Below are 134,358 nucleotides of genomic sequence, written 5' to 3'. Positions count from 1 at the left end.
AATAATTTGTTCTTAACTGACTTGCCTAGTTAAATAAAGGTTGAATAAAAATAAAATAATAACACAACAATAGACTTAGTAAAATACTTAGTCACCTAGTTGTCACAATCTGATAGTACATAGTCATGGAACACTGGTCACTTTAAAACCTCTTCTGGATAGGACCTTTCATCTAAAATGACATACCCAAATCTAACTGCCTGTAGTTCAGGACCTGAGGCAAGGATATGCATATTCTTGATACTATTTGAAAGGAAACACTTTGAAGTTTGTGGAGATGTGAAATTAATGTAGGAGAATATAACACAATAGATATGTTAAGATAAAACAAAATGTAAAAAAATATATGAATTTTCAAATTTTAATTTTGTTGAACGATCAAAGGCTGTACTTGAGATAGGAAGCTGGGGATAATTTAGATGTTGTCCACAACAGGGCAACATTGTGTGTGCAAAAGTTTTCAAGAATGAGAGAGCTACATAATATTTAGTATGAAGTCTCCCAAGTGTCCCTCACGAGTTTGCCCAAATATACCCAAGTGGCCGAATTGGTCAATTGATACATTTTCAAGTACATAACTATAGAGAACATACAAAAATGATATGGTAATAAAACATTTAAATTTACACACTCCCAGGAATGTCGTACATGATCGATCATTACCTTCTTACATAAAATGTACTAACAGGAGATGCAACGAGAACGCTGATCCAATGCCTCCCAACACAGAAGTGAACTATTTAAGATAAGGGCCAAGTTAGCAGCCAACACTGATCTAATGTCATAAGTGCGCACACCACATACAAAGTGAAAAAACAACTATTTACACACTATTTACAATAAGAGTATTTATAACACCCACATTCCTCTACACAAGATTGTGCTGCTGATGACAAGTCCCAAAGCAGTCTCTTTCTGCTGTAAAGCAGAGGGTAACAGCACAAGTAGTGCAGGTGATGGGAGATTTATTGTGGCACAGAGTACAACGACGCCTCCATGCTGTGCTCTTTTAGCCCTGAGACACATTCAGGTCTGCAGTTTTGGCAGGTGAACACCACTGGTGGCAGGAGTAGAGGGAAGGTGCTGCAGTGGACTTTGTGCCGTAGTCAGCAATATCCTGAATGACCAGCTCTCTGAAGGCTACAGTTGTTGCTCCTTTAAAAGTTGTGTCATACTGCAACACACCTTGCAGGCTGCTGCAGCATTCTATGGCACGTTAATTGTCAGCCATTTTATACGTTAATGGTGGTAGTTTGACCACCAGAGGGCAACTTTGAGAAGCATTTGATAGTCTCCCATATTGGCATTACTAGAGAATTTAAAACCTTTTTTGTAATAAGATAGTACATGAGATTGATTTTAAGAAATTTGGCTTAATTAATTTGATTTAATATTATAGTGTTTCTATTCTGAGAAAAATGAAACCCTCAGGGTTTCCGTTAGGATGGAATGGAAAATATTGTGCTGTACAACGTGACGGTCGGGAGTAGGCTACAGCATAAGATGATTGGAGGATTCTAAATTAATATCTAAGGGGCATAACATTTCCACACCCTAATTGTAGTGTAACCAATACTCATTTCGCCTATGGTAGGCCTACAGTATATCTAAAAATATGTTTTTCAATGACGTGACTCTCCGCCAATAATTACATTTAAAGGATTGGAAGATTCTAAATAAATATCTAAGGGCCATTTTCCGTTAGGATCTGTGAGAATAAAAGGAATTTTATATCATTCTAAATTAATAATAATAATAATCGCTTGAACATGGGGTGAGATATTGTCACTAATTTGTAAATAAAGCCCGTTTGTTATTTAGGTTTCTCCAGAAATAAATTACTCTAACTTCATTATTTAGCAGACATCACTTGCTTATATTCAGTCAACACATATATCTTAAGAATATCATGGAACATTTTCATTTCTCCATGCTTGTCTCAGAGCAGCGCTAAACAGTGCTGAAATAGACACCCACAGCGGGAAGCCTATGTATAGTGATATTTTGGAGATTATTTGTATTTATTTTAAATGACAGTGAGCGATTGTAATCTGAATAAAGGCCAAAATAATATTTATAAAGGCCAAAATATAGCCCTGCTAATAGCCGTAATGACGCTGTACAACGTGACCGTGTGTTTGAAAGAGTATTTTCCAGTAAGCAGCTATTTGTTTGCCTTCATTAGACAACTTCGTTCCAATATTTCTGTAATTCACTGATATATTCCCATAGTAATTCGTTATGGATCCATAACTAAATAAACATCAGCATTTGGAAACAGTATTTTTATCATTATTTTATTAACGAAAGCATAAAGACGTTGATGAAGAAATACTGTACTGCTGTTTTGAGGCAGAAATGTAACACTTCAGAGTACTTAATCATCGAATACATTGCAGGTAGGGGGATGTTCACACCTACAGTAGCCGGGCTATAAAGAGTCTATTATCCTGCTAATCGGGCTACAAGTGTTTGAAAAACTATTTTCAAAATGCCACCAGCTGTCCATCACTACTGTAATTAAAAACAGCATGTTGTTTACATCTTGTTTACATTCTTTATTGTAACCACAATGTCACAAATAATTTATATCTGCTTGTCCAATTACTTTTAGAGATTGGGATTAACTTCTATGGGCTACTGCGGGACACAGCCAGTGAAATATCAGGGAGGCAAATTCAAAAACAACAAAATGTCATAATTCAACTTTCTCAAACATACGACTATTTTACACCATTTTAAATATACACGTCTCCTTGATGTAACCACATTGTCCAATTTCAAAAAGGCTTTACAGCGAAAGCAAAACATTAGATTATGTTAGGAGAGTACATAGACAAAAATAATCACACAGCCATTTTCCAAGCAATGACGTGTCAATAAAACCCAAAACACAGCGAAATGAAGCACTAACCTTTGACGATCTTCATCAGATGACACTCCTAGGACATTATGTTACACAATACATGTATGTTTTGTTCGATAAAGTTCATATTTATATCCAAAAACATCATTTTACATTGGCGCGTGACGTTCAGAAAATATTTTGCCTCCAATACATCCGGTGAATCAGCACAACAATTTACAAAAATACTCATCATAAACGTTGATAAAATATTAAACTGTTATTCAAAGAATTATAGATGAACATCTCCTTTATGCAACCGCTGTGACAGATTTCAAAAAGCTTCACGGGGAAAGCACACTGCAATAATCTGAGTACTGCGCTCAGAAAAATACACCAGGCAATACAGATACCCGCCATTTTGGAGTCATCTAAAATCATAAATAGCATTAGAAATATTCACTTACCTTTGATGATCTTCATCAGAAGGCACTTCCTGGAATCCCAGGTCCACAATAAATGTTGTTTTGTTCAATAAAGTCCATAATTTATGTCCAAACAACTCCTTGTTGTTTGCGTGTTCAGTAAGCTACTCCAAACGTAGGAAGCGCGCCGAAAATTTAATGACAAAAAGTTATATTTATGTTCGTTGAAACATGTCAAATGTTGTAAAACATCAATCTTTAGGGCCTTTTTTACGTAAAACTTCAGTAATATTCCAACCGAACGATTCCAATGTCTTGAAAAACGTTATGGAACACAGCTACCTCCTCACGTGGATGCGCGTAATTGTTGCCTGTCATTCTCTCGGTCATCAGACTCCAGGAGGTCATGTTCGCTCTCTGTTGACTGCAAAAGACTGAAACACATTCTAAAGACTGTTTACATCTAGTGGAAGCCTTAGGAAGTGCAAATTGAACCCTAAGTCACTGTATACTGAATAGGCCCAGTCTTGAAAAATTACAATCCACTTCCTGGTTGGATTTTTCTCAGGTTTTGGCCTGCCATATGAGTTCTGTTATACTCACAGACACCATTCAAACAGTTTTAGAAACTTCAGAGTGTTTTCTATCCAAATATACTAATAATATGCATATTCTAGTTTCTGGGCCAGAGTAGTAACCAGTTTAATTTGGGTACGTTTTTCATCCGGCTGTGAAAATACTGCCCCCTACACCTTGACAGGTTAACTCACTCTTTTACCCTCGGGTCAGAAGTGGGCGTAACCGCCTTTAGGGCAATTCTCTGGGCGTACCAAGTTATGAGGCAAGGTCTAGATTTTACTCAGATACAATTTAGACAACTAACTTCACATTTCATCTTTACAAAAACATTCTCTTTGATTTGGACATTTTCCACACAATGTATAAACATTTTGTTTCTGGTACCGCGCTCGCGCGTTATGCCTTTGAATAGTGCTCTGTACGCACAAACAAAACGGAGGTATTTGGACATAAATAAGGATTATTTCGAACAAAAACAACATTTCTTGTGGAAGTAGCAGTCCTGGGAGTGCATTCTGATGAAGATCAGCAAAGGTAAGAGAATATTTACAATACTAATTCTGAGTTTAGGTGACCCTCCGAACTTGGCGGGTGTCCGTATAGCTTGCTGTGATGGTGAGCTATGTACTCAGAATATTGAAAAATGTGCTTTCTCCGTAAAGCTATTTTAAAATCTGACACAGCGGTTGCATAAAGGAGTACTGTATCTATAATTCTTAAAATAATTGTTATGTATTTTGTCAACGTTTATGATGAGTATTTTTATAAATGATGTGCACGTTCACCGGGAGGTGGGAATACATTTTCTGAACATCATGCGCCAATGTAAAATGCTGTTTTTGGATATAAATATGAACTTTATCGAACAAAACATACATGTATTGTGTAACATGATGTCTTAGGAGTTTCATCTGATGAAGATCGTCAAAGGTTAGTGCTTCATTTAGCTGTGTTTTGGGTTTTTGTGACACGTCCTTGCATGGAAAATGGCTGTGTGGTTATTTTTGTCATGGTACTCTCCTAACATAATCTAATGTTTTGCTTTCGCTGTAAAGCCTTTTTGAAATCGGACAATGTGGTTGGATTAACGAGAAGTTTATCTTTAAAATGGTTTAAAAATAGTCGTATGTTTGAGAAATTGAAATTATGATATTTTTGCTGTTTTGCATTTCGCGCCATGCTATATCACTGGCTGTTGAATAGTGTTGGACGGTCACGTCCCACCTAGCACAGAGAGGTTAAGTGAGTTAAGAATTAACATATCAGACTAAGTGACCCGAGCTGCAGCCAAGGTCTGAGTAGTCAACGAACCCAAAATGCAACACGAGGTTGAAGACTAAGGAATTCTTTTCTACCCATGCTACGGATGAATAGCTGCATCTAAGAGGGTGAATTCAAGCAGGACTTTCCATTTCACCAATCTCCATCAAATCGTGTACCTACACTGTTTTCATTCCTACGCTGTGAGCCCTGAGATACAGGGCTGGCTGTCCTCAGAAGACCCCTTTCAGAACGAGGGCGAGGAATCAGACTATTAAGCCAGAAGGACACTGACATCGTGAGGACAACCAGAGAGTTGCACCAGCTAAGTGCGTCATTTCTTGAAGCCTAAACGGCCCACGCGGAGAGTCCCATCTGAGACCTTCAACACGTAATTACATCATTATATTCTGACCCATAAGAGCGGCAATTCGGGGCAAGGTTAGGGTTAAAATAAGCATAGCTGACTAATTCACCCAAATGTATATTTCGCTCGTGTACTTTCTCTTTTTCTCTCTCTTTTAAATCCCCATTTTTGGTAACATGCGTCATAGTGTGTTGGCCCGTTGTACTAATTTCTAATCAATAGCCTAGACTGTGTTTTTGTGTATCTTTTATTATAATTTTAGCTTTCTAGTAAATAAATAATAAACTAAAATTGGTGTGGTACCAACTCATTGGTGGGACTCGGGTTTGTGCAGATTCTGTGACGTTGAGAATGAGAATGTAGAGGAAATTGATTAATTAGTGACTGTTGTAAAATCGATATTCTGATATTCTTTGAGTTCATTTGGGAAATAGAAACTCAATAAAACTAATTTTCCCATGGTGCCCCAGGTTAATAAGTTAATAATTGCCTGATTCATTTAATCACGCAATTATAAACCGGTAATCATTCGATGAACAGCAGTCATCACATTAACTAATACAACGTCATGACACATGCTTGTCTCAGAGCAGCGTGAAACGGTGCTAAAATAGTTGTAGGCTATTGCTTCTAACTTCAATATGCTCTTTAAATAAATAAGACCTACAACACTTTTAACAGCACATTACTCAACACTAGTGAGACTCATGTTGTCTGTGGTAGGCCTACAGTATATCGAAAAATATCGACCTGACTCTCCGCCAATAATTACATATAGAGGATTGGAGGATATTTCATGTAATTCAGTGATATTTATTCCCATAGTAATTCATTATGCATCCATAACTAAATAAACATTGACATTATGAAAGAGTATTTTTATAATTATTTTATTAATAAAAGTATAAAGATGCCATTATTAGTTACATTGTTTTAGTTTGAACGTGCCGACTGACACTAAGAACAGAACAGCGGGAATGTTTTCCTAGTCAGCACTATTATTAGTGCAATGCACCTTAAATATTTTGAAGATTTTGTTTTCAAATAACGTAAAATGAGTGAGGAAAAAGGCCATTCTTGAACATGGGGTGAGACATTGTTACTAATTTGTAAATAAAGCCAGTTTGTTATTTAGAATGATTTATTTCTGTTTTTAGGGAGAAAAACCAAAATCCTACAGTCATCTCATGGGTCTCCCAGTCGAGGGCGGCACAGTATTGAACCAGCATCTGTAGCAACACAGCTTGCACTGCTATGCAGTGTCTTAGACCATTGCACCACTCAGGCGCTGTACAACGTGACCGGTCGGGAGTGGCCTACAGTAAGAGCAAAATAATCCTAACAAAATAAAATAATTAAAACCTTAGTGTATCAACAGTTTTAGTAGGTAATACTGAAGTTGTGCCCAATTTATCAGTCTCTATTTACGTTTATGTCGCCCATTCATTGTCAGTTAGACACAGTAGGACCCAAAAGCATAATCAGTGCTCTAACTCCCCCTTGCGCTGGTCTGGAGCAATGAAGTGGTGATGCAGGGTACCGTACTAAACCACAAATTACCTCTAAATCCCACGGCTTAAGCTCACAACTTTTAAAGGAGGAACCACTGTGTATATCCACAGCTCTTAACAATTTCTTTCTGGAGGATGAATGCATTCAATGCTGATGAAGTGATAGAACAATGTCTTGTAACATTTAATTGTATTTTGGAGAACATTGTAGCAGCCTATCAGCGTGTCTGACAGGTCCACACCTCCCATGCGCTTGTTGTAATCCTTTACAGCAGCAGGGACATTTTTCTTGGTCCATGCCCCATTAGCGTCCTTCACAAGCCTGCTGATGTGATCACCACTGTACGATTTGTGGATACTGAAGCACATGACCACCTCTCTGGTATCCATTCACTTTACAAAGAGAAGGTCATCGTTACGAATCCATCGCATGTTACCCCTATCAGCCCTCTTAGGCATGTCGTTTACTTTTGTTTGGGGAAAACCCACTCTTTTGGGACAAATGGTGCCACAAGACCATATATTCAGCTTCCTCAGGTCTGTAAACAAGGTAGGTCTTGTGTAAAAGTTTCCACAAACAGTTTGTAGCCTGTCCCCAGCAGTGGAAAATCCAATAATTCCATAATGGAGTCATAACTACAGTGCATTCAGAAAGTATTCAGAGCCCTTGACTTTTTCCACATTTTGTTATGTTACAGCCTTATTCTAAAATGTATTAATTAAATTTTTTTCTTCATCAATCTACACACAATACCCCATAATGAAAAAGCGAAAAATGTTTGCACATTTATTTTTTTTAAAACAGAAAAAATCAGATACCTTATTCAGACCATTTGCTATGAGACCTGAAATTGAGCTCAGGTAAATTCTGTTCCCATTGATCATCTTTCAGATGTTTCTACAACTTGATTGGAGTCAACCTGTGGTAAATTTAATTGATTGGACATGATTTAGAAAGGCACACACCTGTCTATATAAGGTCCCACAGTTGACAGTGCATGTCAATGCAAAAACCAAGCCATGAGGTCGAAGGAATTGTCCGTAGAGCTCCGAGACAGGATTGTGTCTTGCCACAGATCTGGGGAACAGTACCAAAAAATGTCTGCAGCATTGAAGGTCCCCAAGAACACAGTAGCCTAGTGGTTAGAGCATTGGGCCAGTAACTGAGAGGTTGCTGGATCGAATCCCTGAGCTGACAAGGAAAAACTGAGAAAGGTAGTTAACCCACTGTTCCCCGGGCGCCAAAGACGTGGATGTTGATTATGACAACCCCCCGCACCTCTGATTCAGAGGGTTTGGGTTAAATGTGGAAGACACATTTCAGTTGAATGCATTCAGTTGTTCAACTGACTAGGTATCCCCCTTTCCCCTTTCAGAAAGTATTCACAACCCCTTCATAAATGGAAGAAGTTTAGAACCACAATACTTTTCTTACAGCTGGCTGCTTGGCCAAACTGAGCAATCGGGGGAGAAGGGCCTTGGTCAGGGAGGTGACCAAGAACCCGATGGTCACTCTGACAGAGCTCCAGACTTCCTCTGTGGAGATGGGAAAACCTTCCAGAAGGACAACCATCTCTGCAGCACTCCACCAATCAGGCCTTTATGATAGAGTGGCCAGATGTTAGCCACTCCTCAGTAAAAGGCACATGAAGGCCCACTTGGAGTTTGCCAAAAGGCACCTAAAGACACACAGACCATTAGAAACAAGATTCTCTGGTCTGATGAAACCAAGATGGAACCCTTTGGCCTGAATGCCAAGAGTCACATCTGGAGCGAACCTGGCACCATCCCTACGGTGAAGCATGGGGTTGGCAGCATCATCTCAGACTGGGGCGATGTGCCCTAAGCACACAGCCAAGACAACGCAGGAGTGGCTTCGGGGCAAGTCTCTAAATGCCCTTGAGTGGACCAGCCAGAGCCAGGACTTGAACCCGATCTAACATCTCTTAAGAGATCTGAAAATAGCTGTGCGGTGACTCTCCCCATCCAACCTGACAGAGCTTGAGAGGATCTGCAGGTAAGAATGGGAGAAACTCCCCAAATACAGGTGTGCCAAACTTGTAGCATCTTACCCAAGAAGACTTAACCGCTGCCAAAGGTACTTCGACAGAGTACTGAGTAAAGGGTCTGAATACTTATGTAAATGTGATATTTCCGTATTAAAAACATTAATAATTGTTGCAACAATTTCTAAAAAACTGTTTTTGCTTTGCCATTATGGGGTAGGTGTGGAGCCAGAGACAGCAGCAGGGATCAGACTGGAGGAACCAGTTCCTATGTTTGAGTGAGTGGGGAATAGAGAATTTGAATGTGGTCTCTTTGGAGTTGGCTTCCAGAGGTCATCAGAGTCTCTACCACGATTGAGGATTTAAAAAAATTCAGTTAGAACTGAAGTTGACTAATACTTTTTTTTTTTAACCTTTGGTGCCCTGCATCAGTACTTTTACGGCTGAGCCCTGCATCAGTACATCAAATACACAACACACATCTATAAACATATACAGCTCTGGAAAAAAATTGAGGCCACTGCAAAATTATCATTTTCTCTGGTTTTACTATTTATAGGTATGTGTTTGGGTAAAATTAATTTTTTTGTTTTAGTCTATAAACTCCTGACAACATTTCTCCAAAATTCAAAATAAAAGTATTGTCATTTAGAGCATTTATTTGCAGAAAAAAAGATCCAGTGTTGTCAGACCTCGAATAATGCAAATACAATAATAATGTTTAACTTAGGAAGAGTTCAGAAATCAATATTTGGTGGAATTAGCCTGATTTTCAGTCACATCTTTCATGTGTCTTAGCATGCTCTCCACCAGTCTTTCACATTGATGTTGGGTGACTTTATGCCACTCCTGGTGCAAAAATTCAAGAAGGTCGGCTTTGTTTGATGGCTTGTGACCATCCATCTTCCTCTTGATCACATTCCAGAGGTTTTCAATGGGGTTCAGGTCTGGAGATTGGGCTGGCCATGACAGGGTCTTGTTCTGGTGGTCCTTCATCCACACCTTGCTTGACCTGGCTGTGTGGCATGGAGCATTGTCCTGCTGGAAAAACCAATCCTCAGAGTTGGGGAACATTGTCAGAGCAGAAGGAAGCAAGTTTTCTTCCAGGACAGCCTTGTACGTGGCTTGATTCATGCGTCCTTCACAAAGACAAATCTGCCTGATTCCAGCCTTGCTGAAGCACCCCCAGATCATCACAGATCCTCCACCAAATTTCACAGTGGGTGCGAGACCTGGAGAGGCCTTACAAGCCACAATGTCTCACACCCACTGTGAAATTTGGTGGAGGATCGGTGATGATTTGGGGGTGCTTCAAGCAAGGGTGGAATCGGGCAAATTTGTCATACAGACTTTGTGAAAAATAATATTTGTGTCATTCTCAAAACTTTTGGCCACGACTGTATACTACCGTTCAAAAGTTTGGGGTCACTTATAAATGTCCTTGGTTTTGAACGAAAAGCACAGTTTTTCTCCATTAAAATAACATCAAATTGATCAGAAATACAGTGTAGACATTGTTCATTTTGTAAATGACTATTATAGCTGGAAACGGCAGATTTTTTTTTTTAATGGAATATCTACATAGGCATACAGAAGCCATCACTGGAACACCATTGGAACACAACCATCACTCCTGTGTTCCAATGGCACCTTGTGTTAGCTAATCCACGTTTATCATTTTATAAGGCGAATTGTTAATCAGAAAACCCTTTTACAATTGTTATCACAGCTGAAAACTGTTGTTCTGATTAAAGAAGCAATACAACTGGCCTTCTTTAGACTAGTTGAGTATCTGGAGCATCAGCGTTTGTGGGTTTGATTACAGGCTCAAAATGGCCAGAAACAAATAACTTTCTTCTGAAACTCATCAGTCTATTCTTGTTCTGAGAAATGAAGGCTATTCCATGCGAGAAATTGCCAAGAAACTAAAGATCTCGTGCAACGCTGTGCACTACTCCCTTCACAGAACAGAGCAAACTGGCTTTAACCAGAATAGGAAGAGGAGTGGGACTGCCCCGGTGCACAACTGAGCAAGAGGACAAGTACATTAGAGTGTCTAGTTTGAGAAACAGACGCCTCACAAGTCCTCAACTGGCAGCTTCATTAAATAGTACCTGGGAAACACCAGTCTCAACATCAACAGTGAAGAGGCGACTCCGGGATGCTGGTTTTCTAGTCAGAGTTCCTCTGTCCAGTGTCTGTGTTCTTTTGCCCATCTTAATCTTTTATTTTATTGGCCAGTCTGAGATATGGCTTTTCCTTTGCAACTCTGCCAGGAATACCTGCATCCCGGAGTTGCCTCTTCACTGTTGACATTGAGACTGGTGTTTTGCGGCTTCTATTTAATGAAGCCTTGTTTTAAAAAAAAGAACAATATTTTGGAGATGATTTCGTTTTCAAATAACCAAAAGTGAGCGAGGAAAAAGGCCATTCTTGAACATAAGGTGAGACATTCTTACTAGTTTGTAAATAAAGACAGTTTGTTATTTAGAATGATTTATTTCTGTTTTTAGAGGGAGAGAAACCAAAAAGCCCACCGTCGCCTCATGGGTCTCCTGGTCGAGGCCGGAACGGGTATCAAACCAGCGTCTGTAGCAACTCAGTTTGCACTGCGATGCAGTGTCTTAAACCCCAGCACCACTCGGGAGGCCCCATCCACAAAGTTTTTAATGCTGATCAATTGCCTTGCACAAAGTATCTATTGTCCTGCTAATAGCCCATAATGGCGTTGTACAATGTGATTGGTCGGGAGTAGGCTACAGTAAGAGCTAAAATAATCCTAACATTTCCACACCCTAATTGTAGTCTAACCAATACCCAAACGGAGATTCAGTGAAATAAAAATCTCATTGATTTATCGAGACCAGTCTCCATGCTTATCTCAGAGCAGCGCTGTCTTGACCTCTGAATGCTGTCTTTTCCCCCTTCCACTTGCCTCTTCCATTAATTTTGAAAGAGTATTTTCCAGTAAGCATAATCAGTGCTCTAACTCATCCCTTGCGCTGGTCTGAAGCAGTGACGCAGGACACCGTACTAAACCACAAATTACCTCTATGTCCTGCAGCATAATCTCAAAACTTTTAGTTGAGCAACCACTGTAGGCGGGGGGTGGAATTCTAACCAGGCGGCGCGATCGGTGGTGCTCATGCACGTGAAAGCCGCACAGCTGAGGCAGAAAAAAATATGAGTTTGCTATATTTTGGTAAACTACGCTCCCACCTAAAGCTTCCGGTCTGGAAAGCCCTTTAAGGTTGGTGGTTTTGTACACCACATAATCGGAGCCGTACCGCTTATAGTGTTTACTGTTCACATTGCCCTTACTTTATGAATAGTGATGCACAGCAACATTGGCAGGAATGAGATGTCTGTCCAGTGCAGATGGCTATTCCCAAAGCGGGGCTTCTCCAGTATTCAGAAGCCCACCTCCCTCCTCCAATTCCCACTATTATCCAAATGCCTGACTGGGGCTTTCCGGCAGCTCTGTGAGTGAGAAATAACATAGACTGAGCCACTACATGTGACTGATAATTGTAGCCCAATTTACTAAACATATCAATTAGTGCAAGGCCATTAAACTTCATGAGAAGTCTCAATTAAGCTGTTTTAGTCCCCAGAAATGGCCATGGGGTCGAAGACTCCCTTCACTTTTCCCAAACAGGTATTTAGCCTATTTTAAAACATGTTTTTTCAGGGCAGAGTTTATGAGCACATGTGGTTGCTGTGGCTTTTCTGTCAAATCTCATGTAGGCCTGGCTAGTTGAATTGTTTACTAAGCATTTAAACTGCACCAATCAAGCAGATATCATTGTGTTTCATATGGGCTATATGGTCAGGACCATCAACATACTGATGTCTGGTTTACCCCAAACACAGATGAGGCTAGTCCCGGAATAAAACTTAATTAGGTTACTTTAAATTAAGTCTACATCCCAAAATGTACACTTAGAAAAAAGCGCTGTTTGGGGTCCTATATATAACCTTTAGTTTTTTTGGACAAGATTAAAGAACCCTTTACTAAAAAAAGGTTATACAGTGCCTTCAGAAAGTATTCATACCCCTTGATTTATTCCACATTTAGTTGTTACAGCCTGAATTCAAAATTGATTAAATAAAAAAATGTCTTCTCAGAAATATCGAATTTACATAAGTATTCACACCCTTGAGTCAACTTTGTAGAAGCACCTTTGGCAGTGATTACAGCTGTGAGACTTTCTACTTAAGTCTTTAAGAGTTTTTTTTCACCTGGATTGTGCAACATTTGCACATTATTCTTTTCAAAATTCTTTAAACTGTCAAATTGTTTGTTGATCATTACTAGACAACTATTTCAAAAAGATTTTAGTCAAAACTGTAACTCGAACATTCATTGTCTTCTTGGTAAGAAACTCCAGTGTAGATGTGGCGTTATGTTTTAGGTTATTGTCCTGCTGAAAGGTGAATTAATCTCCAAGTGTCTGGTGGAGAGCAGACTGAACTAGGTTTTCCTCTAGGATTTTGCCTGTGCTTAGCTCCATTCCATTGAATTTTTTCCCCCTGAAAAACTCCCCAGTCCTTAACAATTACAAGCATACCCGTAACATGATGCAGCCACCACTATGCTTGAAAATATGGAGAGTCATACTTGGTAATGTGTTATGTTGTTTGGGGTAAAACCAATACACAAATCCAACACTTTGTATTCAGGACAAAAAGTGAATTGCTTTTCCACATCTTTTGCAGTATTACTTTAGTGCCTTGTTGCAAACAGGATGTATGTGTTGGAACATGTTTATTCTGTACAGGGTTCCTTTTCTTCACTCTGTCAATTAGGTTAGTATTGTGTAGAAACTACAATGTTGTTGATCTATCTTCAGTTTTCTCCTATCACAGCCATTAAACTCTATAACTGTAAAAGTGTAATAACTTCACCATTCTCAAAGGGATATTCAATATATTTTTCATTTTTTTACCAATCTACCAATAGGTGCCCTTATTTGTGAGACATTGAAAAAACTCCCTGGTCTTTGTGGTGGAATCTTTGTTTGAAATTCACTGCATGACTGAGGGACCTTACAGATAATTGTATGTGTACACAGAGTGAGTCCATGCAACTTATTATGTGACTTGTTAAGCACATTTTTACTCCTGGACTTTAGGCATTTCATAACAAAAGGGTTGAAAACTTAATTTTATCCATTTTAAAAGCAGGCTGTAACAACAAAATGTGGAAAAAGTCAAGGGGTGTGAATACAGTGAAGGCACTGTATATACCCAGTGAAGGCAAAGAACCTTGAGGGTTCTAACCCTACCCCAGACTGTAATGGGGATTTTTGAAAACAATAGCTAATAAACGCTAACCCAGTCACATCAAACTCTGAAATGACAAGTAACAAACGCTTTTAATTTGTTTCATCTGTTTTGTATTGAAATGTATAACCATATTAAGGATGTTGCTGCATGATTTTGCCTGGTCAGAATAATATGTTAGCTCTCTATGGCAGGAGGGAGATCTAATTCATATTTTGCAACATTGTTGCAGAGGTCTCAGTGGCAAACAGAAAGGTTCATATAAACCTGTGCTGTTGCAAGCTAAATGCTAGCTAGAAGCAAGAGGAAATAATGAGTTTAATAAAAGCATACACTCTTAGATTAAAAAATGTTCTATTAACCTTTAGAACCTTTTGGTCAATTCAAATTGAACTGCCATTACAGCATGCTGACGCAAGAGGGACGGTGGTTGAACCAACTTGCAAGTAACCTACCAATAACCTCATTATTTTTCTATGTATTAAGATAAGCAAAATTGATTATTTAATTCAAATACATGAAGCCAAAGTCATTTGATAAATAAAAAAGGCTATTGTAATTTGAGCACCTTTTGTAAGATAGCTAGCTAAACAGAAAAGGCTACTTTAATTTGCCACTTTACAAGCTAGCCAGCTAACTCTTTCAAATAAACATATATATGCCAAATAAAGCTACAGACCATGCCTGACATTGGCAATTAGCTAATTGTTACTTTTATGTCAGTGTGGACTCAATTTAGGGGACCATGTTTCATGAAGCAATTAGAAGACTTGCTGAATGAGAGGAGGTATGTATAAATTATTTAGAATAAATGATGTATAATAAGTCTTGGTGATTCAATAGCCTAGTTAATCATTACGTGACTTTTAACACTATGTTTTGCTCAGTCTGGCAGTAACTCAGAACTATCGGAGGTAGAGGATCTCTCTTTTGGCTGCTGCCGAAAACAACTGCATGTATGTTGTTCCTCTACATCATAATAATTGTATGTCTGCATAGCATTTTGTCTTCATTTTGGCAGATTAACTCACGGTTATTTCTCAATATTAAATTGTTTTTGCTCTTTTTTTTTTTTTTTTGAGCCAGTCAGGCAACAACCCATACTGTACTGACAGGGACAAATTTGTTCAAGGGGGCCCAAGAGGCAGCAAAAAAAAGAAACATATACAGTAGATTAGAAATGTAGTACTGTATATTTTTTTTAACATTTACTGCAACCGCCAACCACAGGAGGAATCAGGAGCCCCTCTCAATGAGTGTAGACAGCCTGTTGCTGCCTACTGCCGCTCTGCTTATCGTCAGATGGTGGGAGGAGAGGAGGTATGGGGCCCACTTGTGTAACTGGGGCCCTTCCTTGATTGGGAAACTGATTAATAGTAATTCAACAAAAAAAGAGCCAAAAAAACAATTGTGTTCTTTTTTATCAAATTTATCCAACCACAGGAGCCTGCTCTCAATGTTCAAAATACACCAGAGAGAATAATTTAGCCACAGAGGATCAATAGTTTTTAAAAATGAACTGGTTTAAATTTGATCACAAGCACATACTGGTAACTGCCAAAATAAAATAAAGACCAACATAGTGTCTTAAAAGGGTGTTTGGCGACCACAACCTGGCAGAACAGCTTCAATGCGCCTTGGCATAGATTCTACAAGTGGACCTAAACCATGGCAGGAAAATGCACTACAAACCATAACAAACTTTGTGTCCCTTATTTACTCCAAGTGTTTCCTTAATTTTGGCAATTACAAGTTGCCTACGGTAAGGAAGGACGCAATTTGGGAATCATGCGTGCCAAATATACAGCTTGTTGCGTTGTAGCCATAGACATACAGTGCATTTGGAATGTATTCAGACCCCTTGACTTTTTCCACATTTTGTTATGTTACAACCTTACTCTAAAATGTATTAAATAGTTTTTTCTCCCAGGTTTTTACACATTTATTTAAAAAAATGGAAATATAACATTTACATAAGTATTCAGACCCTTTACTCGGTACTTTGTTGAAGCACCTTTGGCAGCAATTAAGGACTTGAGTCTTCTTGGGTATGACGCGACAAGCTTGGCACTCCTGTATTTGGGGAGTTTCTCCCATTCTTCTCTGCAGATCCTCTCAAGCTCTGTCAGGTTGGATGGGGAGCTTTGCTGCACAGCGTTTTGCAGGTTTCTTCAGAGATGGTCGATCGGGTTCAAGTCCGGGCTCTGGCTGGGCCACTCAAGGACATTCAGTGACTTGTTCCGAAGCCACTCCTGCGTTGTCTTGGCTGTGTGCTTATGGTCATTGTCCTGCTGGAAGGCGAACCTTCGCCCCAGTCTTAGGTCCTGAGCGCTCTGGAGCAGGTTTTCATCAAATAAAATACAATTTTATTGGTCACATACACATGGTTTGCAGATGTTAATGTGAGGGTAGCGAAATGCTTGGGCTTCTAGTTCCGGCAGTAATATCTAACAAGTAATCTAAAAAATTCACAACAAACTACCTTATACACACGAATGTAAAGGGATGGAATATGAATATGTACATATAAATATATGGATGCGTGATGGCTGTGCGGCATAGGCAAGATGCAATAGATGGTATAAAATACAGTATATAAACTCAGCAAAAAAATGGAACGTCCTCTCACTGTCAACTGCGTTTATTTTCAGCAAACTGAACATGTGTAAATATAAGAATCAACAACTGAGACATAAACTGAACAAGTTCCACAGACATGTGACTAACAGAAATGGAATAATATGTCCATGAACAAAGTGGGGGTCAAAATCAAAGTAACAGTCAGTATCTGGTATGGCCACCAGCTGCATTAAGTACTGCAGTGCATCTCCTCCTCATGGACTGCACCAGATTTCCCAGTTCTTGCTGTGAGATGTTACCCCACTCTTCCACCAAGGCACCTGCAAGTTTCCGGACATTTCTGGGGGGAATGGCCCTAGCCCTCACCCTCCAATCCAACAGGTCCCAGACGTGCTCAATGGGATTGAGCACATCTGGGCTCGTTGCTGGCCATGGCAGAACACTGGCATTCCTGTCTTGCAGGAAATCACGCACAGAACAAGCAGTATGGCTGGTGGCATTGTCATGCTGGCGGGTCATGTCAGGATGAGCCTTCAGGAAGGGTACCACATGAGGGAGGAGGATGTCTTCCCTGTAACTCACAGCGTTGAGATTGCCTGCAATAATGACAAGCTCAGTCCGATGATGCTGTGACACACCGCCCCAGACCATGACGGACCCTCCACCTCCAAATCGATCCCGCTCCAGAGTACAGGCCTTGGTGTAACGCTCATTCCTTCAATGATAAACGTGAATCCGACCATCACCCCTGGTGAGACAAAACCGCAAACTAGTCCGTGAAGAGCAGTTTTTGCCAGTCCTGTCTGGTCCAGCGACGGTGGGTTTGTGCCCATAGGCGACATTGTTGCCGGTGATGTCTGGTGAGGACCTGCCTTACAACAGGCCTACAAGCCCTCAGTCCAGCCTCTCTCAGCCTATTGCGGATTGTGTGAGCACTGATGGAGCATTCTGTGTGAGCATTCCTGGTGTAACTAGGGCATTTGTTGTTGCCATCCTGTACCTGTCCCGCAGGTGTGATGTTCGGATGTACCGATCCTGTGCAGGTGTTGTTACACGTGGTCTGCCACTGCGAGGACGATCAGCTGTCTCCCTGTAGCGCTGTCTTAGGTGTCTCACAGTACGGACATTGCAATTTATTGCCCTTGCCACATCTGCAGTCCTCATGCCTCCTTGCAGCATGCCTAAGGCACGATCACGCAGATGAGCAGGGACCCTGGGCATCTTTCTTTTGGTGTTTTTCAGAGTCAGTAGAAAGGTCTCTTAGTGTCCTAAGTTTTCATAACTGTGACCTTAATTTTCTACCGTCTGTAACCTGTTAGTGTCTTAACGACCGTTCCACAGGTGCATGTTCATTCATTGTTTATGGTTCATTGAACAAGGTTGGGAAACAGTGTTTAAACCCTTTACAATGAAGATCTGTGAAGTTATTTGGATTTTTACGAATTATCTTTGAAAGACAACGTCCTGAAAAAGGGACGTTTCTTTTTTTGCTGAGTTTACATATGAGATGAGTAATATAGTATATGTAAACATTATTATAGTGTCATTATTTAAAGTGACTGGTGTTACCTTTTATTAAATCCATTTATTAAAGTGGCCAGTGATTAGAGTCTGTGTGTTGGCAACAGTCTCCCAATGTTAGTGATGGCTGATTAACAATCTGATGGCCTTGAGATAGAGGATGTTTTTCAGTCTCTCGGTCCCAGCTTTGATGCACCTGTACTGACTTTGCCTTCTGGATGATAGCAGGGTGAACAGGCAGTGGCTGGGGTGGTTGTTGTCCTTAATAATCTTTTTGTCCTTCCTATGACACCGGGTGTTGTAGGTGTCCTGGAGGGTAGGTAGTGTGCCCCCGGTGATGCGTTGTGCAGACTGCACCACCCTCTGGAGATCCTTGATGTTGAGGGCGGTGCAGTTGCCATACCAGGCGGTGATACAGCTCGACAGTATGCTCTCGATTGTGCATCTGTGAACATTTGTGAGGGTTTTAGGTGACAAGCCACATTTCTTCAGCCTCCTGAGGTTGAAGAGGCGCTGTTGTGCCTTCACCATGCTGTCTGTGTGGGTGGACCATTTCAGTTTGTCCGTGATGTGTACGCTGATGAACTTCAAACTTTCCACATTCTCCACTACTGTCCCGTCGATGTGGATAGGGGGTTGCTCCCTCTGTTGTTTCCTGAAGTCCACGATATTCTCCTTTCTTTTGTTGACAATGAGTGAGAAGTTATTTTCCTGACACCACACTCCAAGGGCCCTCACCTACTCCCTGTAGGCTGTCTCGTCGTTGTTGGTAATCAAACCTACCACTGTAGTGTCATTTGCAAACTTGATATTGAGTTGGAGGCTTGCATGGCCACGCAGTCATGGGTGAACAGGGAGTACAGGAGAGGGCTGAGAACGCACCCTTGTGGGGCCCCAGTGTTGAGGATCAGCGGAGTGAAGATGTTGTTTCCTACCTTCACCACCTGGGGGCGGCCCTTCAAAGTCCAGGACCCAGTTGCACAGGGCAGGGTCGAGACCCAGGGTCTCAAGCTTAATGATGAGTTTGGAGGGTACTATGGTGTTGAATGCTGAGCTGTAGTAAATGAACAGCATTCTTACATAGGTATTCCTCTTGTCCAGATGGGATAGGGCAGTGTGCAGTGTGATGGGGATTGCATCGTCTGTGGACCTATTGGGGCGGTAAGTAAATTTGAGTGGGTCTATGGTATCAGCAAGGGTGAAGGTGATATGAACCTTGACTAGTTTCTCAAAGCAGTTCATGATGACAGAAGTGAGTGCTACGGGGCAATAGTCATTTAGTTCAGTTACCTTAGCTTTCTTGGGAACAGGAATGGTGGTCATTTTGAAGCATGTGGGGACAGCAGACTGGGATAGGGATTGATTGAATATGTCCATAAACTCACCAGCCAGCTGGTCTGTGCATGCTCTGAGGACGAGGCTGCCGTCTGAGACTGCTGTCCCTTGCGAGGGTTGACACGTTTAAATGTTTTACTCACGTCGGCCACGGAGAAGGAGAGCCTACTGTCTTTGGTAGTGGGCTGTGTCGGTGGTACTGTATTGTCCTCAAAGCACGCAAAGAAGTTGTTCAATTTGTCTGGGAGCAAGACGTCGATGTCCGCGACGGGGCTGGTTTTCTTTTTGTAATCCGGGATTGCCTGTAGACCCTGTCACATACGTCTCATGTTTGAGCCGTTGAATTGTGACTCTACTTTGTGTCTCTACTGACGCTTTGCTTGTTTGAATGCCTTGCGGAGGGAATAACTACACTGTTTGTATTCGGTCATGTTTCCATTCGCCTTGCCATGATTAAATGCGGTGGTTCACACTTTCAGTTTTGCACAAAAGCTGCCATCAACCCACAGTTTCTGGTTAGGGAAGGTTTTAATCGTCACAGTGGGTACAACATCTCTAATGCACTTCCTAATAAACTCACTCACCGAGTCAGCGTATATATCGATGTTATTGTCTGAGGCTACCCGGAACATATCCCAATCCACATGATTGAAGCGTGGAATCCAATTGGTCAGACCAATGTTGGGTATACCTAAGCACGGGCGCTTCCTGTTTTAGTTTCTGCCTATAGTAGGGGAGCACCAAGATGGAGTCATGGTCAGGGAGGGGGGGGGGGCTTGTATGCATTGCGGAAGTTAGAGTGGCAGTGGTCCAGTGTTTTGCTCGAGCGGGTACTACAGGCAATGTGCTGGTAGAATTTAGGTAGCCTTGTTCTCAAATTAGCTTTGTTAAAATCCCCAGCTACAATAAATGCAGCCTCAGGATATATGGTTTCCAGTCTACATAGAGTTTCCAGTCTACATGGCAGGGGGGGGGGGGGGGGGGGGGGGGATATATACGGCTGTGACTGTAATAGAAGAGAATTCTCTTGGGAGATATTGTGGTCGGCATTTGATTGTAAGGAATTCTTGGTCAGGTGAACAAAAGGACTTGAGTTCCTGTATGTTGTTATGATTACACCATAAGTTGTTAATCATGAGGCACACACCACCGCCCTTCTTCTTACCAGAGAGATGCTTGTTTCTGTCGGCGCGACGCATGAAGAAACCCGGTGACTATACTGACTCTGACATTATTTCCGGAGTGAGCCATGTTTCCGTGAAACAGAGAATGTTACAATCTCTCTGGAAGGCAACTCATGCCCTAATTTCGTCCACCTTGTTATCTAGAGACTGGACATTGGCGAGTAATATGCCTGGAAGCGGTGGATGGTGTGCTTGCCTTCTAAGTCTGACCAGGAGGCCGCTCCATCTGACTCTGTCTTGCGGGGACTACGTTGTTTTGGGTCGGCCTCTGGGATTAGATCCAATGTCCAGGGTGAAGGTCCGAACAAAGTATCCGCTTCGGGAAAGTCGTATTCTTGTTTGCAATGTTGGTAAGTTGACGTCGCTCTTATATCCAATAGTTCTTCCCGGCTGTATGTAATAACACTTAAGATCTTCTGGGCTAACAATGTAAGAAATAATACATAAAAAAACAAATTACTGCATAGTTTCCTAAGGACTTGAAGTGAGCCAACCATCTCTATCGGCGCCTCTGTACTTGGCTCCTTTCATCTTTCCCTTGATCCTGACTAGTCTCCCAGTCCCTTCCGATGAAAAACGTACCCACATCATGATGCTGCCACCACCATGCCTCATCGTAGGGGAGGTGCCAGGTTTCCGCCAGACGTGAAGCTTGGCATTCAGGCCAAAGAGTTCAATCTTGCTTTCATCAGACCAGAGAATCTGGTTTCTCATGGTCTGATGGTCCTTTAGGTACCTTTTTGCAAACTCCAAGTGGGCTGTTGTGTGTCTTTTACTGAGGAGTGGCTTCTGTCTGGCCACTCTACCATAAAGGCCTGATTGGCGGAGTGCTGCAGAGATGGTTGTCCTTCTGGAAGGTTTCCCCATCTCCACAGAGGAAATCTGGAGCTCTGTCAGAGTGACCATCGGGTTCTTGAACACCTCCCTGACCAAGGCCCTTCTCCCTCCCCTCAGTTTGGCCAGGCAGCCAGCTCTAGGAAGAGAATTGGTGGTTCCAAACTTATTCCATTTAAGAATGATGGAGGCAACTGTGTTCTTGGGGACCTTCAATGTTACAGACGTTTTTTGGTACCCTTCGCCAGATATGTGCCTCGACATAATCCTGTCTCGTAGCTCTACGGACAGTTCCTTCGACCTCATAGCTTGGTTTTTGCTCTGGCATGCGCTGTCAACTGTGGGAACTTATTTTATCAGGTGTGTGCCTTTCCACATCATGTCCAATTAATTGAATTTACCGCACGTGAAGTACAAGTTGTAGAAACGTCTCACAGATGGTCAATGGAAACAGGATGCACCTGAGCTCATAGCAAAGGGTCTGAATACTTATGTAAATTCTGTTTTTAATATATATAATACATCTGTGACCGACCGGCTCGATTCGGTCTTATGTAGCAAAATTTGAAGTTGTATTTTTACATTGGATAAAAGTAGAGATTCAGAGCTCGTTAGTTCACAGATCGTCCCTTCGTAAATTCAGAGCGCACACTGGACTCTCTGGCCGAGGAGTAGGGTTGATCCGAGCTTTCTGACCTGACAACATCAGTCAAGCATTAATTTGTTCCTTGTGCTGTTGGACTACTAAATGCAAAGTAAATTGTATCTGTATATGTACTGATCTATCCAATGCAGTTGGGACAGTGGTCAGTTGTGAGTGAATGTATTAATGTCCTCTGTTTTTTGTGTATGCAACATGGACTGACTGGTTTAAATGTGTATGATGTGAGATTGTATGTGTATGTGATCCTTTTAATCGAAGGTGTTGCCAAAGAAAAATGTCCATCCTGGATGGTAGTTGTTGTAGAATTGTTAGATTACTTGTTAGATATTGCTGCACTGTCGGAACTAGAAGCACAAGCATTTCGCTACACTCGCAATAACATCTGCTAACCATGTGTATGTGACCAATAAAATTGTATTTGATATGAAGTTTTATTATATTCTAACTTGCTAACCTTGGCTAGCTTGCTAGCTACTTTCAGGCACAAATGAGAGAACAGCTAACTGACCATTTTACTCACCCAAGCAGAGCTGGTTAGGCTGTTTGTATGTTATCCAGAGCGTTGGTGACTAACTGTGCTGCTGGTAACAATTTAATGACACTTTTTTTGCCCACGCTTACTGACACCGGCCATATGCAACAGGTGTTGAGTGTTCGTAAATGTATCAGTTATTCTGTGCTCTGGCACACTCAGACGAGAGTACTTTGATATCGGCGTAGATAGCCAGAGCGAATTTACCAGCTTGCATAGTGGAGTCTTTTGTTAAGACATGTAGCTAGCTAGTTAAACAATGAGCCATAATCCCAACTCATAACGTTACTACCCTGCATGAATCTGCAGCTAGTAAACCAACCAGGTTCAATGTTAGCTAGCTAGCTAACATTAGGCTATATCTAGCAATGTAAATGGCTCTGAGATACGACTAGTATAACTACACAGATCATACACGTAACGTTAGCAAGCCAGCCAGCTAGCTAACAGTACACTTTAACTTGAAATGAAAACGACTTTCTGACAAAATTAGAATTTAGAATTTTAGAATTAGAATTTCTGAAAGTGTAGCTAGCTAGACTATTTTACCTGTATACATGGATGGACACTTCTCCCTCTGTCACGGATGCCATGGTTGCCCTTAGTTTGAAGATGTAGTCCCGAGACAGGTGTTGTATACAACAGCATTCTGTGTGTTCTCTTTTTGACTACGTCTGCATATTGCAATCAAATGCCAGAATTAGCTATCATACTCTAATTCCACTGATTTCAAAACTCGGTAATCCAGAAAGTGGAGAGCAACACTTATGTAGTTCTACTATGTGATATCTAAAAAAAAATGCTGTGTTAGAAAAGATTACTTACACATACTGACCAGTTCATAATATAGACAGGAGCGTGCTACATGGCAGACCAATCTGAACTCATCTCTCGGCATGTCCAGCCCACTCATTATCTCAGACAATCATGGCTAGCAGGAAGGTTCCTACTTTTTCCGTGGCTAAACCAACTAGGCTCGTAATTTAACAATTTTATTGATATTTACAGATGGCATACAAGTTTGTTATTAAGGCACATGAAAGTTTCCATTCAAGAAGGCATTTCTGCACAAAAACACATTTTGATTTTTTTTTTTAAACAACATTTACGTTCAAATGGCTCACGAGTCATATTTGCAAACATTTCTAAAAACATTTTTTTACTTTGTCATTATGGAGTATTGTGTGTAGATTGAGGAAACTATTTAATTAATCAATTTTAGAATAAGGCTGTAACATAACAAAATGTGGAAAAGGGGAAGGGGTCTGAATACTTTCCGAATGCATAGAAGGATTTTGGAACCTCTTACCCTAGCATTTTGAGTATTAAACTCATGGGTACACTAGCAATGGCTGCCCGTTCAGACTTGAATATGAATTTCCATTAATGGATTATATTTCTATGGTTGGTTGTGGCTGTCTGTTTGCCTTTTGCAAATTGTTAAATACAATCGCGGGAAAAACATAGTTTGGAAAGCAAATGCCTTTCCAAAGTTGGACCCAGGGCTGGTGTTATGGGCGGGCCTTAGGGGGCCTGACCCGCCCTACCGTACCTTTTGCCCTTCCAAATAAAATATTGAAATATTTATCATTTATTTGACCGAGATGCATGCAGACAGAAAGATGCATCAGTCTCAGTTAAAGCATCTGAGAAAACGAAACAGCGCCCCTCTATCTCAATATGTGTAGACCATGAATCTGATGCTGCCTGGACCAAAAGAATATGGCATGTCATACTATTTCTGGCCAGACAGCATCAGATACATGGGCTATATATAGTGGGGCGCTTTTTTGCTCCCTCTGAGGCTTTCTCTGGTGATACAGTTTCTGCCGTGAGGAAGAGGTGAAGCGAGAGGGCTCACTCTTGCCATATTATAGGAATAATATGCAGACATAAGCTTGTCGCCTGCCTTCCTGCTTTTGGGACAAAGTATTTTGTTTGTGCGGAGACATGAGCATCACAAAATTCTATACAGATCAGTGGCGTTCGGTGATGTTTAAGATGAGGGAGGACGGCCTCCCGAGTGGCGCAGCGGTCTAAGGCACTGCATCGCAGTGCTTGAGGCGTCACTACAGCCCCGGGTTCGATCCTAGGCTGTATCACAGCCGGCCTTGACCGGGAGACCAGTGATGCAGCGCACAAATGGCCCAGCATCGTCTGGGTTAGGGGAGGGGTTTGGCCGGCCGGGATGTCCTTGTCCAATCGTGCTCTAGCCCCTTGTTCAGGGGCAGAACGCCAGATTTTTACTTTGTCAGCTCGGGTATTCAATCCAGCAACCTTTTGGTAACTGGCCCAACGCTCTAACCGCTAGGTTACCTCCCGTCTATCACTAAGGTGTCTGGAGACTTTGGCAATTTTTAGGGCCTTCCTCTGACGCCACCTGGTATAGAGGTCCTGGATGGCAGGAAGCTTGGCCCCAGTGATGTACTGGGCCATACGCACTACCCTCTCTAGCGCCTTGCGGTCCGAGGCTGAGCAGTTGCCATACCAGGCAGTGACGCAACCAGTCAGGATGCTCTCGATGGTGCAGCTGTAGAACTTTTTGAGGATCTGAGGACCCATGCCAAACCTTTCAGTCTCCTGAGGGGGAATAGTTGTTGTGCCCTCTTCACAACTGTCTTGGTGTGTTTGGACCATGATAGTTTGTTGGTAATGGTAATGGAACTCTCAACCTGCCTCCCTACAACCCCATCGATGAGAATGGGGGTATGCTCAGCCCTCCCTTTCCTGTAGTCCACGATCATCTCCTTTGTCTTGATCACGTTGAGGGAGAGGTTGTTGTCCTAGCACCACACTTCCAAGTCTCTGACCTCCTCCCTAGGGTTGCACATTTTGGGGAATATTCAGAGGTGGAAACTTTCCGTGGGAATTAATGGGAATATATCAGAATGAACGGGAATATATGGAAATTAAGGGAAATATATGGGAATTAATATTAATACCATTTAAATATAGATGTTTTTTGCATTGGATATATTTACCATATCATATGGAGACATAATTGTAAAATGTTTAAATGTTTCCAATAGAAATTTTAAAAAACGATTTAGTTACGAACTTTAATTAAATGAGTTGACTCTTCACATGGGATGATTTCACTGAACAACAAAAGAATGGTCCCCAATGATCCATCCATCAATCTCCCAAAAACGTTTTCAACATACATCTGTAAAATAATAGTCTAGAAACTAAAGCTTGGTTGTCTTCTTCTCAGGCTTCAATGTCTTCTCCCTGGACCTCCTCAATGTCCACCTCTTGAACATCAGACTCCGAGTCCTCATCTTCACTGTCACTTTCCAACCTTGTTGACGATGGCTCGTTGTCAGGCTCAAAAAGCCTCAAATTTGCTCGGATGGCCACCAATTTTTCAACCCTTGTATTGATCAGCCTGTTGCGTGCTTTGGTGTGTGTGTTCCCAAACAAGGACCAATTGCGCTCTGAGGCGGCTGATGTTGGTTGGATTTGTAGGATGGAGGCAACTGGGGAAAGAGTCTCAGATCCATGAAGTCCCTTCCACCAGGTGGCTGATGAGATATGTTGGCACGACTGCCATGTTGCATCTCCATCCCAAAGCCCTTGCTTGGAAGTGTACTTCGCTAGACTGCCAAGAACCTTGCCCTCATACAGGCCAAGTTGGCGAGACACGGTAGTGATGACACCATAGGCCTGGTTGATCTCTGCACCAGACAGGATGCTCTTGCCAGCATACTTGGAGTCCAACATGTACGCTGCGGTGTGTATGGGCTTCAGGCAGAAGTCTTCACGCTTTTTGATGTATTTCAGAACTGCAGTTTCCTCTGCTTGGAGCAACATTGAAGTGGGCAGGGCAGTACGGATTTCTTTTCTTACATCTACAAGCAGAGTCTGAACATCAGGCAGGATTGAGGGAGTCTCCCTCAATCAGTGCAATGGCTACTGCTATAGGTTTCAGGAGTTTCAGGCTGCTTACCACTCTCTCCCAAAATACATCATTCAGGAGGATCCTCTTGATGGGGTTGTCCATATCGGCAGACTGTGATATGGCCATTTCTTGGAGAGACTCCTTCCCCTCTAGGAGACTGTCAAACATGACGACAACACCACCCCAACGGGTGTTGCTGGGAAGCTTCAATGTGGTGCTCTTATTCTTCTCACTTTGCTTGGTGAGGTAGATTGCTGCTATAACTTGATGACCCTTCACATACCTAACCTTTTCCTTGTCTCTCTTGTAGAGTGTATCCATTGTTTTCAGTGCCATGATGTCCTTGAGGAGCAGATTCAATGCATGAGCAGCACAGCCAATAGGTGTGATGTGAGGGTAGGACTCCTCCACTTTAGACCAAGCAGCCTTTATGTTCGCAGCATTGTCTGTGACCAGTGCAAATACCTTCTGTGGTCCAAGGTCATTGATGACTGCCTTCAGCTCATCTGCAATGTCGAGAACGGTGTGCCTGTTGTCCCTTGTGTCTGTGCTCTTGTAGAATAGTGGTTTAGGGGTGGAGATGATGTAGTTAATTATTCCTTGCCCACGAACATTCGACCACCCATCAGAGATGATTGCAATACAATCTGCTTTCTCTATGATTTGCTTAACCTTCACTTGAACTCTGTTGAACTCTGCATCCAGCAAATGAGTAGATAAAGCATGCCTGGTTGGAGGGGTGTATGCTTGGCGAAGAACATTCAGAAATCTCTTCCAATACACATTGCCAGATGAACCAGTTGCATACACAGCTCAAGCAAGACATTCATTAGCATTTCTCTGACTACGTTCCTCCATTGAGTCAAAAAAACTTCTGATTCCAGGAGGACCATGAGCTGTTGCTATCGATAAGGTGTCTGATTCAACATTTTCATCTCGAATAAAAGTAGAGGGACTTTTGTCAGAGGTTGCTTGTTGTGAGCACTGAGGGAACTTTATGCTCTTGGCCAGATTCTGCATCTTTGTTGCATTCTTCACATATGATTTGGCACAGTATTTGCAAATGTACACAGCTTTTCCTTTTACATTAGCTGCAGTGATATTTCTCAACACATCCTGTAAAGATTATTATTATTATTATTTTTTAAACCCAAATACAATTCCATGTACAGATAAATAGTTAAGCAGTTAGATTAAACAACTCCTTTGTAAAATAAATGTTTTAAAATTAAACATGTATGGAAACAGGTGAATTAACACTCCTCTGTTAGCAGGCTCAATCAAGCTAAAACCCACATGGTAGCAAAAGCTAACTAGCAGAAATTGTTAACAAGTTAAAAATGATTTCAGCACATCTTGCTGTAGGCTACTATTTACTAGTTAACAAAAAATAATGTATGTCATATTAAATATGTTCACCCCACCCAGTATTATATTCAAAACTTACCAGAAAGCATGTAGTCCTTGGCTTGAGACAGTGTAGTAGCGTGGGCTCAGTAGCATCTCATTAGTGTGCAAGATCTTGAGATTCAGCTGTACCTGTGATGGAAGGGTGCACTGTGCATGCAGAGGTTTGCAATTCCATTGAATTGGGGATAGTTTAAACAAAATATGCCACAAGACCTATAATAGCCTTATGTGTATCCAACAAAAAAAGTTCACTGTATAAGCTAACTTTTTTTGATGAATTTAAGCAAAATTCTCAAAATTCCCAGGTCTAACTTTCCATGGAGAATTTCTGGAAAAATTCAGACCCTTTGCACCCCTACTCCTCCCTATAGTCTCATCGTTGTTGGGGATCACGCCTACCACCGTTGTGTCGTCGGCAAACTTAATGATGGTGTTAGACTCGTACTTGGCCACTCAGTCTTGGGTGAACAGGGAGTACAGGAGGGGACTAAGCACGCACCCCTGAGGGGCCCCCGTGTTGAGGATCAGCATGGCAGATGTGTTGTTGCCTACACCTACCACCTGGGGACGGCCCGTCAGGAAGTTCAGGATCCAGTTGCAGAGGGAGGTGTTTAGTCCCAGGGTCCTTAGCTTAGCGATGAGCTTTGAGGGCACTATGGTGTTGAACGCTGAGCTGTAGTCAATGAACAGCATTCTCATGTAGGTGTTCCTTTTTGTCCAGGTGGGAAAGGGCAGTGTTGAGTGAAATAGAGATTGCGTCATCTGTGGATCTGTTGGGGCGGTATGCAAATTGGAGTGGGTCTAGGGTTTCTGGGATGATGGTGTTGATGTGAGCCATGACCAGCCTTTCAAAGCACTTCATGGCTACAGATGTCATTTAGGCAGGTAACCTTGGTGTTCTTGAGCACAGGGACTGTAGTGGTCTGCTTGAAACATGTTGGTATTACAGCCTTGTCCAGGGACAGGTGAAAATGTTAGTGAAGACACTTGCCAGTTGGTCAGCACATGCTCGGAGTACATGTCCTGGTAATTCGTTTGGCCCGGCGGCCTTGTGAATGTTGACCTGTTTAAAGGTCTTGCTCACATCGACTACGGCGAGCGTGATCACACAGTTGTCCGAAACAGCTGGTGCTCTCATGCATGCTTCAGTTGTGCTTGCCTCAAAGCATGCATACAACTCATTTAGCTCATCTGGCTTCCCTTTGTAGTCCGTAATAGTTTGCAATCCCTGCCACATCCGATGAGCGCCGGAGCCGGTGTAGTAGGATTCAATCTTAGTTATGTGTTTACTCTTTGCCTGTTTCATGGTTCATCTGAGGGCATAGCAGGATTTCTTATAAGTGTCCAGGTTAGAGTCCCACTCCTTGAAAGCAGCATCTCTACCCTTTAGCTCAGTGCAGATGTTGCCTGCAATCCGTGGCTTCTGGTTGGGGTATGTACGTACGGTTACTGGGGACAACGTCATCGATGCACTTATTGATGAAGCCGGTGACTGATGTGGTATACTCCTCAATGCCATCGAATGAGTCTCGGAACATATTCCAGCCTGTGCTAGCAAAATGGTCCTGTAGCTTAGCATCTACGTCATTTGACCACTTCCGTATTAAGCGAGTCACTGGTACTTCCTGCTTTAGTTTTTCCTTGTCAGCAGGAATCAGTAGGATAGAATTATGGTGAGATTTACCAAATGGAGGGTGAGGGTGAGGGAGAGCTTCGTGCGTGTTTCTGTGTGTGGAGTAAAGGTGGTCGAGAGTTATACATGTAACATGCTGGTAGAAATTAGGTAAAGCGGATTTAAGTTGATTCCCTACATTAAAGTCCCAGGCCACTAGGAGCGCCCCCTCTGGATGAGCATTTTCTTGTTTGCTTATGGCTTTATATAGCTCATTGAGTGTGGTGTTAGTGCCAGAATCGGTTTGTGGTGGTAAATAGACAGCTACGAAAAATATAGATAAAAACTCTCTTGGTAAATAGTGTGGTCTACAGCTTATCATGAGATACTCTACCTCAGGCGAGCAAAACCTTAAGACTTCCTTAATATTTGATTTTGCGCACCAGCTGTTATTGACAAATAGACACAGACCGCCACCCCTTGTCTTACCGGAGGCAGCTGCTCTGTCTTGCTGATGCACGGAAAAACCAGGCAACTGTATATTATCCATGTTGTCGTTCAGCCACGACTCAGTGAAACATAAGATATGACAGTTTTTAATGTCCTGTTGGTACTATAGCCTTGAACAGAGCTCATCCAGATTATTCTCCAATGATTGCAAATTGGCCAATAAGACAGATGGTAGAGGCGGCTTACCCACTCGCCGACGAATTCTCACAAGGCACCCCGACCTGCGTCCCCTGTATCGGTGTCTTCTCTTCATGCGAATGTCGGGATTTGGTCCTGGTAGGGTATCTCGAGTAAATCCTTTGCGTCTGATTTGTTAAAGAAAAAATCTTTGGCCAATTAGATGGTGAGTAATCGCTGTTCTGACATCCGGAATCTCTTTTTGGTCATAAGAGACGAGACGGTGGCTGAAACATTATGTACAAAATAAGTTACAAACAATGCAAAGAAACACAAAATAGCTCAATTGGTTAGGAGCCCGTAAAACGGCAGCCATCTCCCTCCGGCACCATTCTATTCCATGAGATGTTTTAGATGTTTCTACAACTTGATTAGAGTCCCCCTGTGGTAAATTAAATTGATTGGACATGATTTTGAAAGGCACACACCTGTCTATATAAGGTCCCACAGTTGACAGTGCATGTCAGAGCAAACGCCAAGCCATGAGGTCGAAGGAATTGTTTGTAGAGTTCAGAGACAGGATTGTGTCAAGGGACAGATGTGGGGAAGGGTACCAGTCCCCAAAAACACAGTGGCCTCCATCATTGTTAGATGGAAAAGGTTTGGTACCACTAAGACTCTTCCTAGAGCTGGGCGCCCAGCCAAACTGAGCAATCGGTGGGGAAGGGCTGTGGTCAGGGAGGTGAACAAGAACCCTACGGTCACTCTGACAGAGCTCCAGAGTTCCTCTGTGAAGATGTGAGAACCTTCCAGAAGGACAACCATCTCTGCCGAACTCCACCAATCAGGCCTTTATGGTACAGAAGCCACTCCTCAGTAAAAGGTACATGACAGCCCGCTCTGAGTTTTCCAAAAAGCACCTAAAGGACTCTGACCATTAGGAACAAGATTCTCTGGTGTGGTGAAACCAAGATTGAACTCTTTGGCCTGAATGCCAATCATCACGTCTGGAGGAAACCAGGCACCGCACATCACCTAGCCAATATCAATCAAATGTATTCATAAAGCCCTTTTTATATCAGCCAATGTCACAAAGTGCTATACAGAAACCCAGCCTAAAAACCCAAACTGCAAGCAATGCAGATGTAGAAGCACGGTCGCTAAGAAAAACTCCTAGGGAGGAACCAGGCTTTGAGGGGTGGCCAGTCCTCTTCTGGCTAAGCCAGGTGGATATTATAACAGTACATGGCCAAGATGTTCAAGCGTTCATAGATGACCAGCAGGGTCAAATAATAATAATCACAGTGGTTGTAAAGGGTGCAACAGGTGAGCACCTCAGGAGTAAATGTCAGTTGGCTTTTCATAGCCGATCATTCAGAGTTAGAGACGGCAGGTGCGGTAGAGAGAGAGAGTCTAAAACCTTGTCCGTGACAAGGTAGCACGTCCGGTGAACAGGTCAGGGTTCCATAGCCACAGGCAGAACAGTTGAAACTGGAGCAGCAGCATGACCAGGTGGACTGGGGATAGCAAGGAGTCATCAGGTCAGGTAGTCTTGAGGCATGGTCCTAGGGCTCAGGTCCTCCGAGAGAAGAGAAAGAGAGAGAGAGAATTAGAGGAAGCATACTTAAATTCACACAGGACACCGGATAAGACAGGAGAAATGTTCCAGATGTAACAGACTGACCCTAGCCCCACGACACTTAAATTATTGCAGCATAATTACTGGAGGCTGATACAGGAGAGGTCGGGAGACACTGTGGCCCCGTCCGACTATATCTCCGGACAAGGCCAACCAGGCAGGATATAACCCCACCCACTTTGCCAAAGCACAGCCCCCACACCAAAGTACGCTAACATCCCTATGGGGAAGCATGGTGGTGGCAGCATCATGCTGTCGGATGTTTTTCAGCGACAGGGACTGGGAGACTTGTCAGGATTGAGGAAAAGATGAACAGAGCAAAGTACCGAGAGATTATTAATGAAAACCTGCTCCAGAGCATTCAGGACCTCAGATTGAGGCGAAGGTTCGTCTTCCAACAGGACAAAGACAATAAGCACACAGCTAAGACAATGTAGGAGTGGCTTCGGGACAAGTCTCTGAATGTTCTTGAGTGGCCCAGCCAGAGCCCGGACTTGAACCTGATTGAACATCTCTGGAGAGACCTGAAAAAGCTGTGCAGCGAAGCTTCCCATCGAACCTAACAGAGCTTGAGAGAATCAGCAGAAAAGAGTTGCGGCTGTCAGTGAAAAGCTTCTAAAATATGTCTGAAGACAATGTGTCATGAGTATAATTTAAAATGTTAAGAAGAGGAGGGGTGTCTGGCGAAGATATGGTGCGTCTCTCTCCAGAACACATGCACATGTAGGAAAGTGCCCATTTGGCAATTACTGTTTTCTCTGTCATTTTTCTTCGTCAAGGAAGTCTGTTTTTTAACATCCATTGGGACTGATAGTTCCTCAGTATTTGAAAAATCTTTCCAACACTCCTGGCCTCGATATTCACCATGCCTCGGTATGAAAGAGCAAAATATCATGATCTGATGATCGTTTATATCAAGTGGAAACGTCATTAAAAAAAACTGTTTGTCCCGAGGTCACTGGCACATAGGCTAGTTGATAAAATGTTCCAAGTTCGCTTGTTGCACTTTACTAGCAATAGCTCAAGCCAAGATGGATAGAAAACATTTTAGTCAGAAAAGGAGGCATACAGGGGGAGTAGAGAGATTCATTTTCTTTAGGATATTTTGTACTGTTTTTATTTGTCGGCTTTAGGCCTATGTATTTTACTTAGTTGTCAATGTAAATTATAGGCCTACTGCTGCATTGGCCTATAGGCTACCTCTGAGTTCTATGCTCATTTCACAGTGTGTCAATGTCTCCATATGGCAGTGGCCAGTGCTCTCCCCATACTTGAATTTTTATTTTTAGATTTTTATCATTTCACTTCAGATTTGTATGATTAACCACGTGACAATGATTTTGAGAAATGAAAACATTACTATTGAAATTAAAATGTTCAACAAAAATGTACATATAAAAATAATCATAACTGGCAAGCAGATCGGTAGCTTTGGTAGGATAAATTGTAAGCTTCCCCAAACGTGAAACTCATGAGCTGCCTATGTATGGTCTCTACTATTACACCCATTAAAACCTCTTAGGGATCCCTTACAGCTAGAATCCCGTTAACGGGATCGATTTGACAACATCCGGTAAATTGCAGAGCGCGATATTCAAAAATACTACATTCGTAATATTAAACATTCATGACGATACAAGTGTCTTACATCATTGAAAAGCTTAACTTCTTGTTAATCCAGCCGCTTTGTCAGATTTCAAAAAGGCTTTATGGCAAAAGCATACCATGCGATTATCTGAGGACAGCGCCCCGCATACAAAAGCATGAAAAACATTTTCCAACCAAACAGATGCATCACGAAAGTCAGAAATAGCGATAAAATAAATTGCGTACCTTTGAAAATCTTCATCTTTTTGCAATCCCAAAGGTCTCAGTTACACAATGAATGGTCGTTTTGTTCGATAAAGTCCTTCTTTATATCCCAAAAATGTCTGTTTATTTGGCGCATTTGATTCAGAAATACACCGGTTCCAACTCGCCCAACATGCCTACAAAGGATCTAATAAGTTACCTGTAAACCTGGTCCAAACATTTCATACAACATTTCTAATCCAACCTCAGGTACCCTAAAATGTAAATAATCGATCAAATTTAAGACGGAATAAACTGTTTCCAATACCGGAGAAAAACAACGAGGAGCACGCTCTCATTCATGCGCACAAAAAGACTAGAGTCCACCTGAGTGACACTTCGAAAGAAGACGACTACTTCTTCATTTTTCAACAAAAAAAACATTGAACAATTTCTAAAGACTGTTGACATCTAGTGGAAGCCATAGGAACTGCAATCTGGGTCCTAATAATTATGCTTTCCCATAGAAAAGCATTGGAAAATTCAATGACCTCAACAACAAACAATCCTGGATGGGTTGTCCTCGAGGTTTCGCCTGCCAAATCAGTTCTGTTATACTCACAGACATTATTGTAACAGTTTTAGAAACGGTAGAGTGTTTTCTATCCAATACTACCATGCATGTGCATATCCTAGCTTCTGGGCCTGAGTAACAGACAGTTTACTTTGGGCACCTCAGTCATCCAAACTTCCAAATTCTGCCCCCTAGATTTAAGAAGTTATTAAAAAGACATATGAACGAGCAAGCGCGTGCACACATAAGGAGGTCCCGTGAAAGAAAAGTGTCCGCCTATGGAAATCAAAGGCCAGTTCAACTGATTCGTTCTAGCGCTGGCCCTGGTTGGAAATGTGGCCGATTCGAATCCAGGGCCGGCGCTGGAAAAAAACGGGTGTAATTGATCTGACAACTGCAGGGCTGCTGGCTTCACATCCTTAAAACATTCCCCTACCGTTGCGTCCTTGAGCATGGCCCTTAAACCCCACAACATGCTTTCCATCTAGGGGCACTGCACTGCAGATTGAACCTGTGCCCATCTCAGCTGGTTGAGAATGGAGCAGAAGACCCATTTTTGTTGTTAGCTGTAACTAGTGGACAAAGTTGAATTGTATGGTAAAGAAGTCAACCAGAGTTGACATGAGCCATCATTCAAACAAAGAGATGCCTCCCTGGCCACCAGTGCATATTTCCAAACTATGTTTGCATATAATGACAATACATTATAAAAACTACGCAGATACATTTTTTATTAAATTATATTCTTAGCTAAAACTATTTTATGGTAGTAGCCATAATTCAGAAATTGAACCATTTTTGTTCAGTGAAGAAGAAATACTAGGGTTCTGATCAAAGAAACCTATAAAAGGGTTCAAAACTCAGCATAAAAGAAACGTCCCTTTTTCAGGACGCTGTCTTTCAAAGATATTTCGTAAAAATCCAAATAACTTCACAGATCTTCATTGTAAAGGGTTTAAACACTGTTTCCCAACCTTGTTCAATAAACCATAAACAATTAATGAACATGCACCTGTGGAACGGTCATTAACTTCCCTAGGCTACAGCCAGTGGAATCGCGTGGCCCGAAATACAAATACCTCAAAAATGCTATAACTTCAATTTCTCAAACATATGACTATTTTACACCATTTTAAAGACAAGACTCTCATTAATCTAACCACATTGTCCGATTTCAAAAAGGCTTTACAGCGAAAGCAAAACATTAAATTGTCAGGAGAGTACCCTGCCAAAAATAATCACACAGCCATTTTCAAAGCAAGCATATATGTCACAAAAACCAAAACCACAGCTAAATGCAGCACTAACCTTTGATGATCTTCATCAGATGACACTCCTAGGACATTATGTTATACAATACATGCATGTTTTGTTCAATCAAGTTCATATTTATATCAAAAACCAGCTTTTTACATTAGCATGTGATGTTCAGAACTAGCATACCCACCGCAAACTTCCGGTGAATTTACTAAATTACTCATGATTAACGTTCACAAAATACATAACAATTATTTTAAGAATTATAGATACAAAACTCCTTTATGCAATCGCGGTGTCAGATTTTAAAATAGCTTTTCGGCGAAAGCACATTTTGCAATATTCTGAGTACATAGCCCGGCCATCACGGCTAGCTAATTTGACACCCACCAAGTTTGGCCCTCACCAAACTCAGATTTACTATAAGAAAAATTGGATTACCTTTGCTGTTCTTCGTCAGAATGCACTCCCAGGACTTCTACATAGTTATATCCAAATAGCTCCGTTTTGTTCGTGCGTTCAAGTCACTATCCGAAGGGTGACGTGCGAGCGCATTTCGTGACAAGAAATTTCAAAATATTCCATTACCGTACTTCGAAGCATGTCAAACGCTGTTTCAAATAAATGTTTATGCTATTTTTCTCATAAAATAGCGATAATATTCCAACCGGGCGACGTTGTATTCATTCAAAGGCTGAAATATATATTTTTTTAATTCTCATGAACACGCAGCTCCAGTGTCACTGTTCCCAGCCTGACCACTCACAAATTCCCCTGCTGTTCTTCGCCCAGAGACAGGAGACACGTCATTCCACTTTCTGGCGCCTTCTGAGAGCCAATGGAAGCCTTAGAAAATGTCACGTTACAGCAGAGATGCTGTATTTTCGATAGAGATGCAACAGAAGGATAACAAATTGTCAGACAGGGCACTTCCTGTATGGAATCTTCTCAGGTTTTGGCCTGCCATATGAGTTCTGTTATACAACAACTTCCCGAGTTACACAAGGAACGCACAATCCCTCCATCAGTGCTCACACTGTCCGCAATAGGCTGAGAGAGGCTGGACCGAGGGATTCTAGGCCTATTATAAGGCAGGTCCTCACCAGACATCACCGGCAACAACGTCACCTATGGGCACAAACCCACCGTCGCTGGACCAGACAGGACTGGCAGTTTTGTCTCACCAGCGGCGATGGTCGAATTCGCGTTTATCGTTGAAGGAATGAGCGTTACACCGAGGCCTGTACTCTGGATTGGGATCGATTTGGAGGTGGAGGGTCCGTCATGGTCTGGGGCGGTGTGTCACAACACCATCGGACTGAGCTTGTTGTCACTGCAGGCAATCTCAACGCTGTGCGTTACAGGGAAGACATCCTCCTCCCTCATGTGGTACATCTTAACATGACCCTCCAGCATAACAATGCCACAAGCATTGAGCATTAAGCACGTCTGGGACCTGTTGGATTGGAGGGTGAGGGCTAGGGCCATTCCCCCTAGGAATGTCCGGGAACTTGCAGGTGCCTTGGTGGAAGAGTGGGGTAACATCTCACAGCAAGAACTGGCAAATCTGGTGCAGTCCATGAGGAGGAGATGCAACTGCAGTACTTAATGCAGCTGGTGGCCACACCAGATACTGACTGTTACTTTTGATTTTAACCCCCCCTTTGTTCAGGGACACATTATTCAATTTCTGTTAGTCACATGTCTGTGGAACTTGTTAAGTTTATGTCTCAGTTGTTGAATCGTGTTATGTTCATACAAATATTTACACATGTTAAGTTTGCTGAAAGTAAACGCAGTTGACACTGAGAGGACGTTTCTTTTTTGTTGAGTTTGTATAGAACTAGGGTGGAATCAAAAAAAAAAAAAAAACATTTATTTATATAGCCCTTCTTACATCAGCTGATATCTCAAAGTGCTGTACAGAAACCCAGCCTAAAACCCCAAACAGCAAGCAATGCAGGTGTAGAAGCACGGTGGCTAGGAAAAACTCCCTAGAAAGGCCAAAACCTAGGAAGAAACCTAGAGAGGAACCAGGCTATGAGGGGTGGCCAGTCCTCTTCTGGCTGTACCGGGTGGAGGTTATAACAGCACATGGCCTAGATGTTCAAATGTTCATAAATGACCAGCGTTGTCAAATAATAATAATCATAGTAGTTGTCGAGGGTGCAACAAGTCAGTAACACAAGAGTAAGTGTCAGTTGGCTTTTTCATAGCCGATCTTTGAGAGTTGAAAACAGCAGGTCTGGGACAGGTAGCACATCCGGTGAATAGGTCAGGGTTCCAGCAGGTCTGGGACAACAGGTCTGGGACAGGTAGCAGGTGGAAGCAAGCAATAGAACCCTTTTTGGTTCTATACTGAACAAAAATATAACATTAACATTTAACGTGTTGGTCCGATGTTTCATAGGCTGAAATAAAATATCCCAAACATTTTCCATAAGCACAAAACGCTTATTTCTGTCAAATTTGTGCACAAATTTGTTTACATCCCTGTTAGTGAGCGTTTCTCCTTTGCCAAGATAATCCAATCACCTGACAGGTGTGGCATATCAATTAGCTGATTAAACAGCATGATCAGTACACAGGTGCACCTTGTGCTGGGTGCAATAAAGGATCACTCAAATGTGCAGTTTTGTCACAATACAATGCCACAGATGTCTCCAAGTTTTGAGGGAGTGTGCAATTGGCATGCTGACTGCAGGAATATCCACCAGAGCTGTTGCCAGATAATTGAATGTTCATTTCTCTACCATAAGCCACCTCAAACTTCATTTTAGAGGATTTGGCAGTATGTCCAACTGTCCGAACAACCACAGACCACATGTAACCATGCCAGCCCAGGACCTCCACATCCATATTCTTCACCTGTGGTATTGTCTGAGACCAGCCACCCCAACACTTAATGAAACTGGGTTTGCACAACCGAAGAATTTCTGCACAAACCAGGAAAGCTAGTCATCCTCACCAGGGTCTTGACCTGACTGCAGTTCCGAGTCTTAACTGACTTCAATGGGCAAATGCTGGAGAAGTGTGCTCTTCACGGATGAATCCCGGTTTCAACTATACCGGGCAGACAGCGTGTATTGAGTCGTCAACGTTGTGAGATTGACCCATGGTGGGGTTATTGTATGGGCAGGCATAAACTACGGACAACAAACACAATTGTATTCTATCGATGGCCATGCACAGATATACCGCAGAGATATACCGTCACCTCATGTTTCAGAATGATAATGCACGACCCCATGTCTCAAGGATCTGTACACAATACCTGGAAGCTGAAAATGTCCCCGTTTTTCCATGGCCAACAGATGCATATCTGTATTCCCAGTCGAGCGAAATCCGTAGATTAGGGCCTATGGAATGTATTTAAATTGACTGATTTCCTTATATGAACTGTAACTTCTTTGAATTTGTTGCATGTTGCGTTTATATTTTTGTTCGTATAAGGAACCTTTTTTTCTGGAATGTAGCGCTAATTTACGAAAGGTTATGATTGTTGTGTGTAGCTAAATTTGGCCACTGCTGTAGCTATAGCCTATATGGTATTTTAATATCAGGGAATATTGGCCTTAATTTGATTGATTTTATGTTTTGTTAGTGTGGTTATTCATGTGTGGTCATTCAAGTTTACCTAAAATGACTATGTAGCAATGCATAGGCTTCCGTTGATCACGCTTATTTAATAAATGTGAGGACAGACATTTACATTTACATTGTTTTGTGTTAGCCAAAAAGTTTCTACTTCTGTCGTTTTATTAATATACCAATAGTTTCGTAACTTCTGGTGCGTATAATCTGTTGAATGATTGACAATTGACAATCATCCAACTAATTAGTGTTGCAAAATAGGCTACTGCATGTCAAATTACCAATGGTCTGTTTGGTATTTTGAAATTGTAATTTGTATTTCCTAAAGGCTAAAAATTCACTCATTCAAACTCTTGGCAGGCAATTTCAACCATAATTATGCTATTAAAAATCTACTTCTGATAAATACATCTCGAGCTGTGTGCCTTGCACTCCCGTCTTCAACCATTCGTTATTTCTGTTACTCTATAGTGAAAATAAGAAGCTTACTAACTCAGCCACCTGTGATTACATTTAGGCCTATCCTTGCCTCGTGGGGATGCGCATCGATTTGTTTCATGTAGTAAAATGCTCTTTAAACCTTTCCTTGGTGCGCTTAATAATTAAATTTTAACCCTTCACTAATTTGAGCACATGTGCTTGGTCTCTAAACACTATTGTTTCTGTCGTATTCAGAATTGTGCCACAAAATCTGGGTGTATAATTTAATTGAACAGGGCGCTTATTGTGCACTAATTTCTCGTGTGTAGCAGACACCGTCCTTTATTCAGATGGAAACCTAAAGTGCATTTGATATGATAAACTCCAAAGCGGTTAGAACCAGCATGCATTATCTATTCACATTATCGCCATAATGAAGCGAAACGCGAGACTGGACAAGAGGCTTTCTTTTTGGATTATTAAGACTGTGCACATGTCCTCGCTTGTCTATGGGTTAGTGTTGGATTAATTAGTATTTAGCATTATTGTATGCATTCAGTAAATTAATATGTTTACATTATTGGTGATATTGTGTTGGTTGGATTGTGTTGGATATTAGGTGGGTCGTTGGATCCCAATTTGAGTGTGCCATTTGGGTACATTCCCATAACCACTTATGTGATGTCGCAACCTTTTACGAAACGTCTTTTAATGCTTTCTGTTTGCTTTAGAGCCCTCTATTTCTTTCGTTCTTTTCAAATCCTCGTCTTCACCTGGCCTGTAAGAAACCTACATTTTTGTCTCCTATTCTTTCTCTCTCAAATAATCAGCCGTGTGCCAAAAGTGTCCCTCTTGTTTTTACGCGTGCCAGTCACCTGCTGTCTCCCTTAGCCGCCCTCATTCTCTACCCCCGTTTAAAGAAGCTTGCCTTTCTCTTACCAATTCTTTTGACTTTCAGTAGTCTGTTTCTCTAAATAGATTCAGATTGGGTACATATTGAGTTCCCATTGTCTCTCAAGGGCTGTACTAAGCTAATTAAAGTTTATCCTACCAAATAAAAAAGCATCTCCCGGCCTCGCTCCTATTAAATTCGCCCATCGCTTTCCAGCCAAACTCCCCCATTTTTACCCCATGAAAAAAATCCTCTGTTCATCGAGTCAAATCAATTGAAAAACATTTGCAAATCTCCATTATTCGTGGATTTTTGTCTTTCTCTTTTCACAAAAGCCACAGAAGCAGCTTGCTGCTTTGTGCAACTGAGCCGCTCAGGGAAGCTATGAATTCTAAATAAATTACGCATTGGGGTACCTCTCTTTATCTTTCTGTGTAGCCTACAGCTTTTCTTTTTTTTCACTTTATTGTTTGCAATAAACTTTTACGCAATACTAATAAGACATCGTTTTAAATAAGTGTTTCTGCCTGAGTTTAGTTGCCCCTAAATATGGACTAATACGCTGGTAAATTAATTGTATGATATGCGCGCAATCACTTATTCTATAGCATATCCAGGTTATTTTCTATTCACAATTAAGTACATTTTTTATTAATAGTTGTATGTAGCATAAAGTTGTTTGTTTCAGTAGGTTAACTGGGTCGTGATACTGCCGCTCGCATAATCTGTGTCCATGGGTCCCACATGTGCCCATGGGAGTTTTACAAAAACACTTGTTGAAATTCAAGCGTCCAAATTAGCAATATCAAACTGGAAATGGTCTGTTGTTGCCAAAGGGAATTTGATAAATCATTATTAACTACTCCAATCTACTCTGATAACGTTTTGCATATTGTGTGTGTGTGTGTGTGTGTGTGTGTGTGTGTGTGTGTGTGTGTGTGTGTGTGTGTGTGTGTGTGTGTGTGTGTGTGTGTGTGTGTGTGTGTGTGTGTGTGTGTGTGTGGCTAGCTATAGTACTCCAAAACATGCAAAACTAGACACTCCATAACATGTTTAGGTTAGTTTCCTACTGTATGCTAACTCAAATTCGCCAAGGCAACGTCATAAAAAAATATAGTATAATAATGATTTGCCAACATATTTTTTCCTATATCTATTTAGGGATTTCATGAATTTATCTTAACTGCATGTCCTTTTACGTCATATGCCTATACCTTCCCTTTTACATCGATGATATTACAGACCAATAATAACTGTATGAGCTAGGCTACTGTTTACTGGAAATATCAAATGTAATTCTTACTGCTTATTCATAAGGTCTATTTTTATATTTCTTCAATATCCTAGATATTGTCCATCCCTCCCGGCGCATTTCTTGTTCAACTGTCTAAAATCAAATTTATTCGCGTGCAATAAATGTTAAACTGCAATAAATATAAATCAATCTCAATGTGTGCAAATCCTATTCAAAAGCGTAGAAAAAAATCCCGAGAAGAAAAATCGAGGAGGGGGGAGCCCCCTAAAAAGCAGGTGTTGAGCAGTAATCTCTTTTCGTGCCCTGTCACTCACCTTCGTTTTCCCTTGTCACTTTGTCGCATGCAGCCTTCTCACTTCGAGCGCCTTTTCTTCATTTTCATCAACAACAAAAAAATCTCGTCTTGCACTTGTAAGACCCCAACCTGGTCCAGATTTCCCAACCATCCCCTTGTATTTATCCATATAAAAGATGAGTGCATCGATGTCAAATTGCTCTCAAAACACCATGAAAGATTGATTTGCAGCACTTTCCTTTCAGCTGACATTATTGCGAAGAGGGCAGAATAGGGAACCCGCGAGCTTGGATGGAATAAAGATGTTCTCTCTGCTGGAAAAGGGAGAAAACTACCCATTTACTCCCAGTCCATCAACCCTGAAAAACAGGAAAATAAAGAGCCCTGTCTATTCAAAGAGAGGCCGGTACACCTCTAAACAATTCTTAAGGCTTTATATTAACATTCATTAATATTTAAGGCAGGGATGCGATAGCTGAATCTCCCATCGCATAAATTGCTTAGCATTTTTTTGCCTCTCAAATTCAGTAATGTTATTAATTGGCTGCATGGCAGGGCTGTGAAGGGAACGGTTGTGTTAAGCCTATTTCTATTGGTGTAGACTTTGTAAAGTTCTACTTCCATGAGTGTAAAAATGACTGCAATATCCCCATTTTCACTTGTGATGCATAAACCTATTGGCTATAGTCTACATCAATTTACATAATCTCTAGATCATGTAGGCCTGTAGCCTAACCTAGTAATTTAGCAAGTAAACAATTTGTGATCTTATTTGAGTCACTGTAAATTATGTGGTTAGATTTGCACTGTAATGCTACATGTAGATGATGCATAGATTATTTAACTTCTTACTTGTTCCGTTTATATTTGAAATAAATACAGGCTAATTAGCCCAAATACATCATGTCGCATGTATGTTATGAATGCTATGTGATTGTGCGTCTGCGATGCAGGTTACATTTGCTATAGGCTATCAATTCGACTATTACTGTATAGGCTTATAACAATGTGCCATGCTGAAAAGGTATGTCGTGTTGTATAACCTACTATTTAATGATTCAGAACAAAGTTATGGTCCTTTACAAAAAGTAAATGTTGCCTAAGTGTAATTGGTCATATTCACAGTCAATGAGGCAAAACGTTTATTTTCTCAATAGACTAATGCTCTGAAGTAAAATAATTTTAACTCAGAATTATTCCAGTTATTAGCTTGTTTTTTTTTAATGCTAAACTAAGTTTGTCTTTATTTTGCTGCCTTGTTGGGTTTTTCCCCTGCCCGGAGCATTTTGGGGCACGCTACTGCTGCTGCAACGCAAGACGCAGGAGGTTGGTGAGAGAGTGGTGGACTGAGCTTGTTATTCCTCGGGCAAGGTGATTTGTATTTCGCACCATTAGACACCCCCGTTAACAGTCCCGTTCCCTTGACACACACCTCCCTCCCCTGCCCCCCTGAGGATTGGCCACTCAATAAAGAGCTAGGCTTTTTTCCTGGTAGAACAAGGCTCCAGAACATAAGGGGAGGGTCATTAATAACTAATTAGAGGGGGTCACACCAGCAGGATATAAAGACTACCAGGACTTTGAAACGGCGAAACATTTTAAAACTTCAGCCAGCAAAGGAGGACGTGTATTTGGCAAATAGCCTAGTCTGAAATTGTTGTGCATATAAGTATTCGTTTATTTTTATTTGTGTGTGTGTTCCATTTATTCTCCATCCATTAAAAAAGGCAGATGGACATCTGAAATTGCGCACAGACTAGCCTACTTATATTTCGGCATTTTTTAGATAAACCTCACAGATTTGTGGCACCATGGGTTCCGTGTTGCCCGCTGAAGCATTGGTGCTGAAGTCTGGATTTAAACAACAAAGTTTGTCTCTGTCTGAAATTATCACCTCGGACATTCTCCATAGTTTTCTCTATGGTAGATGGAGGAACGTGCTTGGGGAACACCTTTTGGAGGAGAAGATAAACGTCAGTCCCAAAACAGCTTTCACCGCAGAGGTCCTTGCGCAATCATTCTCAGGGGGTGAGTATATTGGATGTTTCATTTCGAATTATGCAGGCCTTTATTATTTGTATCCTTTCAACTGTTTCCATGTCTTTATCCACGTATAGCCTGTTTATGTATTAGTATTAAGTAAAACAAAGTTACATATATTTTATTGATATAATTGAGTTTCGTTATTTTGAATTTCCTAGGCGACTCTAAAGTGTGTTGATAATTTTTTACGTAATTCAAGTGTTGAAATGCCGTCTGTCTAGAAGCAGCATATAGACTAACTGTGAACTATAAACGATCAAATTCACATAGCCTATAGGCTTACAGAATTTTCCAAAAAACCCTTTCTAAAGTTTTGTTCTGGTCCCCATGCACTTTTTCCTTGAATTCCATTTATTTCCATACCATTAAGCGCATCAACCGTTTCACGACATGATCCCACGTAGCATATTTAGAGACTCGTTTAGGATCGCGTGTAACTAACTGATGGTGACTTAAATAGGGATATTAAATGAATTTGGTTAAAGTTGTGCTTGACCTAAGAAAGTTTCCACACAGACTACGGACTATAGAGGGAAAGAAAAACCCTTTATTTTAAATGTCCCAGGTTTTATCTTGCATTCAACAATCTCAGAAAAGCCTCTCTCCCCCGCTTTGGCAGCTATTACACGCCCAACACTTTTCTCTTTCAGTCGCCTTTAATAAAGATTGGTGTTCCTCCGTTAATATGCGGTGAAGGCTAATTCTATTGCTATTCACACCATGTCAGCCGTCTAAATCGCCTTTCCATTTTTTCCCCCAGAAATTCCAAGGCCTTTTAAACAAGTCCTCATTTCATTGGCCCTACATGTGTTGCTACAAAGTTTTTAAGTGGATCATGAATGTGGAATTATACATTTCTTTCCACTTGCATTTAGCCTCTAATGTGTAAGGGCCCATCACATCCAAAGCATAACAATGTGCTGCTTTCAGGTTGGGAAATGAGCTTTTAACCCTTTTCTGCTTAGGCTCAAATTAAATTTCACTGGTTTTCACACCCTAAATGATTAGGCACCCAATGAACAATGCTTGTATAAAATTGAGTTTATAAAAGACATGAAGACATCCTTTGGTATTTGTAACAATACTAACAACATTTGTTGTCAACTGGTGAAAATTTATGGCCCACGATATTCAATATCCCATTTGTGAAAGCACTGATTTCTGCTGCAAAGAGCAATTTCATAGGAAAGCATTGAGACCAGTGATCACAATTGCAGCCTAGACAACTGAAATGTTGCACGATGTTGCTACAATACAGGTATATGTTATCATGCTAAATGTCCCTCTCTGTTCCCCAGAGGTTCACAAGCTCTCCAGTCTGGTGTTGCCAAGTGAAGTGATAATAGCCCAGAGCTCCATCCCTGGCGAGGGCCTAGGAATCTTCTCCAAGACTTGGATCAAAGCTGGGACAGAGATGGGGCCTTTTACTGGCCGAGTCATCTCGCCTGAGCATGTGGATCTCTTCAAGAACAACAACCTCATGTGGGAGGTAAGCAAAGGTGGAGTGTGCATGCATGTAGCAGAAAAGACTGGTAGGTCATGTACAGGCTTACACCCCAATGCTAGTCATTTAACAATTGTTTGTCACATACAACCACATACACATGAAAATAATAAATAGGATCAGGTTATTGCTTGTATGGATATAGATGGACACTCCATTGTTTTTGTGTGTTCCCTTAGGTGTTCAACGAGGATGGTACTGTGCGCTACTTCATTGATGCTAGTCAGGAGGATCACCGCAGCTGGATGACCTATATCAAATGTGCCCGCAATGAGCAGGAGCAGAACCTGGAAGTGGTGCAGATTGGCAGCAGTATCTTCTACAAAGCTATGGAGGTGAGTTTGACCCACAGAACTAGAATGAGTAGAACGGGAATCCTCATTCAAGTCAATGATCCCTCTCTATGAGATTCAATTTCTATGGCTAGACCCCTAGAACAGCGTTATTTCATTACATTGTTGTTATTATTATCATGACTACTCACATTATTACATCTAAATGCACTACATTCTACTTCTACATGATATTGTACAAATAATAATACAAATGTTATACTAATACTATATTCACAAGAAGTTGTCTTACAGACCCAAATGAGCTGGGCCCTTTGAGTGTTTAAGATTATTAGTAAATTAGTCAGTCAGTCCATCAGTCAATCAATCAATTAGGCAGTCATTAGTTATGATGTATTGTTGTGTTGTTTCTGATGTTATTGTTATTCCATAAAAGTAATGTATTTTGTATGTCAACCATTCGCAGACCATTCCCCCCGACCAGGAGCTGCTAGTGTGGTATGGAAACTCACATAACACATTCCTGGGGATACCCGGAGTTCCAGGAATAGAGGATGACCAGCAGAAAAAGAGCAAAACCGGTGAGTCTTTAGTCGGAAACGATTTGGGCCAAAAGATGCAGATTGGCTTTTCACTATCGCTTTCTGAAATAGGCTGCCAAAGTTTAGATTTATTTATTTTATGTACAACATTGAAAGTGTTTGTCGAGATGAGTCTGACTCTATTCTCTCTCTCTCACCTAGATGAGTTTCATATTTGCGACGGCTCCACCTCCTCGGCCTCTGCCCTGCCTACCACCGCTAGCCGAATGCGCTGCGTCATCTGCCACCGGGGCTTCAACTCTCGCAGCAACCTGCGTTCCCACATGCGCATCCACACCCTGGACAAGCCCTTTGTATGTCGCTTTTGCAATCGGCGCTTCAGCCAGTCGTCCACCCTGCGCAACCACGTGCGCCTGCACACTGGCGAGCGGCCATACAAGTGCCACGTGTGCCAGAGTGCCTACTCTCAGTTGGCAGGACTGCGGGCGCACCAGAAGAGCGCCAGACACCGGCCCGGTGGTGCGGGGGGAGTGGTGGTGGGCCTCCACCAGGCACACTCCCCCCCACCCCCCCAGATGACCACGGTGCCCCACCCAGCCTCTCTGGTGCACCACATCCCCACCATGGTCCTGTGAAGGAAAGCCTTGTACATTTATTCCAATAGGCACATCCCCCTCGACAGTGATGATCGTACTGCAAAATGTGATGCTTTTCTACAAGTCTGCCCTTCCTTGCACATATTTTATGTAAATTAACTGGCTTTAGTGGTGTCACTGTTAGAGCTACCGGCAAATGGACTTTCTGATCACATATAATAGTTTGGCCCTCACAATTTCTCTTTTACAATGCACTATGTAGGACGAAGGTGATCTAGGTACTGGAATTCTGTTAACTTACTGTCAAAAATGTAACTAGACCTGATGTTGTCACTGTGACCGTTCTTGTGAGATTAAGTTTTTATATATATTTGGGTCCATAATATACAGTACTGTATGTAGTGTATTGATTGGTCATGCCAGGTACCGTCATACTGATAACATATAGAAATCCATTGATTTTATAGATATAAAAAAAATCTATTGGTCAAGTTCTGAATGGTTTAACATTTTGAAGTTATTGGAAGTTATTTTTCTCTCTTACCAGTGCATGGGACAATATTTGTCTACTCAATGACCATAAGTCTTGGGATGTTCTTGTACATCTTCAGAGGTACTGTATCTGGGAGGCAAATGTAGTTCACTTTTGTTTGCATGCAGTTTTTATTTATTTTTTGGAAAATAATGCTATTTGTTTGTTTCCACCTGAATGAGGTAGCCCAGGCTGACAGTCAAATTGATTTGTACAAACAAGATCTGGGTTTGGGAGGACATTCACACGTTCTTAACATTGATTAACTCATATTTTTTACTATTGTAACAAGAATTGTATATTTTGCAACCGTAATGGATGAAGGATCATTTGAACTGGTCACTTAACAGGATTTTCCAGACTCTCCCAGTAACCGTTAGCTTTGTTGTGTCCCAGTCAGGGAATAGAATGATTCATGACATGTAAATACACTATATAAGATGTAAATATAATCCTAAAATGTACTCTATTTCCAGAATTATTGAACAGTCACTTTATCTCTACATGTACAGTATGTATAACTTAAATGACAAAACGGGGTGCAGTGTATTACCTATAATATGTTTGCATATATAAATTACTTTGTATTTTCACCTAGTACTCCAAATAAATCATTGTAACCTTCCTTGTCTTCTGTTAATTGTCCCATGATTATAACTGTTTATATCACACAATCTCTCCATATATAATTAACTGTACCATATACTGTATGTCTAAATTCAGTTTCCCTTAGTGAGTTAATCCATTGATAAGCCAAATCGCATTAAGTAAACATGGTTTCCAGTAACCTCCTTATCAACTTGCATCACAGAGCCAACAGAATCCCTCTTTTGAAATAATGCTGTAAAAACAGAGCTTAAGCAAACTCACCTTTGTGACTAGAAATGGTTGGAAATTCTGAGCTTTCATGACCACAGTTGATGATTAACTGAAAACAAGCAGACTGCATAACTCCTTAGTGGGCTGGATAAAAACATCAGCGGTTGGGTTTGCAGAGTCAGTCAGTCTCATCGGCAGTGGAAGATGAAACTCTTACTGCTTCTTTGTGTTTTTCATTGCTGCTGTTTGGCAGGTGCTCAGGAAAAGACGTAAGTGGCTGCATTTATGACAATCCTGGCAATTGTGAATTTTTTTAGTTTTGACTTGTTTGGATTAGTAAGTATAGTAAGTAGCTTTGTCTGAGCCAGAATGGCCAATAGGGCAGGAGCCTATCTCCTGTTTCTGTAGCATGAGGCAGCTTAATGTACAAGTACATTCCCTGAACAGGACACTAGTGTGTCACAGTGACATATTTTCTATAACCCTGTTTTTCCCATATAACTCTTAAGGTACCTGATCACTGCTCCTAAACTCCTCCGACTGGATGCATCTGAGAAAGTAGTGATTCAGCTGTTTGGCTATACCCAAGAAGCCAATGTCCATGTTTACTTGAAAAGCTCTATGGATGCAGCCCATATAAAATATGCTGATCAGTTTGTGACCCTCAACACCCAGAATGGCTTCCTGGAGGCTGTCACATTGAGGGTCAGACAAAGCTCCAACGAGTGAAACAGGCAGCCATGTTTCCTTTTGAAGGACAGGGCAGTATTCACAAAGTGCCTCAGAGTAGGAGTGCTGATTTAAGATCAGTTTAGCCTTTTATTATAAAAAACAAAAACAAGAGGGACCTGGTCCTGGATCACCATTCCTTCTCTGAGATGTTTTACAAATACAGGCCCAAGTGTCTATATCTGTGTAAAACAGGAAATACGTAGTAATACAAAGACCATGGAGATTTGAAATGTTTATGTTATGTTGGTTATGAAATGTATGTGGTAATGATTTTGCATGCATTTTTTTCACATCTTTCTTTGCAATAGGGCATATTGGGTTTGTATGAATTTTATTTGAGATATTTGTTCTTAGTAAGGATTTTTTTAATCAATATATTAACTCTCCACAGATTTTCCCTAGTACATTCCCTAAGGATGCCACTCATACATACCTTGAAGTTAGAATTCCAGAACAGTTTGCGCAGCACGTGAAGATACCAGTCTCTCGTAAAAATGGCTTCCTCTTCATTCAGACTGACAAACACATTTATACCCCAGAACAATCAGGTGAGGATGATAACAGCATTGTGCGTGTGTGTTGGTGCGTATGTGCATGTGTGTTTGAGCATATCTGTTGCTAGTTGTATGCCATTGTGAGAAGTGGATACACATACCCCTTCTAATGCTAAGCATGATCCAACAGTGAAAGTGCGAGCATTTTCTCTCAATGAAGATCTGCAGCCAGCCCTTCGACCTGTGACTCTAACTTTCAGGGTGAGTGTATCACAAATGGACGTTCCACTGGGCACACCACGTCATTTCATCGTGGATAACTGGGGAATGTTTCGTTGAGAGATGTTGATCAATGAGATTACAACCTATATTTACCCACATAAAAAGACAGCCAAAAGTTAGTTTTCACTATTATTTCAACCATCTAAAAGCACAACCATATTCCAATGGAAAAACAATGTTTGATTTTTGGTTTAGGTGTCACCCACACTAAAAGCACAGCAACGTTTAAATGGGAATACAGTGTCAGATATTTCGTTTATTTATACAACAGATTGTGTTATCACTGCTTTATCTAATAGCAGAACCAAAGGACCTGGATTGCAGTTGAGATTACATTAAATGTATATGGTGCAATTGATCAATGTCGTTCGACAATCTGCACAGATTATTACAGAAATTGTGAAGATCTCCACGGAACTGCGACAACCTATGCATGCTATCTTGAACATGCATGCTTTATATCAGTGGTTCTCAACTGGTTTTGCCTCGGGACCCAAATTGAACCAGGTTGTCTCAGTCACGACCCAATATTCGCATCGCCAAAATACAATCTGGAAAACTATTTTTAATGCTATATTGATAGTAAATGTTGCAACTATATGACAAGAGAACAACATTCCCACCTCTTTCATTGTCAATAATAAAATTTTGCCCATATTCTTGATGAAACATTTGAATAAACTCTCTAGCTTGAGACCACAAAATCACCCAAAATAGTGCTACTAATAGCTCTATATTGAAATTACTGTGATTGAAGAAAAACATTTCTTAGATTAAATAAAAAAAAAAATGTAAATTCATTATAATTTATACACATTCTCTACCTGGTTTATGTCGTCTAAATTTAGACTGGAGTATTTTGCATTACCAAGGCAACTACTGTAGCTATCTAGCAAACTTGCTAGCCAAAATAATGCAACTCTGTGGAAGACAGATTCGTTCATTATTTTCCTTAGAATGCATAGCCCCTCGTTGATTATCCCTTACTTCTACAACCGGTGGGTTTAATCCTGAATGCTGATTGGTTAAAACCGCATTCCAGCCGGTGTCTTTTCCACAAGTTACTACCAGCTACATCTATGATGTAAAAATGCCTATTTACTCTGTTCCATCTGACTGGCAATCCACTGTCTCATCAACCCAGCCAGGCACTTTATAAACTTGATCTCCACTATAAAAAGCATCTAGACATTATCTCACATTTAGTTTTCAACAGTGGAGATTTGAATAAACCTTGTCTGTCTCTCCGACATTTGCAGCATTGTTTCAATATTCAAATTCGATCTGCTGTCCCATAGTAATGAATGTGTCGGGAGTCGGAACGAGACAGGATGGCAGGCAGCGTTTCTCAATCAGCCAAAATCATTCATCAATTGGCATCATTTTTATGGATATAGACAAAGAAATGCCAATAGAAAAAAGGTGAAATGAAGTGCAGCTAGTTTGCAGTCTTTCCAGCTTCAGTTTGAAGTGATTGTGTTAGCTAGCTAGCTCCTCTGAACAACAGTGACCTGACGAGAGAGCACATTCTATGTGCCAGGCAAAATCGCGCCTCGTTATCTCATTGTTATGGTTGTATCCAAATAAATGTCTCTAGAAAATAGTTTAAACAAATGCAAATGCAGCTACTTTGCTGTTATTCTGGCTAAATTAGTTGTAGTTGGCTGACTAGCTAGCAAGCAAGTGATAAGACTGTTGCCAGCCAGTATGGCAATGGAACATTTAGAACGAACGACTGGGTCGCGTCCATAGATACAGAAGAAAAAGACTACGACTGGGTCGCGTCTCTAGCAACCGAACGGATAGAACTAACGACCAGCCGGCTTGGGTAGCAACCTTAGATTTGTTTCGGGACAATATCTTGTGGAAGGATGAAATAGTATGAATAAATTCATCCAAATAACGTTCCACCACGTCGTTCATTATTTTCCATAGAACGTATTCCCTCGTTGATTATCCCTTACATATGTTAAAGAATATGACTAAATGCAACTTTAAATGGACTTTAACCTGTTAAACTTTGAACATAGTTTGGGGTACCTGTTCCGTGGAGCTTGAGTGCTACCCACTCCCACTTTCGAAAGCTACAGTACTTGTCTTTTGGAGGATTTTTTAATATATATTTTGTATTTATTTAACTAGGCAAGTCAGTTAAGAACAACTTCTTATTTACAATGACGGCCTACACTGGCCAAACCCGGACGACGCTGGGCCAATTGTGAGTAATGGGACTCCTAATCACTGCCGGTTGTGATACAGCCTGGATCAAGCTCAAATCTTACTGAATCCAACATATCAATTATGAATTTGTAGACAAAATGGAATTAACTCCAGACTAAGTCAGTGGCACAGATGGAACTATCCAACCAGCCGATACTTCTCCTTCAAATGTGGATAATTGGTGGCGTTGTAAACTAAACAGTTCAATATCACTAAATATCTTTAAATTTCAAATCAACCAGAGCTTAAAACCCTCGGCCTATTGTATTGTCTATTTTTAGTGGAATTCTGGGTTGAATTGAAACAATCGCTGTTGATGACTTTGCAAATGCTATATAGACCTAAATAGCATAATTGATGATATATGAGTGATAAAGTATGGTCACATTTCATTTGCTCAGTTAAACCTACTCTTTGGAATGACATGGAACTTTGTCATTTTGGTGAACGGTCCCTTTACGAAGCACCTTCAATACCAGTGATCCAGTTAAGCTAAGTTATTTCCTGGAGTCCTGGACGACAGTACTTCTAGGTCTCAGGAAGGCAGTAGCGATGTACTTAGCCATACACTTAGCCATACACTACATTGATATGGGGCTTTCTTTTGTCTGGCAATGTATAGGACCCAGAGTTACAGAAGGTGGAAATTGTAGACATGACAGATGTCAATGGAATCCCATCAATGCAAAATCCTTTCAAAATCCCTCTAAAACCTAAGTAAGTGGTATCGACAACACAACATTTGACATCAAACTGTTAGTCATGATTCAGCATGATAATATCGGTTGTATGTATCATTCATGACAGTACATACGGTGTGGTCCATGTCATAGGTTAGGTATCTGGATAATTGAAGCTTCTTACACAGATGAGTTCACCACAAAAAACAAAGCTGAATTTGAAGTCAAAGAATACGGTAACTCTACAAGAAACATTGATTGTGATTGATGATTGAATTATACTTAACAAAATAATAATTATACCTCCCACCAAGTTACATTTATTTAGACACCTTTGAGTCTAACTTTTGAGTTTAACTGTGCTTTCTTTATTATTAGTATTACCCAGCCTATCCATCCACATGCAGCCAGAGGCTAACTACATCAGTTCCGGTACTTTTGAAGCTTTTAAGATCAAGATATCCGCCAGGTGGGTTTAAGAACAGAAAAGTTATGCTTTTTTGAACTGAAACGTATCTCAATCCAACAATATTCAGTCTGTCTGATCATTTTGCCTAGTTAAATAAAGGTAAAAATAAATAAATATATATATATATTTTTTAATAACCTTTATTTAACTAGGCAAAATGATCAGACAGACTGAATATTGTTGGATTGAGATACGTTGCATTAATTAACCTACACTGTTGCATTAATTCTTGATTAAGTTAAGTCTTGTCTTATGCCTTGTTAGTAGTCAGGGCGGTTGTACATTATCTTGGATGATATTGAGTTTCTTTGTTATTTGTGCTGTGTATCAGGTATATTCATGGTGCTCCAGTTGCAAATGCAGAGGTATTCCTACGGTTTGGATACATTGGGAAAACAACTGTCATCCTACACAAATCAGTGAGAAGAGAGCAAGTAAGAATTAGTTATGAATAACAAGTTATGTTTGTGCGGTTGGGTGTGCGTGTCAGTGCACTACACATGGAGAAAGAAGATAGTGGGTTCGAGTCCCGCTGGTGCCACCCACAAGAAAAATGTATGCACGTATGATTGTAAATCGCTTTGGATAAAAATGTCAGCTAAATATATATTATAATATTATTATATGATGTTATTGTTTTACATTGATCTTCTAGAGCCACTGGGGTTTTTAAGCAACATTGTGATCAAACTTTTCAGATGACAGAAAGTGGTGACGTGGAGGTGTGCATAAACATGAAGAAAGCTCTATCACTTGAAGATGGACCCAAAGAACTGGAAGGGATGGTGGAAAAGTTCCTGTATATGGCTGTGATGGTACAAGAGCCAACTGGTGAGAGACGCACAGTGTAGGCCCCCCTTGTTGTACACAAACCTACAGTATTGATGCCGAAATACATACTCTATAAAAAAAACCCAGCTCCATTAGGCCTATCCATTTAAACAATAATAAGTTGTGATGCATCTAAGATTTGCTCACTTTGACCTAGAGTTTGATTGATCATTCAAAGAAGATCATTCCATTATTGTGAAATGATTGCATCATTTAGTTTAGCAGGAACATATTATTACTCTATTTTTTATCAGACAGGGTTATTTTTAATCTCTCTAGGTGGTATCGCCCAGGAAGCTGAGATGGCCAATGTGAAGTTCTTAAAGTCCCCGTACAGACTGAGTCTTGTCGCTACTCCTCCTTTCATCAAACCAGGACTGCCATACACTATCAGGGTAGGGCACCTCTATAGCCTTGTTCACATTGGCAGTTTGCAGTGACTCAAATCCCATTTTGTTGCATACCTGATTATAATTAGTTCTTTTTCCTGCAGTCTGAAGTCAAAAAGCATATGGAATCAGATGTTTCAAGCCTAATTTCAAACCACCTAAATCTGATTTCTGGCCATGCGACTTGTGTCTGAATGGTCAAATCTGATTTATATGCCCTCAAGTGATTTTTAGACTGTTATTTGACACGTCTTGATGCGTACTCTTTTGACAGTTCCCAACTCCTATGGTCATTGTTCTGCCAAACATGACAGATCTGGGACCAAGCTACCTTTTATGAACAAATTGAAATACATGCAATAATAAAATTGCAAATTAAGTAGACACTGAATATATCCTCACTGTAAGATCTACTGTACAGAAGTAAATACAGTCATGTGAAAAAGTAAGTACACTCCCTGGAAAGTAGTCTTTTTTGTTGTTGTACATATTTGGACAGGTGGATATGTAATCTTCACTTCAACACTATTGACAGATAAAGGTAACCTAATTTAACAAATGACGCTAAAATATTATACTTTGCAATCATTTATTCATCAAAAATCTACAGAAATGCAATTCCATGGTGCGGAAAAAAACAAGTACACCCCTAACTTCAATAGCTGGTGTTGCCCCCTTTGGTTGAGATAAATCCATGTAGCCATTTCTTGTAACTGTCTATCAGTCTTACATCGACTCAGTTGAATTCTTTACAGCACTGCTTCAACTGTCATGATCGAGGGCTTTCTTGCATGCATGACCCGCTTCAAGTCCCCACACAGCATTTCGACAAGATTGAGATCTAGGCTTTGACTCTGCCATTCCCATAACCCTCCATTTCTTATTTTTGAGCCATTGTGTTGTAGCTTTGCTTGTGTGTTTTGGATCATTGTCCTGTTGCAAGATCCATGTTCGGTTCAGCTTCATCTTTTTGACAGATGGCCTCACCTTTTCCTCAAGAATTCTCTGGTACAATATTGAATTCATGGTTGACTCAATGATGGCATGTTGGCCAGGCCCTGATGCAGCAAAGCAGCCCCAAACCGTAATGCCACCGACTCCATGCTTTACAGTTGATATGAGGTTCTTCTGTTCAAAGGCAGTGTTTGTCACGCCCTGATCTGTTTCACCTGTCCTTGTGCTTGTCTCCGCCCCCCTCCAGGTGTCGCCCATCATACCCACTTATCCCCTGGGTATTTATACCTGTGTTTCCTATGCCAGTTTGTTCAAGTCAACCAGTGGTTTGTCTCAGCTCCTGCTTTTCCCCAGTATCTCTTTTTCCTCATCCTCCTGGTTTTGACCCTTGCCTGTCCTGAGTCTGAGCCTGCCTGCCGTCCTGTGCCACTATTCTGGATTATTGACCCCTGCCTGCCTTGACCTGTTGTTTGCCTGCCCCTGTTGTTGCAATAAACAGTGTTACTTCAACACAGTCTGCACTTGGGTCTTTCCTGAAACCTGATAGTGTTTTATTTTCACCAAACATGGCATTTGGCATTGTGACTAAACAACTCCACCTTTGACTCATCTGTCCAGAGCATCTGTCTTTACCCAGGTGTTGTCTGGCAAACGTCAGTTGTCTTGATATAAAAAAATAAATTGATAGCAGAGGCTTCTTCCTTCCTGACCTCCCATGTAGGCCAAGTTTGTGGAGTCTCTTTCTGACAGTTGACTCATGCACTTCGACATTGATTGTGGCAAGAGAGGCATGTAGACCCCTTGATGTTACCCTGGGGTTCTTAGAGACTTCTATGACATATTTTGGTCAGCTTTAGAGCTGCATTTGGTGGGACAACCTGTCCTAGGTAGATTGCCAGTGGTCTGGAATTTTCTTCATTTGTAGATGACCCGTTGGAATGATGTACTTTGAATTGCTTGGAAATGGATTTGTAACCCCCTCCCAGACTCATGGTCATCAATAATCTTCTGAGGGCCTCAGATAGGTCTTTTGATCTTGGCATGATGTGTTACCACACACCCATGTGGTTAAGACCAAACCAGACCAAGTTTCTAATTGTTATGGAAGGCTGGATCCTCCCAAGTTACTATCTAATCATTTGCACCTGCTTTGGTGCACCTGATTCTAATTTTAGCCATTTTATGTGATTGTAAAGGTAGCGTCTACGAACTTCTTCCGCATAAGGAAATTGCAACATTTTCAAAGTAAAACATGTTTTGTGTGATTTGTTAAATTTGGTAACCTTTATCAATGAATGTGGTTGGAATGAAGATCAAATATCTATCTGTCCAAATATGTAAAAAAAAAAAAATAATCCTCTACCGGTTCTTCCTAGAACCCTCTATGAATGGTTCCACCAGCCTTATTAGCATTTTAAATGAAAGACTTTATGACAATACTTTACATATATCATACGGTCTTTCTTTGAGTGCCTAGTTATACCCTAACACAGTGGTTTTAGGAAACTCCTGGTTTACAGACCACATTAGGCCAGCAAGTCATATTATGCTGACTTGCAAAGTGATGTGTAATTCCTATTGGAATCCAGCCAGAGTGAGAATATCCAACAATTGGACCTATTAATCACCTGCAACCTGCATTAAAGATATTACCTGGTAGTTTTTTATACCTTTTAGTCAGTAGTTCTGAAAGTAGCGTCCACGACCCAAAAGTGGTCCCCGAAAATTGCATACTGAGTCACAAGTGTGCAGATATGTGCACCATGTCAATGCTGTCTCTCGCTCTACTGTGTGTATGTCTTAAATAAATGGTAAATGTAAAGAAAATGGCGCCACATAGATTCAAGAAAACAGACACTTTCAATCTAGGGATTTCCTGGCTAATTAAGGTAAAACAGTAATTCTGCTTATAGATTATGCATGTATGAACTACACATTGACACATCCAGGCCAAAGTGTGAGGTTTAAAAAATAAGTATTAGTTGCCAAAGTACCGGAGCATGTCTTTAAAGAATAGCCTGGGTAGAGAAGATTGTTTACTTTGTACCTAAATCATCTAAACTGGAACAACCATCTCAGTAATGGGTGCAATAAGTCCAACTAAGAACAAATTGGATTACTTTAGAAAAATGTATGTTATTTATCTTTGTGTAGCATAACATTGTGCATGCAACCAATGTACATGCAAAAACACACATATTGAAACAAACAATTCTAAAGACCAATGTGCAATAGAGCATGCTTGGAAATATAATGGTTGTGATTTTGAGTGTTTCACTCATACTCCCTTCTATTCCCCTACTCCTTGCTCAGTAACATCATAGAAAATACTAATTTAAAAGACAGAAAACATGGCAAAGATAACAAAGTACTGTATATGCACAATTATGAACCTCTCTGGGGTATGTGGGATGCTAGCGTCCCACTCGCCAACAGCCAGTGAAATAGCAGAGCGCCAAATTCAAAACAACAAAAATCTCATTATTCAAATTTCTCACACATACAAGTATTATACACCATTTTAAAGATAAACTTCTCATTAACCTCCCTGGGCAAGGCGGGACGCTTGCCCAGTGGAATCGTGTGGCGCGAAATACAAATACCTCATAAATGCTATAACTTCAATTTCTCAAACATATGACTGTTTTACACCATTTTAAAGACAAGACTCTCGTTAATCTAACCACACTGTCCGATTTCAAAAAGGCTTTACAGCGAAAGCAAAACATTAGATTATGTCAGGAGAGTACCCTGCCAAAAATAATCACACAGCCATTTTCAAAGCATGCATATATGTCACAAAAACCAAAACCACAGCTAAATGCAGCACTAACCTTTGATGATCTTCATCAGATGACACTCCTAGGACATTATGTTATACAATACATGCATGTTTTGTTCAATCAAGTTCATATTTATATCAAAAACCAGCTTTTTACATTAGCATGTGATGTTCAGAACTAGCATACCCACCGCAAACTTCCGGTGAATTTACTAAATTACTCACAATAAACGTTTAGAAAATACATAACAATTATTTTAAGAATTATAGATACAGAACTCCTTTATGCAATCGCGGTGTCAGATTTTAAAATAGCTTTTCGGCAAAAGCACATTTTGCAATATTCTGAGTAGATAGCCCGGCCATCACGGCTAGCTAATTTGACACCCACCAAGTTTGGCCCTCACCAAACTCAGATTTACTATAAGAAAAATGTTATTACCTTTGCTGTTCTTCGTCAGAATGCACTCCCAGGACTTCTACTTCAATAACAAATGTTGGTTTGGTCCAAAATAATCCATAGTTATATCCAAACAGCGGCGTTTTGTTTGTGCGTTCAAGACACTATCCGAATGGTAAAGAAGGGTGACGAGCACGACGCATTTCGTGACCAAAAAATTCTAAATATTCCATTACCGTACTTCGAAGCATGTCAACCGCTGTTTAAAATCAATTTTTATGCCAATTTTCTCGTAAAAAAGCGATAATATTCCGACCGGGAGTGGTGGTTTTCGTTCAAAGAGAGAGAGAAAGTAAACATGGAGTCGACTCGTGCACGAGCCTTAGTCTCATAGTACTGTGACCGGCCACTATCCAAATGTTTTTCAGCCAGCCAGAGCCTGCAAAGCCACGATTCAGCTTTTTGCCGCCTTCTGAGAGCCCATGGGAGCCGTAGGAAGTGTCACGTAACAGCAGAGATCCCCTGTATTGGATAGAGATAATCAAGAAGGCCAAGAAATGGTCAGACAGGGCAACTTCCTGTTTGGAATCTTCTCAGGTTTTGGCCTGTCAAATGAGTTCTGTTATACTCACAGACACCATTCAAACAGTTTTAGAAACTTTGGAGTGTTTTCTATCCAAAGCTAATAATTATATGCATATTCTAGTTTCTGGGCAGGAGTAATAATCAGATTAAATCGGGTACGTTTTTTATCCAGCCGTGAAAATACTGCCCCCTAGTCATAACAGGTTAAGCAAACAAACTTTGCATTCTAATCTGGTGCATGAACAGATGAGAAAACAAAAAATTTGAAATGTTCAAACATTGTTCTATTGTCTCTGGTGAATGATTCTACTCTAGTCTCTCCATGCATGATTCAAAATCCAGGCTTGCGAATTGGTGCTCCATCTATCTATATCAGGGATGGGCAGCTGCCCCAAAAAAGTGGTGCCTTTTGTAGGTACAAAGACGTCGGGGCCTCAATTTATTGTTGAACGTTAGAATAGTAGAATATAAAAGGTGCAATTTCGAAATTTTGTTTAGCATCAGCAGTTTTCTCTTGTTATGTCAGTCACTGACAGTCACTCAATTAACCCATGTCAGCAAAATATTTTTGGATTGTAAGTTAGTCTTGCAGCCAGCTATCTAAACTTGTAGTAATCATGGTCAAATAGTCGACCGGGCAATCCCCATTGATTTTGTTATTCACTCTCCGTCAGATGTCATATTAAAAACTGCAAACATTCCTCTCTTTGATGTACTCAAAGATCGATTGAATTACTCTCATACAAATGGTAGACTTTCAGGTACTCAACAAGAAGGTGTGATTTCATTACTACTAAAACAGGACACAGGTGGTAAGTTTAAAGATCCAGTCCATTTAAAAAACTGGAGGCCTCTAACACTTCAATGTTGTGATGTGAAAATCCTGGCGAAATGCATAGCACATAGAATAAAAAAGGTTTTGCCAGATATTGTTCATAATGATCAGGCAGGTTTTTTAGATGGATGATATATTGGAGATAATATACTTGAAACAATTGAACATTATGAAACATCGAAGATACCAGGCCTGGTCTTCATAGCAGATTTTGAAAAAGTGTTTAATAAAGTATTGAGCTTTTAAGAGGAGTAAAACAAGGCTGTCTGTTGTCTCCATATCTATTTATTATGGCCATTGAAATGCTAGCTATTAAAAGTACATCCAACAAGAACATCAAGTGGTTAGAAATTCAGGGGATAAAAACAAAAGTGTCAATGTATGCGATGTCTGTAGTTTTTTCATAAGTCCACAATCTGGATCCCTGCACAGTCTCATTGAAGATCTTGATCACTTTTCTACCCTCACTGGATTAACTTCTTGGGGCTATGTGGGACGTTAGCGTGCCACCCGTGGCGCACCCTATCAACAGCAGGTGCATTTCAAGAGCGGCAAATTTGAAACCAAATAAATGTCAAAATTCAAATTTCTCAAACATACAACTAACTTACAGCCTTTGAAAGATAAACATCTTAATCTAACCACGTTGTCCGATTTCAAAAAGGTTTTATGGGGAAAGCATAAAGTTAGGTTATGTTAGGAGAGTACATTGATAATAGCTGTGTGTAATGCATTGTCGATTCAAAGACAGGCGTCACCAAAACCATAAAATCAGCTAAAATTATGCACTAACCTTTTACAATCTCCATCAGATGACACTCCTAGGACATTATGTTAGACAATGCATGCATTTTTAGTTCTATCAAGTTCATATTTATATCTAAAAACAGCGTTTTACTATGGCGTTGATGTTCAGGAAATCGTTTCCCTCCAATACCGGCAGTCAAGTCATGACAACAAAATAATTAATTAATATTAGAAAACATTGGTAAAATATTATATTGTCATTCAAAGAATTATAGATTTACATCTCTTGAACGCAATGGACTTGCCAGATTTAAAATTAACCTTACTGGGGAATCACACTTTGCAATAATCTGAGCACTGCGCCAGAAAAATACGCATTGCGATACAGACTAACCGCCATGTTGGAGAGATCTAAAATCGAAAATACTATGTAAATAATCCATTACCTTTGATTCTCTTCATCAGATGTCACTTCCAAAGAATCCCAGGTCCATAACGAATGTAGTTTTGTTCAAAAAAGCTCATCATTTATGTCCAAAAACCTCCGTGTTGTAGCACATGATCTAAGCCAGCCGGACTTCACTTCACTTCAAGAACGGAAAAAATATATTTTCGTTCGTTCAAACATGTCAAACGTTGTATCGCATAAATCATTAGGGCCTTTTTTAACCAGAACATGAATAAAATTCAAGGCGGACCATTGGGTTCTCTTTTAAAACATTTCGGAATGAGAGTACCCACAATCAACTCGCGCGCAAGGTGTCTAATGGGCCATCGCCGTTCCAAGGCTCTTCTTCAGTCAGATCTCAGAGTAAAAGACTCAAAACACTTTGTAAAGGCTGGGGACATCTTGTGGAAGCAATAGGAAGTGCCAAAACATTCCTCACCCCCTTTGTTTTTCAATGGTATAGGCTTAAAGTCAATTCAACACATCAGGTATCCACTTCCTGTCAGAATCTGTCTCAGGGTTTTGCCTGCCAAATGAGTTCTGTTATACTCACAGACACCATTCAAACAGTTTTAGAAACTTTAGGGTGTTTTCTATCCATATATAATAAGTATATGCATATTGTAGTTACTGGGTAGGATTAGTAACCAGATTAAATCGGGTACATTTTTTTATCCAGCCGTGAAAATACTGCCCGCTATACCCTAACAGGTTAAAACCTAACTATGACAATATTAAATATTGGATCGTAAAAAAATACAGTGTTTACACTACCTTGGGGTTTACCAATAAAATGGGCGGATGGTGAAGTAGACATACTTGGTATTGTCACGTCCTGGCCAGTATAAGGGTTAATTAGTATTGTAGTTTGGTCAGGACGTGGCAGAGGGTATTTGTTTTATGTGGTTCTGGGTGTTGTATGAGTTAGGAGGGCATTTGATTTAGTATTCCGGGGTTTTGGGCACTGGGTGAGTTTCATGAATTCTATGTTGAGTCTAGTGTGTCTGTTTCTATGTTTGGATTCATTGGGGTTGGGACTCTCAATTGAAGGCAGGTGTTGTCTATTTGCCTTTGATTGAGAGTCCCATATATGTGGGTGTGTTTGTCTTTTGTGGGAGATTGTTCTGTGTTTAGCCTTGTGCCTTACCAGACTGTTGGTTGTTCGTTCATTCTCGTGTTTTGTTATTTTGGTATTCATTTTGCAAAGTTAAATAAACGTCAAGATGAGCCTGCACATACCTGCTGTGTTTTGGTCCTCCTTCACCGACGACAACCGTGACAGGTATTCACATCTCAAAAAATATAAATGAACTTACCACAATTCATTTCAATTGAAAGTTAGCTAAAATAGAAAAGATTCTGCAACCACGGAGAGATAAATACTTGTCTATTTATGAAAAATCACACTGATTAACTCTTTGGTCCTATCACAGTTTACTTATTTACTAAGGGCAATGCCTACTCCAGATGTCTTGTTTTTTAAATGCAGCCAAAATTGAATTGAACATGCCTATTTACAGTTGAAGTCAGAAGTTTACACACACCTTAGCCAAATACATTTAAACTCAGTTTTCACAATTCCTGACATTTACTCCAAATAAAAACTCCCTGTCTTAGGTAAGTTAGGATCACCACTTTATTGATCCACTCAATATATCCACAAAGTTTTCCTTCCACATGATGCCATCTATTTTGTGAAGTGCACGAGTCCCTCCTGCAGCAAAGCACCCCCATAACATGATACTGCCACCCCTGTGCTTCACGGTTGGGATGGTGTTCTTTAGCTTGCAAGCCTCCCCCTTTTTCCTCCAAACATAACAATGGTCATTATGGCCAAACAGTTCTATTTTTGTTTCATCAGACCGGAGGACATTTCTCCCAAAAGTACAATATTTGTACCAATGTGCAGTTGCATAATGTAGTCTGGCATTTTCATGGCGATTTTGGAGCAGTGGTTTCTTCCTTGCTGAGCGGCCTTTCAGGTTATGTTGATATAGGACTCATTTTACTGTGGATACAGATACTTTAGTACCCGTTTCCTCCAGCTTCTTCACACGGTCCTTTGCTGTTGTTGTGGGATTGATTTGCACTTTTCGCACCAAAGTACATTCATCTCCAGGAGACAGAACGCGTCTCCTTCCTGAGCGGTTGACGGCTGCGTGGTCCCATGGTGTTTATACTTGCGTACTATTGTTTGTACAGATGAACGTGGTACCTTCAGGCATTTGGAAATTGCTCCCAGACTTGGAGATCTACAATTTTTTTCTGAGGTCTTGGCTGATTTCTTTTGATTTTCCCATGACGTCATGCAAAGAGGGACTGAGCTTGAAGGTAGGCCTTGAAATGCATCCACAGGTACACCTACAATTGACTCAAGGGATGTCAATTAGCCTATCAGAAGCTTCTAAAGCCATGACATCATTTTCTGGAATTTTCCAAGCTGTTTAAAAGGCACAGTCAACTTAGTGTATGTAAACTTCTGACCCACTGGAATTGTGATACAGTGAATTATAAGTGAAATAATCTGTCTGTAAACAATTGTTGGAAAAATCAGGTGTCATAACCGACTTGCCAAAACTATAGTATGTTAACAAGGAATTTGTGGAGTGGTTGAAAAACGAGTTTTAATGACTCCAACCTAAGTGCATGTAAACCTCCGACATCAACTGTATATAATGAATATGAGTTTGGGGGGCTAAAATGCTTAAATATTAAAGCTTTAAACCTGTCACTAAAAGCTTCACTCATATAAGTTTTACTTTAACCCTATAGATGTCCTAACCGATGTCCTAACCGACTTGCCAAAACTATAGTATGTTAACCTGTTGGGGGTAGGGGGCAGTATTTGCACGGCCGGATAAAAAACGTACCGATTTAATCTGGTTATTACTACTGCCCAGAAACTAGAATATGCATATAATTATTGGCTTTGGATAGAAAACACCCTAAAGTTTCTAAAACTGTTTGAATGGTGTCTGTGAGTATAACAGAACTAATTTGATTCCTTACAGGAAGTGACCTGTCTGACAAGTTCTTGTTCTTCTTGGCTCTCTTTAATGAAAACTGAGGATCTTTGCTGTAACGTGACACTTCCTACGGCTCCCATAGTCTCTCAGAAGGCGGGAAAAAGCTGAATGATGTAATTCCAGCCACTGGCTGAAAAACATTAGAGCTTTTGGTAAGTGCTCTGTCAGAGGACAATGGGACGGAGGTGTGTGCACGAGTCGACCCCATGTTTTTATTTTCTCTCTTTGAAGCTAAACACGCTTTCCCGGTCGGAATATTATCGCTTTTTTACGAGAAAAATGGCATAAAAATTGATTTTAAACAGCGGTTGACATGCTTCGAAGTACGGTAATGGAATATTTAGAATTTTTTTGTCACGAAATGTGTCGTGCGTGTCACCCTTCTTTACCATTCGGATAGTGTCTTGAACGCACGAACAAAACAGAGGATATTTGAACACAACAATGGATTATTTTGAACCAAACCAACATTTGTTATTGAAGTAGAAGTCCTGGGAGTGCATTCTGATGAAGAACAGCAAAGGTAATAACATTTTTCTTATAGTAAATCTGACTTTGGGGAGTGCCAACCTTGGTGGGTGTCTAAATAGCTAGCCCTGTGATGCCGGGCTATCTACTTAGAATATTGCAAAATGTGCTTTCACCGAAAAGCTATTTTAAAATCGGACATAGCGAGTGCATAGAGGAGTTCTGTATCTTTAATTCTTACAATAATTGTTATGTTTTTTTGTGAACGTTTATCGTGAGTAATTTAGTAAATTCACCGGAAGTTTGCGGGGGGTATGCTAGTTCTGAACGTCACATGCTAATGTAAAAAGCTGTTTTTTGATATAAATATGAACTTGATTGAACAAAACATGCATGTATTGTATAACATAATGTCCTAGGGTTGTCATCTGATGAAGATCATCAAAGGTTAGTGCTGCATTTAGCTGTGTTTTGGGTTTATGTGACATTATATGCTAGCTTGAAAAATGGGTGTCTGATTATTTCTGGCTGGGTACTCTGCTGACATAATCTAATGTTTTGCTTTCGTTGTAAAGCCTTTTTGAAATCGGACAGTGTGGTTAGATTAACGAGAGTCTTGTCTTTAAAATGGTGTAAAATAGTCATATGTTTGAGAAATTGAAGTAATAGCATTTCTAAGGTATTTGAATAACACGCCACAGGATTCCACATGCTGTTACGTAGGTGGGACGATTTCGTCCCACGCGCGCTCCAGTCTCATTGTTCTCAGATCGACCACTTACCAAATGCGCTACTGTTTTTCAGCCATGGCCTGCAAAGTCATCATTCAACGTTCTGGCGCCTTCTGAGAGCCTATGGGAGCATTAGAAAATGTCACGTTACAGCAGAGATCCCCTGTTTTGGATAGAGATGACCAAGAAGGCCAAGAAATGGTCAGAGATGGCGCTTCCTGTAAGGAATCTTCTCAGGTTTTGGCCTGCCAAATGAGTTCTGTTATACTCACAGACACCATTCAAACAGTTTTAGAAACTTTGGAGTGTTTTCTATCCAAAGCTAATAATTATATGCATGTTCTAGTTTCTGGGCAGGAGTAATAATCAGATTAAATCGGGTACGTTTTTTATCCGGCCGTGAAAATACTGCCCCCTATCCATAACAAGTTAACAAGAAGTTAATCTTTAAACCGATGAATAACACTTGTATTTTCATTAATGTTTATTATGACTATTTCTGTATTTTGAATTTGGCGCTCTGCAATTTCACTGGATGTTGTCGAGGTGGGTCGCTAGAGGAACGCCTGCGCCAGAAAGGTTAATAATCTACTGGAGAACCATTTTGGGTTAAAGTAAAACCTATATGAGCGAAGCTTTTAGTGACAGGTTTAAAGCTTTAATATTTAAGCATTTTAGCCCCCCAAACTCATATTCATTATATACAGTTGATGTCGGAGGTTTACATGCACTTAGGTTGGAGTCATTAAAACTCGTTTTTCAACCATTCCACAAATTCCTTGTTAACCTCTCTAGGGAAGGTGGGACGAAATGTGGAATCCTGTGGCGCGTTATTCAAATACCTTAGAAATGCTATTACTTTAATTTCTCAAACATATGACTATTTTACACCATTTTAAAGACAAGACTCTCGTTAATCTAACCACACTGTCCGATTTCAAATTATATGCATATCCTAGCTTCTGGGCCTAAGTAACAGGCAATTTACTCTGGGCACACTTTTCATCCAAACTTCCCAATGCTGCCCCTATCCCAATGAAGTAAATCCAGCCGCTTTGTCAGATTTCAAAAAGTCTTTATGGCGAAAGCATACTATGCGATTATCTGAGGACAGCGCCCCGCATACAAAAGCATGAAAAACATTTTCCAACCAAACAGATGCATCACGAAAGTCAGAAATAGCGATAAAATAAATCGCTTACCTTTGAAGATCTTCATCTTTTTGCAATCCCAAAGCTCTCAGTTACACAATGAATGGTCGTTTTGTTCGATAAAGTCCTTCGTTATATCCCAAAAATGTCAGTTTATTTGGCACGTTTGATTCAGAAATACACCGGTTCCAACTCGCCCAACATGCCTACAAAGGATCTAATAAGTTACCTGTAAACTTGGTCCAAACATTTCAAACAACGTTTCTAATCCAACCTCAGGTACCCTAAAATGTAAATAATCAATAATTCGGCTTCGCCATAGAAAAGCATTGGAAAATCCAATGACCTCAACAACAAACAATCCTGGATGGATTGTCCTCAGGGTTTAGCCTGCCAAATCAGTTCTGTTATACTCACATACATTATTTTAACAGTTTTAGAAACTTTAGAGTGTTTTCTATCCAATACTACCATGCATATGCATATCCTAGCTTCTGGGCCTGAGTAACAGGCAGTTTAATGTGGGCACCTCAGTCATCCAAACTTCCGAATACTGCCCCTTATCCCCAAGAAGTTTTAAGAAAGGCTCATCCTTTGTTCAAAAATGGCCTTTTTGCCTTTATACAGATTTCTCATTTCTGACTAATTGAAAATCACATTTTGATTAAAGTATCACCCTTTCTTAAACAAGCCATACAAAGCTGGTTACAATTTCAGTTTTATCCTCCAGACAAGAGAACATATATTACAACAAATGTTATGGATAAATTCAAATTTACTGATTAGTTTAAAAAAAACATTCTTTATGGAATAAAAAATATATATATATTATATATGTTTATTATATTATGAATAGAAACAGAGGAGTTATGTCACATATGCAGTTATCGAAAATATCTGCTCAATCCAAATTTACAACCAACTGATTGCAGCACTACCACAAACTTGTTTGCCTGCCATATATATTTTTTATTTATTTTATTTCACCTTTATTTAACCAGGTAGGCAAGTTGAGAACAAGTTCTCATTTACAGTTGCGACCTGGCCAAGATAAAGCAAAGCAGTTCGACAACATACAAAAACACAGAGTTACACATGGAGTAAAACAACATACAATCAATGATGCAGTAGAAAAAAATAAGACTATAAACAATGTGAGCAAATGATGTGAGATAAGGGAGGTAAAGGGAAAAAAAGGCCATGGTGGCAAAGTAAATAAAGTATAGCAAGTAAAACACTGGAATGGTAGATTTGTAGTTTGAAGAAAGTTCAAAGTTAAAATATAAATAATATGGTGCAAAGGAGCAAAAATAAATGAAATAAATAAATACAGTAGGGGAAGAGGTAGTAGTTTGGGCTAAATTGTAGATGGGCTATGTACAGGTGCAGTGATCTGGGAGCTGCTCTGACAGCTGGTGCTTAAAGCTAGTGAGGGAGATAAGCGTTTCCAGTTTCAGAGATTTTTGTAGTTCGTTCCAGTCATTGGCAGCAGAGAACTGGAAGGAGAGACAACCAAAGGAGGAGTTGGCTTTAGGGGTGACCAGAGAGATACACCTGCTGGAGCGCGTGCTACAGGTGGGTGCTGCTATGGTGACCAGTGAGCGGAGATAAGGGGGGACTTTTACCTAGCAGGGTCTTGTAGATGACCTGGAGCCAATGTGTTTGGCGACAATTATGAAGCGAAGGCCAGCCAACGAGAGCGTACAGGTCGCAGTGGTGGGTAGTATATGGGGCTTTGGTGACAAAACGGATGGCACTGTGATAGACTGCATCCAGCTTGTTGAGTAGGGTATTGGAGGCTATTTTGTAAATGACATCGCCGAAGTCGAGGATTGGTAGGATGGTCAGTTTTACGAGGGTATGTTTGGCAGCATGAGTGAAGGATGCTTTGTTGTGAAATAGGAAGCCAATTCTAGATTTAACTTTGGATTGGAGATGATTGATGTGAGTCTGGAAGGAGAGTTTACAGTCTAACCAGACACCTAGGTATTTGTAGTTGTCCACAAATTCTAAGTTAGAACCGTCCAGAGAAGTGATGCTGGACAGGCGGGCAGGTGCAGGCAGTGATCGGTTGAAGAGCATGCATTTAGTTTTACTTGTGTTTAGGAGCAGTTGGAGACCACGGAAGGAGAGTTGAATGGCATTGAAGCTCGTCTGGAGGGTTGTTAACACAGTGTCCAAAGAAGGGCCAGAAGTATACAGAATGGTGTTGTCTGCGTAGAGGTGGATCAGAGATTCACCAGCAGCAAGAGCGACATCATTGATGTATACAGAGAAAAGAGTTGGCCCAAGAATTGAACCCTGTGGTACCCCCATAGAGACTGCCAGAGGTCCGGACAGCAGGCCCTCCGATTTGACACACTGAACTCTGTCAGAGAAGTAGTTGGTGAACCAGGCGACGCAATCGTTTGAGAAACCAAGGCTACTGAGTCTGCCGATGAGGATGTGGTGATTAACAGAGTCAAAAGCTTTGGCCAGGTCAATGAATACGGCAGCACAGTATTGTTTCTTATCGATGGCGGTTACGATGTCGTTTAGGACCTTGAGCGTGGCTGAGGTGCACCCATGACCAGCTCTGAAACCAGATTGCATAGCGGAGAGGGTGCGGTGGGATTCGAAATGGTCGGTAATCTGTTTGTTGACTTGGCTTTCGAAGACCTTAGAAAGGCAGGGTAGGATGGATATAGGTCTGTAGCAATTTGGGTCAAGAGTGTCACCTCCTTTGAAGAGGGGGATGACAGCAGCTGCTTTCCAATCTATGGGAATCTCAGACGACACGAAAGAGAGATTGAACAGGCTAGTAATAGGGGTTGCAATAATTTCGGCAGATAATTTTAGAAAGAAATGGTCCAGATTGTCAAGCCCAGCTGATTTGTAGGGGTCCAGATTTTGCAGCTCTTTCAGAACATCAGCTGAATGGATTTGGGAGAAGGAGAAATGGGGGAGTCTTGGGCGAGTAGCTGTGGGGGGTGCAGTGCTGTTGAATGCAGTAGGGGTAGTTAGGTGGAAAGCATGGCCAGCCGTAGAAAAATGCTTATTGAAATTCTCAATTATAGTGGGCTTATCGGTGGTGACAGTTTCCTATCCTCAGTGCAGTGGGCAGTTGGGAGGTGTTCTTATTCTCCATGAACTTTACAATGTCCCAGAACTTTTTAGAGTTTGAGTTGCAGGAAGCAAATTTCTGTTTGAAAAAGCTAGCCTTGGCGTTTCTAACTGCCTGTGTGTATTGGTTTCTAACTTCCCTGAATTTTTTTTTATTAAAGATACAAATTGGCTGAAAGGAACAGGCATAAATAAAAAATATATACCAGTTTAATTTGAGGAAAAAAATGTTGACAGCTGCGCCATACAAGTTTCAATATAAATGGGATGAGATTTTCGATGTAACAATTCTATGGAATATGGTTTATGAACTGGTACAAAAAACTACACTTGATTCAAGACTTAGAGTTTCTTAATTTAGATTGTTATATAATATTCTTGCCACCAACAGAATGCTATGTATATATTGGGCGGCAGGTAGCCTAGTGGTTAGAGCGTTGGACTAGTAACCGAAAGGTTGCAAGATCATATCCCCAAGCTGACAAGGTTAAAATCTGTTGTTCTCCCCCCTGAAAATAAGAATTTCTTCTTAACTGACTTGCCTAGATAAAGATAAAAAAATAAATACAACAATCTCAGCTTTGTAGATTTTGCTGTGAAGAGACAGAATCAACATCTTATTCAGGTATTGCCTCTATGTAGCTTGTTTCTGGTCACAGGTTCAGGAATGTTAAAAAATCACAACATGCTCTAAAAATGAATCTTACAAATAGCAGTGTTGGGCGATTTGGAAAGCCATAGTCAGTCAATAAATAAAAGAATAATATTCATAGGAAAGGTTTCCATTTTTAGCTCACAATCTGTGGAAACTATATGATTCGAAATGTAAAAAAGTATGTAAAACATCACAGCACAATTGAAAAATATATGGCACATGGAAACCAAACGAAGGTGGTCTGTGGTGATAGGTGGGATGGGTTGAGAGTGGCTGAGGGTTGGGATTAAATAGCTTATGTTTAGTAATGTATTATTGTTTTGTGACTGCTTTATATAAAAGTACCATGTATGTAAAATGTGTATGCTAAATGTGTATGTAAAATGTATGTATATGTAGAAAAAAAGCTGTAAAAAAAACTAAAAGATATTTGTCCTCCGAAGAGGGGGAGTGGTGGAGAGGTTAATTAAAAAATATGAATAAACATTCCTCTCCACCCTATAGCAAATTGTGTAGAATTGCATGAAATTAGTTATAAAATTGCAAAATCTTCTCTCTGCCCCATGGTAAAATATGTAAATTTGCAGCAAACTTGCATTATAACATTCACATTTTTTGTGGCCCCCACCCCCATCAAAGTTACCCTTCCCTGATCTATATCGTCTGAATGGGTGCCGTTAGTGTATTATTGTTCGGTATTTCAAAACATTCGGTGATGATATATAAAAATAATTAAACTGTTGTTTTCTTCCAAAAGCCTGGGGAATTTTATTTTCTAAAAGCTACTGGCTAGTATCAAGTATCAAAGACAGGTTTGTAAGAAAGATAACTTCCAGTTTAAAGTTTTTCGGCTTCTTCTGTGGGGTTTAAGAGGTGCCGCCACATACTGTTTGTAGTGATCAACACTTTTATTCAAGTGAATGAGGCGGTTTAGGGAGTGGCATTATTGCTAGAAAGGTATTGCCTCGAAATATAGTATATTATAGCAATGGCAAAAATGTAGGCTATTTTTGGGCATAATCAATATATCATTAATTTACTTAAACTAAATTATTAGGTGTATCACATTTTTTGTAATCCTTGATGCTTTTTAATGTATTATGTCCACATGTGTGGTTGTAATTATGTTTTTTAATTGGTAAATAAATCAAATGAAAATCACAATAAATGTAAGGTATTTATAGAAACAACAAAAACAGCTTGCTGCCTCTGGCTGGCTGTGGTTAGCTGGAAAGTGGCAGGCCGAATTTGAGATTAGAGAAATTCTTTGCTATTGTCTTTCACATTTTCTCATGGCTAGATGGCTTGCCTAGGGCTTATTGCTGTCCTCTGAGTGCAGGCTAAATGGCATAGAAGCAAAAGCGGCCTGCCAAGGGCTTATTGCGGTCCTATGAGTAAGGGTTACTCGCCAGAGATGCAAATCACACCTTGAACTGCAAACTCTGCTCGCCCCTGCTGGTGGAAAGAATGTATAGCCTTGGGCATACGTAAAGAGGAAAATAGCAAGAGGGAGGACATTTATTGCGTACTGGGATGCTGTAGTTGATTGACTGGTTCCCAAGTGATGTCAAAGTCCATTGTTTCAGAACGACAAACGTCCGTAACGTTCAAAAGAACTATGCAAACTGTTGGTTTAAAATTCATATTGTTTATTTTTTGGGGATCAAGTGTTAACAAATAGAATGAAAAATAATACTATGGTGCCCGCAGAAGGCTTTCCTTCTCTACCATCCCTTGTTTTATATACACCCTTTAAAGGTTCTAGGTAGAACCCTTTGCCTTATAAAGAAGCCTTGTCTTCCAAAAAGGGTTCTTCAGATGAAAACAGGTCTTGGTAGATACCTATCCCACCGCAAAGAACCCTTTTGGAACCCTTTTTTATAAGACTGTATGGGGGTTTTGCCACCAGGTGTCGGTCAAGGACCATTTGGGGGACCCTGTGGCATTGGTACCAGTGAGGTTGGTGAATTCCTTCACCAAAAACAAACGTGGTGTAGACGAGAAACTTCATTGTTCTACACTGACAGTGGATAACAGTCAGAGGACCAACGACGATGGGATTGCTCTTTTTATTTGCAACCTTCCTTCAGAAGTTGAGAGTGCAAGATTTATTGTAAGTACCAATGTGGATTGAGTCTCATTAAATGTATGATTAAGTGAAGGCAGCTTGACATACACTACTGTTCAAAAGTTTGGGGTCACTTAGAAATGTCCTTGTTTTTGAAAGAAAATACATTTTTTTGTCCATTAAAATAACATCAAATTGATCTGAAATACAGTGTAGATATTGTTAATGTTGTAAATGACTATTGTAGCTGGAAACGGCAGATTTTTGTTGGAATATCTACAAAGGCCCATTATCAGAAACAATCACTATTGTGTTCCAATGGCACGTTGTGTTAGCTAATCCAAGTTTATCATTTTAAAAGGCTAATTGATCATTAGAAAAACCTTTTGCAATTATGTTAGCACAGCTGAAAACTGTTGTGCTGATTTAAAGAAGCAATAAAACTGGCCTTATTTAGACTAGTTGATCATCTGGAACATCAGCATTTGTGGGTTCGATTACAGGCTCAAAAAATAACTTTCTTTTGAAACTCGTCAGTCTATTATTTTTTTGAGAAATTAAGGCTATTCCATGCGAGAAACTGTCAAGAAACTGAAGATCTCGTACAACGCTGTGTATTACTCCCTTCACAGAACAGCGTAAACTGTCTCTAACCAGAATAGAAAGAGGAGTGGGAGGCCCCGGTGCACAACTGAGCAAGAGGACAAGTACACTAGAGTGTCTAGTTTGAGAAACAGATGCCTCACAAGTCCTCAACTGGCAGCTTCATTAAATAGTACATGCAAAAAACAGTCTCAACGTCAACAGTGAAGAGGCAACTCCGGGATGCTGGCCTTCTAGCCAGGGTTGCAAATAAAAAGCCATATCTCAGACTGGCCAATAACAAGAAAAGATTAAGATGGGCAAAAGAACACAGACACTGGACAGAGGAACTCTGCCTAGAAGGCCAGCATCCCAGAATCGCCTCTTCACTGTTGACGTTGAGACTGGTGTTTTGTGGGTGCTATTTAATGAAGCTGCCAGTTGAGGACTTGTGAGGCGTCTGTTTCTCAAACTAGACACTCTAATGTACTTGTCCTCTTTCTTAGTTGTGCACTGGGGCCTCCCACTCCTCTTTCTATTCTGGTTAGAGCAAGTTTGCGCTGTTCTGTGAAGGGAGTAGTACACAGCGTTGTACAAGATCTTCAGTTTCTTGGCAATTTCTCGCATAGAATAGCCTTAATTTCTTAGAACAAGAATAGACTGACGAGATTCAGAAGAAAGTTCTTTGTTTCTGGCCATTTTGAGCCTGTAATCGAACCCACAAATGCTGATCCTCCAGATACTCAACTAGTCTAAAGGCCAGTTTTATTGCTTCTTTAATCAGAACAACAGTTTTCAGATGTGCTAACATAATTGCAAAATGATTTTCTAATGATCAATTAGCCTTTAAAATTATAAACTTGGATTAGCTTAGACAACGTGCCATTGGAACACAGGAGTGATTGTTGCTGATAATGGGCCTCTGTACGCCTATATAGATATTCCTTTAAAAAAAAAACAGCCGTTTCCAGCTACAATAGTCATTTACAACATTAATAATGTCTACACTGTATTTCTGATCAATTTTATGTTATTTTAATGGACAAAAAAATTGCTTTTCTTTAAAAAAAACAAGGCCATTTCTATGTGACCCCAACCTTTTGAACGGTAGTGTACATCTATTTCTTTATATATATTTCTGGAGGTATTTTGACACTGTTTAGACAGGGATGTGGGAGAAACAGATTTAAAGGTTGGAGCTGGGATTGAATCCCAGTCTCCAGTGGGGAGAGGGAGTTTAAATGTGTCTAAGCCAGGCATGTTATTGTTAGACCACAGGCTCTGCACATGCCACACATCTTTTGCTTGCTCTATTTTCTGTTGGTTTTGTGAGGCTTGTGATAGAATGTATGTAATGCTGTAATGTTGTTTCAGTTCAAGACCGCTGATGAGAGGTTACCCTTCGGTAATCAAGCGGAATATACACTTGAAGCCAAGGCATACTCGTCCCCCAACGAACGCTACTTGTACATTGATTTGCCGTCCGATTACTCCGGCCTTCAAGTTGGACAACATGTCAGCATTCAAATCTACTTCCATGCTCGCAGCTACCTCCGAATTGAGACTTTCAGCTACCAGGTAAGTGATGTTAGTTTTCTAGTCATACAGTGCCTATAATAAGTATTCACCCCTCTTGGGCTTTTTCACATTTTGTTTTGTTACCAAGTGGGATTTAAAATGATTTAATTGGGATTTGTTGTCACTGATCTACACATAATACTCCATTAGGTCAAAGTAAAAAGAAAATTATTTGCGTAAAAAAAAAGGTAATATAACAAAACAAAATAAGGACCAAAAATGTTCTGTAATTCTAACAATTTACCTCTTCTTGACCTACCTATCTGACTTCTATGCCAGATCATCTCGAGGGGGAAGATAGTGAAGTTTGCTTCTGAGAAGCATTTCCAAGGTACAGGTTCCCAAGCCATTAGTTTCACAGTGACCTCAGACATGGTGCCATCGATACGCCTGCTAGTCTACTACATACTGCATGGGGAGAAGACGCCTGAGCTGGTTGCCGACTCAGTGTGGATAGACGTCAAGGACAAATGTGTCAATGGACTTAAGGTACTGTAGCTCCGCCTCCACCACAACCCATTCAAAACTCTTAATTCCTGATCGTGTTGTCACATTTAACTGTGAATAAGCTGAGAATGCACAGAACATTTGTGTTTTCACAATGAGCATACCCCATCTTTATTCACCAGAACATTATCTGTTTGTTTATCTCTTAGACAGAGCTCTCATTTCGTAAGAAGGATTACAAGCCTAAGGATGAACTGATATTTGAAGTGAAAACTGGGCAGGATTCCCTGGTGGCCTTATCTGCTATTGACACTGCTGTCTACTCACTTAGAGCCCCACTCCAGGACCCAGTGACAAGAGTGAGACCATTCAAGACTCAGAAAACACACAACAGCCATGCTTAACTTGTTAGCTAAGAAAAAATTATTGTCCATTACATAAAAAAATTACATCTGTGTTTGGCACTCTGAGTTAAAAGATGCATTCAGCATTACACACAGTGTACATTATACAGGTTAGTCCAGCAAACTCTTATTGAGCATGGTTAGCGCGGAGAGGATGAATGGCATTTCCTCTGGTGAATGGAACCTTAGTAATGGGGATTTATTGATAAAAATAAATATTCTGCCGACTACGCCAAATGTAACACTGAACACTTGAACTGGGCACATTTCATAGAAAGCAAAAAGCCGGCATGTAGAAGCTGAGGTGACAATCATTGTTATTTCTTTCTTTAGGTGCTCCGCCACATTGAGCAAAGTGACCAAGGGTGTGGAGGAGGAGGTGGCAAAGATAACGCTGATGTCTTCCGTCTCACTGGACTCACTTTTATGACCAATGCAAATGCTCAGGCTTCCCAATCTGAAGGTAATGTACAGTGTCTGTCACAGTCTGCATCCGAAATGGCACCCTATTCCCTTTGGTCTAAAGTAGTGCACTATAAAGGGAATGGGGTGCCATTTCAGACACAGATAAAGTCGCGGAGGACTGGAGAACATGTAAGCGTCATTGAGAATAAGCATCCTTACACACAGTTTTATCCATGTATGTTCTCTCCATCAGATGACACATGCACTGCTTCTGTGAGACCAAAGCGTGCCCTCTCTTATGACCAACAGAAAGAGAAAGGCAAGTAAATAGTGAGCTAACTCCCCATCACAACAAATGTTGTTTTTATTCTAAATGTTACGATGAAAAAGCTGTACTTTGTTGAGATAAATCAAGGCCCTAACTGTGTCTCTGTCCCACAGCCAAACAATATGGCAGGGATTTTTTCTGCTGCTGGCAGGGATTGCATCAAATCCCAACCCTGGATACCTGTGCTCACCGTGCCAATAGACTTAAGGTTAAACAATCCAGTGATGCGAAGAAGTGTCGTGCAGTGTTCACTGAGTGCTGTGATTACAGCCTAGAGCTTCTCCAAACCAGTAGTGGTCATGTCTTGGCACGTGTTGGTGAGTGCATATTTTGGATGGCAATCACAGCCCCTATGATTATGTTGACACAAAACTTCTTCTTGTTAATGTGATATTCCTTGAATCACAATAATCTATCCTTTCTTCCAAAGTGTGCACTTGTTTATGTCACGTCCTGACCTTAGTAAGATGTCATTTTCTATAGTAGTGTAGGGCAGGGCGTGACCGGGGGTGTTTTTGTGTTTCTTCTATGTTTTCTATTTCTATGTTGTAGTTCTAGTTTGTCTATTTCTATGTTGGGTTTTATTGGGTTGACCTTCAATTGGAGGCAGCTGGTCCTCGTTGCCTCTGATTGGAGGTCATATTTAGTAGGGGTGTTTCTGCATGTTTTTGGTGGGTTATTGTCTTTTGAGTTGTGTGTTGTCCTCTCTGCGTCACGGTTTGTTGTTTTCCTATTTTCAAGTTATTAGTATATTGCATTCAGTTTCACTTTTAATAAATATGTGGAACTACGAAAACGCTGCATCTTGGTCCAATCCTTCGAACAGCCGTGACAGTTTACTTCCTTTCATGGATTGGTATAAGAAATATGACGCAAATTCTTTTAAATATGTGTGAAGGTGGCACAAGTGCACACTTTATGAGAAATTATAGATTTTTGGCACACACTGGTTGACTCAATGTTGTTTTAACGTAATGTGTCAACTTATTGTGACGTGGAATCAACATAGAAAATACATTGGATTTGAAAAAAGTAATTAACCACAACTGTTTTCATCTCATTTCAACCAACGTTGTAAATATATAAATTAGGTTAACACTTAAACTTTAATACATTGACTTAACCTGACTAACAGGTTGTTACATCAACCTCATTTCAACATAATCATCAGAACTACAGTATCAGTCAAAAGTTTGGACACACCTACTCATTCAAGGGTTTTACTTTATTCTTACCTTTTTCTACATTGTATAATAATAGTGAAGACATCAAACCTATGAAATAACACATATGGAATCATGTAATAACCCAAAAAGTGTTGAACAAATCTAAATATTTTTTATATTTTAGATTCTTTCAATTAACAGGTGTGCCTTGTTAAAACTTAATTTGTGTAATTTCTTTCCTTCTTAATGCATTTGAGCCAATCAGCTGTCTTGTGGCAAGGTAGGGGTGGTATACAGAAGATAGCCCTATTTGGTAAAATACCAATTCCATATTATGGCAAGAACAACTCAAATAAGTAAAGAGAAACGCCAGTTCATCTTTACTTTAAGACATGAAGGTCAGTCAATGTGGAAAATGTCAAGAACTTTGAACGTTTCTTCGAGTGCAATCGCAAAAACCATCAAGCGCTATGATGAAAATGGCTCACATGAGGACCACCACAGGAAAGGAAGACCCACAGTTACCGCTGCTGCAGAGGATAAGTTCATTAGAGTTAACTGCACCTCAGATCGCAGCCCAAATAAATGCTTCACCGAGTTCAAGTAACAGACAGATCAAATCAACTGTTCAGAGGAGACTGCGTGAATCAAGCCTTCATGGAAACCACAACAAAAGGACACCAAGAAACTGTCTTGGGCCAAGAAACACGAGCAATGGACATTAGACCGGTGGAAATCTGCCCTTTGTCCTGATGAGTCCAAATTTGAGATTTTTGGTTCCAACCGCCAAGTCTTTGTGAGACGCAGAGTAGGTGAACGGATGATCTCTGGATGTGTGGTTCTCACCGTGAAGCATGGAGGAGGAGGTGTGATGGTGTGGGGGTGCTTTGCTGGTGACACTGTCAGTGATTTATTTAGAATTCAAGGCACACTTAACCAGCATGGCTACTACAGCATTCTACAGCGATACACCATCCCATCTGGTTTGTGCTTAGTGGGACTATCATTTGTTTTTCAACAGGACAATGGCCAAAAACACACCTCCATGCTGTGTGAGGGCTATTTGATCAAGGAGAGTCATGGAGTGCTGCATCAGATGATCTGGCCTCCACAATCACCCGACCTCAACCTAATTGAGATGGTTTGGGATGAGTTGGACCGCAGAGTGAAGGAAAAGCAGCCAACAAGTGCTCAGGATATGTGGGAACTGCTTCAAGAGTGTTGGAAAATAATTCTTCATGAAGCTGGTTGACAGAATGCCAAGAGTGTGCAAAGCTGTCATCAAGGCAAAGGGTGGCTACTTTGAATAATCTCAAATATTAAATATATTTATATATATTAGTTTAACACTTATTTGGTTACTACATGTTTCCACATGTGTCATTTCAAATTTTTGTTGTCTTCATTATTATTCTACAATGTAGAAAATAGTAAAAATGTAGAAAAACCCTTGAATGAGTAGGTGTGTCCAAACCATTGACTGGTACTGTATGTGACCCACCACCTGTATTCGGTCCTATTTAGCAACATTTTTTACATTGGATCAAAGTAGAGACTCTGAGCTAGAAAATGGTATGTCATACACTGCAGTTGAGGAACAATGAGAAAGTAATTATGCTTTGAAAGTTGATAAACTTTTAACCCCACTTTTGAGAAAATGGCCTGTGAATGTTTTGATAGACCTACTGGAGAGCTCCTCCTTTTCTTCACCAATTCAGCATCGTTCACAACCAACGATTTCAAGACTAAAAGTGGTTGATAGTAGTAACAAAAAGTTGTATTAAAAATAAACTTTATCTAGTTCTTGGCCTATGTATTGTTCACCTAATACCTTTTTTGCACTATTGGTTAGAGCCTGTAAGTAAGAACTAGATCAAGTTTATTTTTAATACAACTTTTTGTCAAAGCATAATTACTTTCTCATTGTTCCTCAACTGCAGTGCATGATATACCATTTTCTAGCTCAGAGTCTCTACTTTGATCCAATGTAAAAAAAAATGCTAAATAGGACCGAATACAGGTGGTGGGTCACATACAGTACCAGTCAATGGTTTGCACACACCTACTCATTCAAGGGTTTTTCTTTATTTTTACTATTTTCTACATTACCGTCTCTGGTAATCACACTATATCAAGTTTATTTGTCACATGCACAGGATACTGAAGGTGTAAACGGTACAGTTAGATGGTTACTTGCATAGTGGAGTCTTTTGTTTAGAAATGTAGCTAGCTAGCAAGCTAAACAGTTAACCATAATCCCATAAAAAAAAAACTCTGACTGAGAAAAATCGATTTGAATGGTCTTCCAACTTGGAATTCCAACTCGGGAACTGGGGCTGCTTTCTAGAGCTCCTACACAGATCCTACACAGAACATTAGCTAGCGAGCCAGCCAGCTAACGTTAGCTAGCTAGCTAACAGTACGCTTTAACTTGCAATGAAAACAACTTTCTGACAAAATTTGAAATGTATAATATCTGAAAATGTAGCTGGGCACTTATGGATGAACGCTTCTCCCTCTGTCATGGAAGCCATGGTTTCACTTAGTTTGAAGATGTAATCCGTAGACAGGTGTTTTCTACTACAGAATTCTTTCTGTGTTCTCTTTTTGGACTCTCTGCATTTGGCAATCATCTCTCTGCTTCCACTGAGCATTCCACTGATTTCAAAACTCGGTCAACTTCTTCCGTGACAACGATACCGTTTCTTCCCCACCATTGTCATCAGAAGACTACAATGTCTGGTTCAATTAAAATGTTTTTACCTAAATCAGGGATTTCCTCATTGTCTGATTAATTTTCAGTCAGAAAGAGTCAGCATGGCACGATCAACCTCCAGAAAGTAGTCCATCACAACATTTTCCCACTGAGCTTTGTCGATAGCGCTATTAACTTCAGGGCAACAATGTTGAGAGCAGTAGCAAAACTTTTTCAGTTATTCATGAAATCTTAAAAAAAAAAGCTTCAGTAGACCGGATTATCCACACATACTTAGCAGTTCACGTTATAGAAGCATTCTCCAAACTCATCTCTCGGCATGTCCAGCCAATCCATTATCTCAGCCAATCATGGCTAGCGGGAAGGTTCCTGTATTTTTCCCTGGCTAAACCAATTATTTACAGATGGCATACAAATTAAGGCATATGTAAGTTCATATGTTCCAGAAGGCATTTCTGCCCAAAAATGTATTTCGATAAAAATAAAAATAAACATTCAAATGCCTCTCCTGGGAAGTAGTGACGTGCGACATACGCAGAGTTTCTTGAAACGGGGCACACATTTGATTTGCCCTTGTTTCAATGTTGATAATAACATTTTATTTTTGAATCAATGTCCTTGTTTCAATGTCATGCTATCAACCTTGAAATAAAATCTGAAGCCACAGTCCAACGATTCCTGCCTGGACATTGACTTCTACTGGTGTATGAGAGGTAATGCACATCAGTGAGAACAAGTCCACCATCCAGATGCCTACCTCTATGTACTCTGCTTAACTTTGGAAACAAACTGTGTACAATTCAGCTGAGCTATCATGTCAACACATTTTGACATTGATCAGCTTCCATACTAATTTGCATAGACTACATAAATAACATTGAATAGTAACTCCTCAAATCTTTCTTGTACAATCTGTATGTGAAAGTAAATTCGGAGTGATTCCATGTCACAATACATTGGCAAATTACGTTGAAACAACATTGATTCAACCAGTGTGTGCCCAATGGGTAGTCCCTGTTGTGGTCCTGTGGATTTTTTGTGGTCCTGTTCTGGTTCACAATGTCCTGGATGGCAGGGAGCTCCATTGTATCATCAGCAAACTTAATGATGGTGTTGGAGTCATGCAGTCGCAGGTGAACAGGGAGTACAGGAGGGGACTTAGCAGGCACCCCTGAGGGTCCCCCATGTTGAGGGTTAGCATAGTTGTGTTTTAACTTACAATCTTTTCTATGCAGAGATGGCTATTCTCTTTGACCTGATGCCCACTCAGATACGCAGCTACTTCCCAGAGAGCTGGCTATGGGAAGTACAACCAGTCAGGTGAGAAAAACAAAGGTTCTTGGCATAGCATAAAAAAATCTAAACAAACTATAAATGCAATATATCTTCTTACCTGGAAGAGATATTAAATATGGAACATTAAGGTTGACAATTAATGCAAAGTAAGTTACTTGAGACAAAACTGAAAGACAGATTTATCATGTGTATTCTCTATGTTCATTGACTGTACTGTTATCTAACAGCATCTAAAAGGGGAGTGTGCTAGCCCAGTGGCCCTTGTGTCTTGGTTGACCTGAGGCCAAGTAAGTGTGTTACTGTTGTCATCAACTAGGTCAGGGCAGATGACCTTGAACAGAAATCTCCCAGACTCTCTGACCACTTGGGAGATAAAAGCTGTTGGCGTGTTCAAGAAGGAGGGTAAGTTGGTGAACAAACACTGACGCCTAGCACCACGCACAGGAGAAATTAGGTACATTTACCACAGTCATTCAACACACCAAGCAATCTTAATCTTATTTATTTGTTCATCCATATAATAGCAACTATCTTTGCTGGAGTCCTTAGCCACTGTTCTACACAGTCAGTTGTACCCCTTTCCCACATTGTGCCAACCTGAACCATACCATGCAGGCTCTAGTATTTTCTCTACACATTGTCCTTTCCAGCACAGTTCCAGCAACTATGGTAGTTGTCATAGCCGAGGGAAGTAGGGTTGCTGTGGGTGATTCAGCACTCCTGATAAATCACAATATATATCTTTTTTAAATTGGTCACTAGACCTTTATCACTCCTGTAGCACTCCTGTATGAGCTACATGGCTCCCCGCTGCCATTTTAGTTGTGTAGCCAGGCCAGCAAAGCTTGGCTCAAAACAGTAGAGTGAATCAACCCTTGGTCACCCCGGTTTTGTTGTTAATGTTTTTCTTATTCTTCCCAGGGAGGTCAGGGATCTGTGTGGCGGACCCCATCAAGGTCTCAGTTACTCAGGCAGTGAGTGTAGATGTGCCCCTGCCCTATTCCATGGTGCGTGGAGAGCAGATCGAGCTGCGAGGCTCCGTCTATAACCAGGCAGAAGACAATATTAAGGTGAAGCCAGTAAAAGAGGTTCTATTGAAATGCATTGAAAATAATAATAAAAAAATACCTGGCATTATTTATGTAATTAGGATTGAGAACATTTATCATATAATGCATATTTTGATGATTTTATGATGTGCTTGAAGTGGAATGAAATAAGGGCCAGTAGTACTCTTTTTTGTTAAGACAATATTCTATAGAATGTGCCGGTACTCAAGCAGTCAAAAATTGAGTTACTGGTATTCAGTACCGGTGTATACCTGCCCATTTTAAGCACTGATTTACTTACATCTTATTGCTTCCATTCTTCTTTCTGTCTGTATCATCCGTGGCTAGTATTGTGTAACTCTGACCGCTGGGGCAGGGGTGTGCCTCTTCCAAGGAAAACCAACAAAAGATGACGGCATAAAGACTACCAACTGTGACAAGACCACTCTGTTGGAAAGCGGCTCAGTTGGTCTTGTCACCTTCACTCTCATGGCCTTGGAAGTGGGGAGTCACACTCTCACATTCACCTTACGCACTGACAAGCTAAGGCTCAACGACCAAATTGTGAAGACGATCCGTGTAGTGGTAAGCTTATAGGCGACTAGTTCAACTGCTGCTACTTCTGCACTTAACTGTATTAGAATGAGCGTCATCCGCACCATTATACAGTTGCAAACCCTCTGGTATTATTGAGGATATGACAAAACAAAAGGGGTGATGATGATGCAAAATGGAACTGACACAAAATACATCATCATCACACTTTTAGATTTTTACTAAGTGCTCTATCTTGAAAACTGATGACATGCAAAACATTGACTGCATCGAAAAAAAACTATAATATATGTTTTTTCAGTAATATATCTCTTTAACATCGTTGCAACTACCTAATGAATATTGTGATTACATACACAGTACGTTCAGTATATTATGTACAGTATATGACAGTATGATGTTTTAAAAGCTGTGTATTATCTGTCTTTTTACCAGCCTGAAGGCATCAGGACCGAGGACCTCAGCGGAGGAAAACTGGACCCACAGGGTCTTTATGGTATGAGCTCAAAGCTATTTCACATTAGTGCTGGGACTCAACATCGGCAGTCTGTGTATTGGACCTGAGTTGTGCATCGTTCTGGTGTGTGGTGAAGAAAAATAACCCTACCACAATATATCCTGCTTCACCAAAAAAACTTTTCCTGTCAACAGAAGCCAACAAAGGCATATGTATAATCTGTAGGAACTCTACTTACCAGACGTAAAGTGAAATGTATCCCTCGCTAACAACTCAACAACAGAATCCAACTTTTGTCCGAACCTCCATATGGTAGATTTTGTGGTAGGAAGTGTCACGTGAAGTACATGGTGTAATGTTTAACTCAGCAGGAATATGATGTGGTTCGGACAAAAGTTGGACACATTTCACTTTAGACTGTAAGTAGAGTTCCTAGAGATTATACATATGCCTTTGTAGACAGGATTTCTTTGGGTGGTTAAGCCGGCTATATTGTGGTTGGGTTATTTTCCATTGCCACCCACCAGAAAGATGCACAACTCAGGGAGTTCAACCAATACACAGACTCCCGATGTTGTGTCCCAAAGCTATTGCAGATATACAGTACATAATATCTTTCTTAGTATACTCTCCAAACCTCTGTCATGGTTCTGCTTGCTTAATCTCTATCTCTATCACAGACGGCTAGTGGCACCTTAATTGTGGAGGACAGGCTCATAGTATTGGCTGGAACGGAATAAATGTAATGGTATCGAGCACTTCACACACATGGTTTCCATGTGTTTGATTCCATTACATTTACTCCATTCCAGCCATTAATATGAGCCGTCCTCCCCTCACCAGCCTCCTGTGGATCATCATTCCTAAACAATAAATATGCCCTCTGTAATGCTGGGCTGTCTTTTCTTGGAAAAACAAAACAAATTGATGAACAAAGCATTCCATTGGATGCACATGTTCCACACATAGACATTCAAATTGTTGACCATTGTTGATATAATTTCTCCTAACTGCTGATGTATGTTCTGTGTTGTGTGTATCAGGCCCCGCCAACAGAAAGGTAGAACTCAGTAATAGCATTCCTTCACAACTGGTGCCTAAGACCTCTGTGGAACGTCTCCTTACTATTAATGGTATTTTATTCTATTCCATTGTAATGATATGGTATGCTATAGAGGTTGCACTGTGATATCTATTTGTTTCCTCAAATGTGGCAGAACTTCAACAGCAGAAATTATACAAATGTGTATAATTTCTGAAACTGTACAATATCAAATTATTGATCATGTCTTTAAGTTCATATCAATAAGTTGTGCTGTATGATTTGTGAATTGCACCCAGTTGCTCTTTATTTACCCTAAAATAATTGGAGAAATCGTAATTTCATAGCCTAATCTTACTTCATTATCGTAATCTTTGTTATTGTGTCTAATTGTTATCACTCCTTCCTTTTCCTCCCTCTCCATCTTGCATTTAAATGAGCCTGTATCCTCCTCACCACATCTTTTAGGTGAGATTTTGGGAGAGGTACTGGCTATCTTGAACAACCCCGATGGCCTGCGCCAGCTTGTCAACCTACCCAGTGGCTCTGCTGAGGGCGAGATCATGAGAGTCCTCCCCATCTACTTTGTCTACCACTACCTGGAGACCACGAGCCGTTGGAACATCATGGGCCTAGAGGAACACAACAGTCCCCTGGAGCTTAAGAGGAAGATCAGAGAGGGTGGGAGATTTACTATTTTTTTGTTGTTTTTTTACACTTATTGTTTCTCTAAAATACAAATGTGAACACATTACATTACTTATCCTGCTCTACAGGAACATGTTGTTTAGAATCCCTTGCTCCTTTGTTTGCTAAGTCCTCCTTGCAAAAAAGTTTCCTAACTTCAACATTTGGTAAAACAAAGGTTAAATAAAATTGTAATATTTTTGTTTCATGAGATTTGAATTGGTGTTGCTCAATTGTGTTTTTTTTTTGTTCTGTGTCATTAAGGCATCACAAGCATCCTATCTTTTAAGAGGCCTCGTGAATTTAGTTACAGCATGTGGAAAGACAAGGAGGCTAGTACATGGTGAGTCTGCTGCTTGGTATAGGGTTGAACAGACAGTGCCTGGTCCCATACTGTGTGCTGTAGCCAACTTCCCTATCATTGTCATGCCACAGCCCAATTCGGATAGTTTTTTCACTAATTGGTCTTTTGAGCAGATCCGCTCTGAAAAAATATCTAATGTGATTGGTCAAAGTCCAATTTGTGGGAAACATTTAAGAATTGAGCTGCCTGTGTAAATGTAGCCAAACAATGATGTTTTGTCATCTTTCTGTTGTCCTTCTTGCTGTCAGTCAGCATATATATACAGTACATACAGTATGGGTCAGCAACTAGGCTAGAGGAAACTCAGGGCGCTGTCTCATGCACCTCACCTTGTTGTGTTGTTGTGTGACCGACTCTCCTGTAGGTTAACAGCTCTTGTGGTGAAGACTTTGGGACAGGTAGACAAATACGTCAAAGTAGACAGTGACATGCTGTCTAACTCCATCTTCTGGCTAATCAACCAGGCTCAAAATGAGGATGGTTCCTTCCGTGAATTCTCCACATCTCCCAGAGTACAGGGTGCAAGTGTAGATCCCGTGGATCAATCAGTCTTCTTCACATCCTTCGTCATGATTGGAATCAAGACTGCCATGGCGGTGGAAAAGTGTGGCTTGCTGGTGAGGCTATAGCAAATGTGGAAGTAGGCTATCAAATATAGGCTCTAATATTTCCAGTACCATGTGGTAACCTAGACTTGTGTGATTATCCTCAGGAGTTTAGTCAGGCTCTGAAACGTGCTGCAGGCTACATCTCTGATCATGCTCCCCGGGTGAAAAGCCTGTATGCGAAAGCTGTGGCTGCCTATGCTCTCACACTGGACGACAGGGACAGCATGCAATCCGTGATCCTGTATGAGAGCCTTGAGAAGCAAGCCAGGGAAAAAGGTACGAAGTAGTGTGGAATCTGAGGCGAAGATTACTGGATACATTTTAGAATTCAATGTAGAACATACTGTAGCTCCAAATTATCAGTATAATCTTGTGATGTCTGTACTCTTGTGTCTTCTTGTGAAGGAAACCCAGTTGAATATCGCTACTGGCATGAGATAGATGCCAGTCAGAACCCGCTAAAGCCTGACAAGGTATCGGCCCAGACCGTGGAGACCACCTCCTACGTCCTACTCACAGGCTTGATCAAAGCCAAACACAACTACGCCCTGCCCATCATCAACTGGCTGACCCAGGACCAGCGCTATGGAGGGGGCTTTCACTCAACTCAGGTTCCATAGCAATACTAACACTTGTATCAGATAGTATTTCATTTACTTTCATATTCTTTGAGCATTGGATTGAGCCTGCCTGAACGAAATGCAAAATGGGCAGGGATTGAACGTTAGGGACTATTCCATTGGTTACAGTGCGCCAGACCGGCTCAATCAAGCGCAGTTAAAGTTTTTGAAATAAATCAAAATAGGCCTACTATTTGAACCCAGGTCTCAATATACTTAACAGTTTTTTTTTATGTGTCATTTAGGACATTTTGTACATAGTCCCCCCATTTTAGGGGACCAAAACTGTTGGCACTAATTAACTTATATGTTTATTAAAGTAGTCCAAAGTTTAGCATTTGTCCCATATTCCTAGCACGCAATGATTACATCAAGCTTGTGAGTCTTCAAACTTGTTAGATGCATTTGCTGTTTGTTTTGTTTGTGTTTCAGATTATTATGTTCCCAATAGAAATGAATGGTAAATAATGTATTGTGTCATTTTGGCGCTACTTTTATTGTAAATAAGAATATAATATGTTTCTAACATGAATGTGGATGGTACCATGATTATAGATAATCCTGACTGAATCGTAAATAATGATGGAGAAAGTTAGAGGCATAAATATCATACCCCCCCAAAAAATGCTAACCTCCCCTGTTTCTGTAATGGTGAGAGGTTAGCATGTCTTGGGTGTATAATATTTGTGTGTCTGTAACTTCTCACTCATCATTAAAAGTCAGACGCTTGATGTAATCATTGCGTGCCAGTAATATGGGACCAAATACTCAACTTTTGACTACTTTAATAAACATATAAGTTAATTAGTCCCTACTTTAGTCAAATCCAAAGTGCTGGAGTACAGAGCCAAAACAAAAAAAGGTGTCACTGTCCCAATACTTTTGGAGCTCACTGTATATAATATTTAATGGATAACCAATGAATTCTATGGAAAATAATGCATGAAGTGGAAGGTGTGTGCCACTTACCTTCCACCGAGTTGCATTATTTTGCAGAGAACACTTACACAAGTTGATTATCCTGCTTATACTAAGGCTATTATTTGCTGCTAGAAATGTTTTCATTTGCTGATAGAAATGTGTTCAACATCCACTGAAGTAGCTAGCAAGTTTACTAGATAGCAACAGTAGTTGCCTTGGTAACCAAGCAAACAGACTTGCTAGCTTAGCGAACCAAACCATCAGTCTTCCTATAGTAGCTCGCTATTATATGAAAATCGACATAGAACATGTAAGAATAAACTTCATAGCCATTGAATTATACTGTACATTATAGGGAAATAATGCACTCTCTAGCCAATCAGGCTATGAAGTTCATTCTTACATGTTCTGTGTATGAACTGCTTTTGAAAGTCGAATTGAAAACTTTATTGGCATTCAGGGACGCAGTGCTGCCGTAGCACAGGGTTGGTAAAAATATTTATAGGAAACGTATTCTGATAAATTCTAAATAGAAATTCCATAAAAATGATAGAATGACAATCAAAATAAATATGTAGGCTATAGCAGCCTATAGGTAGGTCCAGTGCCTTCAGAAAGTATTCAAACCCCTTGACTTATACCACATTTTATTGTGTTTCAGTCTGAATTCAAAATTCTGAATTCTCACCCATCTACACAAAATACCCCATAATGAAAAAGTGATATCATGTTTTTAGATTTTTTTCAAATGTATTGAAAATTAAATACAGAAATATTTAATTTACATAAGTATTCACACTCCTGAGTCAGTACATTTTAGAATCACCTTCGGCAGCAATTACAGCTGTGAGTCTTTCTGGGTAAGTCTCTTAAGAGCTTTGCACACTTGAATTGTATAGTAGTTGCCCATTATTCTTTTAAAAATTCTTCAAGCTCTGTCCAATTTTCAAGTCTTGCCATAGATTTTCAAGCAGATTTAAGTGAAAATTGTAACTTGGCCACACAGGAACATTCACTGTCTTCTTGGTAAGCAACTCCAGTGTAGATTTGGCCTTGTGTTTTAGGGTTATTGTCCTGCTGAAACGTGAATTAATCTCTCATTGTCTGGTGGAAAGCAGACTGAACCAGGCTTTCCTCTAGGATTTTGCCTGCTCATTGCTCCATTCTTTTGACTTTTTATCCTGAATAACTCCCCAGTCCTTAACAATTGCAAGCAGCCTGCTCATTAGTCAAATCAAATCAAATTTGATTGGTCACATACATTACATACATTACCGTTCATTACCGTTCAAACGTTTGGCGTCACTTAGAAATGTCCTTGTTTTTGAAAGAAAAAATAACATAAACTTGATCAAAAATAGAGTGTAGACATTGTTAATGTTGTAAATGACTATTGTAGCTGGAAACGGCAGATTTTTTATGGAATATCTACATAGGCGTACAGAGGCCCATTATCACTCCTGTGTTCCAATGGCACATTGTGTTAGCTAATCCAAGTTTATCATTTTAAAAGGCTAGTTGATCATTAGAAAATCCTTTTGCAATTATGTTAGCACAGCTGAAAACTGTTGTTCTGATTAAAGAAGCAGTAAAACTGGCCTTCTTTAGACTAGTTGAGTATCTGGAGGATCAGCATTTGTGGGTTCGATTACAGGCTCAAAATGGCTAGAAACAAAGAACTTTCTTCTGAAACTCATCAGTTTATTATTTTATTATTATAATTTTTTTACCCCTTTTTTCTCCCCAATTTCGTGGTATCCAATTGGTAGTAGTTACAGTCTTGTCTCATCACTGCAACTCCCGTATGGACTCGGGAGAGGCGAAGGTCGAGAGCCATGTGTCCTCCGAAACACTGCACTGCTTCTTGACACAACGCACATCCAACCCGGGAAGCCAGCCGCACCAATGTGTCGGAGGAAACACTGTACACCTGGCAACCTGGTCAGCGTGCACTGCGCCCAGCCCGCCACAGGAGTCGCTAGTGCGCGATGAGACAAGGATATCCCTGCCGGCCAAACCCTCCCTAACCCGTACGACGCTGGGCCAATTGTGTCACCCCATGGACCTCCCGGCAGGCTGCGACAGAGCCTGGGCTTGAACCCAGAATCTCTGGTGGCACAGCTATCACTGCGTAGCAGTGCCTTACACCACTGCACCACCCGGGAGGCCCCGTCAGGCTATTCCATGCGAGAAATGGCCAAGAAACTGAAGATCTCATACAATGCTGTGTACTACTCCTTTCACAGAACAGCGCAAACTGGCTCTAACCAGAATAGGAAGAGGAGTGGGAGGCCCCGGTGCACAACTGAGCAAGAGGACAAGTACATTAGAGTGTCTAGTTTGTGAAACAGACGGCTTACAAGTCTTCAACTGGCAGCTTCATTAAATAGTACCTGCAAAACACCAGTCTCAACTTCAATATTTTGCCTTCTCCACTGCTGCCCCGTTGATGTGGATGGGGCCGTGCTCCCTCTGCTGTCTCCTGAAGTCCACGATCAGCTCCTTTGTTTTGTTGACATTGAAGGACATGTTATTTTCCTGGCACCACTCCGTCAGGGCCCTCACCTCCTCCCTGTAGGTTGTCTCGTCATTGTTGGTAAACAGGCCTACCACTGTTGTGTCGTCTGCAAACTTGATGATTGAGTTGGAGGCATGCGTGGCCTCGAGTACAGGAGGGGGCTGAGCATGAACCTAGAGTACAGGAGGGGGCACCCTTGTGGGGTTCAGACCCAGGGCCCCGAGCTTAATAATGAGCTTGGAGGGTACTTTGGTGTTAAAGGCTGAGCGTCTCCTGTGGATTAGGCGGCCGTCTATGGTGGCAGATTGACGAGGAGACGTATCGCTGTGGCGCTCCACCGACATTCCGTCAAAGAAATGATCTAACATAAATAATGTAGCAGATGGTAGAAAGAATATGCGGCCTATTCTGTAGCCTACAGGCTGGAAATAAAATGTATGAACATGCAATGAAATGGAAACTTTTTACATCATGCAGGTTTTTTCGATCAAATAGCCTAATCTGGCCCAATCCAAAAACAATGCAATGACATGTTAACAAACAACATATCCTAAAAACAGGACAGGTCAAAGAAAAATGGACAATATTGAATGGACAATCAGGCAACTCACAACTGCTGTTCAGTAGTTTTATCCTTTTGTCTAAATTGTCATGATCAGTGGTTTCAAGTTTATATCCTTCAATTTTTCACGAGCTGATCATAGCGAAAATGAAATACTTCTGTATTTCCTGCTGTGTAAACACATTGCAAATAGGCCTAGGATAACTCCTCCTGATGAAGTTGGGTAGCTGATATCAGAGCTTAAATAGTCAAATTGATTAGTCACAGGAATCAGGACTAATAAAGCCAATGCAACAGCCTGTTTTACAAACGGTGGGCCTACCACATGGATGGGCATTCATAAAATTCCATTTCGGCCAACATGGTAGGCTACACCCCAGTAAGCACGGACAAACGCCGATGTCTTTTGGATGTCTTTCTTTAGTCCTGTCTGGACCGGACGTCTTTTGTTTGGTGTTTTACAAACGGTAGGTCTACCACATAGACGGGCATTCCTAAAATGTAATTTCAGAGGACACTGTAGGCCAGGAATGGGCAACTCCAGTCCAGCCCTATAGGCTGTCTCATCATTGTTGATGATCAGGCCTACTGTTGTGTTGTCAGCAAACTTAATGATGGTGTTGGAGTCGTGCCTGGCCATGCAGTCGTGGGTGAACAGGGAGTACAGGAGGGGACTAAGGATCAGCGTGGCAGATGTGTTGTTGCCTACCCTTACAACTTGGAGGCAGCCCGTCAGGAAGTCCAGGATCCAGTTGCAGAGGGAGGTGTTTAGTCCCAGGGTCCTTAGCTTAGTGAAGAGCTTTGTGGGCACTATGGTGTTGAACGCTAAGCTGTAGTCAATGAATAGCATTCTTTCATAGGTGTTCCTTTTGTCCAGGTGGGAAAGAGCACTGTGGAGTGCGATTGAGATTGAGTCATCTATGGATCTGTTGGGGTGGTATGCGAATTGGAGTGGGTCTAGGGTTTCCAGAATGATGGTGTTGATGTGAGCCATGACCATCCTTTCAAAGCTCTTCATGGCTACAGACGTGAGTGCTACGGGCGGTAGTCATTTAGGCAGGTGACCTTCGCATTCTTGGGCACAGGGACTATGGTGGTCTGCTTGAAACATGAAGGTATTACAGACTCAGGGAGAGGTTGAAAATGTCAGTGAAGACACTTGCCAGTTGGTCCGCGCATGCTCTGAGTACACGCCTTGGTAATCCGTTGGGCCTTGTGAATGTTGACCTGTGTAAAGGTCTTGCTCACATCAGCTACGGAGACTGTGATCCCACAGTCATCCAGAACAGCTGGTGCTCTCATGCATGCTTCAGTGTTGCTTGCCTCGAAACGAACATAAAAGGCATTAAGCTCATCTGGTAGGCTCGCATCACTGCGCAGCTCGCGGCTGGGTTTCCCTTTGTTGTCCGTAATATTTTTCTAGCCCTGCCAAATCCGATGAGCGTCAGAGTAGGACTAGTAGGATTCAATCTTAGTCCTGTATTGACGTGTTGCCTGTTTGATGGTTCGTCTGAGGTCATAGTGGGATTTCTTATAAGCGTCCGGATTTGTGTCCCGCTCCTGGAAAGCGGCAGCTCTAGCCTTTAGCTCGATGCGGATGTTGCCTGTAATCCATGGCTTCTGGTTGGGATATGTACATACAGTCACTGTGGGGACGACGTTGTCGATGCACTTATTGATGAAGCCGGTGACTGAGGTGGTGTTCTTCTCAATGCCATTGGATGAATCATGGAACATATTCCAGTCTGTGCTGGCAAAACAGTCCTGTAGCGTTGTATCCACGTCATCTGACCACTTCCGCATTGAGTGAGTCACTGGTACTTCCTGCTTTAGTTTTTGCGTGTAAGCAGGAATCAGGCGGATAGAATTATGGTCAGATTTGCCAAATGGAGGGCGAGGGAAAGCTTTGTATGCGTCTCTGTGTGTGGAGTAAAGGTGGTCTAGAGTTTTTTTCCTCTGATTGCACATGTGACATGCTGGTAGAAATGAGGTAAAATGGATTTAAGTTTGCCTGCATTAAAGTCTTCGGGCAATGGAGCGCCACTTCTGGATGAGCATTTTCTTGTTTGCTTATGGCCTTATACAGCTCATTGAGTGCGGTCTTAGTGCTAGCATCGGTTTGTGGTGGTAAATAGACGGCTACGAATCATATAAATGCGAACTCTCTAGGTAGATAGTTTGGTCTACAGCTTATCATGAGGTACTCAGGTGAGCAATACCTCAAGAATTATTTAATATTAGACATTGCGCACCAGCTGTTATTGACAAATAGACACACCCCTGCCCCTCGTCTTACCAGACGTAGCTGCTCTGTCCTGCCGATGCACGGAAAACCCAGCCAGCTATATATTATCCGTGTTGTCGTTCAGCCACGACTTGATGAAACATAAGATATTAGTTTTTAATGTCCCGTTGGTAGGGTAGTCTCGACCGTAGATCATCGAGTTTGTTTTCCAGTGATTGCACCTTGGCCAATAGATCCGATGGTAGTGCAACAATTTCAAAAAACATAATTTCACTTTGACATATAGGGGTACTGTGTGTAGGCCAGGTACAATACAATCTGTTATCCATTTTAAATTCAGGCTGTAACACATTTGGAAAAAGTCAAGGTGTGTGAATACATTCTGAAGGCACTGTAAATTATGGTTAATTCCCTGTCTTCTCTCTGACAGCGGCACAAATGTTAAATAACTGTAGGTGAGTGTGCAGAGGCCCGTCGATTGGGGACTTGACCACTTTGAGCGGGCTAAATCCGACTTAACAAGAACAGCCACCTTGTATCGTTGACGCAGGGAGTCAGGAAGCAGGTGCAGTTAAACTCTATCAGGGGTTGCTAAAACGCCTGTACTCAAAACAGTTTGTTATGGACTTGGGGCTCATGTACAACACACTTGAACTCGCCCTACTGTCCGAGTGCTTAGCTGACAGAAACCCACCACTTCTATTGACCATGCTGACAAACTAATCCACCGCATGAACCAATTAGACCTAGGATCCAAATTCACTGCGTGTCTGCCTTGATGTTCATAAAACTCCACGGACCCCCTCTTGCACAGTGGAACCACTCTTGCACAGTGGAATCCAGAACGATTCATAACCTAATGAATAATTTGTATTTTACATAGCCTCAAAAAAATAAAGGGAACACTTAAACAACACATCCTAGATCTGAATGAAAGAAATAATCTTATTAAATACTTTTTTCTTTACATAGTTGAATGTGCTGATAACAAAATCACACAAAAATAATCAATGGAAATCCAATTTATCAACCCATGGAGGTCTGGATTTGGAGTCACACTCAAAATTAAAGTGGAAAACCACACTACAGGCTGATCCAACTTTGATGTAATGTCCTTAAAACAAGTCAAAATGAGGCTCAGTAGTGTGTGTGGCCTCCACGTGCCTGTATGACCTCCCTACAACGCCTGGGCATGCTCCTGATGAGGTGGCGGATGGTCTCCTGAGGGATCTCCTCCCAGACCTGGACTAAAGCATCCGCCAACTCCTGGACAGTCTGTGGTGCAACGTGGCGTTGGTGGATGGAGCGAGACATGATGTCCCAGATGTGCTCAATTGGATTCAGGTCTGGGGAACGGGCGGGCCAGTCCATAGCATCAATGCCTTCCACTTGCAGTAACTGCTGACACACTCCAGCCACATGAGGTCTAACATTGTCTTGCAATAGGAGGAACCCAGGGAAAACCGCACCAGCATATGGTCTCACAAGGGGTCTGAGGATCTCATCTCGGTACCTAATGGCAGTCAGGCTACCTCTGGCGAGCACATGGAGGGCTGTGCGGCCCCCCAAAGAAATGCCACCCCACACCATGACTGACCCACCGCCAAACCGGTCATGCTGGAGGATGTTGCAGGCAGCAGAACGTTCTCCGCGGCGTCTCCAGACTCTGCCACGTCTGTCACATGCTCAGTGTGAACCTGCTTTTATCTGTGAAGAGCACAGGGCGCCAGTGGCGAATTTGCCAATCTTGGTGTTCTCTGGCAAATGCCAAACGTCCTGCACGGTGTTGGGCTGTAAGCACAACCCCCACCTGTGGACGTCGGGCCCACCCTCATGGAGTCCGTTTGAGCAGACACATGCACATTTGTGGCCTGCTGGAGGTCATTTTGCAGGGCTCTGGCAGTGCTTCTCCTGCTCCTCCTTGCACAAAGGCGGAGGTAGCGGTCCTGCTGCTGGGTTATTGCCTTCCTACGGCCTCCTCCACATCGCCTGATGTACTGGCCTGTCTCCTGGTAGTGCCTCCATGCTCTGGACACTATGCTGACAGACACAGCAAACCTTCTTGCCACAGCTTGCATTGATGTGCCATCCTGGATGAGCTGCACTACCTGAGCCACTTGTGTGGGTTGTAGACTCCATCTCATGCTACCACTTGAGTGAAAGCACCGCCAGCATTCAAAAGCGACCAAAACATCAGCCAGGAAGCATAGGAACTGAGAAGTGGTCTGTGGTCCCCACCTGCAGAACCACTCCTTTGTTGGGGGTGTCTTGCTAATTGCCTATAATTTCCACCTGTTGTCTATTCCATTTGCACAACAGCATGTGAAATTTATTGTCAATCAGTGTTGCTTCCTAAGTGGACAGTTTGATTTCACAGAAGTGTGATTGACTTGGAGTTACATTGTGTTGTTTAAGTGTTCCCTTTATTTTTTTGAGCAGTGTATATACTTTCATATACTTTTGGTGAATTTATGAGGCAATGCAAGACAAGACATTGTGAGATGCAGATTACCACGATATAGCCTATGAACACGGTTCCGACTGTCTGCCTGCCCTGATTATCTCTCTCCCTCCCTGGCTAGCCTGCTCTTTCTCTTCGCTATGAAAAATGAATGTCTGGTCTTTGGTCTGTTGAGTGTAGAATAGCTCAGCCTACTCATTGACAGCCCCTACTTTAGTGAACTTGCGCGAGGCATTGCGGTGACTACACCGCTCGCGTGTGTGAGCGTTGCAAAATATATTTAGAAATCTATGTTATTCAATTATTGCACCCACACTGCTCGCGCGAGCCAACGAGTGTCTGCGATCGCTCTGCAAGTCCTGCCTCTCCCATCTCCTCATTGGTTTATAGAAGCAGGTACCCATGTGCCATCTTCTCATTGGTTATACCCACGTGGGTGACTGAAAGACGAACGAGGTCAGTAGCGGTAATGCACCTAATTTATGAAAGTTGCCAATCGCAATATAAAGTCAAGAGAAGAAAAAGCCTGAAAGGAAAATAGATGACTAGAAACGATTCGGTTGAGCATTTTATGTGTGGATTAATTGGCGAAGTAGAGGACCTTGTGAATTTCAGGTAAAATAACAACTCAATGTTTATACCCCAGGACAAATTAGCTAGCAACAGCAAGCTAGCTAAATAGGACAAATTAACTAGCAAGTGCAAGCTAACTAGCTAAATTTCCATAAATGTTTAATGCTTTTGACCTGTCCCCAAATTAATATAATTGGTTCAGAGTTTGTTTTGATATTTTAACCTGTGTGTCATGAACGAGTTTGGTGTGGGGGGACAAAATAAATGTATGCACGATGGCGCATGCGCGCAGCCAGTTTGGGTTCCGTAGAAATTGAGAGATACAGCATTGCCAAAGCCTATACTGTCATGTATTGATGTGACGTACTGATATATGACGTCACCTCATCAGTAGAGGAATGTGGGGCTTGTTACATGGACAATGATGGAGTAAAGACATGTTGAAGTTTACCTCTGAGTTTGGTTGATTTAATTCAGTATAATATCTTAACTTAGCACAAGTTGTAAGTATAGGGTTAAACAATGCCGAAGATGATGGCGTTTGAAAACTATAGTTAAATCTGAAAAGTGAGTTAGCGTAATCAAGATGGAAAACAATCTGCCAAAGTTTGACTGCTACAGTGAGCTTGCTATGCTAGGTCCACGCTGGACCAGGTGGTTGATGACGTTTGAGCTGTTCGCAGATGGTGAAGGATTAATACTATCCAGTGAAGTTGATGCGGTTACAAAACAACGGAGGAGAGCTTTGATCTACATCATGCTGGGACAGCTGTGCAGGACATTTTCTCCACACTCGCAGACACTGGAGAACCAACAGAATACGTCAGGGCTGTGGCTGCGTTAAATGCATACTTTGTGCCACAGGTAAACACAGCGTTTGCGAGACAGACATTTTAACAACTGATGAGAGAGTGGGTGTTATGAGACATGCCAGGCATATTCACCTATAGCAAATTAACTGTGTGTAATCAGACAATTAGTCCTAAGGGGAACACATTGTTTTTGCCACATGCACTTAATGCGAGGGTTCTAGCCTTAGCTCACAAGGGACATTTGGGCATTGTAAGCACAAAACAACATCTCAGGAGTAAAGTTTGGTGGCTGGGCAAAGACAAGGATGCAGAGAGGCACGTCAAGTCATGCCATGGTTGTCTGATTGTAGCACAACCAGATGTGCCAGAACCACTGAGACCCACAGCTTTGCCTGATGGGCCGTGGCAGGACATCACCACTGACCTATTGGGTTCACTACCAACAGGACACTCAATACTTGTAGTTGTAGACTATTACAGCAGATATTATGAAAATGATATCATGCAATCTACTACCGCAGAAAAGGTGATTGATAGTCTGGAGACTATTTTCAGTCATCATGGTCTACCATTAACAATCTGATCTGATTTTTGCCCACAGTACATGTTATCCCAGTTCCAGAACTTCTGCCAGGAAAATAGGATACAGCATGAAAAAACGACGCCAAAATGGGCACAGGTAAATGCTGAAGTGGAGTGGCAAAATGCCTCCTTCATGAAATGGATTTGCATTGCACAAGCTGAGGGGCTGGACTGGAAGCAGGAGCTATGCAAGTACGTCACAGTCTACAGGTCCATTGATCACTATTACCACGGGCAGGAGCCCAGCTGAGCTCCTTTTCTAAAGGAAAATGAGGTGGAAGCTTCCGGATATAGCTACACCACAGTGACCTGGAGACACAGGAATATGATGCTCAGCAGAAAGGGAAATCCAAGATCTATGCAGACAACCGTCGCAGAGCCAAACACTCTGACGTGGACATCGGAGACCAGGTTCTCCTAAAACAGGACAAAACACACAAGTTCACAACAACCTTCAAAAAGATACCACACACTGTGATCAATGAAGAGGGAAACAATGTGATTGTTCAATCTCCAACCAGGACCAGGTATTCAAGGAAAACAACATTCGTAAAGAGGTATACAATTGAGGAGCCAGATCCACAACCAAAGAACATCACACAACTGAAAGAGACTGTGGAACAGAGTCCTACTCTGAGACATTACATAGAGTCCAACCAGACTATCTGTGAGGGATCACCACAAAGACCACGGACACCCAAGCCAGTCAGGCCTCACAGACAAATTAAACTGTCACAGAAGTTAACAAACTTTGTCATAAAATCATTATCCTGTACTGCAAGGGGTAAAGAAAACCAGAAAAAACTGAAAAATGACAAGTACAAAGAACTAATGCGAAGACTTTGAATGTTTGTTATGTTGTGAAAAAGGTGCAGAATGTTTAGTTACAGTAAGAAAAATAATAATAATACTGTTTTGTTTTGCTTAGAAGTAAGCTTAAAAAGGAAAGTCCATTAGGAGAACAGTTATAATAAGACATTGAACATATTTCAGTTGTTTATTGGTAAAAACAAAGGTTGCTATATAGGTAAAGAACTAGTGTTGTTGTGTATGTCAAGTTGACATTGAAGTTCATGTCCAAGTAAAGGAGGGATGTCGTGTATTGATGTGACGTACTGATATATGACGTCACCACATCAGTAAAGGAATGTGAGACTTGTTACACGGACAGTGATGGAGTAAAGACATGTTGAAGTTTACCTCTGAGTCTGGTTGATTTAACTCAGTATAATATCTTAATTTAGCACAAGTTGTAAGTATAGGATTAAACATATACATATTTTGATTACGGATAAACTAAACTACAGGACTGTTTTGCTAGCACAGATTCTTCCAATGGCATTGAGGAGTACACCACATCAGTCACTGGCTTCATCAATGACATTGTCACCACAGTGACTGTACGTACATATCCCAACCAGAAGCCATGGATAACAGGCAACATCCGCACTGAGCTAAAGGGAGGATACCTAGTCAGTCACACAACTGAAACGTGTCTTCCCACATTCAACCCAACCCCTCTGGATCAGAGAGGTACGGGGGCTGCCTTAATCAACATCCACAGTGCCTGGGGAACAGGGGGTTAACTGCCTTGCTCTGTGGCAGAACGACAGATTTTTACCATGTCAGCTCAGGGATTTGATTCAGCAACCTTTCGGTTACTGGCCCAACGCTCTAACCACTAGGCTACCGTAGAACTGCCGCTTTCAAGGAGCAGGACTCTAACCCCGAAGCTTATAAGAAATCCCGCTATACCCTCCGACGAACCATCAAATAGGCAAAGCGTCAATACAGGACTTAGATCGAATCGTACTACACTGGCTCCGATGATCGTCAGATGTAACAGGGCTTGCAAACTATTACAGACTGCAAAGGGAAGCACAGCTGAGAGCTGCCCAGTGACACATGCCTACCAGACGAGCTAAATAACTTCTATGCTCGCTTCGAGGCAAGTAACACTGAAACATGCATGAAAGCTTCAGCTGTTCCAGACAACTGTGTGACCACGCTCTCCGCAGCCGATGTGAGTTAGACCTTTAAACAGGTCAACATTCACAAGGCCGCAGGGCCAGACGGATTACCAGGACGTGTACTCCGAGCATGTGTTGACCAGCTGGCAAGTGTCTTCACTGACCTTTTCAACCTCTCCCTGTCTGGGTCTGTAATACCAACATGTTTCAAGCAGACCACCGTAGTCCCTGTGCCCAAGAACACAAAGGCAACCTGCCTAAACGACTACAGAACCGTAGCACTCACGTCTGTAGCCATGAAGTGCTTTGAAAGGCTGGTCATAGCTCACATCAACACCACTATCCCAGAAACCCAAGATCCACTCCAATTTGCATACCGCCCCAACAGATCCATAGATGATGCAATCTCGATTGCACTCCACACTGCCCTTTCCCACCTGGACAAAAGAAACACCTATGTGAGAATGCTATTCATTGACTACAGCTCAGCGTTCAACACCATAGTGCCCTCAAAGCTCATCACTAAGCTAAGGACCCTGGGACTAAACATCTCCCTCTGCAACTGGATCCTGGACTTCCTGATGTGCCGCCCCCAGGTGGTAAGGGTAGGTAACAACACATCCGCCACGCTGATCCTCAACACGGGGGCCCCTCAGGGGTGCGTGCTCAGTCCCCTCCTGTACTCCCTGTTCACTCATGACTGCACGGCCAAGCACGACTCCAACACCATCATTAAGTTTGCCGATGACACAACAGTGGCTGACCTGATCACCGACAATGATGAGACAGCCTATAGGGAGGAGGTCAGAGACCTGACCGTGTGGTGCAAGGATAACAACCTCTCCCTCAACGTGATCAAGACAACGTTGATGATTGTGGACTACAGGAAAAAGAGGACCGAGCACGCCCCCATTCTCATTGACGGAGCTGTAGTGGAGCAGGTTGAGAGCTTCAAGTTCCTTGGCGTCCACATCACCAACAAACTAACATGGTCCAAGCACACCAAGACAATTGTGATGAGGGCACAACAAAACCTATTCCCCCTCAGGAGACTGAAAAGATTTGTCATGGGTCCTCAGATCCTCAAAAGGTTTTACAGCTGCAACATCGAGAGCATCCTGACTGTTTGCATCACTGCCTGGTATGGCATCTGCTCGGCCTCCGACCGCAAGACACTACAGAGGGTAGTGCGTATGGCCCAGTACATCACTGGGGCCAAGCTTCCTGCCATCCAGGACCTCTATACCAGGCGGTGTCAGAGGAAATCCCAAAGAATTGTCCGACTCCAGCCACCCTAGTCATAAACTGTTTTCTCTGCTACCGCATGGCAAGCAGTACCAGAGCACCAAGTCTAGGTCAAAGAGGCTTCTAAACAGCTTCTACCCCCAAGCCATAAGAGTCCTGAACATCTAATCAAATGGCTACCCAGACTATTTGCATTGCCCCCCCCCCCCTTCTACGCTGCTGCTACTCTCTGTTATATATGCATAGTCATTTTAGTAACTCTACCTACATGTACATATTACCTCAATTACCTCAACTAACCGATCCCCCCGCACATTGACTCTGTACCGGTACACCCTGTATATAGCCTCGCCATTGTTATTTTACTGCTGCAGTTTAATTATTTGTTAAGTTTATTTTTGTATTTTTCTACTTATCTATTTTTTACTTAACACATTTTTCTTCTTAACTTCTTAAAGCATTGTTGGTTAAGGGCTTGTAAGTAAGCATTTCACTGTAAGGTCAACACCTGTTGTATTCGGCGCATGTGACAAGTCAAATTTGATTTGATTTGGATGCACGGTTCTGACTGACTGCCTGGTGGCCAGCATGCCTGGCTGTACCCCTCCCCTCTCTCCCTCCCTGGCTAGCTGCTTCTTTCTTTGCTGTAAAAGTTGCGAGAGTTTGCGTTCTCGGAAGTAGCCTATGGCAACTAGCTAGTTTCCTCCATTGCAAAAATACTGAATCTTAGGACTCGATTCCTAGCGGAATAGAGGCTTGACACACAGAAATGGGAGTTGAGGAATGGACTCCCCACAACTAGTCATGGCACATACCTTCCACTTTGTTCAATAATTTCCATAACACATAGCCCCTTGTTGATTATCCCGTACATAATATATGCCATTTAGCAGACGCTTTTATCCAAAGCGACTTACAGTCATGCACATATTTTAACATGTCCCAGGAATCAAACCCACTATTCTGATGTTGCAAGTGCCATGCTCTACCAGCTGAGCTACAGAAGACAGAGGACCACCTACACCTTCTTCATCACACTACTATATGTCATCTCTACTCAGGACACTATTCTCACCCTGGAGGCTCTGACTGAGTACAGCAAAGTGGTCAAATATACCAAGCTGGATCTGTTGATCGAGGCGTCCTACATAAAGACGAGGGAACAACTGGGGAAAATCGTGCTCACCCAGAGGAAACCTGTGGGCAAACCAATAGAGGTAAGGGCTTACCTCCACCCTCACACGCTGTGTGACCCATAATTTACACACTGCCTGCAAAAGGACCACTTCTGCTCAATGAGACCATATTTTCCTTGGGTTTTCCTGTCACTAGGATGTATCGGGTCAATGATATTTGCAGTATAACCTGATCATGATCTCAATCATTTATGTACTGATGTAGTTTCTTCAGCATCTACCCCTATGGCACATTTCATACTGATCTTTGCTAAATGAACCCTGAAGTTGCAGTACAGACTATATATTATATCTCTCATGTGCTGTGTTTGTATGTTTCCTTGCTATTTTCTGTCTCCCATCTAATTCATGATTATACAGTCATACTGTGTCTCATTTTAACAGGTGACTGAGGATAAAGATGTCAGAGTGTCCACAGGCTTTGGTACAGGAGTCTCCGTTGTCCAGGTAAGTTCCATCCATCCTCTGTTGCGTTACTCAATGTCCTTCTAAACAGAAGTTGATTATGGGCTCCCGAGTGGTGCAGCAGTTTAAGGCACTGCATTTCAGTGCAATAGGTGTCACTACAGTCCCTGGTTTGATTCCAGGCTGTATCACATCCAGCTGTGATTGGGAGTCCCATAGGGCGGCGCACAATTGGCCCAGCGTCGGCCAACCTACACTGTGAATGTTTAAATGATGTATTCAATATAGACAAGAAAAATACAATAATTTGTGTTATTAGTTTAAGCACACTATGTTTGTCTATTGTTGTGATTTAGATGAAGATCAGATCAAATGTTATGACCAATTAATGCGTAAATCCAGGTAATTCCAAAGGGTTCACATACTTTATCTTGCCACTGTACATTTAAGTAATGATTTACATATACCCATTAATTCTTGAAGAATTTATTTTATGCCTCATGAGCTTAGTTCAACTGTCATACCCAATTGTTGTTTCAACTCTAGATTGCCCCCTTTAAATAATATGCTCAATTCTTATCTGACAACAGATGAAAACTGTTTATTATAAAACAACAGAGACCAACAAAAACTGCAAATTTGACATTTCCATTGAAGTGCATCATCCTAACAAAAAGTCCAAAGGTATGACAGTGTATCAATGTCTGTAAACTTACTACAACCATTTCTCTCACAATAAACATGGAAACAAATATACAGTACCAGTCAAAAGTTTGGACACACCTACTCATTCAAGGGTTTTCTTTATTTGAACTATTGTGATTTGTTTAACACTTTTTTGTTACTACATGATTCCATATGTGTTATTTCATAGTTTTGATGTCTTCATTATTATTCTACAATGTAGAAAATAGTAAAAATAAAGAAAAGCACTGGAATGAGTAGGTGTGTCCAAACGTTTGACTGGTACTGTAGCTTTAATTTCTACTTCACCAGATACAATGCTGCATTCTTCTCGAATTGTCGCATGTGCAAAGTGAGTAAAATATTTTATGTTTTGTTTTATTAATCGAATAAAGAAAATGAGCTGGCGCACACGCAGAGGAAATTATTTTATGTAGAGTTGCTGACTGATGGAGAATAAACTATAAGCTATGAAAATAAATAGTCACACACTCTATATATTAGTTCACAGTCATTTATTGAGTAAATCATCATAATTTTATTTGTATTTGTATGCCAAAGCAGCAGCTACTCTTCCTGAGGTCCAGCAAAATTAAGGCAGTTTATACAATTTTAAAACATTACAATACATTCACAGATTTCACAACACACTGTGTGCTTTCATGCCCCTACTCCACCACTACCACATATGTACAGTACTAAATCCATGTGTATGCATAGCCTGTGTGTGTGTGTATGCGTGTGTATGCGTGTGTCTGTGCCAATGTTTGTGTTGCTTCACAGTCCCCGCTGTTCCATAAGGTGTTTTTTAAATCTGTTTTAATGTAATTAAAATACAAAGAAAACCTAATGCCACCACTGTAAAGATAATGTGCATTTCTGTATAGTAAAATATACTTCATAGAACAGTGGTTATATTTTCTCATATGTTTTAAAGATATAAACCCCCTCCAAACGAGGCATTCACTGACTCCAGCCACACAGTCATGGAAATCCAACTACCCACTGGGGTGCAACCCTTCCAAGAAGATCTGAATATGGTAATTAACATATTCATGTTTTCCACTTTCTCCTAAATCTACAATGAACAAGTGTTGGTTCCATGTTTCATGAGCTGAAATAAAAGATCCCAGAAATGTTCCATATGCACAAAAAATGTATTTCTCTCCTATTTTGTGCACAAATTTGTTTACATCCCTGTTAGTTAGCATTTTTCCTTTGCCAAGATAATCCATCCACCTGACAGGTGTGGCATATCAACAAGCTGATTAAACAGCATAATCATTACACAGGTGCACCAATAAAAGACCACTCTAAAATGTGCCACAGATGTCTCAAGTTTTGAGGGAGCGTGCAATTAGCATGCTGACTGCAGGATTGTCCACCAGAGCGATTGCCAGAAAATGTAATGTTCATTTCTCTACCATAAGCCGCCTCCATTGTCGTTTTAGAGACCAGCCAGCTGATGAAACTGTGGGTTTTGACAACCAAAGAATTTCTACATAAATTGTCAGAAACCGTTTCAGGGAAGCTCATCTGCATTCTCGTCGTCCTCACCAGGGTCTTGACCTGACCGCAGTTTTCTATGGACAACAAACACAGTTGCATTTTATCGATGGCAATTTGAATTCACAGAGATACCGTGACGAGATCCGAAGCCTATTGTTGTGCCATTCATCCGCCGCCATCACCTCATGTTTCAACATGATAATGCACGGCCCCATGTCGCAAGGACCTGTACACAATTCCTGGAAGCTGAAAATGTCCCAGTTCTTCCATGGCCTGCATATTCACTAGACATGTCACCAATTGAGCATGTTTGGGATGCTCTGGATCTACGTTTACAACAGCACGTACCAGTTCCCGCCAATATCCAGCAACTTTGCACAGCCATTAAAGAGGAGTTGGACAACATTCTACAGGCCACAATCAACAGCCTGATCAACTCTATGCGAAGGAGATGTAGCGCTGCATGAGGCAAATGGTGGTCACACCTAGATACTGACTGGTTTTCTGATCCACGCCACAATCTTTTTTTTAAAGATATCTGTGACCAACAGATGCATATCTGTATTCCCAGTCATGTGAAATCCATACATTAGGGCCTAATTAATTTATTTCAATTGAGAGATTTCCTTATATGAACTGTAACTCAGTAAAATCCATATTTTTGTTCAGTGTATTTGTACACTGTTCCACATGAATGACATGACCTGTTTTCAGTTGTGTGATCAATTCCCTCACAGTTTCGGGATGGACTGGAATCTGTGATATCTGACTACAAGATCACAGGAGACAAGGTTGTGCTTCAGCTGGACTCAGTAAGTTCCACTTATCTTCTCTTCTGCTATTGGAACATGTTGGTTTAGGTGTGGACATTCAAATGAATCATATAAATTAGTCCTATACTGTAGTTTAAATTTGTCCTAATACTGTAGTCCTATACTTTTGTTCAATTGAGTCATATAATGTTAACACTGTCATTGCCTTCACACTACAGGTCCCCACTGACGAATTCGTCTGTGTGGGATTCCGTATAAAAGAACTCTTTCGAGTTGGCATGGTCAGTGCATCCTTGTTTAAAATCTACGAGTACAATGATCAAGGTACAGTATGGCGGAAAACAAAACCCACAGAAACGAATATACCACAGGAAGTTTGACCAACCTAAAAATAATCCTTCTCTATTGCTCCACAGAGAGCCAATGTTCCAAGCTCTACTCCCCGCCTATAGAAACCAAGCTACTACGGCTTTGTGTAGAGGAACAGTGCCACTGCATGGCAGGTAAGTCATATGGGCTCAGAGGACAGTGGTGGTTGCGAGTAAATTATAAGCATTGAAGATGTATGGAGGGTGGAACGTGAGTGGGTTTGGAGAAAACTGGTTGGTCATTTGTTCAAGTTGATGTAAATTATGGGTGATTACTTTGTTTATTTTTATTTGTGACTGCAATCTGTTGCTGTGATGATAGCGGAATGCTGCAACTTCAAATCAGAGATGGATCCCAGCATCACTGCTGAGGAAAGAAGACAAGCTACCTGCCGTGACAATATTAAATATGGTAAGATGATACTTTGTTAGAACTGTTACCACCTCATCAGTAAAAATTGTCTCCAATGCCCAATTGATTTATTGAAGAAATTTCACATTTGTAGGCAGTCTTTTTGGTATGATGAGCTTATTCTATTTGTTTCGTTTAGGAGGCCTTGCATATGATATGTTTGCTTCTTTTCTCACAGCTTTCAAGGTAAAAATCAAATCCATTGTGGAAGAAGGTGATTTTATTACTTATGTGGCAAATGTGGAGGATCCCTTCAAAAGGGGTAAGTCTATCTCCTATAAAAACTTTTTAAAGTGAAGTAAGAAATATATATATATTTACAATTGTATGATATGTTTAACTTTATTCCTGTTTTGTGTAAATGACAGGGTTGGACAATGTCAATATCAACACAGAGGTGGAATTTGTCAAAAAGGCCAGTTGCAGTTCTGTGGATATGAAGATTAGTGGGCAGTACCTGATCATGGGTGCAGACAGCATGCAGATACGAGTTGGCAGAAGTTATAAGTGAGTGTGTGCATTGGTCTTTATTTTAGATTACAAAAAAATGATAAAACTTGGCTACTGACTATAACCACGTCTTTTTTGATTCAGGTCTGACCCTAACCCTATGTTTCAGGTATAGATACCCTTTGGATTCCCAGGCTACAGTTGAGATGTGGCCAACTGAATGTGAGGGAAGTCCCGCCTGCACTAAATATGTAGACATTCTGAATGATTATGCAGAACGTGTTCTGTTTGAAGGCTGTTAAAGGGGCACTTCACCCTTTTTCACCCAAATTCATAATCTCCAGCACCAACCCCAAAAAACGTCAGGTTTCTAAGTTCAGGAGACACTGATGACATAATCTGGTGTGCATCACGTGACAACTATGAGCAGGCAAAGATTACTTTACAAAGGTTTAGACACATTTAGGCATTTTTTGTTTATAGCAGCTAAATATAAAAGGAAACAGCAAGATACTAACTCAGGAAGACACAACATAATTTTATGATACGGTGTTTTTAGGATTATTGTGAATACATAAAGGTGCCATAGGTCTCATTCATTTTGTACAAATTACAAATAAACAGATGATATGGATTTCATGTGTGTGTGTCAGTAGCGGTGTGTGGGTAACATCATCAGGGATGCCAAGCCAGGGAAAGAAATAGACATTACAACCTATGTGTTGTGATAATTGCATTGTTTGCTCTATAACCTGTTAGTTCATAAACTGTACCTTGACAACGAGATATAGGCTTAAGGCCGAGACAATAAGAAGACACATTAGCTACATGTTGACCTTTCTATCCTTTCAGGCCAGGGGCATAATATATTAATTTATGGTTGGATCAGAATCGCTGTTATAATCATTGGCCAGTACGGAGAATTAAGTAAAACCACAAGTCCAAATCCCTATCTCCATCTGTGGCTAATTTAGGAAATGGACAATTTTAGTTAGCTAGCTAGCCACCGGAGGACGATGACACAACGAGATGCAACAATTCAAGTTTTCTGTCAATGACGTTTGGCTTCTGATGTGATGTGATTGGTGTGAAGCCAAAACCAAACTGGTTTCCCTTGACACTTTTTTTGGTGTGCCAGGACCATTTACAGCTGAGCTCACTCATAAAATATATATATCAAGGGAGTCCAAATGCTGGATGGCGTCCCTTGCATTCAGTGCTACGGGCAACAACGTCATACTCCTTTTGACCTGACAGCATCAGTTAGATGGGCTACACATGTTGAGACCGAGGGGCGCTGTTTCGTTCGCTCGGATGCTTTCTCCAGTGAGATACATTCAGCCTCTTGCGCATTGAAGGAAATGTATAAAACACACGAAAGATCAATTCTTTAGTATGTTTTTTTTTTGGAAGGGGGGGTTGGGGTGGAGATCCTGACTTCCCTTGGTATCCATGAATACACACCACTGTGTGTGTGTGTGTGTGCGCGTGTGCGTGTTTAAATCAGAGGATGAGTACAAGTACAATACCATACTATCCAATGCAATACACTACAAATGTTGTCTACCTTTCAACCAATTCATTGGTCACAATCAATATCAGGCATGACATTTAACTACATACTAATTGTTCATACTACTTTAATACATTGACCTAAATGGTGAATTGATCACAAAATGTTGCTAGTTGTTTGCAGTGTGTAAAATCACTGAACTTTCCCTTAAGTGTATCACAGAATAAGAAATGCTATGCAATAGGTTTTATTAGGGTTGATGAGTAGATTAACATGGTGAGTAAATATCAAATGTAGGTTAGTTATACCTTAAAAGAGAAAGTAAAACTTCTTCTGAGTTCCAAAATTACATATGAAATCTAATATAAAAACATGTTCATGATGGACTTTTGTAAATTCATTGTTATACACCAAAGTGACTTGCAATAAGTACGCTGCTCAAAAAAATAAAGGGAACACTTAAACAACACATCCTAGATCTGAATGAAATAAATAATGTTATTAAATCTGTGGTGCAACGTGGCGTTGGTGGATGGAGCGAGACATGATGTCCCAGATGTGCTCAATTGGATTCAGGTCTGGGGAACGGGCAGCCAGTCCATACCTTCCTCTTGCAGGAACTGCTGACACACTCCAGCCACATGAGGTCTAGCATTGTCTTGCATTAGGAGGAACCCAGGGCCAACCGCACCAGCATATGGTCTCACAAGGGGTCTGAGGATCTCATCTCGGTACCTAATGGCAGTCAGGCTACCTCTGGCGAGCACATGGAGGGCTGTGCGGCCCCTCAAAGAAATGCCACCCCACACCATGACTGACCCACCGCCAAAACGGTCATGCTGGAGGATGCTGCAGACAGCAGAACGTTCTCCACGGCGTCTCCAGACTCTGTCACATCTGTCACGTGCTCAGTGTGAACCTGCGTTCATCTGTGAAGAGCACAGGGCGCCAGTGGCGAATTTGCCAATCTTGGTGTTCTCTGGCAAATGCCAAACGTCCTGCACGGTGTTGGGCTGTAAGCACAACCCCCACCTGTGGACGTCGGGCCCTCATTCCACCCTCATGGAGTCTGTTTCTGACTGTTTGAGCAGACACATGCACATTTGTGGCCTGCTGGAGGTCATTTTGCAGGGCTCTGGCAGTGCTCCTCCTGCTCCTCCTTGCACAAAGGCGGAGGTAGCGGTCCTGCTGCTGAGTTGTTGCCCTCCTACGGCCTCCTCCACGTCTCCTGATGTACTGCCCTGTCTCCTGGTAGCGCCTCCATGCTCTGGACACTACGATGACAGACACAGCAAACCTTCTTGCCACAGCTCGCATTGATGTGCCATCCTGGATGAGCTGCACTACCTGAGCCACTTGTGTGGGTTGTAGACTCCGTCTCATGCTACCACTAGAGTGAAAGCACCGCCATCATTCAAAAGTGACCAAAACATCAGCCAGGAAGAATAGGAACTGAGAAGTGGTCTGTGGTCTCCACCTGCAGAACCACTCCTTTATTGGGGGTGTCTTGCTTATTGCCTATAATTTCAACCTGTTGTCTATTCCATTTGCACAACAGCATGTGAAATTTATTGTCAATCAGTGTTGCTTCCTAAGTGGACAGTTTGATTTCACAGAAGTGTGATTGACTTGGAGTTACATTGTGTTGTTTAAGTGTTCCATTTATTTTTTTGAGCAGTATATATAAAAAAACAATATCCTCAATATATTTGTATTTTATTTTTTTAACCTTTATTTAACTACTGTAAATTCCGGACTATAAGCCGCAACTTTTTCCACACAGTTTGAACCTCGCGGCTTAAACAATGACGCGGCTAATATATGGATTTTTCCCGCTTTCAATTTTTTTTTCTCCAAAAAAACACATTCTGTGACGTGCTCAGATTTTTGGCGGCATGAAGCTTTCATTAGACCAATGAAATTGCCGAACGGGTTAAGGTCAAACAGTGACGAGAGCGACAATGAAAATGATCCAATATCGGATGAAGCAATTCTGAGGCTATTCAACTCCGACACCGAAGGAGATGACTTCAGTGGTTTCAGTGCACAGGAGGAGGAAGATAGTGACCAATGACTTTCTTGGTAGGCTACTGTTTACTGCAAATTTTTTATTTTTGTTACAAGCCGTGTTTCGTTAAAGCCTATTTATTTTTGTTACAAGCCGTGCTTCGTTAAAGCCTATTTATTTTTGTTACAAGCCGTGTTTTGTTAAAGCCTATTTATTTTTGTTACAAGCCGTGTTTCGTTAAAGCCTGTGTAAAGTTAATTTGTTTCAATGTACCGGTAGGCACCTGCGGCTTATAGACATGTGCGGCTTATTTATGTTCAAAATAATACTTTTTTAAAAATTCAGTAGGTGCGGCTTATATTCAGGTGCGCTCAATAGTCCGGAAATTACGGTAGGCAAGTCGTTAAAAACACATTTTTATTTACAATGGCGGCTTACCAAAAGGCCTCCTGCGGGGACCGGGGCTGGGATTAAAAATGTAAATATAGAACAAAACACACATCACGACAACAGAGACACCACAACACTACATGAAGAGAGACCTAAGACAACAACATAAAATGGCAGCAACATATGACAACACATGAAAACACAGCATGGTAGCAACACCACATGACAACAACATTAAACGCAACACAACATGGCAGCAGCACAACATGGTAGCAGCACAAAACATGGTACAAACATTATTGGGCACAGACAACAGCACAAAGGCAAGAAGGTACAGACAACAATACATCACACGAAGCAGCCACAACTGTCAGTAAGAGTGTCCATGATTGAGTCTTTGAATGAAGAGATGGAGAAAACAACTGCCCAGTTTGAGTGTTTGTTGCAGCTCGTTCAAATTGCTAGCTGCAGTGAACTGAAAAGAGGAGCGACCCAGGGATGTGTGTGCTTTGGGGACCTTTAACAGAATGTGACTGGTAGAACGGGTGTTGTTTGTGGAGGATGAGGGCTGCAGTAGGTATCTCAGATAAGGGGGAGTGAGGCCTAAGAGGGTTTTATAAATAAGCATCAACCAGTGGGTCTTGCGACGGGTATACAGAGACGACCAGTTTACAGAGGAGTATAGAGTGCAGTGATGTGTCCCAAAGGAGTATTGGTGGCAAATCTGATGGCCGAATGGTAAAGAACATCTAGCCGCTTGAGAGCACCCTTACCTGCCGATCTATAAATTGCGTCTCCGTAATCTAGCATGGATAGGATGGTCATCTGAATCAGCTTGATCTCCCCCTTTCAATGAAGGATGCACCGTGGCTGCCTTCCAAGCAATGGGAACCTCCCCAGAGAGGAGAGACAGGTTAAAAAGGTCAAAGTACTCCCACCAGATAAAGTATTTCCACCTCAGTAGTCAAAAGTAAATAAAGACAAAAGAAAATGATAGAACCTAATTAGAGTCTGGGACAAACTGAACACAAAGGCCTTACACACACACACATTCTCTTCAGGAAACCCAAACGACTCTTTGTCAGAATCCTGGGATGCTTCAAGAATTCTGGAAAGTTTGGAAAAGCATAGGTCATAACATTAATAGTGCGAGAAGCAAAACAAAAAACACACAGTTTACTAAACATAACACCAATATCACACTATCACCAATAGCAACAACAACAGTGTCACATCAAAAGTGACAGGCTCGTGGTGCTGAAATGAAAGCGATCGTAAAAGCCAATTTATGCTTGATCCATAAATGTGGTCGGAGGCTCCGTATGGAGGGTGTGATGCAATTGCAGAGCCTCCGGAGGCATGCAGAGGCCAAATTGAGGTCTGTCACACATCGCTGTGCGCCTCTCAAATTTTGTAACAATGCAGATGGCTCCGTTTAGCTCTGTGTAGCTCTGCAATGACATGATTGGTTGACGATAGGTGGAGGCGGTACATCCTGTATTAACACAAACTCACTTCCTTCAGAACAAACATGGAGAAATTTTACAAAAGGCTATCAGAGGAAGTTCGCAAATACACTGCTCAAAAAAATAAAGGGAACACTTAAACAACACATCCTAGATCTGAATGAAAGAAATAATCTTATTAAATACTTTTTTCTTTACATAGTTGAATGTGCTGACAACAAAATCACACAAAAATAATCAATGGAAATCCAATTTATCAACCCATGGAGGTCTGGATTTGGAGTCACACTCAAAATTAAAGTGGAAAACCACACTACAGGCTGATCCAACTTTGATGTAATGTCCTTAAAACAAGTCAAAATGAGGCTCAGTAGTGTGTGTGGCCTCCACGTGCCTGTATGACCTCCCTACAACGCCTGGGCATGCTCCTGATGAGGTGGCGATGGTCTCCTGAGGGATCTCCTCCCAGACCTGGACTAAAGCATCCGCCAACTCCTGGACAGTCTGTGGTGCAACGTGGCGTTGGTGGATGGAGCGAGACATGATGTCCCAGATGTGCTTAATTGGATTCAGGTCTGGGGAACGGGCGGGCCAGTCCATAGCATCAATGCCTTCCTCTTGCAGGAACTGCTGACACACTCCAGCCACATGAGGTCTAGCATTGTCTTGCATTAGGAGGAACCCAGGGCCAACCGCACCAGCATATGGTCTCACAAGGGGTCTGAGGATCTCATCTCCGTACCTAATGGCAGTCAGGCTACCTCTGGTGAGCACATGGAGGGCTGTGCGGCCCCCCAAAGAAATGCCACCCTACACCATGACTGACCCACCGCCAAACCGGTCATGCTTGAGGATGTTGCAGGCAGCAGAACGTTCTCCACGGCGTCTCCAGACTGTCACGTCTGTCATGTGTGCTCAGTGTGAACCTGCTTTCATCTGTGAAGAGCACAGGGCGCCAGTGGCGAATTTGCCAATCTTGGTGTTCTCTGGCAAATGCCAAACGTCCTGCACGGTATTGTGCTGTAAGCACAACCCCCACCTGTGGACGTCGGGCCCTCATACCACCCTCATGGAGTCTGTTTCTGACCGTTTGAGCAGACACATGCACATTTGTGGCCTGCTGGTGGTCATTTTGCAGGGCTCTGGCAGTGCTCCTCCTGCTCCTCCTTGCACAAAGGCGGAGGTAGCGGTCCTGCTGCTGAGTTGTTGCCCTCCTACGGCCTCCTCCACGTCTCCTGATGTACTGGCCTGTCTCCTGGTAGCGCCTCCATACTCTGGACACTACGCTGACAGACACAGCAAACCTTCTTGCCACAGCTCGCATTGATGTGCCATCCTGGATGAGCTGCACTACCTGAGCCACTTGTGTGGGTTGTAGACTCCGTCTCATGCTACCACTTGAGTGAAAGCACCGCCAGCATTCAAAAGTGACCAAAACATCAGCCAGGAAGCATAGGAACTGAGAAGTGGTCTGTGGTCTCCACCTGCAGAACCACTCCTTTATTGGGGGTGTCTTGCTTATTGCCTATAATTTCCTGTTGTCTATTCCATTTGCACAACAGCATGTGAAATGTATTGTCAATCAGTGTTGCTTCCTAAGTGGATAGTTTGATTTCACAGAAGTGTGATTGACTTGGAGTTACATTGTCTGGTTTAAGCGTTCCCTTTATTTTTTTGAGCAGTATATAAACATCTTTATGATACCACGTGTAGGGATTTCAAAGACAATAGTTTAGTTTAAACTCCTGGAAAGAGATCAGGGAGGTAATGGGGATGGAAGGGGAAGCTTGCTACAAGAAGTGGAGGCAGTTGGTTAAGATTTTTTTTAAATGAAGGGTCGAAGTGGAGATGCAGGTGGGAAAACGGTGCCGCCTTTTTACTTCATGCTATCATGGCTGAGCTCCTATGTCAATCACCGGGGGAACCGACTCCAACATATCAGAAGAGGTAAGGTCTTTTTGTTTAGCCAGCCGCTCGTAATTAGCTGGCTAGCTATATAGAGATTAGCCCTGAATCAGTACGAGTGGTGCGTTTTAAGTGGTGCAGACCAACAACATTTAACAGAGCCCTGAACAGTTTTGTGCCAACCTCTAACACTTTTAAATGAGCACTGTTTGAACATGGTATTTTGTAATTGTCATGTAAACTGTATCTGTAATTGTAATGTTTGTATGTATTGAGCTGTTATGTATTTATTGTGTATTTCTGTCCTACCGATTGCCACACATCAAGTTCCCCCCGGGAAAAATATATATCACTCTCTCTCTACGCCCCGCTCGAGCTAGAGAGATTACATAGATAGTGATGGATAGATTGAAGCGAGTTAAAGACATGGTGTTTATAATAAGTTTAATAAATCCATATGGTAGATGGGTGTTATGCTATCATTATACGTTGTATTACTGATCAGTAAACATTACCGTTATGAAAAAACTACACCGGCTGGTTATTGTACACGTAACGTTTTATGAACTGATGTAATTGCATATGTCAGATGACTGCAGCGCAGGATCAGGCCCATTTAGTCCTGAGTTAAACAACTCTGCTCAATCCCGTGCAAAGTTTGCGATACATAAGCTCCTCTTTGAAATGGAGCTGGCTATGTATGAGTAGCCAGCGTCTGAGGATCAGCAGGGCACTGAAGAGTACACAACCACACACACTCAAAATAAATGTTTTGTTCTTTAAAAAAGGTTGTGTGACACTTTATATTGTTGAGATATGTTGTAAAGGGTTTGTATAGCATCTTTAATTTGTTTAATTTAACTGTTAATTAGTGAATGAATAACTTCTCTGTTGATAACTGATTCATTAAATTATTTAAATGTCCAGAAATTATGTTTTAATGTCTATAAACTAAGTATAAATGCTGTGCCAACCCTTAATAATATATAACTAATTTATGTTTGCACTTTGATCTGTTGAGTTGGACAAGTCTGCAGCACTACCTCATATATTTGCACTTGTAGAATTACCAAATTGGAAAAATTAAAGTTTTTGTTTTGCAAACATTTCTCAAGTCTTTGTCATGTCATTTGTCATGTCACTTCAAATGTATGTTGACAAAATCAACAGTCATTCAACAGGTTACATATCAATGTTTTATTACTGTATTACTTCAATTCTGACAAGTCTGATACCAAGAGACACTTTCCTGAGGTGACATAAAAAATGTCTTAAGTTAGTTCCTGGTCCCCAATGCAGCCCGTGATGCATTGGTATTGCAGAGTCGCCCTGGATCCTGAAGGTTGACATCACACATCACCTGCCTTCTCCGCTCTCCTGGCTGTTGTTGTTCACCAGATGCCGTGGTGGAATCTGTGAAGTTGGGAGGGATGTAACTGGCAGTTGGGATGTTGGCAGCATCGGTTTATGTCAAGTAGTTGTAAAGGGCGATGCATGCCTTCACAACATCCACCGCCTTGTCGGGATGGAACTCAATTGGCCAGCAAAGGATCCTCCACCTGGCAGTCAAGATGCCAAAGAGTTCTCAATGATGCGTTGTGCACGGCAATGATGGTAGTTGTACATTTTCTGTTCTTCATCAAGGTTGGTACCTGTAAATTGAGTAAAAAGACAAATACAAGCCATTGGTTTTCATTGGCATGACAATTGTGGTACTAAATATTATTACCTGTATAAATACAGGTAGAGGTGGTGCTGAACATACCAAAGGCATTAAACATTACTGATGCTGGACCAAGAAAAGAATGTAAATATAAAAGCATTCACACAATGTTGTGTTTTTTGTGTGCGCTACAATAAACAACTCCTTGGCTACAATTGTCAGAACGTTGTCGAGTGTTGTGATGCAAAAATTAAGTAGGCCTATTTGGGAGGGAAAAGTCTAAATGGGAAACTTGGGACATCCCAACTGACGTCAACCAACTGAAGTTGACATTTAAAAGGTTAAGGTAGGGTAGGGGTTTAGGGATATCCTAAGGAACCTGGAGAGCACTACTTTTTCCTATAGAATGATTGTAGCTACAATTTGAAGTCCTTGTTGCCCATGGTTGCTGAAGCATACGTAATGTATAAAAGGAACAGCAGTACATCCAACACATAGCAAGTACCTTGGGCCTGAACGTCTCACTGGTAAACTCATAGTGTATATCTATACATAACTGGGTAGGGGCGCATGAGATTAACATGGAGGGGGAAAGCGGCATCTCCAACAAACACATGCAGGACTGTGGTTGTGGTGCCAGGCAGGTCTTGAGGTGGTGGCAACTCGAGCTTCCCCTCAAGGAGATGAGACCCAAAGGTGCTCTCCTGTAACACTCCTCTGTTGCTTTGCCGACCATGTGCCCCCATGTCTACCATGGTGAAACGATAGTGGCCATCACATACTCCAAGAAGCACTATGGAGTGTGTGCCCTTGTAATTGAAATAGTCACTACCCACTAAAGGTGGTGCCTTGACCTGGACGTGCTTCCCATCAATACAACGAAGGCAGTATGGAAAGTTCCACATCCTCCAGAATTAATTTGCGACCTGCAAAACACCAGTCTCAACGTCAACAATGAAGAGGCGACTCCGGGATGCTGGCCTTCTATGCAGAGTTGCAAAGAAAAAGCCATATCTCAGACTGGCCAATAAAAAGAAAAGTTTAAGATGGGCAAAAGAACACAGACATTGGATAGAGAAACTCTGCCTAAAAGGCCAGCATTCCGGAGTCGCCTCATCACTGTTGACGTTGAGACTGGTGTTTTGCGTGTACTATTTAATGAAGACTTGTGAGGTGTCTGTTTCTCAAACTAGACACTCTAATGTACCTGTCCTCTTGCTCAGTTGTGCACCGGGGCCTCCCACTCATCTTTCTATTCAGGTTAGAGCCAGTTTGCGCTGTTCTGTGACGGGAGTAGTGCACAGCGTTGTACCAGATCTTCAGTTTCTCTGCCATTTCTCGCATGGAATAGCCTTCATTTCTCAGAACAAGAATAGACTTCAGAATAAAGTACTTTTCTTCTGGCCATTTTGAGCCTGTAATCGAACCCACAAATGCTGATGTTCCAGAAACTCTGACCTCAGCTGAGACCCTCCTCTCCTTCCCGTATTTTGAGGAAAGACCCTTCTTTATACTTCCTGTTTGGCATGATGCTCTCAAGGTGTTTCTTTCTCATGTTGTGTGGTATTACCTATAGATGACTCCTAGATACTTTCACATAGTTTGTCTCTGAATTGGTGTCCACATCAGGCTATTTTACTTGTTACTTGTGTGTTAGAATACTGCTTCCCTTTCACATAATTTGAAGGATCCCTCCACTGCCACCTGCTCTCTCTCTCTTTCTCTCCAGGATACATTAGGGAAAGTTGCTTTGCGGTTGGCACCACGCCTGCCAGGCTGCCAGACAACATCCTAAACTTTGTTAACCCTTGTTCAACTGCTCTTTGATTAAATCGGTTTAATTAAATGTTTACATTTGCTTCAAGTGTGTTTTTTTAACTAAAAGTTGACAGATGACACTTGAATAGTAAATCTCGCTCATTTGTGCCCCTCAGTCATATTTTTTTGACAGATTTTCTACTTCAGTACCAAAATGTTATGGCTGCTCCCATAGGATATAGTAATTACAAAAATGGACAACACAGAAAGCAGAGCTTAAGTTTAAAAGCTCTCATATGGTGTTTTTCATTAGAAATTTGGTGGACACTATGCTGGCCAAAGGTCCCATGGCAACAATAAAGATAGATTATGATTCAGAATGTAATGGGAATTTTCTACCACCATTTCTTTTGACAAGGATAAGAGGACCTACTGCCTGATGCTTCTGGATCTGCAGATACACTATAAAGTGCAATTGGAAAGTATTCAGACCATTTTTTCCACATTTTGTTACATTACAGCATTATTTTTAAATTAATTAAATCGGTTTTTTACCGTCATCAAGCTACAACATACAAAACACCATAATGACAAAAGAAACATGTTTATTTTTTAAAATAAATAAAATAATACATTTACATAATGCCCCATGTACAATAGCGCAAGTGCCGCGCGTTGAAACTACGCTTCCCATTAATTTTCAATGGCAGGAAAGTGGTGAGAAGCAGGGGACCTTTGGGCGATGAGAACGTGGCATGAAAAATATACATTTTCCCAACTTTATGCCAATCACTAGCTGGATGGGCTATGTACAGGATGGGCTATGTACAGCTGCAGCGATCGGTAAGCTGCTCAGATAGCTGATGCTTAAAGTTAGTGAGGGAGATATAAGTCTCCAACTTCAGCAATTTGTGCAATTTGTTCCAGTCATTGGCAGCAGAGAACTGGAAGGAAACACGGCCAAAGTGGGTGTTGGCTTTGGGGATGACCAGTGAGATATACCTGCTGGAGCGCGTGCTACGGGTAGGTGTTGTTATGGTGACCAGTGAGCTGAGATAAGGCGGAGCATTACCTAGCAAAGACTTATATATGACCTGGAGCCAGTGGGTCTGGCGACGAATATGTAGCGAGGGCCAGCCGACAAGAGCATACAGGTCGCAGTGGTGGGTGGGTATGGGGCTTTGGTGAAAAAAAGGATGACACTGTGACAGACTGCATCCAGTTTGCTAAGTAGAGTGTTGGAGGCTATTTTATAAATGACATTGCCGAAGTCGAGGATCGGTAGGATAGTCAGTTTTGCGAGGGTATGTTTGGCAGAATGAGATAAGGATGCTTTGTTGCAAAATAGGAAGCTGATTCTAGATTTAATTTTGGATTGGAGATGCTTAATGTGAGTCTGGAAGGAGAGTTTACAGTCTAGCCAGACACCTAGGTATTTGTAGTTGTCCACATATTCTAAGTCAGAACCGTCCAGAGTAGCGATGCTAGTCGAGCGGGTGGGTGCAGGCAGCAATCGGTTGAAGAGCATGCATTTAGTTTTACTAGCGTTTAAGAGCAGTTGGAGGCCATGGAAGGAGTGTTGTATGGCATTGAAGCTCGTTTGGAGGTTCCTGTAGCAAGAGTGACATCATTGATATATACAGAGAAGAGAGTTGGCTCGAGAATTGAACCATGTGACACCCCCATAGACTGCCAGAGGTCGGGACAACAGGCCCTCTGATTTGACATACTGAACTCTGAGAAGTAGTTAGTGAACCAGGCGAGGCAGTCATTTGAGAAAGCAAGGAGTTGAGTCTGCCGATTAGAATATGATGATTGACAGAGTCGAAAACCTTGGCCAGGTCGATGAAAACGGCTGCACAGTACTGTCTTTTATCGATGGTGGTGATGATATCATTTAGTACCTTGAGCGTGGCTGAGGTGCACCCATGACCAGCTCAGAAACCGGATTGCACAGCAGAGAAGGTACGGTAGGATTCGAAATGGTCAGTGATCTGTTTGTTATCTTGGCTTTCAAAGACTTTAGATAGGCAGGGCAGGATGGATATAGGTCTGTAACTGTTTGGGTCTAGAGTGTCTCCCCCTTTGAAGAGGGGGACGACAGCGGCAGCTTTCCAGTCTTTAGGAATCTCGGACGATACGAAAGAGAGGTTGAACAGACTAGTATTAGGGGTTGCAACAATGGCGCCGTATAATTTTAGAAAGAAAGGGTCCAGATTGTCTAGCCCAGCTGATTTGTATGGGTCCAGGTTTTCCAGCTCTTTCAGAACATCTGCTATCTGGATTTGGGTGAAGGAAAAGCTGGGGAGGCTTGGGCATCCTTGGGAGCAATTTCCAAATGCCTGAAGGTACCACGTTCATCTGTACAAACAATAGTACACAAGTATAAACACCATGGGACCACGCAGCCGTCATACAGCTCAAGAAGATGCATTCTGTCTCCTAGAGATTAATGTACTTTGGTGCAAAGAGTGCAACTCAATCCCAGAACAACAGCAAAGGACCTTGTGAAGATGCTGGAAGAAACAGGTACAAAAGTATATATATATCCACAGCAAAACGAGTCCTATATCGACATAACCTGAAATGCCGTGCAGCAAGGAAGAAGCCACTGCTCCAAAACCGCCATAAAAAAGCCAGACTACGGTTTGCAACTGCACATGAGGACAAAGATCGTACTTTTTGGAGAAATGTCCTCTGGTCTGATGAAACAAAAATAGACCTGTTTGGCCATAATGACCATCGTTATATTTCAAGGGAAAAGGGGGAGGCTTGCAAGCCGAAGAGCACCGTCCCAACTGTGAAGCACGAGGGTGGCAGAATCATGTTGTGGGGGTGCTTTGCTGCAGGAGGGACTGCTGCATTTCACAAAATAGATGGCATCATGAGGGAAGAAAATTATGTGGAAATATTGAAGCAACATTTCAACACATCAGTCAGGAAGTTAAAGCTTGGTCGCAAATGGGTCTTCCAAATGGGCAATGACCTCAAGCATACTTCCAAAGTTGTGGCAAAATGGCTTAAGGACATCAAAGTCAAGGTATTGGAGTGCCCATCAACAAAGCCCTGACCTCAATCCCATAGAAAATGTGTGGGCAGAACTGAAAAAGTGTGTGTGATCAAGGAGGCCTACAAACCTGACTCAGTTACACCAGCTCTGTCAGAAGGAATGGGTCAAAATTCACCCAGCTTATTGTGGGAAGCTTGTGGAAGACTACCCAAAACGTTCGACCCAAGTTAAACAATTTCAAAGCAATGCTACCAAATACTAATTGAGTGTATGTAAACTTACCCACTGGGAATAAAAAAATCTGAAATAAATAATTATCTCTATTATTATTCTGACATTTCACATTCTTAAACTAAAGTGGTGATCCTAACAGGGAATTTTTACTAGGATCAAATGTCAGGAATTGTGAAAAACTGAGTTTAATTGTATTTGGCTAAGATGCATGTAAACTTCCGACTTCAACTGTATATACACCAACACGTAAGTGGTGTAAAAAGTATTCTGAGAAATGTTCAGTGGTCCCCTTACGGATATTTGATATTGATAAGGTTAAAGCACTGAATGTGTCATGCCTACTCCTGCTCCCTCCCTCCGGTGGTCGATGTATCACATCTGGCTGTGATTGGGAGTCCCATAGGGCGGCGCAAAATTGGCCCAGCGGCGTCTGTGTTCGGCCGGGGTAGGCCGTCATTGTAAATAATAATTTGTTCTTAACTGACTTGCCTAGTTAAATTACAAAATCAGGTAACCTTACAGACCGAAAGCTTGATTGGATGGCGGATAATGTGATTATATGAGAAGATTTGATTTTAATAATCCCACCTCTCTGCCTAAGCAACCCATCACCCTGGCCTACTGTACTCTCCCCCAGGTTATTTGTCTTATATACAGAAGCAAATGGAATAGGTCCCCAGTTAGGGGAAAGTAATTGTTAGTATAATATTTCTGTCCACAATAACCGTACCCTGCCATTACTGTTGAGAAATTGAACATTCCACCCTAACATGTCGTTGGGAATGTGTTATAAACTTAAGAATGTCAGTGTGTATGCTAAACCAACTGCCTCAGTGAGTGGAACTATGTATGTGTGTGGGGGGAAAGCCTAATATTATCTGCCTACAAACTGGTCAGGATCATGCTATGCTGCCTACTGTATGATTCTGGTGTGTGTGCTACCCCAGTACCCCCAAATCACCCTTTCTCCCACTTGTATAGAACAATTGTACCTGGCCCTGCAAAATGTTTTTTCTCTGTATTAATTCCCAATCATGGCATGACAACTGTGCTTGATTCCATTAGAGAACTATCAAATTAAAATTAAGTAAAAATAATGGGTAATGCTACTGCTACTATTATTGAAGAATTAACTGCTGAACTTTTGTCTACGTGTACTATGATCTTACAGAATAGATTGGCTTTGGATATTATCCTAGCATCTAAGAGAGAAACTTGTGCGGTGGTGGGTCAAGAATGTTCTGTCTGATCTCATGCCTGACAACCTTGGAGAGGAGATTGTGTGAAACAGCAGTATCTCCTCCCCGCCAGATAGTCATGACAACAGAAGTGCTCACCACTGTCTCCCTTTTCATTGGGGATCCAGATTGCTCCATTAGAAATGACCCCGATCCCTCTGAACCTCCCTTTTCCACAGATTATTATTATTAAGTTATCTTTCAGGCGTTCCATTCAGATCACCCCTTTCTGTGTAAAATGCCAATTTCCTAGAAACCAAAAGGTTTTAAGTTCTGTCTGACAACAGCTCAGATATACAGTGCAATCGAAAAGTATTCAGACCCTTTCCCTTTTTCCACATTTTGTTACATTACAGCCTTATTCTAAAATTGATTAAATTATGTTTCCCTCATCAATCTACACACAATATCCCATAATGACAAAGTGAAAACAGGTTTGTAGACATTTTTGCAAATGTATTAAAAATATAAAACCAAAATACCTTATTTACATAAGTATTCAGACCCTTTGCTATGAGACTCGAAATTGAGCTCAGGAGCATCCTGTTTCCATTGATCATCCTTGACTGGGACGAAGGTTCACCTTCCGACAGGACAATGACCCTAAGCACACAGCCAAGACAACGCAGGAGTGGCTTCGGTTCAAGTCTCTTAATCTCCTTGAGTGGCCCAGCCAGAGCCCGGACTTGAACCCGATCAAACATCTCTGGAGACCTGAAAATAGCTGTGCAGCATCACTCCAGGTTCAACCTGACAGAGCTTTAGAGGATCTGCAGAGAAGAATGTAAGAAACTCTCCAAATACAGGTTTGCCAAGCTTGTAGCGTCATACCTAAGAAGACACAAGGCTATAATCGCTGCCAAAAGTGCTTCAACAAAGTACTGAGTAAAGAGTCTGAATGCTTATGTGAATGTGATATTTCAGTTTTTAATACATTTGCGAAACACTGTCATTATCGGGTATTGTGTGTAGATTGATGAGGGGAAAAAACTATTTAATACATTTTAGAACAAGGCTGTAACATAACAAAATGTGGAAAAAAGTCAAGGGGTCTGAATACTTTCCGAATGCACTGTATACCCACACCAATAAAATGGCTGATTTTAACTTACTGTATTGGCTGTAACTGGATGAGGTCCATGATGATCTGTTTAGATGCCATACTGTGTCCTTCTCCTACAGGCACATTCTGAACACACACTATCAGGCTTGACTGTAGTTCAACTCAATATTGTTGTATTGAATGTTTAAGGAATAGATATGTAAAGGGCCAGATAGGTAACCATTTACAGTAACAGAGGTTCATTATTAGCCTACTCAGTCAATAAGCACCAGCCAGACAGAAGATCTAGCTAACTTAGCTACAGAAAGTATTGTAAAAATCTCACCTTTCTGCAGCACGAAGTCAACAACAACTGAACGCAGGATCACATCAGATTGAGGGACTAATATTAACTTACTTCCACTAGCTAGCTACTACTAGCTAGCATGAGGGACTAACTTACTTCCACTAGCTGGCTACTACTAGCTAGCACGATCGACTAACTTCCACTAGCAATCATGACTTAAGCAAGTAGGCAGGTAGGACTAGCTAGCCAGCTTGCTAGCTAGTCATCAATAACGTTAGCTGGCAAATGCTAGCAAGCCAGGTAGTGCAAACCAAATTTGTTCAGTTGTTGAGTTTGTTCTATTGGCATGATAACTTCAGGATAAGTTAACCATCTTACCTAACATTACAATTTTTTTTATCTTCATGTCGTACAAACGTCTAACCCTTTCTCTGTGCTTCCGACACTGCAGCTCAACCCAGACTGTAAACAAACACCCGCTATGCACCCTGGATGTTATATTAGCGGGCCAGGGGCCTGTTGCACAAAAGTAGAATTAAGACATCCGGGATAAATGACTCAGCTGAGCTCAATGAAGCCAAAACATGTGCGTCCAGGCTTAATTGGTTGCACAAAGACCAAGCCAGGATGAGCAGACACGGATTCATTAAGCCAGGTGAAACCAATCCTGGATAGGTGCGCGCTCACGGCTCACTCAAATAGACCCCGCCACAGATCACAGATTAACTGATTTACCATGGCAACTAGAGCCGCGTACTTTTCCCCGTCGGAAGCACAAATCCTCATGGAGGCATACGAGGAGGTAAAAGATATAATTAAGAAGAAAGGCAACACCGCCACAGTGATAAAGCAAAGAGAAAAAGCGTGGCAAAGTATTGCAGACCGCCTGAATGCGTAAGTAGTGCACAATTACACAGTCACCGCTCCGCTGAAACATCACAATTACAATTCAAATATTTAATTCACATCTCCAAAAATGCAGTTGTACTGTAATTATGAAACGGTTAAATTTTTAATTGAAATGCACTGCAGATATGAGTGAAATTGTGTAAAGTAACTCCATCACACTGTATAAAGCTATGATAGATTTTTTGATATTTTTACTGAAAACAAGACAAAAATACCAAGTAATTTTTTGCAGTGTGACTCCATTAAATGTGTGTGTGTGTGTGTGTGTGTGTGTGTGTGTGTGTAGATTAAACATGAACGGGCCAAAACGGACATGGCAGCAGGTCAAAATCAAATACAAGAACATTCTGCAGAATGGTATGGTCCCTGACTAATATTTAACAAAGCACAAGCATATATTGTACCCAGAAGGTGCCTGCTCACACATTGTCTGTACTGTTTTAGCAGTGAAAAAGAATACCCACAGACAAGGCACGGGTGGTGGGTCACCAAAGGCTGACCTTACCCCAGCAGAGGACATGGCCTTGGAGCTAAATAAAGGCAGGCCCGTCTTAGAGGGGATCCCTGGGGGGAAAGAGACGAGCATAGGTTCCTCCCAAGATGCCACCCGCTTCATTCAAGGTATGTCCTTCCATCTCTACATGGGATACAACCACATTCATATTGAATCAATTTGGACTGTCTGACTTTGGTTTACCTATTGCCTTGCAGTGTCTGGCAGCACTGTGTTCCTGTTAGAGCCACCAGCACAAGCACCAGACGATGCTGATCCAGTGAGTACTCCATCAAAGGCATACTGTAGGCCTGGCATGTCTTGTCTACTAGCTTCAATATGAATCCGATTAAATGTGATAGGGTGAAGGCCCCAGTGCAGCAGCAACAGCACATGATGGAGACGATGATGAGGAGGAGACCATCTCTCTGGATTCCAGAAGGCATGAGGTATCATGTTAAGACTGTGAAAGTACTATTTACTCTACAATGGTGAGGAGTCCTCATCAAAATCAAAAAATCTAATTTCTTTTACAGGACCCAGATGCTATACAGTGGGAAAACCAGCCTGGCAACATAGTGCGTATTAATAAAAGGACACCACATCCTGCCAAATTCCAGCTGCGCTAATTGTATTGTGTTCACAGAGCTCACAAGCTATCAGAAAGTTGTATGGCAACCACCTCCGGCGCCAAATAGAACTGGCAGACATAGACATTCAGTACAAGAAGAAAAAGATGGAAAATCTTGCACTGGAGTCCGAAATAAAAAAGAGGACAATTAGGAAACTGGACCTTGAAATAAAAAAACTTGAGAGGGAGGTGAGATATGCCTTCAATGTACACTGTATGCTAACTGTAACACAAATGTATTAATCATTATTTTTCTTTCCTCCCCCAGCTCCAAGAAGATGACACAGCTCAAAATAAAAATTAGGTATATTCTCGTAAAGTCAAGTGAGCCATGACATATGAGCTCTTATTGTGAGCACACAGGACGGTGGCATCTTTCTAAGTTTTTTTTTTATTTTCCCAGCAATCAGTACAACCAAGTCATCGTTATAAGGCATCGCCCTCTTTTGCCCACCCCCCCAGCACCAGGTGTGGCCACTAGCCTATATGAAGGCCCAAAATTGTGTGTTCCTTTCTGCTCTGACAATGGCATGCCCATTCGTGCGAGATGTGGTGGATGAAGAAGCACTTGTGCTGAGGAGAGCCTTCAGGCGAGAAAGGGTCTTCAGGGACCGGTTGGACCCACTGGCCTTCCCTGATGACCATCTATATGAAAGATACAGGTTTTCTGCAGATGGCATCAGGTATCTATGCAGACTACTGGGTCCCAGGATTAAGCACCGCACTGCACGGAGCCATGCACTGAGTGTGGAGCAAATGGTTTGTGTGGCCTTGCGCTTTTTTGCTAGTGGAGCCTTCCTGTACTCAGTGGGGGATGCAGAACAGCTGAACAAGGCCACAATTTGCCGCACAATAAGGAGTGTGTGTCTGGCTATCAAAGCATTAGCAGATGTCTTCATCTCCTTCCCTGGCCACAGAAGACTCTGTGACATCAAAGAGGAGTTCTATAGGATTGCAGGTAAGAGGATCTACAAATTACAGGACAACTGTTAACACATAGTAGGATACTCATTACTTTGTGTGACAGGTTTCCCCAATGTCATTGGTGCAGTGGACTGCACACACATAAGGATAAAAGCCCCCTCAGGTGCCCATGAGGCCGATTTTGTGAATAGGAAATCCTTTCACAGCATTAATGTTCAGGTGAACATAACTTTTTGATATTGTCCATTGACGAACACTCTGCATTGCCAGTGATGTGCATTGATTGGTGTAATATTCCTCATCTTATGATTTCAGATGGTCTGCAATGCTGACTGTGTGATCAGCAATGTTGTGGCAAAATGGCCTGGCTCAGTCCATGACTCCAGAATCTTTCGGGCCTCTGAAATCTATCAGTGCCTATCACAAGGTAAGCCACACAACCCCTATTTATAACCATCATGGCTGTGTCAAGAATATCACTGTGTTTATGAGGTAGTAATGATGAGATTTTGTGTTGACAGGTGAATTCTCTGGTGTGTTGCTGGGAGACAGGGGGTATGGCTGCCAGCCTTTTCTCCTGACACCTTTCACAGACCCCCAGGAAGCACAGCAGGCCTACAACCATGCCCATGCCAGGACCAGGGCCAGAGTTGAAATGACCTTTGGCCTCCTGAAGGCACGCTTTCACTGCCTTCACAAATTAAGGGTCAGCCCTGTTAGGGCATGTGATATTACTGTGGCTTGTGCTGTCCTCCACAATGTGGCCTGCCTGAGGAAGGAGAGGGCTCCCAGAGTGCCACCAGCCATGGACTGGGACAATCCGGCAATCTTCCCTGATGACGACAGTGGTCGGCTGCTGAGGGACCAATATGTGTTGAATTATTTTAGTTAGTATGTGTGCTTTCAATTTTGGTTAAATATGTCCTGCGGTGGCAGAGGAATTTGGTTTTTTTTGGGTTCGTTTTTTTACGAATTTGGCCTCTTATGATGTTTGTGCGGTATACTGTGTGTAATACAAGGCTGCAGGGAGGCTACTGCATCCATTCATTTGTCTGTTCAGTTGATGTGTATGGATTTGTCCTGCATTTATTTTAGTGTGCAGACATGCAGGGTGTGTTATATACAGACCTTTGAATGTGTATGTATCATTTTGTATAATATGCTTGGATTCTGTGCTTTCCATCTTGTAGTCACTGTGACTTCAGTTTCGAAAGGAGCTGATGGTTTACCTGCTTTGTTTTGTCCTTATTCAATAAAGGAACATAATGTTACACATTGTGTTTTTATATTCATATGGAATGTGTATTTGTTTATATGACAGAGTACCAGGGCCACACTGAAGAAAAAGGATAAAGTCATAAATTTATGAGGCTGGTTCTTTCTGCAGAAAAGCTACATATTGTTTTTACAGTTTTGATACTTATGACAATGTGATACTTAATATTCTGGCACATCAGCATGTCTTTGTTTATGAAACCATACTGAAGTACAATTTCACGAAATGCCCCACATCTGTCATTTTAACAACTGTCCTCCTTTAAAACAACCGGTTACAATATTATTACTTGTGTTTTTTCCCCCTCTGTGGCCCTAATATTCTATCATTTTATATATAGCCTTATAGTCTATGGGAAACTGTAAATTATCTAATGATAGCAACATAATCTAAAAATTATTTTTTATCCAAAATCATTGAAATTAATGATCACAAACGTTTAAATAATGACAGTGGGTCTAGTTATATGTGATAACAATGTATAGTGAGCAGTGAAATAACTATTGGTTTCCATTTGTGGTGACTGCTGACTGACATTAGGGATGAGATTAAATAGATCCTGGAATTTAGCCTGGTCTGGAGCAGGCTAGCTCCACAGAATAAACCTCCATGGTAATTTATACCATAACATATCCTCCTGCCCCCTATCCATCTTTAGTGCAACCGGATTACGGATCAATTGAGCCAGGATCACCAACATATCCTGGCTTAATCCCTTATCCTAGTTTTGTGCAACAGGCCCCTGGTATGAACAAAAATAAACATTGGATCCATTTTGTTGTTAATTTGTTTTCCGTTACTCAATGCTCAATTTGGAAATCATTAATGGGAAAATTAGTATATATCCTATTTTCGTTTTGGCTTTCAACTAGAAAAATTATCAAATGATTTCTTCTTGTTTGGCGTCGCCGCGATGAATGGAAATAGTAACTATCCATAAGCACACAGATTACTGAGTTACCATTTATAATTTAGAGGATTTTTAAAAGGACATTACACTTAAAAATCAAAAGTTTATCTGATGTTTTCAGAACTAAAAAATGGTCTTCTGTCAACAAATGTACACGTCCTAGGCCATCCGTTTTGTAGATCTAGCTGTATGCAAACAATCCAAAATGAATGGCAAAGATGAGCTCCAAATAACTTCCAGATTTGTGGTGGTTATCTATTCCACTCATTTGGAGTTGAGGCATATAGCATGATGTGAACTTTGACATATGTGATGTGAACTTTGATATAAACTGTGTTAAAGGGACTTTGTACTCAAACATTCTAAATATTATTTGTCAAGATGAATACACACCCCATGCCATTTATTGTTCAGAGCCAGTTGTATGCCTCAACAGCAACAGGAAAAAATTAACACCATATAATTTCCTAATATTATTTAGTGCTCATCTTTTTCATTGATTTGGTATTTTTGCATATAGGTGTATCTACACAATGAACGGCCTGGGATGTGGGATAGTTCACACAAATTACAAAATTACATATTTTTCCTTATCCTGTAAGCAGTCTATGAACAAAATAAGACAGCAATCCGTGGTTGGGTTTTGTTTACCTGGTGACTGTCTCCAAATGTAAACTTTTTTGCATTTATAGCACAAAACCAATGTAAGCAAATATCCCTGATATTAGCATTGTTTTGCAATTCATGTCCAAATCATTTAAAAGTAACTTTATTGAGATTATACAATCAATTTGTGACACTTTGGGATGATTTGTACATGGAACGTAAAAATGTTTAGAATCGTTGATATTCACTTGCATTGGTTTTGTGCTATGCATGCTAAATAAGACCAAAGCATGGATTGCTGTCTAACCTTGTCCATCGACTGCTCACGCTGTAAGGAAACCAATGTAATTTTGGGTGAACTATCCCTCGAAGTCTACTTATGAGACATAAAATTACTTTTGAGGTATGAAAACATCTAAAGAAAAAAAATGGTGTAATGCCCCTTTAAGGGTTGTGTAGTAAAGAATTATGTACTATTAATAAACAGATCATCTTATTAATCTAAACTTCTTGTTATTAACCCTTGTGTGGTTCTGTGCAACCCATTTTCAATGTTTACTAAAAGAAACATGATACAACAAATTATTTTTTCAACCTGAGACTCATTGGCCTTGGCTCATTTTCTGTAAAGAACATGTAAAAGAACACATTTTCATTGAGTGCACACTGTGCACCCCCTACACATTTATATTACATATGTGACCCGTTTCAGGAAACTAGGCATATGTCGCAAGCCACGACTTCACAGGAGAATCACTTGAACGTTTCCTTTTCTTTTTTTGATCAAAATGCGTATTTTTTGGTCAGAAATGCCTTCTGGAACATGTGAACTTTCATGTGTCTTAATAACACATTTGTATGCCATCTGTAAATACAAATAAAATAGTTAAATTATGAGCCTTGTTGGTTAAGCCACAGAAAAAGTCAGCAACCTTCCCACTAGCCATGATTGGCTGAGATAGTGAGTGGGCTGGACATGCCGAGAGAGGAGTTCGGATTGGTCTGCCATATAGAAGGTTTCTGTCTATTTCAGCTTGTCAGTCTGTGTTGGTAATCCTGTCGAACGCAGCTTTAAAAAAATATATTGCGTAGTGGAGCTGCATAAGTGTTGCTCTCCACATTCTGGAGGATCGAGTTTTGAAATCAGTGGAATGAGAGTATGATAGCTAAAGAGATTGAGAAAACACCTGTCTCCGGATTCCATCTTCAAACTAAGGGCAATCCATCATGCATGATGATTTATACGGGTAAGATAGTCTAGCTAGCAACATTTTCAGATATTACACGTTTCTAATTTTTACAGAAAGGGGTTTCATATCAAGCTAAAAAGTGTACTACTGTTAGCTAGCTAGCTAATGTTAGCTGGCTGGCTCCCTAGCTAACGTTACATGTATGACATTATTATTCGTATCCCAGAACAACTTTGCAAGTTAGAGCCTAATGTTAGCTAGCTAACATTGAACCTGGTTGGTTAGCTCCCAGCAGATTCATGCAGGGTAATAACAACATGATTTGGCACTATGTTCATTGTTCTTTAACTAGCTAACGTTAGCTGGCTGGCTCGTTAGCTAACGTTACGTGACATGTGTGATCTTATGCGTTGTTTACCTAGCTAGGTTCATTGTTTACCTAGCTAGCTAGCTACGTACATGGTCTTAAGCTAAAGTGTACAACACCCATTGAATATGGCCAACGTCAGTAAACGTCGGCAAAAAAGCGTAATGAAATTGTTGCCAGCAAAGCTGGTTAGGCTGTTTTCATGTTCAAAGTCTTCGAAAGCCAAGTTAACAAACAGATCACCGACCATTTCGAATCCCACCATACCTTCTCCACTATGCAATCTGGTTTCCGAGCTGGTCATGGCTGCACCTCAGCCACGCTCAAGGTACTAAACGATATCATAACTGCCATAGATAAAAGACAGTACTGTGCAGCCGTTTTCATCAACCTGGCCAAGGCTTTCGACTCTGTCAATCACCGCATTCTTATCGACAGACTCAACCGCCTTGGTTTCTCAAATGACTGCCTCGCCTGGTTAACCAACTACTTCTCAGATAGAGTTCAGTGTGTCAAATCGGAGGGCCTGTTATCCGGACCTCTGGCAGTCTCTATGTGGGTGCCACAGGGTTCAATTCTCGGGCCGACTCTTTTCTCTGTATATATCAATGATGTCGCACTTGCTGCTGGTGATTCTCTGATCCACCTCTACGCAGACGACACCATTCTGTATACATATGGCCCTTTCTTGGACACTGTGTTAACAAACTCCAAACGAGCTTCAAAGCCGTACAACTCTCTTTACGTGGCCTCCAACTGCTCTTAAACGCTAGTAAAACTAAAGGCATGCTCTTCAACCGATTGCTGCCCGCACCTGGCCGCCCGCCTAACATCACTACTCTGTACGGTTCTGACTTAGAATATGTGGACAACTACAAATACCTAGGTGTCTGGTTAGACTGTAGATTCTCCTTCCAGACTCACATTAACAGGCTGACTACACCGCTCATGTCGCGTGTGCAAGCGTTGCAAAATAAATGTAGAAATCTATATTATTAAATTATTGCACCCACACTGCTCGCACGCACCAACGAGCGTCTGCGTTGCCAAGGGCTAAAATAGAAGTCAGTTCTATTTGTGACGCAGATCGCTGTGCAAGTCCTGCCTCTCCCATCTCCCCATTGGTTTATAGAAGCAGGTACTGAAAGACGAACAAGGTCGGTAGCAGTAACATGAAATCCAAACCGGCTGCGCGCGTGCGCCATCGTGAGCCATCGTGCATAAATGTATTTTGTCCCCCACGTCAAGTGTGCGCTCTGAACACTCCGAGAGTGAAACGAGATGGGTGGGGCTAAATCTTAAGAGGGTGTGAACGATGCTAAATGGGTATAGACAAAGAGGAGCTCTTCACTAGATACCAAAATCTTCAAAAGCCATTTTCTCAAAAGTGAGTTTACAAGTTTATCAACTTTCAAAGCAGAATTACTTTCCCATTGTTCCTCAAAAATGCAGTGTATGATATATCATGTTGTAGCTCCGAGTCTCTACTTTTATCCAATGTAAAAATCACAATTTCAAATTTTGCAACATAAGACCAAGTCCAGGTGATGAGCAGTGGTGTAAAGTACTTAAGCAAAAATACTTTAAAGTACTACTTTTTGGGGGTATCTGTACTTCACTTTTACTTTTACATTCCTAAAGAAAATTATATACTTTTTACTCCATACATTTTCTCTGATACCCAAAAGTACTTCTCACGTTTTGAATGCTTAGCAGAACAGGAAAATGGTCCAATTCTCACACTTATCAAGAGAACATCCCTGGTCATCCCTACTACCTCTGATCTGGCGGACTCACTAAAGAAACATGCTTCGTTTGTATATTATGTCTAAGTGTTGGAGTGTGCCCCTGGCTATCCGTAAATAAATAAAAAATGAAAATTTGTGCCTTATGGTTTGCTTAATATAGGGAATTTGAAATGATTTATACTTTTACTTTTGATACTTAAGTATATTTTAGCAATTACATTTACTTTGATACTTAAGTATATATAAAACCAAATACTTTTAGACTTTTACTCAAGTAGTATTTTACTGGGTGACTTTCACTTTTACTTGAGTCATTTTCTATTAAGGTATCTTAAGACATTTGGGTACTTTTTCCACCACTGGTGGTGAGTCACATATGTGGTGTTCGGGTCCACTGGACCCGAGGTTAATAAAATTGTGGAAAAGTGTGTGTGTGGGTGAAAACAAGTACAAATGAAACAAAAACGTTTGCTGTGTGCCTTCACTCTGTCTTTCTCCTCCTCCCTGGGCCTGCTGTTTCAACATAGCACCAATAACCTGTCTGTCTCCCTGCCTGTCTGCCTGTCTCCCACTTTTCTCGCACTCTTTACCCTTTGTAGTGTGTGAAACTACACAATATATTGCAGGAACCTGCACAATGTTATTACAGAGGATATTATTGTAACGGTTGTCGTCGGGAATAGAGGACCAAAACGCAGCAGGAATGTGGATGCTCATCTTGTATTTATTTTTAAATCAAGAGAACACCAAAATAACAAACCGAAAAAAACACACGAACAACAAAACAGACTTGTCAGGCTCACACAGGCAAAACAAGAAACAATCTCCCACAATCACTAAACCAAACACATACCCATATATAGGACTCTCAATCAGAGGCAACGAGAAAACACCTGCCTCCAATTGAGAGTCCAACCCCAATAAACTAGACATAGAAATACAAAAGACTAGAGACCACATAGAAATACAAACATAGAACATTACCCAAAAACCCGGAAATAATAAATCAAACGCCCTACTAAATAAACCACCAACCCGAACCACATAAAACAAATACCCTCTGCCACGTCCTGACCAAACTACAATAACAAAAAACCCTTATACTGGTCAGGACGTGACAATTATTATTAAAAAAATCAGTATTTCCCACACTCTATCCCAGCTAGGTGCAAATTGGGTGGGAGGGACACAACAAATAAATAGCTTTGCATGTGTGGCTCCTTATCACAATCAATCAGTATGGCAAAAAATATCCTCTGCTCAGAGGCACTTAGAAAAAAATTTTTGCAGAGAGAGAAGCTAGTGTGGAAAGAACGTCTTCCACTTTGGACGATGACGAATTTTCAGAATATGAGGATCATGTCTGCCAATTCGGAGTCTGACAGTGAGTTGGAAAAAGAGGATGAGATTGACCCTCAGCCAGCCCCAGGACCAGCCAGTCAGCAGCCAGGACCAGCCCGTTAGCAACCAGCTCATCAGCCAGCAGCCTGCAGGTGGAGAAATATGGATGTCCTTGCCCAAGGAATGAGCCACCCCGCGTTGCTGCCAATGTGATAAGGATGCAACCAGGGCCGACGCAGATAGCGGTTACTCATGTGCAGGACATAAAGTCTTCTTTTGAACTGTTCATCCCAGACACCATCCAGAAAATAATTATTGACTGCCCTAATTTGGAGGGAAGGCATGTCTTTTCTGTGCAACAATGTCTCTGGAAAACTTCCACATTATTTCCAGAATTATCCGCTTCGATAACCAAGACACCATACCAGCTCGGCGGCGGAGACAAGCTACAGTGGTTCCTCCTTTTAAAAGTTGAGAGCTTGCGTCAAGGGACTTAGAGGTACCCCGCTTCACAGCTTCATTGCGCCAGACCACCACAAGGGGGAGTTAGAGCACTCATTATGCATTTGGGTCCTAAGGTTTTTATATGACCAATCATATTGAGTGGTTCCAATGGCGAATTTTGACGCGAGCCACCCTTGCCTTGTGGTGTTCTTCAACAAAGATGGCTGACATTTCGGTGGAACCAGATGTAAGTTATTATAACGCCATAATGAGTCAAGCAAAACATTTACAATTGAGAGGAATATGTTAGTTAATGTAGACTAACGTTTGTGCATATTTTTTGTCAGAAAGTTATATTTACGAAATCGCTATTTAGCAAGTTACTGACTAGCTAACATTAGCCAGCTAGCTAGTGTTAGGA

At 41.3% G+C, this 134,358-nt stretch overlaps 2 protein-coding genes and 1 long non-coding RNA gene across 4 annotated transcripts; 2 read left to right on the top strand and 1 right to left on the bottom strand.

Annotated features, from left to right (window-relative positions):
• The first annotated feature begins 43,660 nt into the window (after nt 1–43,660).
• Nucleotides 43,661–48,330, top strand: prdm12b (PR domain containing 12b). Its single transcript, XM_029722327.1, has 5 exons — nt 43,661–44,224; nt 45,538–45,728; nt 45,923–46,078; nt 46,503–46,617; nt 46,780–48,330. The coding sequence occupies exons 1-5, from the start codon at nt 44,008–44,010 to the stop codon at nt 47,211–47,213; spliced, it is 1,113 nt and encodes a 370-aa protein (XP_029578187.1). The 5' UTR covers nt 43,661–44,007; the 3' UTR covers nt 47,214–48,330.
• Nucleotides 48,331–48,677: 347 nt separating this feature from the next.
• On the top strand, nt 48,678–107,203 carry c5 (complement component 5). 2 transcript variants are annotated; one of them, XM_029722325.1, is made up of 41 exons: nt 48,678–48,794; nt 49,035–49,230; nt 49,649–49,805; nt 49,942–50,012; nt 52,876–52,970; nt 53,087–53,169; nt 53,312–53,402; nt 53,734–53,836; nt 54,101–54,233; nt 54,513–54,628; nt 72,416–72,619; nt 74,531–74,734; nt 75,014–75,223; nt 75,391–75,540; nt 75,919–76,048; nt 76,244–76,309; nt 76,432–76,635; nt 81,436–81,520; nt 81,813–81,898; nt 82,418–82,566; nt 82,894–83,130; nt 83,536–83,596; nt 84,601–84,690; nt 85,068–85,280; nt 85,551–85,629; nt 86,015–86,267; nt 86,363–86,534; nt 86,664–86,869; nt 97,572–97,649; nt 101,829–101,984; nt 102,348–102,410; nt 102,959–103,052; nt 103,365–103,404; nt 103,990–104,092; nt 105,299–105,373; nt 105,553–105,658; nt 105,751–105,837; nt 106,025–106,114; nt 106,293–106,376; nt 106,483–106,621; nt 106,734–107,203. In XM_029722325.1, exons 1-41 carry the CDS (start codon nt 48,730–48,732, stop codon nt 106,864–106,866), a joined length of 5,157 nt encoding a protein of 1,718 aa, XP_029578185.1. In that variant the 5' UTR covers nt 48,678–48,729; the 3' UTR covers nt 106,867–107,203. The 2 variants fall into 2 exon arrangements, with proteins under 2 accessions (XP_029578185.1, XP_029578186.1); XM_029722326.1 differs by lacking the exon at nt 97,572–97,649.
• A 7,821-nt stretch (nt 107,204–115,024) lies between these two features.
• Nucleotides 115,025–123,668, bottom strand: LOC115167683 (uncharacterized). The gene is made up of 3 exons (XR_003870527.1): nt 123,138–123,668; nt 122,862–122,938; nt 115,025–115,498 (listed from the first exon to the last, which is right to left on the bottom strand). It is a non-coding gene; the product is annotated as an uncharacterized LOC115167683 (long non-coding RNA).
• Nucleotides 123,669–134,358: the final 10,690 nt, after the last annotated feature.

The sequence above is a fragment of the Salmo trutta genome, chromosome 29, assembly GCF_901001165.1.
Source record: "Salmo trutta chromosome 29, fSalTru1.1, whole genome shotgun sequence".
Classification (NCBI taxonomy): Eukaryota; Metazoa; Chordata; class Actinopteri; order Salmoniformes; family Salmonidae; genus Salmo; species Salmo trutta.
Note: the sequence above shows the minus strand (reverse complement) of the source record. Positions and strands in the feature narration are given on the sequence as shown.

Excerpts from the sequence above, each read along its gene's own strand:
- c5 (XM_029722325.1), top strand. The coding sequence starts at position 48,730 with ATGAAACTCTTACTGCTTCTTTGTGTTTTTCATTGCTGCTGTTTGGCA. Across the intron at positions 76,049-76,243 it reads TCAGGCTTCCCAATCTGAAG|ATGACACATGCACTGCTTCT; the intron begins GTAATGTACAGT and ends TCTCTCCATCAG. Across the intron at positions 97,650-101,828 it reads CGACGCCAAAATGGGCACAG|GACACTATTCTCACCCTGGA; the intron begins GTAAATGCTGAA and ends ATCTCTACTCAG.
- prdm12b (XM_029722327.1), top strand. The coding sequence starts at position 44,008 with ATGGGTTCCGTGTTGCCCGCTGAAGCATTGGTGCTGAAGTCTGGATTT. Across the intron at positions 45,729-45,922 it reads ACAACAACCTCATGTGGGAG|GTGTTCAACGAGGATGGTAC; the intron begins GTAAGCAAAGGT and ends GTGTTCCCTTAG. Across the intron at positions 46,079-46,502 it reads TCTTCTACAAAGCTATGGAG|ACCATTCCCCCCGACCAGGA; the intron begins GTGAGTTTGACC and ends AACCATTCGCAG.